Raw genomic sequence first — 142,618 nt, 5'->3', positions numbered from 1 at the left:
TGTAATTTTCCTATAAAAACAGTTCATGCTTTGTGCAGAGAAAGTCCTTTAATAAATGTCCGAGACGACACTTACACTGGCTCAGACCTGCCAGTGTAAGTAATGCATGTGATCGTCACAACCTATCAAGAGCGTCTATTCTGCATAGATTACCCTTAGTTCATTGCGAGTGAGAAATGGCTCTCAGAAATTGCAAAGTTTGTGAAACTTTTTAACCCAATGGTGTCATCGATATCACGCTACCCAAATCACTTAACTGTAGATTTAAAGTCAAAGAAGACTTGCATTTGAACACCGTCATGTAACCGGGTATGTGGCACGCGACGTATTTATACTTTTTACTGGCAGAGCGTGTGTGGTTGGTCCGAAGGCGGTACTATATCTACCTATCTATCAAACAAACAAACAAACAAAACTTCCCTTCCCTTCACCAAAATTGGTGGCTGTGCAGTTGTGTGCAGTCATTGGTTTCGGCCAATACCGCCAGATATTGACCAGCTTTTGTTTACACACACATATGTATATATATATATATATATATATATATATATATATATATATACAGGTCACACAATTAACCCATTCGTTCATTGGAAGTTTCCAACGATATAATGTGTGAACCCATATGGACAGACTTTAAAAGAGTGTAAAAACGTCAATCATGGTCTGTCAATCAAATGTTGCTGTAAAGATAAAAACAAGTTCAGTTCACAATTCTTTCTCAGAGTTTTATTTAATAATTGCGCATTGAGGCTGACTTCCGTGTCATAGACAGGACGGTGTCAGGTTTTCCATGAGCCATTGCGGGTGTAAAATTACCATAAGTAACTGTAAACTTTGATTCATACGTTATTATTTTTCACGTTAGTATATGGGAAGTGATCGAGTCTAGCTTTAACAGCTAGAAACAGCATGGACCAAAAATTAACTACCGGTATATAGATTTATACGTGGAAGAGGCGCGATATAACAGGTCTGCACTACTGGTCAAAATGGTTCATCCGACATGAATGTCACCTAAAGGGTAAAAAGTTGAAGGGAAGTTACAGCTGGCTGACAACCTTAACACTTTCTACTGCAGATTTGAAAGACAACCATTCACACCTCCCATCCGCTCACCCACATTAAAAGACTACCTGCAGCCCTCACCCCTTCCCTCTGACCTGGGACAAATTCCAGGACACTGTTTGTCAACTTCAGCTTGCCCTTCAATGCCGTAATCCCAGACATCTTCCACCAGAAGCACACTCAGTTTACTGTGCCCACCTCCACCTTTGAGTGGAAGCTTCCTGATGGACAAGCAGCAGCAAGCGGAGGAGCATCACAGCCCACACACCAATGACAGGAGAGTTATTTGAGAAACTCCCAAAGTTTACAGATGACATATTGGTTGGTCCTGAACAATGACGAGTCCGCGTACAGACGAGAGGCGGACCAGCTGCTGCAGTCAGAGCAACCTAGAGCTGAACCCAATCAAGACTGTGAAGATGACGGTGGATTTTGGGCAGAAAACACCTCTGCTGATGCCACACATGCTGGATATAAACCGTTTAAACGGCTGCCTTCAGGCAGATGCTGCAAACCACTGTTTACTAAAACCAGCTGCCACAGAGACAGTTTCTTTCCACAGGCTGTCACTCTGATGAACACTGTGAAATAACCCACTGTCACATCAGCCATATATCCATATGCACATATGGATATTACACTCAATTTAGCATTTATAGTTTGTACTGTGTATGTTGTAGAGTTTATCAAGACTTTCTGTAACTTGCTTTTTCTTAAGAAAAAACTTGCATGTAAAGAGTACAATGAATTAAAGTTAGATTCTTTGTTTGTCTGCACAAACTTGGCTGAATAAAAATTATTCACATCCTGATTATTCTATAAAGTTTCTGCAATCATGTGCACAAATTTTTTTTCTTTGTTTTTGTTATTGTCTTTTCCCCCTGTGTTGTTAAAAAAAGAAAGGAAGAAAAAAAGGCTTGTCAATACCGAATGTGAACATAGACAGAAAGTGTCCCGTCAACTTTGTGGCTGGGGCTTTCAGTCTACTAACGTTCACTTTCCTCGGACCAGCCTTGCTCTTAACTGTGTAACACGATTTATAAAAAAGTGCCCTGCTGACATCTAAGTTTATATGCTGGTGTTTAATAATGACATTTATTTGGCTTTTAATACTGGATTCAAGCCACTTGCACAAACTGCCATCAGAGAGAACATTGTGTAAAACAGTCTTATATCATTTTCTGTTTCTCTGCAACATATATCTTGAGTTCGGTTCAGGCTGGTGGAGTAACGCAGGTGGACACTTCACTGCTGGATTTGGGGCCCACCCCCTTTTAAAGCAAGCCCGTTTTATTATTTCTTGTCTGTATAATTTGTGAACAAAGCTAATGCTGAAACATCTTAGCATTTGGCCTGTGACAGATAAATACATCACATACCTCTATGAAAAGGCTGGTCAGTATCAACAGGGAAGGGGTGAGGATGGGAGAATTGTACGCATACTGCGTAGGTTAGACTTAAGACACTCTATATATTAGACTTTTCATACTGGGCTTTAGTGAGACACGGCGTGTTCCTCACTGTCGTCGGACCAACCAGTTTCTCCTCTACGAGTCGCGGGTTATAAATAGGTCTCTGTCAACATGTCAGGTTGCATATAGTTAGTCAGGCTTATCCTGCTATAAAAGTTTGCCTACTTAGCCTAAACATGTTTAAAAAGTCTTTCATAAATACCTGCACCCACCTAACCTTGAAACCAAATTAACCGTCCGAATCCGATCACAAAGCCTTACTCGTGATTGTTATTATTTTCCTATTCTGTCAGTTTTACAATCTTGACTTGCAGTTGTTTGCCTATCAAGGTGAGTTGGGCCTAAACATCGGGGATAAAAGACTGATTTGCATCTTCGTTTTTAATGTTTGTAAAAATTTGGCAACAAACTGATATTTTGCAATAAATTTTGCCTCCATGTCTATTATGTTGTGATGTGTAACATCTCCGCCTCCAACACCTGCTTATGAGTTCACCTGGTCAAATGACTAAAACACAAAGCATCTAAGTGTGGCACAGTGACAGCTAAAGACAGCATTTGTTCTCTGAAACCAGCGAAGTCTAGTCTATTATTAAGAAAAGGCTGGTCTATACCAACAGCGTTGAACGTGAGTCAGACATACGCGAGCAAAGTTTCGTTCATTTCATTGTCAGGTACAGCAAAAATAGCACTGCGTGAAACAGTTTTACAAATATCACAATTTGCCTGGCGCATTTCAGGACCCGCACTGAATCATGGGTACATAGAGCTGTTGCACTGGCCGCTGCTATAGGACGATAAACCAAGGAAGCTGCGATGCTGGTCAGGTCAAACCACGCCTACCCAGTACAGGTGTGCAGGAAGGAGATTCAGGAGACTTGTTACCGGTGGTCTAGCGGGTGAACAAAGAAATCTTTTATTTTTGGTTTATGTGCATCAAACAGAATCGGATCAACTATTTGTTGTGCTGTGCCAGGTGAACCTCTGTAGTCTTTGTTACTCAATGATACAATGCACAGCTACCACCTCTGGTATCTTTGTACCAAAGTGAACAGCGTGCTAAACTGACCTACAAATTTTGCTGACTTCTTTTATATCCACATTGAATCACATGGAATGGGAAAGCTGCATGAAGCATTGAACCTAATATATAAGAAGAAAACCTGGATTACACAATCTGACATTACAAATGAAGTACCATATATATAGTAGATTGTCTGCTATACACTTGTTAGTGATGAGCTGTCAGGTGAAAAAGTCTTCTGTTATTTCTGGTTAATGTCCATCAGATGAAATGTTGGGGAGGTTTGTTGGACTGTGTCAGGTGAAACTCTTAAATACCTGCTTTCTAAATTCAACAGCACTGCTCCCTCTAGCGGTGGCAGGTTTCCCCAACTAGATCATACAGCATGACTTTCACATAATTCATGCAAATAGGACCATCGAGCACGAGCAACATACAAAAATGTTTCTATAAGTTAATGTCACTAAATGTTTACAGCTTTGAATTTTTAAAGCAAATAAAAATTCTTAGGCGTCAATTGGTTTGATTTGATTTTGATTTGATTGATTAGCATTCAAATTCAAATCTCAGTGAAAACAGTGGAAAAAAAAACAGTGAAAACAGAACAAAAATCTACCATAAAGAAAGAAAGCATGAGACAAGGCTAATCAAAAGGTATTGGCTGATTGGTGATATAATGATACATTATTGTGATGTTCAGAGAAGCTGTTGTATTGCTACTGTTAATACAATAGAAAAAGTTAGTCAATACCGAAAGTAAGGTAAGGGTAAGTTAAGAAGTCTTGGATGTGTTCCTCACTTTCATCGGATGAACCATTTTGACCAGTAGCGCAGACCTGTTATATCGCGCCTCTTCCACGTATAAATCTATATACCGGTAGATAATTTTTGGTCCATGCTGTTTCTAGCTGTTAAAGCTAGACTCGAACACTTCCCATATACTAACGTGAAAAATAATAACGTATGAATCAAAGTTTACAGTTACTTATGGTAATTTTACACCCGCAATGGCTCATGGAAAACCTGACACCGTCCTGTCTATGACACGGAAGTCAGCCTCAATGCGCAATTATTAAATAAAACTCTGAGAAAGAATTGTGAACTGAACTTGTTTTTATCTTTACAGCAACATTTGATTGACAGACCATGATTGACGTTTTTACACTCTTTTAAAGTCTGTCCATATGGGTTCACACATTATATCGTTGGAAACTTCCAATGAACGAAGGGGCTAATTGTGTGACCTGACACACACACACACATATATATAAATACATAAACAAAAGCTGATCAATATCTGGCGGTATTGGCCGAAACCAATGACTGCACACAACTGCACAGCCACCAATTTTGGTGAAGAGAAGATGCGTTCGTTTGTTTGTTTGTTTGTTAGATTGATAGATAGATAGGTAGGTAGGTAGATATAGTACCGCCTTCGGACCAACCACACACACTCTGCCAGTAAAGAGTATAAATACGTCGCGTGCCACATACCTGGTTACATGACGGTGTTCAAATGCAAGTCTTCTTTGACTTTAAATCTACAGTTAAGTGATTTGAGTAGCGTGATATCGATGACACCATTGGGTTAAAAAGTTTCACAAACTTTGCAATTTCTGAGAGCCATTTCTCACTCGCAATGAACTAAGGGTAATCTATGCAGAATAGACGCTCTTGATAGGTTGTGACGATCACATGCATTACTTACACTGGCAGGTCTGAGCCAGTGTAAGTGTCGTCTCGGTTTTGTATAAATTCTACCACCCCCCACCCCCCGTTTAAAATATCGTTCCTGTGGACTGTATAACTCATAGGTCTTTTTCATTTGGCTTTACTAAGATAGAAAAGCAATCCTGATGGGTATATCAATTCAAACTGTTACTCAGACTGTGTAACAGTACAGATGGCTGCCACGTGGCGGCACTCGAACTCCTTGCTCCTAAACCCGGAACGTTTGGGAATTCAAATCAGCTTGAAGTCACTTACAGTGAGTCAGTGAGGTAAACTGAAAGCTGACTAAAATAAAATAAAGTTGCTTTAGTAAAAAAAAATTGTTAAATTTGCGAGACAAATTTTTTAATTGTAGCTGTCATGTCATAAACGTAACTGTTCACTGGCCGGTATATTATCATTTTAGCCTGTCACCATAAAGGCTGATCAATACTGACAGTGGCGAGACAAACAGGGAGCACAGCCATCAGTCGCTGTAGGGCACTGTCTACAGCTACTGCTAGTTAAAAGTATTTTAAGATTTTAGTGCAGGACTCAAAGAAGTGTGAGACAGACTGACACATTTTTACCATCTACAAAGTGACTCCTTTCACAGCCGCAATGGCTCACGGGTAGGCTGTGCAGTACACCTTAACCCCTAACCCTTTATTGACCGGCCCTTCAAATTTACCTGTAAAATGGGCCCATGGTCAATAAATAGATAAAAGTACACACTGCATCCAGATTTCATGGGCTGCCTGATCTGAAATCACAAAGATATGATGATAGTCTATATGTGTAACAGTTTTGCGATCAATAGATATTACAGGTTGTTGTTGCAATGAATGACATTTCAATAATGCAGTCTGGTAAAGCCTCGCCTCTTCCTGCAGGTGCACAGGGAAACGTAGTTACGATTAGTTAAGGCAGGGGTCGGCAACCCTAGGCACACATGCCACAGTTGGCACACGGAGGGTTAACTGATGGCACGACCATAGCTGGACTGGCCATCGGGCATACCGGGCATTTGACTTTTTTTTTTTTTTGTAACGGTACAAACAATGGAAGGTGGTGGATTGGCCAGATGCTGGTCGGTGTGTAAAAATAACTCAGTTGTTTGGTGATGGCTATGACGGTGCTTCCTCAGATTCAGTAACATTAGCAAGTGGTGGAGGCCAGCAGGTGGATGAGAGAAAGGGGAGGCAGGAGGAGAGCCCCGAGGCAGTCTGAGTGTCAGGTGAACTGAACTTCAGGTAAGAAGTTATGACCTGCAGTCCATCTGGGTCAGATATAAACCAAGTTTAGGTGGAGTTCATTTTCGTTGTGCTGACTTTTTACAGTCAGTTACAATAACTCGTACTGTGTACTAGCTAGCATGACTGAGTTTCTATACAGCTGGGTGGGTGCTATGATGTTACTGATAGTGAACTTTATTTAATTCACAAGGTTAGTTAGTAGAGTTGCCAACCGTCCCGTAAAAAGACGGAATCGTCCAGCATTCAGAGAAATTATTATGCGTTTCGTGTTGAAGTGAAAAGGAACAATTTGTCCCGGACTTCAGCTAGAATGGAAAAAGACACAAAGCTGGAGTTATTCTGTCATTACGCTGCACAGCTGCCTCTTCTTCTCTCATTCTCTCTCCCCCCCTCTCCTGTTTCTACTTCAATCATGAAACTGATCAATGATCAGCTGATCGGCTTTTCTTTCTTGTTTGTTTATGCTCACTTTGCGCCAGAAAGAGGAAACCAGCGGATGTCTCGCTAAACAACAGCAGCAGGTTTAAGCTTCATCAGCAGTTGTTAGAATTTATTTAATATTACTTTCTAGTAGTTGATGTTTGCTGGCGCTACAGCTGTAAAAGCTGCTGGTCATGATGTCGGTTTGTATATCTGGTGAGAGGGAAACATGAAGATGAAACCAGGAGATGTCCTTACTGAACCATCAGAGCTGAACAGGTGATGGAGAAACAGGTTTACCTTTTAGGTGACATGAATGAGTTGAAGGGAAGTTATGAACTGTTTCTGAGAGACAAATAACACCAGGATCCTTTTTTAATGTAACTGACTGCTGTAACTGTGCAGGGGCGGGTCTAGCAAAGTTTTGCCAGGGGGCCAGGTAGGGCATTAACAGGGAGAGGGGGGCACAAAGAAATACTTTCTTATTCTCATTTAAAATGTCTCGCTTTTATTAAATAATTATCTGAAGCTTACAACCAAAGTTTTTATCTGACATAAAATGTATAGAAATCATACATATAACATCGAAGCAGCTGGAATCCACAGCTGTGCGTGTTCATGGAGCTGCATTTTACCTGCTGGACATCATTACCTGACAAGTTTGACTGTCTTCAGAACATTGCAGAAGTAGTCTTATTGACAGTATTTGGCTCTACATATCTGTGTGAGCAGATTTGTTTCTCACATGAGTGTCCTCAGGTAGCCGTCTGAATGCTGGACACTTGGAGACCTGTGTCTCTGAGTGGGAGACCACAGATCACATTAACATGTGTATCCCTGTATTAACAAACATGTCATATTGGCCCAGTTTATTTTTCTTATCATTGTTGTGAGGAGACCATAAATAGCATTTGTATTTTCTGCTGTACAGTTCATTTGCTGTTATGTGTGTGTGTGTGTGTGTGTGTGTGTGTGTGTGTGTGTGTGTGTGTGTGTACATATTTTACAAATTAAATAGAGTAAACAATGAAATAAAATATATAAAATATACAGCGGTTGGTAGTTGGATATTGTGAAAAACAAGTGGCATTAATGTACAGTATGGAGTGCATAATGGTGAATGATGTGGACCCTAAGGAACTTAAACCTTTCTATCCTTTCTACTTCCTCTCCATCAATGTAGCGGGTGGAGTGCTCCGGTTGCTTTGTTCTCCTGAAGTCGATTACCATCTCCTTGGTCTTGGCTGTGTTCAGGTGCAGGTTGTTGTTGTCGTCACACCATTGCTTCATATGCTGAACCTCCTTTCTGTGGGCTGAATATTGTTGTTGTTAATCAGTCCTATGATGGTGGTGTCATCACCAAATTTTATAACAGTGTTACTGGTGTGAATTGGAGAACAGTCATGGGTGAAAAGTGAATATAAGAGGGGACTGAGGACACACCCCTGTGGGACGCCTATGTTCAGAATGAGGCTGGAGAAGGTGTGCTCTCCCATCCTGACGTTCTGGGGTCTAGCGCTCAGGAAGTCCAATATCCAGGTGCACAGTGAGCTGCTGAGTCCCAAGTTGCTTAGTTTTTTAACCAGTTTATTAGGTTGAAGTGTTGAAGGCAGAGCTGAAGTCCACAAACAGCATTCTCACATAAGTGTTACTGCTGGCCACTACCAGCTCCACCACCATCTTCAAGTTTGCTGACGACACCGTCGTGGTGGGCCTGATCTCTGATAACAACGAGACGGCCTACCTGAAGGAGATTAGGAATCTGGAGAACTGGTGCCAGAGGAACAACCTCCTTCTAAACGTCAGTAAGACAAAGGAGCTGATAGTGGACTTCAGCACTAAGCAGGAGAGGAACTACCAGACCCCCGTCATCAACGAGTGCCCAGTGGAGAGAGTGGACAGCTTCAAATACCTCGGAGTTCACATCACGCAGGACCTGTCATGGTCCTGTCACATCAACACCGTGGTGAAAAAGGCCCGTCAGCGTCTCTACCACCTCAGACGCTTGAGAGACTTCCAACTGCCCTCCAAGGTGCTCAGGAACTTTTACTCGTGCATCATAGAGAGCATCCTGACGGGAAACATCTTAACCTGGTTCGGGAACAGCACCATGCAGGACAGACGAGCTCTACAGAGGGTTGTGCGGTCAGCTGAGCGCACCATCCGCTCCGAGCTCCCTGACCTGCACTCAATCTACAGCAGGCGGTGCTGGACCAAGGCCAGGAAGATCGTGAAGGACCTCAGCCATCCCAACAACAGACTGTTCTCTCTGTTGAGGTCAGGAAAGCGATTCTGCTCCCTAAAGACCAACACAGAGAGACTGAGGAGGAGCTTCTTCCCGCAGGCGATACGGTCTCTCACCACACAGTACTGACCCACACATACAGTTCTTACACACACACTGGACTTTCTGGACATTGTTTTCACTTCATCACTTAAATCACTTTAAGCATATTTGCACTGCACAAGACATAATGTGGATTGCACAACACTGGTCACTACATTCTTCATTTCCAGTTAATACTTGTACAGCTGCTGTTATTGTGTGTATATTTATTTATATTTCTTCATACATTCTTATATAGTTCTATATTGTGTATTTTGTTGTACAGTTATTTTATTTTCAACTTTAATTTATATATTTTATCTTATTCTTTCCCAGTTAAATTTACCCTTCATTCTAATTTGTCTTGTACAGTTATTTCATTTTTAACCTTAATTTATATTTTATTCCTTCTTAGTTAAATTTACCCTTTTTAATTTTTCATATTTATTTCCTATCTTATTCATAGCCTTTCCTTTTTTTGTTTTCTTTAGGTCACGAGCAGTTGTCCAAGCATTTCACTACATATCGTACTGTGTATGACTGTGTACGTGACAAATAAAATTTGAATTATTTGAATTTGAATTTGAAGTGGCGCAGGGGACGGAGTTTGTTTGTCCTTCGCCTGCGCCACTTCAGCAGTTGTATGGTGAAGTTGGAGTCCGTGTTCCTTCGGATCTCAGGGGGGATAGAAGCGCAGTCATTACAGGCAAAAGTGTGCTGCAGGTTTATGTGGTTTAGAACCGTGAGCACTTCAGTTTTACTGTACTGCACATGTGCTCTTGCTAATCGGAGGAGAAATTAAAAATACACAAAATAAAAAAGAAAGCCGCTAACTTGTGGAGAGCGCCGTCACACGGGCCGCTGCGACTGCTCGCGCCATCTTAATTAAAATGACTAAAAATGACTAAAACAAAAAGCACGAAGTGTGGCTTAGTGAGAGCTAAAGACATCCTTTGAAACCAGCGAAGTCTAGTCTATTATTAAGAAAAGGCTGATCAATACCAACAGCGTTGAACGTGAGTCAGAGATACACAAGTAAAGTTTCGTTTCGTTCATTTCATTGGCAGAGTTTCAGAGGTAACGGCTGTGTGACTGAACACGTTTCAACGAGAATATTCAAGCTGCATTCAACGTGAGACACGACGTGTTCATCACTGTATTCGGACCAACCTCAAAACATTGGCGATCACGGGTTATTAATAAGTCTCTGTAAACATTTCAGGTTACATACGGGTGTTCACGAACTAGAGTTCCCTGGGTTTTTATATTAAACTCGAATAAGTTACATGCCGCAACATCAAAAAGAACACTGTGTGAAACAATCTTACAAAAATCCCAATTTACCTGACGAATTTCAGAGCACGCAATGAATCATGGGTAAATATGCACTCCATAGAGCCAATCAAATTGCACTGGCTGCTGCTATAGGACGATAAACCAAGGAAGCTGCGACACTGGTCAGGTCAGGTCGAGACACGCCTACCTAACACAGGGGTGTAGGCAGGAGATTCAGACTACAGACTACTATGCACTTGGTAGTGGTGATCAGTCAGGTGAACAAGTCTTCTGTTATTTCTGGTTAATGTCCATCAGATGAAATGTTGGGCAGGTTTCTTGAACTGTGTCAGGTGAAACTCTTAAGTACCTGCTTTTTTAATTCCACCGCACTGCTCCCTCTAGTGGTGGCAGGTTTTCCCAACTCGATCATGACTTTCACACAATTTATGCATGGAGCAACATACAAAAAAAAAATTCTATAAGTTAATGTCGCTAAATGTTTACAATTTTGAATTTTTAAAGCAATTCTAAAATTATTAGGGGTCAATTGGTGCTATAAAGATAACGTTCAGAGAAGCTGTTGTATTACTACTGTTAGAAAAAGTTGGTCAATACCGAAAGTGAGGGTAAGTTTAGAAGTTTCTGGCGTTTTGTGGAGTCCCCACTTTCATCGGACCAACCAGTTTAAACACTGACGCAGACCTCTTATATAGCGCCTCTTCGACGTATAAATCTATATATCGGTAGTTAATTTTTTTCCCATGCTGTTTCTGGCTGTTAATGCTAGACTGAAACACTTCTCATATACTAACATGGAAAATAATAATGTATGAAACAAAGTTTACAGTTTACTTGTAGTAATTTACACTCGCAATGACTCATGGGAAACTGGACTGTGCACTGTCCTGTCTGTGACACGGAAATAAACCTCAATACGTCATTATTAAATCAAACTCAGAGAAAGAGTTGTGAATTGAACTTGCTTTTATCTTTAGCAACAATTTATTGACAAAACACTGGTGAAGTTTTTACTTCGCCACTTCACCACTGGTGAAACTTCACCAGTGTTTCAAAGTCTGTCCGTTTGGGTTCACACATTATATCGTTGGAAACGCGGTTTAAACTTCCAATGCACGAAAAGGTTAATCTTGTGACCTGATTAAAAAATAAGCTGATCAATATCTGGCGGTATTGGCCGAAACCAATGACTGCATGTACAGCCACTAATTTCTTGAAGCTTTGTTTGTTTGTTTCTCTCCCTGTTTATTTGTTTGTTTGTCATAGTACCACCTTCGGACCAGCCGTTCACAGAGAGCCTGTTACCAGTATATATACGTGGCGTGCCACATACCCGCTTACATGATGGTGTTCAAACGCAAGTCTTGTTACCCTCATTTCTTTATGGTTTGCTTGGAAAATAGGAAATAGTTGGAAAAATCTATTGAAACATGTGCAAACATCACTGGAAATACAGAATATAATGCAAACATTGTACAGCTGAACATAACAGTCAATATTGGGTGTGATGACCTTTAGAAATACTTCTCCAGGTTTCTTGAAAAAGGACATTCAAAGCTCTTCTGTGGATGTTGGCTGCCTTTCCTTCTGTTTTCTGTCAAGATGACCCCACGCTGCTTTGAATAATGTTGAGGTCTGGGCTCTGGGGAGGTTCCATTGTGTGTGTGTGTGTGTGTTCTTTTTTTTATCCAGCTATCCTTTTACTGCATTGGCAGTGTATTTGGGATTATCATAATTCTAAAAAATGAAGGTGTTACTAATCACATGCTTCCCAGATTGAAAGTACTTTTATGTGTTCATAATTCCATCAATTTTGTGAAAGATCCCCAACACCACTGACTGAGACACAGCCCCAGTCTATTGATATTCAATTGTGTAATCTGGCTTGAGCTTTCTCTCTCTGTTTCCCTTCCTTAAGAATGGCTTATTGACAGCCAGCATTCATGAAAACTGATTTCTGATGAGACTTTAGGGAATAGTAGGGGTATCAGCTGCATGGTCAGATGCATCTCGCTGTTCCATGTCAGGAATTTGGTGGGTTCTTCCTTTTTTTTTTTAAGGATGTGACTCTCAGATATTGACATTTAAGCCTGCTACTTCTTCCTTCGTATTTATTACTTCTCCATTTATCCATTCATTCACACCATGACAAGATTGTCAACATTTTGGATAATAGCTCTTTTGGAATCACCTTAGTGCAAAAATATAATTTTAAGTGTTATCTTTGGCACTTTTTCATATTCAGCTTTAGAATTGGAAGCAAATGTGCTTTTTAAAACATGCTGCAAATAACCAAGTACCTAAAGATGTCATTTGAATTGATTCTTTTCTAAGTTTATTATTTCTGTTATGCATGAACGATTTATAGGTCAGTGTTAAGTGGCTTAACAAATAAAAAGTATTCCTCCGAAAATGGTCAGGAACAAGATCTGGACTTAAAATGAATGACAAGCACGAAAAAAAAACCCTAAACAAACAAATTGGAAAGCCCTCTACAAAGTCTGGAGAGATATTGCTCCAGACTACTTTAAAAAATAATAAGAAATTCTGGCTCCTTGAAATATTAGTGGGGAGGGGGGCGCTCAAAACTTTTGCACAGTACTGTAATGTGCAACGGATGAGTACAGTTAAGCAACAAAAAAACATAAGAGCCAATCAGTGGAACAAAAGAGGAGAAGGGAAGTAATGATGGTTGCAGGGGATAAACGGTAAACAAAAGAGGAACCTTCTTTAGAGATATTCCTGAGCTCTCGTTTCTCTATCTGCTGCACAAAAGTCTCAGTGATGTGTAGGTCACAGTTTCTTGATCGCAATTAAAAGTGTGTGCTTTTTTTGGAGTATGTTTCCAGGTTAGCATTGCCAGTAAAATTCTGATCAATACTGGCAGTGACGGAAAGGCAAGGAGCCCAGACACCGTCTACTCCATGACCCACAACGCAGCACCTTGTGTGAATTACAAGTATTCTCTCATAGTTGTGTTTCATACTTGGTGCCATATTGTGAGACAGGGAGCGAACGGTAACTGATAATCTTGCGAGTCTCAGGAGCTTTTGCCCAAGTCCACTGCCTTCAGACCAACAAGTCCATCACCACAATAGGACCTATTAATAGGGAGCTGTTGTCACATACAGTTACATACGGGTGTGTGCAAAAAGCGAGGGCAGAGGAGTTTTAATATAGAGGTTGAATAAATCACATAGAGGTTGAATAAATCACGTATACTGTATCACAGAGAACTTTCCGCAAAGCACTTTAACAAACCTTGCTATCTGTCTGGTTCATTTCATGTCCGCATTGAATCATGGGTAACCTATCCAAATCAGCGAGAGCCTTGCCTCCATTTATATTTCTGTGCCAAGACTACCTGGATGCGCTAACGTGAAAGCACAAACGTGTGAGCACAGTGTGTGTGTGATAGTTTGTAGGCAACAGATATTTTATACACGTTGGACGGTGTAGTGTAATATGGCTCAGTGAGGAGCTGAGGTGGAGCCACGCCCCCATCAGCCAGATATGTAGGCAGGTGTATCCACGACATTTTCTTTGTTTTTAAGCAGTTTGGTTTGTTACAAATCTCAGACACGTCTTTCTGCTGCATGATACTTGACTATTTTTGTGTCATTATATCAAAATATTTATTATTAATATTGTGTCAGGCGGATTAGGGGAGTGTGCTTTACTTAGTAAGGCCTTGTATCTATGAACTGGAACAGATGTCCTGAGCTTAGTGGCCAATTATACCCTGGACCCCAGAGGGTTAAACATATTCTGTTTTTAAAGTAATGCAATAGTTACTTTTCAAGTAATTAATTACTTTTAGAATCTTGTAACTCAGTTACTAACTCTCTTACTTTTTGAAGAAGTAACTAGTAACTACAATTAATTACTTTTTCAAAGTAACTTGCCCAACACTGCTGATACTTTTGTCTTCAAAACCCACAAAGGACTGCAGCATTAAAAAAAACACGAGGCCCGTACATCTGCTTCACTACACCATGAACTGAGTGTATCCCTCAGCGCCTGTGACGATCACATCCATCCAGATCCTCATGGCCTCGGGAGAGGGAGCAACCATGTAGTAGACCCTATCGTGAGTCTTCACGCTGAAGGTCAGGGAGGAGTTTGGGCTCTGAAGGAGGGAGAGAGAATGAATTGTGAATGAAGAAGAAAGAGTTATGATGCACTTTTTGTATCAGCGTTGGAGAATGCATACCTTGTGTGCATTCTTCAAGTGATCGTAGTATACTTCTTCAATAGCTTGGAAGTAAATGACTCCTTTCAACTTGACTTCGTGCTTGTCTGGAGAGAACATACGAGTACATGCCAAATTAGAAGAAATACACAACTTTAACATTTATGTGTGTGATTCTATCTACACAGAGAGTTTTTTAATGGTTTTTAATCAGACTTTGCTGTGTGTGGTTGCAAGTGTGCGCTGTCCTTACCTGCGTAGTAGGATAGTGTGCGTCTGTTGCGATCAAAGACGAACCAGCGTTTCTTCCACGTTTTGATTTTGATTTTAAAGCAATTATAAGCAAATCTAAAAAGTTGGTCAATACCAAAAGTGAGGGTAAGTTAAGAAGTCTTGGGAGTTTTCCTCACTTTCATCGGACCAACCATCTTGAACAATGGCACAGACCTGTTAAAAATAGCGCCTCTTCGACATATAAATCTATATACCGTTTGTTTGTTTGTTTGTTTTGTTGCTTTTATGTGGATCAAACAAAATCATAAGACCAAAAGTTTGTCAGGTTTGTCAAAGTGTGTCAGGTGAACCTTGGTTATAAAATGATACAATGCACTGCTACTTTAAAACCAAGGTCCTGCTATAAAAGTTTGTTTACTTAGCCTGAACATTTTTAAAAACTCGTTTAAACATTTCCAGACTAAATTAAGTAAAAACTAGTTAATTTTTCGTCAATGCTGTTTTTGGCTGTTAATGCTAGACTGAAACACTTCTCATATACTATCATGAAAAATAAAAATGTATGAAACAGTTTACAGTTTACTTGAAGTAATTTTACACCCGCAATGACTCATGGGAAACCTGACTGTGCACTGTCTTGTCTTTGACACGGAAATCAACCTCAATACGTCATTACTAAATAAAACTGTGAGAAAGAATTGTGAACTGAATTTTTGTTTTTATCTTTATAGCAACATTTGTTTGACAAAACACTGGTGAAGTTATTACACTCTTTGTTTGACCATCTGGGTTCACACATTATATCGTTAGAAACGCGGTATAAAACGTTCAATGCACGAAATTGTTAATCGTGTGACCTGAGAAAAAAAAGCTGGTCAATATCTGGCGGTATTAACTGAACTGAAGAGCTTTGTGTGAAAGGATTTGTTAGAGTGTACCACCTTCGGACCAGCCATGCAAGTAATGGCTGTAAACAGTATAAATAGCTCACGTTGCACAAACCTGGTTACATGATGGTTTTTAAACGTAATTCTTCTTTGACTTTTAAACCTATCGTTAAGTGATTTGCGTAGCGTGGTATCGATGAGACCATTGGGTCAAACAGTTACACAAACTTTAGAGTTTCCGAGAGCCATTTCCCACTCGCAATGAACCACGGGTAATCTATGCAGAATAGACGCTCTTGATAGGCTGTGACGATCACATGCGTTACTTACACCGGCAGGTCAGAGCCAGTGTAAACTGTCCACCAAATATGTGTCGTCTCGGTTTTCTATAAGTTATATCCCCCCATGTTTAAAATTTGGATCCCGTGGACTATATAACTCACGGGTTTTTTTCATTTGATTTTACTAAGATAGAAAAGCAATCTTGATGAGTATATCGAGAGTCAAGAGATTCAAGATCCTTTATTTGTCACATGCATAGTTATACGAGTACAACACGCAATGAAATCAAACGCTCTTTGACTCTGCAAAAAGAGGGGACACTACATTAAGCGAATTATACAAAAGACCACATTATATGGAGTAATATGCAGTAAGTAGCATTATATGCAGAAAGTAAGTGAATTGTGTACATTAAGTGAATGTTAAATTTAAAATAAAAATCTGGAAAGTTTTAACTTGAAAATCTAAAAATGTACAATGTGCGAGTGGGTGTTAAAGTGTCCAGTGCTGTAGTGAAGCCGAGAAGAATCAGGCTGGATGTGTTAAGAATAAATCCTGTCTCAGCCATTTATGGATGCGGGAGGTGGCGGGGCATCTGGTTTAGGACCAGGGTGGCCTGTGATAGAAGCTCCTCTTGAGTCTGTCCGTTCTTGCCCGAATGATGCGGAACCTTCTGCCTGATTGTAGAAGTTGGACAGTTTGTTGCCGGACAACACCGGGAAGGGAGGGGTCCTTCAGTATCTGAGCTGCTCTAGACCAACATCTCCTGGTGTAGATGTCCTGTAGGGAGGGGAGAGCAGTCCTGCAGCAGCGTTCTGCCGTACGGATCAGTCTCTGAAGAGCTTTTTGATCCTTAACGCAGCTGTTCCCATACCAGGATGCTTTCCACAGCGCCTGCATAGAAAGTCCTGAGGATCGCTTCCTCAGTTGTCGGGGGTGGTACAGGCAACTCAAACTGCAGATACACGGACAGTTTAATAAATAATCAACCTAGATTAGCCGCCGTGTTTTAGATTTGACCATGCCAGTACTGCATCTCAGCAGACTCTGTGACAGTACCGATGGCTGCCACATGGCGGCACTCAAACTCCATGCCCCTAAACCTGGATCCATTTGGGAATTCAAATCAGCTTTCAGTCACATACAGTGGGTCAATGAAGATAAATAGACAGCTGACTACAATAAAATAAGACTACCAGCGTATAAAATGTTTGATTGTAGCTGTCATGTCATAAACGTAACTGTTCACTGGCCGGTATATTATCATTTTAGCCTGTCGCTAGTAAAAGGCTGATCAATACTGACAGTGGCGAGACAAACAGGGAGCACAGCCATCAGTCGCTCCGTGAAGCACAAGGTGGCCCGGATGTGAGTCGCAAACTTGTTGACGTGGTTGAGCTTCACCTTCTGAACATCATGGAAATCCACAAGGAGAACCTCAAACGCGTAAACGAGACCGCGATTCACATTTCGCGCCACAAGGCGATCCACGGAGCGAACGATAGCTGACCTCTTTGAGAGTCTTCGGGCGGAGGTGCCACGTCCCACTGTCTTCGGACCAACCACGTGCTTCGCTAGCGTCAGACTTATAAATAGGGCGCTGTTGTCACATACAGTTACATACGGGTGTGTGCAAAAAGCGAGGGCAGAGGAGTTTTAATACGGAGGTTGAATAAATCACGTATACTGTATCACAGAGAACTTTCCGCCAGGCACTCTTACAAACCTTGCTATCTGTCTGGTTCATTTCATTTCCGCAATGAATCATGGGTAACCTATCCAAATCAGCGAGAGCCTTGCCTCCATTTATATTTCTGTGCCGAGACTACCTGGATGCGCTAACGTGAAAGCCAAACATGTGAGCTCAGTGTGTGTGTAATAGTTTGTAGGCCACAAATATTTTATACACATTGGACGGTGTAGTGTAATATGGCTCAGTGAGGAGCTGAGGTGGAGCCACGCCCCCTTCAGGCAGATATGTAGGCAGGTGTATCCACAAAAAATTTCATTTTTAAGTAGTTGTGTCATTATATCAAAATATTTATTATTAATATTGTGTCAGGTGGATTGGGGGAGTGTGCTTTACTTAGTAAGGCCTTGTATCTATGAACTGGAACAGATGTCCTGAGCTTAGTTTAAGCTGGTGGAGGAAGGTATAGGTGCATACCTGATTCTGGGCTGGCTGTGTGGATTTCACCTGTCTCGTGAAGACGAGAATGTAGCTGTGTAAACTTCAAATATCTGAGCTGGTGTTGTGCCAAAAAAGTGATTTCCAATGTTTCCGTGTGCTTTTTATGTGTAATATCGTTACGTATGATACTAAATAGACTTCTGTGAACAGGTAGTACAAAGGGGTTATATATAAAATTAAAAAATTAGCTGTTTCTCAAGTATCTTTGTAACTGTGTTATTGTACTTACATTATAATCAATCAGCTCCCTTTTGTCCACTTAAAATATGTTTAATATATGCAATTTCAGCTGTCCTCCTGGCCAGATTACTCTTAAGAGAGACATTTTTAAAGTAAACAAGATTTTTTTAAACTGCATAAATAAAGGATACATAAGAGTCACTGCCAAAAACTGATTGCGGCTTCTACCTTGTTACAGGAATGTTGTTTGTTGCTCAAGATGACTTGATATCATTCGACTACCTTACTAACAGACCACAGTATGTGAGGCTCCATGACTGTGTGTCCGAGGTGGTAATCTGCAGCACAGGGGCACCACAGGGCACGGTTCTCTCACCCTTCCTGTTCAGCCTTTACACTTCAGACTTCTGTTATAATTCGGACGATTGCCATCTACAGAAGTTCTCAGATGATACAGCCATCATTGGATGCGTATAAGATGGGAATGATCAGGAATACAGGGGGGTCGTCAGTGACTTTGTTGGCTGGTGTGAGACCAACTTACTCCAAATCAACGCCGGCAAGACAAAGGAGATGATCATAGACTTCAGGAGGAAGTCACCCCCTACAACACCGGTGAACATCCAAGGGAAAGACATTGAGATAGTGGACTCTTATAAGTACCTGGGTGTTCACCTCAACAATAAACTGGACTGGACTACAAATACAGACATCCTGTATAAGAAGGGCCAGAGTCGACTCCACCTGCTGAGGAGACTGAGGTCCTTCGGAGTCTGCAGGACTCTGTTAAGGACATTCTATGACACTGTGGTAGCATCTGCCCTTTTCTATGCAGTGGCCTGCTGGGGGAGTGGAAGCACGGACAGGGACAGGAGCAGGACTGACAAACTGGTGCGGAGGTCTAGCTCTGTGCTGGGATGTCCCCTGGAGTCTGTGGAGGTGGTTGGCGAGAGGAGGATGTTAGTAAAGCTGACATCCATCATGAACAACCCACATCACCCACTGCATGAGTATGTGAGTGGGCTGAGCAGCTCCTTTAGTCAGAGACTGAAACACCCTCGCTGCAGGAAGGAGCGCTTTCGCAGATCATTCATCCCAACAGCAGTTAGACTCTATAACTCCTCAATCACGATGTCATGACTCACTGGACACTGTGAACATCCACGGTCACCACTTCATGCATAATGGACCTTCCATGTGCAGGTATATATGTATGTATATGTATATTTAGTGTATACATGTGTGTGTGTACATGTCTATAAATAGGAATAGTAGTGGTACAATAGTTATGTCAAGCTATATAGTTTATGTCTTCCATATTTTCAACCATATCCATAATCACATACTGTGTATGCTACCATTGTATATAGTGTATTATCTTACTTTTTTTCATTGATTGTACTTATTGTGTTTTTGTATTTCCTTCTGATATCTGTACCTGAGCTGAGGTGATGCAAAAATTTCCCCATTGTGGAATCAATAAAGTCTTATCTTATCTCTTATCTTATCTTATGAGGGATATATTTGACACATGTTTCACATATTATAGACCAACAAGTTATTTATAGCAGTTTAAATACAAGCAATCAGTTTTTGGCAGACAATCACTTTTTGTCACAACACCTGGTCCTCAGGTGGACGCAGCCTCTGAATTTGGACACCCCCGGCCTGTTTCTGTTTCTAATAACGGTGACATTTAACTTATTTTATCCGATAAATAAACATTGTAAAATTCAAGTTTTTTGTATATATCCCCCCCCAAACAGCCCTTTTGAATGTCTCCCTAAATCTGAGGTCTCAAGTATGGCAAGTATGTGCCAGGCTTTGGCCCACATCTGTCTAAAATTGTATGTAACCATGAATAACGTTTTGCCATGTCCACCAGGAGAGACTGGACAGTATAGATGTAAAACAAATATGCCAGCAGTTCATCTCAGTTAATGAGAGGAGAAAACATGTGTTTGGCTCCTTCACATAGTGGACATTGAGTTGTTGTGTGGGACACCAGTAGTTCATGTCTGTTGCTGTAACAGTAGTTCATGTTTAGAATAAAAAGTCCCAGCTCACTGATTTGATCGGGGCAATATTGTGCCTAAAATGTTGCAGAATTTTGCTGAGAGATCTTTTACTTTGTGGTAATCTTAGACGAGTAGTTTTATGGACAAAAACCACCAGGTCATTCAGTGTTCCCTTAGTGCTAATGTGTAAGAGATGTTGGTGCACTATAACTGAAGTAATGTTGTTAAGTACTTAAAGTCATATTCTTTTATTGTCATGACTGTATTTGAAGCTATTTTTATTTTTGTATGTTACCTGATTTATATGGAATATGGCTGAAGCTCCTCTTGAGTCTGTCCGTTCTTGCCCGAATGATGCGGAACCTTCTGCCTGATTGTAGAAGTTGGACAGTTTGTTGCCGGACAACACCGGGAAGGGAGGGGTCCTTCAGTATCTGAGCTGCTCTAGACCAACATCTCCTGGTGTAGATGTCCTGTAGGGAGGGGAGAGCAGTCCTGCAGCAGCGTTCTGCCGTACGGATCAGTCTCTGAAGAGCTTTTTGATCCTTAACGCAGCTGTTCCCATACCAGGATGCTTTCCACAGCGCCTGCATAGAAAGTCCTGAGGATCGCTTCCTCAGTTGTCGGGGGTGGTACAGGCAACTCAAACTGCAGATACACGGACAGTTTAATAAATAATCAACCTAGATTAGCCGCCGTGTTTTAGATTTGACCATGCCAGTACTGCATCTCAGCAGACTCTGTGACAGTACCGATGGCTGCCACATGGCGGCACTCAAACTCCATGCCCCTAAACCTGGATCCATTTGGGAATTCAAATCAGCTTTCAGTCACATACAGTGGGTCAATGAAGATAAATATACAGCTGACTACAATAAAATAAAGTTACCTTAGTAGAAAATATTGTTACATTTGTGAGACAATTTTTTTTTCATTGTAGCTGTCATGTAATAAACGTAACTGTTCACTGTCCGGTAATATTATCATTTTAGCCTGTCGCTAGTAAAAGGCTGATCAATACTGACAGTGGAGAGACGCACAAGGAGCACAGGCATCAGCCGCTCCGTGACCCAGATGTGAGTCGCAAACACGTTGACGTGGTTGAGCTTCACCTTCTGAACATCATAGAAATCCACAAGGAGAACCTCAAACGCGTAAACGAGACCGCGATTCACATTTGGCGCCACAAGGTGATCCACGGAGCGAACGATGACTGTGCTCTTTGTGGGTCTTCGGGCGGAAGTGCCACATCCCACTGTCTTCGGACCAACCACGTTCGTTATGAGAGTCAGACTTATAAATAGGGCGCTGTTGTCACATACAGTTACATACGGGTGTGTGAAAAAAAAGTGAGGGCAGAGGAGTTGCATTTTAATACGGAGGTTGAATAAATCACGGATACTAAAATCACAGAGAACTTTCCGCCAAGCACTTATACAAACCTTGCTATCTGTCTGACTTATTTAATGTCCGCATTGAATCATGGGTAACCGATCCAAATCGACTACACCCTTTCCTCCACTTATATTTCTGTGCCGAGAGTACCTGGACGAGCTAATGTGAAAGCAAAAACATGTGAGCACAGTGTGTGTGTAATAGTTTGTAGGCCACAGATATTTTATACACATTGTAATATGGCTCAGTGAGGAGCTGAGGTGGAGCCACGCCCCCTTCAGCCAGGTATGTAGGCAGGTGTATCCACACACAAAAAATAAATTTTTAAGTAGTTTCTTACAAATCTCAGACACGTCTTTCTGCTGCATGATACTTGACTATTTTCTTTTGTGTCATTACCGGTATATCAAAATATTTATTATTAATATTGTGTCAGGCGGATTAGGGGAGTGTGCTTTACTTAGTAAGGCCTTGTATCTATGAACTGGAACAGATGTCCTGAGCTTAGTTTAGGCTGGTGGAGTAAGGTAGGTGCATCCCTGATTCTGGGCTGGCTGTGTGGATTTCACCTGTCTGTACTGTAACTGTAACATAGGACAAATGAGAGTGCAGACACATATGATGTTTATTCCAGGAGTTTCACACAGGTAATAACACATTTCAGCTGAACTTAAATAAAGACTTCTTGTCTTTACTGTCTGTGATTCTTTATCCCAGTGATCTGTGGCAGGTTGCACTACAGCACAGTTGGAAATACTGCTGGTGGAAACCTGTAAAATGCTCCAGCTTCACTGTTCTCATAGAAAGGAATTCCTCAAGACAAAAACAACACAAACGATTATATTTATTATATATTCTTTTTTATTATTCATATGAAAATACAAAATTAAGATACATGCAATGGTACTGGCATAAATACAGTAAAATCAACATAAAAATTAATTATATAAAAATACTGGATGAATTAAAACACATGAAAGCTTCCTCTGTGACAACTCCATTAGTTTGGTAAAAATATGCTCGGCACGTCATGTCGAAACAGACAATATTCCACTTAAAAGATATTTCAAAGCAAAGAAACCAAATATACATTGTATCACATATGTATAAAGCTTGGTCAGCACGCAAAAACACAGGAGGCAAGATTATAAATGCAGTTATCAGCGGACAGAAATATGCCAATGCAGTGTGGAGTATAATGCATAAAGCAGCATTAGTGATCATAGTGGAATAGTCATTAAAAAAATAAAACACATTAAATTAGTGGTAATAAATGCAATGTAATGAAATGTAGTGGACTAAAGCAGCAGCACAGTAATCAGCCACCTTAGGACAAATAAATGTGTGTACCATAGATTTCGTCTGCTTGACTTCTAACAATAAAACTTCATCCTGCTGAAGTTCTTCCTTAAAAAAGCATCCAGGACCGCAATTCCACACTAGCGTACTTTCTCACCACTTTGGCGTTTTGTACGTAGATGCATGTAGTGCTAAAAAAATATTTAAAATGTGATTAAAAGGCACAAACACACATCTTTAGTTGATAATGGACCATACATGTCATAACATTTAAGAAATTAGCAGGCAAAATGTACAAATACGTTGGCGTTTTATTAACACGTTACCTATGCTGACACTGTTGTAAACCCGGCATCTGCATCCATTCAGAGAAGGGCTGATTAGTTTGGTTTGTGCGAGTGTGGTTTGGAATATTAGTGTCATTTACCGTGTAAGTACAGCACCTTGGAGCTACAGGAAAAGCCCATAGTAAATAGGCAATGTGCACAGAGTGCCTGCGCGCGCACACAGAGCAGGCAATTCATCACATGTGTATATACTCACACATGATCATATGATGCATGCATGCACATCCACGCACAGATTTAAGACCTGAGAATGCCCCATTAATCATACATGAAATGAATTCATTTAATAAAAAATACACCTTTACTAGATTATGAGGCATTTCATAATGTACAAATGCTTTTAAATGCCTTTCCCCCCGTTTCTTTGGAAATATTGGAAATATGTATAGTTTGTATAAAATGTTGAACACTGTAGGGCATAATATAGAGGCCAAAGTCAGCTCTGGTTTAACTAATGTTTCTAACTTACATAAAAAAATCAGAACAAAAAAACGTTATTCTTCTCTGAAGACGCTTAAACTGTTAAACTGTCCAATATCTGCCCGCAATTTCACATGAGAGCTCTGTAACACAACATGAAGTGTTATCTGTGTAACACAAATGCACATAAGCTTCATCCAGGAGGAAAATAAGGAGCTGATACTTTTGTCTTCAAAACCCACAAAGGACTGCAGCATTAAAAAAAACATGAGGCCCGTACATCTGCTTCACTACACCATGAACTGAGTGTATCCCTCAGCGCCTGTGACGATCACATCCATCCAGATCCTCATGGCCTCGGGAGAGGGAGCAACCATGTAGTAGACCCTATCGTGAGTCTTCACGCTGAAGGTCAGGGAGGGGTTTGGGCTCTGAAGGAGGGAGAGAGAATGAATTGTGAATGAAGAAGAAAGAGTTATGATGCACTTTTTGTATCAGCGTTGGAGAATGCATACCTTGTGTGCATTCTTCAAGTGATCGTAGTATACTTCTTCAATAGCTTGGAAGTAAATGACTCCTTTCAACTTGACTTCGTGCTTGTCTGGAGAGAACATACGAGTACATGCCAAATTAGAAGAAATACACAACTTTAACATTTATGTGTGTGATTCTATCTACACAGAGAGTTTTTTTTAATTGTTTTTAATCAGACTTTGCTGAGTGTGGTTGCAAGTGTGTGCTGTCCTTACCTGCGTAGTAGGATAGTGTGCGTCTGTTGCGGTCAAAGACGAACCAGCGTTTCTTCCACGTTTTGATTTTGCCTCCCATCTTGACCAAGTAGCCTCGGCAGGTCTTTTCAGAGATGGACAGGTGGAAGCACGTGTCTAGGCTGTGGCCCGCCGACTCAATGTGAGCCCGCAAGTCAAAATCGTCCTTCCTCACAGGCAGATACCGAGTAAGAGGCCGGGACTTGAGGGAGAGGAATCATTTGAGAATGTAATGACAAAGATGTATTTATAATTTCTTATGAATTCTTTTGTTTTTACCAAATTCCTATAAAACACAAAGATTTACAGAAAGTCATACATTAGGAAACATCAGAGTATTTCTCTCTCTTTGTTCTGCTGCCAACATTTGATGGTCCGGGAAAAAGAACTAAAGATGATAAATGAAGCTTACTATGAGAACTGTCAACACAGACATGATTAAAACCATGCAGAAGGAGGTGCTGTAAGTATGTCTGAAATAGGGCTGGGCGATATATCGAGTTTTTTAAAAATATCAATATATCTTCATACGAGATGTAAGATGTGACAATATCGTTTATATTGATATGTTACATTATAATTATACTTGTGGAGCAGCAAGTTTGCCTCTCTTTCGTCCACTTTTGTCTCTACGCAAACTCACTCAGCCTCGCCTCTCCTTCACTGAACAACTCCCCCTCCCCCACAGCTTCACCTGCAGGCAACGACAAGGTGAACACGGCAAATCTCCGTTAACGAGTTACCGCGGATCGCCCCGTGCGTGGGGCTGGTCGGCGTCAATGTGTTAGCGAGCTAACCGCGCTAACGACATGCAGCCCACAGGAGCTGCATGGCCTAAAATCTGACCGCGAACCGATTTTATGTGGTACACGGCGCTCAGCAATCTGTCAAAAAATGTTTTAGTACGACTTTGGTAAGCTACGAAGTTGCACCGCTTGATGGATTGTCGGAGCATTACGGCTACCGTAGTCTGGAGCCTCGCGGAGTGATACGTATTGTGCTTCAACGTAATATTACCGTATTGTGTGTGTTAAAAGACACAGTTACAAAGAGGATTTCAAACTCCAGGCTGTCAGTCACGCAGTAGAACTTGGGAACAGAGCAGCTGTGAAATCTGTCTTTGTTATTATGCTCATCGTCTTTTAGTTTACATTTTGACTGCACAATTTTGAGCTTTTGTTATGCACAAAAACAACATTGTTTTCTTTTATTTATGGAGCATTATTATTTAATAAATGCTGATAATTTCTTTTTGAGTAATTGCTTCATGTACATCTATGCTGTATGTTAATAAAAGTGCCTGTGTGACATCTGGGACACAGCTTTGACTAAGAACTGTCTTTTTGTTCTTACCTTATGGCTTTAAAAAAAAATATATCGAGACATATATCGTATATCGCCATCCAGCTAAAAATATCGAAATATGAATTTTGGGTCATATCGCCCAGCCCTAGTCTGAAATGTATAAAAGTAAGCTACAGAAACAAGACAGAGTGCACTGTCAAAAGAAGGTAAAAGGTTAGTTCCCTTGAAGTTCATACGTATGTTTTGGATAAAGAACCTCTATTATCCACAACTCTTCCCAGACCTCTTACCTGCACCCTCTGCTTTTCTCGAAGCTTCACCTCGCGGTCGATCAGTTTCTGGCGTCTGTTGGTCTCCTCTTGTAACCTTTTCTCCAGATCCTCCCGTCTCCTCCTCTCCTCTTCCAAGGCCTGCTTTCGAAATTCCATTTCCCGCTCCTTAAGAACGATTCAGATGCAGTCACAGGTTATTTAATGACACACACATAAAAAACACAACAATTTTGCAGTTTGGGCAAATGAAGTAGCACCTCTATCTTTAAGGTTTGGAATTATTACAAAGATACTCGACTGATCTGCATGTTGGCTTTAACGCTACATATCTCTCTAACATTAAATAAAATGTGAAAATATGAATAAATCAAATAGTGACCTTGTGTTCGAGGAGGCGGTTCTTCTCGGCCTGCGCCTCTCTCAGCAGGCGCTCCATCTCCTCCAGCTTGGCTACATTTGACGTACTGGCACTACAGCGCAAAAAGCACATACAGCAACAATTATAGAAAATAATGTACCTTTTGCTTTACATCAAACACTTGACACTTATAGAAAAACAAACAAAAAACCCACTTTGGGATTTTCCAAAAATGCAAGGGAGCAGCTCGCGAGTTAATAAAAAAAAAACAGTGGGTACACCAACACGCGACATGAGAAAATCAATGAACTTGGACTTTTCTTTGAAATTGTTTGATGAATGTCGGCATTACTATAATCCAATATAGGGCTCCAGCTATCGATATTGTTTTAGTACTCGAGTTAATCAAGTAATCGGATTAGAAATACTTATGTCTTATCACTGAGCAATAGTAAATATTCAGTCAGTGAAGAGAAGCTAGCATGTCAGCATAAAAGTGACATTCTTATTGGTATAACTGTTAATAATTAATAATAACAATTAATGCTAGTAATGATTCAGTGTGCAACTTAGCACTTTTATTTTTTATATTTTTAAATATTATATACAATACCATTTAATAAATAAAACACTTTAATTACTATAAATCTGCAAAGTCATGGTACTAAAGTCTTCAAATAAATATGGCCTAGAACACCCCATGCCCCCCTTTAGACTCACCCCTGCAGTTAACATTGTGATAAAAAGTGGGACGGCTTTAGTAAGCTGCCTAATTTAAACAGTTCATCTACATCTTCTATTGCAGCTGTATTTGTAGTCTCTAGTGTGGGTGAAACGCTCACATAGTCATGGTGACAACTGAGCCCTAAAGAGTTGCGGATTAAAAAAAACATCAAAGTGAAAAACTTGCATCGAGGATTTTTTCATAATGGAGTTTTTCGAGTTGGTCGATGAATGGTTGCAGTGTGTGTACATACATGCATACAACACATGTAGATCTACAGCCAAAAAGAAGAACTCTGTTTAACATTCCAAAGTAAACGCTAAACTGTCCTGAGAATACTGATTATTCACTGGTTGTGTGTGTGTGTGTGTGTGTGTGTGTGTGTGTGTGTGTGTGTGTGTGTGTGCGCGCTAAATCAAAGAGGAAATCCATTAAGAAAAGAGGCCGCGTTGCCAAGGCAAACCATCTATGTTATCTCTTTAGGTCTTTGAGGCCTTGTCTGATTTAGAGTCTCCCAAACTGCATATGGTCTACACATGACACTCACTCCTGACATCACAGCGAAAGGATCTATGTATGTATTTCTCTGTCACGTCAAGCAGTAATTCTTTTTCTCACACTAATTTTCTTGCCAAGTCTATTTACTCTCACAAATGCACTTCTGGTACCACCGCCGTGCTGACTTACATTCATTTTATGAAACCTTACCCAAGCCCTGAACATAACCTGCTTTACCCTAACCTTAATCCAAGTCTGAGCACTACCTTTTAAATATTTCTGTTATTGGAATTTGCCTTTTTATACTCAGGGGAAGGCCAATTCCCAAAATAAGACCGTGTAACCAGATTTAAGCAACATAAGCAATGTACACACACACACACACACACACACACACACACACACACACACACACACCTCTTCTTATCTGGATCCAGGAGGAAATGAATACCCGGTGTTGATGTCACAACAGTGCTAAGAAGAATGGTGCACATCAGACTGAACTATAAACAAATCAGGAAGCGAGACAGGGTGGAGAAATTTGGAGCAGCCCGAGTGCAGAGAGGACAAAAAAGAAACGGGAGGGAGGGCATGAAAAAAAACCAACAAAAAAACTAGAACATTTGCAAAAGGGAAAAAAACCCTCTTTTTTTCCCCACTCTGCTATTTTTTCATTGTCTTCTTCATCAGTTTCCAGATGCTTTTTCTCAACAAAACACCAGCAAAGAATCCAAAAACAGTAACAAGTCGAATCATTTTGAAAGAAATTAGAGCACTTGTTACTATTAAATGAAAAAGTACTTAATTATGAATGAATATCAACATATCACCAAAGTCAAATATGAATTAAACAGTACCACCGATGGCATTTTTCTTACCTCAATCGACGAGAGGTAACTGCACTCATTGTCAATACACACCCATGCAGTTCCAAATGTATTTATTCGAGTTCTGGACTACTTGGGAAAAAAATTGTTCTAACACTTCTATCTCCCGAAACAGGACTCATCACTGCAAATTAACAAAAAAACTCCAGCTCTGTCATAAAACTGATCCACATTCCCCAACGTGACTTCCAGTGCAATATAACCTCATGCAGCCTAATCTGAGCCAAAGCACACTGAGAATAAAAACGCGCAAAACAGAGATGTAACTCTGCAAATGGTTTCAAATCTGCTGGAACGAGACCATACCATTCAGAGAAACAAGAGGAGGGGAGACAAAAGATGTAAAAAGGATTGAGGGAAAGCAGGCACACATGGTTTTACTCCAGTCGGGGGGCTGAACCCCTAAATGGACCTCCACACTCATGCTGGTTTGCTCAGTTAATCTGAACCTGAGGGGGCTGACTGGAAAGGCACCCGCGCACACACCCCTTTATGTTTTCTGTCTTCCGTAAGCTGATCCCTACAACTCTAATCAACAGAGTCCTCCCCCCTTAACTCATGCTACACGCTCAGTTCTACACATCCTATTCTCCAAGGAGGGAACATGAAAGGCAGGAAACTCTTTTTTTATTTAATTTTTTGCTAGCAAGCCCTCCCCACTTCATCCAACTTTCTGTCCCATTTCAACTTATTCTAAAGACGTCTTTAACAGTTATTTTCATCAGCGCATACACACTGCTGACAGGCCTTTGTGTCACCTACCTGGAGATGTTGTCAGGTGAGCAAGCAGAAATGCTGGTTTCAATAGAGTCACTACTATCCACACTCATTGTGTCAAAGGCCTGGTTTTCACGGTACCCAAAGGCATCGAGGTAGACGTTGGTCTGAGAAGCAGCTCGGGAGCTCGGCTGACCTGGATACACACAAACGCAATGAAGACGAAAAAGGATGAATTCTCCAGTAGCAACCAAGGTTACTTACTCCTCCTGCCCACGCATTAACCCAAGCCTTCTACCTGTCGGTGTAACTTCTTCTGGGACAGACTGCCCGGACGGGTTCAAATTTTGATTACAATGCCCCGCCACCGTTACACTGTGTACTCACACGTCCCGGGAAAAAATATATCCAGGCCTTAATGCTACGATTAGGTGAAACTGCGGCCTAACAGTAAGACACTCAAGCACACAAAATAAATGGAAAATAAAGAGGAAAAAATATTTTCTGTAAAACAAGCACAGAAACAGGTTTTGAGATTTAAAAATGAATAAAAACAGCAGCCTGAAACTGTCCCAAAAACTTCTGGAAAGACAAAAAGATATTCTCATGAAGCTGACGGATGAATGATGACAGATCTACAGTGCGGACACTTTAAAGAGAGACTAACTAAACCTCCTGGTGCAGGAAGAAACACACACACAAAAACTGATACCATCAGCTCTGTTTACTAGACCCACCCATCAGATGAGCCAGATCAGGGGACTAAAGGGGCCAAGGCATCAGATACATGTGCCAGTTCCCAGAAAGCAACGACAGTACACTTATAACATGAGACACACAGTACTTCAAAATGATCCCCCAAAATACTGATTTGTTGTCTGAAGGGCAATGAAAAAATTATTTTATGAAAGACTAAACTACTTATTCTTATGTCTAAGTAGGTGCAAATCTAAATTAAATTTATAATAGCGATGCCTATGCAAAAGGTTGCTATGGAGAGGAGGCATGGTGTCCTTCAGGTGGCATCCTGTATCTTTCTGGGCCAAACAGCAAACATCCACACAGACTGCAAACGCTTTACACTCTTGTGTGTCATATTTTCTTAACAGTGAAGACGTTACAACAGCTCGTGTAAATCCCCACGAAGTGATGGAACGCTCACATTCCTCCACTGACAGATAAGCAAATGTGGAATTTATCAAAACACAATGAGGTGCACACCCACAAACAAAGCCTCTTGCTGGGATATTGTCTCCATATAAGGTGCATTTTCAAATCCCAGCTCAGCGATGAGTGTGGTTTTGTGTGTTTGTGTGATACACGAGAGAAAAAAAAGAGAGTAAGATCAAGTGAAGTTAAGTGTATTTGTGTGTGTGTGTTTTACCTTTATGCAGACGTCGAGATTCACTTTCCTTATTGGATAAATTGAGGATTCTTGGAAGAATACTGCCACAACTTGTAGTCTGTACCAGAGGCTGATGGGACTATAAAGAATCAAGAAGACAGAGAAGAAATGGGTGCTTCATATTCTATTTATAATAAACACTATAACTCAAAGACCAAGTGGTGAAGCCGAAAAGTGATACACAGACCAAGTCTGACATTTAGTGGTAAATTTGTAAACCAATCATTTCCACCATAGTTTTCGTAAAAAAACGTTGTTTTCTGATGAAGATCGAGACGATAACTAAACAAAAACTAATGCACAAGGACAAAAACTATGATGAAACATACTGACACATTTGTCAGTGAATAAAATGAGATCCAATCAGAACTAATTAAGCTGCGCAGAAAGGCGGGACGAGTTTGGAAGTGATCCAGGTTAGACATGCACATCACAAATAGCTCCCATGCTCCCTGTTTCTCATGAAAACGTGACAAAATGTCAGCGCTTTGGAGGAAGAGAAGAGCAGACATATGAACACATCTCGCATTTGATGTCAAGGAAAATAAGATGCTCTGTGAACTCCCATCTGTAAAAACACCACAAAGTTTCACACTAAATCAACTTTAGATTTAATCTAATATAATCTAATCATATTTAGTCGGAAGTTGCTGTCACTTTTTTTTTTTTTTTTTACATGCACAATCATCTCTGTTTGTACCTTTGTGGGGAAGCTGCGCCCGAGTGTTGCACACATAAACTGGGGATTCATGGCGGTCGCAGTTTTCTTCCAGGGTAATGTATCACTTAGATGTGAGCCACTTTCTTTCTCAGACCTCTTCCTCTCCTCCAGAAGACGGAAATGCTGATGAGACACACACACACAGAAAACATGAACACAATTACCAAAAATTTAAATTATTCATTTCACTTTCAGTCATATATCAATGTCCCCATACTTTAAGTGTAACGTAAAGTCTTGGTGTGCAGGATTTAAAATGTCTTACTCTGGCGCCATCTGCTGGAGGATCAATAAGTCACAGTGGCAGAAGTGCATTCTCCCTTTCTTAACCCACATTCAATAATTTTATTCTTTAGACAGATGGATCTAGTTTCAATGTAATATGCTTGTGATATAAAAATAAACACACAGTTGTTTACACACCAACACACACACACAGTCGTGTTTTCATGTTTGTGGGGACATCTAATTGACATTATGTTTTCCCTTGCCGCTTACCCTAACCTTAACCATCAAAAATGAATGCCTAACCTTAACTCTTACCCTAAACTGAAACGTAACCTAATTGTAACCTTGACACTAAAAACACATTTTGGGTGAGGACAGGCATTTTGTCCCCATAATGGCTGGGAGTCCCCACAAGTATAGGAGAATGCCAATTTTTGGTCCCCACAAAGATATATAAATATGGTATACATATACACACACACACATTACCTGCCTGTGTTGCTGATGGCGCTTTTTGACAGGAAGGGGAGGTGGGGGGGAGTCTGGGAGAGGGGAAGGGTCTCGATATGTCACCATGTTCTCTGGCCAGTGCACAGAGGGTGTTTTTGGGAGGGGGCGGGGATTTAGACGGGAGGAAGAAGAAGGAGAGGAGGAAGAGGAGTGACAGTCGGCAGGTGAGGAAGAATGACAGAGCTTCGGAAAAAGAAAGGAACATTGTCAGAAAGCTGAAATGAGCGCAGAAACAGGAAGACAAGCTGGGGGAGAGAACCAGCCGCACACTTTGCACCATCCGCCTCGGCGTACTTATCTACACACGATAAACCCGTCACACCACTACACACACCTCATCCTCCGCTGGTTTGGGGGTGTCCTCATCAGGGGAAAGGGTTGCCTCGGGCTCAGGAGAGGCTTTGGTCAGAGTGGGGGCAGGAGCAGCTTTAGGGTCTTGCCCAAGCTGTGAGTAAAGCTCATTGATTTCACTGACTGTGACATAGCCCTGCAAGGTGTCATGTGGAGAGAGAAGGGGTGAGGCATAGCGGGAAGTGAGTTAGCCGTGGAAATTAGTTGTTAGAACAATGCAAAAATTTAGTGGCAATTTCAGAAATAAGTTATTTACACACAACACTGTTAACATGAGACAAAGGACACACTAACAAGATTATGTCAGCATTAATATACAGTACGTGGACGTATAAAAATAAGCTTCATCTCAAATTTCTGGAACTTCTAGTAGTGCTTTACAAGAGCTAGCAGTTAGAACAAGAGGCTACAGTGGCAAAACAAAGAAGACGACTGGGAATAAAGAGAAAAAATGGAAACCAAAAATAAAGTGGAACACAAAAGGGGAAATATTAGCTCAGAAAGGCAAAGTACCTCTGCGTTCTTGAGAAAAATAGAAGAAAGGAGGGAGCAACACACATCAGCCAAAGAGACTGAATCCTAGCAAGCGGAAAAGGAAATCATAGCCATTAAAATCAGGATATCGCCCGTTCCAGGACTCGTAAGTAACCACAGCATCCGCCAATCACACCAACCTCTCTCAGGGTGAAACTCCGTCCACCGGTGAGGCCAGCGTATTTTCTTTCCAGCACAGCCAGGCTTTCTTTCTCCTGGCAGACAGATACAGACACAAAAATGAACTTTTCCCATCATTAATACAGAGCACAGCACGCACATGCGAACATAAAATCTGCCATACTCTCTGCAGCATGGACTCAAGGTTGCTCCTCTCCTTCAAGAAGCTCTCCTTCTCTCGTTGAACCTGCTGCGTAATCTGCGCCGACTGCTTCTTCAGAGTTAACAGACGCTCCTGCGAGAGGGAGAGCGGAACAAACTTATCAAGCGCCTCTAGCCTGCTTAGAAAGTATGAATCAAACATTCCTGTTAACCCTGCAAATCTAAACAAATTGACATTTAAAGAGCAAATTCAGCTTCAAACAGCAGATTAAACAGGCTGGATTTTTAAATCAAAAACAACCGAGAAGAGAGCTGATACCTTGCGGGTGACGGTGCTGCGTTGGTAGTCTGCGATCTCCCGGAGAAGCTGCTGGGTGTGGGTCTCCTTCTCCTCGTCCTGCCTGCTCTCTCTCTCGAGCTGCTGAAACTCCAGGTCCTCAAAACGCTTTGTCTCTGCCTCAAGCACTTCGCAGTCCTGATACACACAATGAAATAGATAATACAAGTGTACACTACTGCTCACAAATTTTTAGTTGTCACTGGGAGTAACTGTATGATTTCTGAAGTCAAAGCAGCACAGTACCCTGTGCAGTACAGCTTAAACCTGCTTGATACAGACCGCTGTGGCGAGCTTTAATTATCTGAAGATCTAGGGCTGGTACCTTAGGATCACATGACCAAGCAGTCAGTCTTCCTTTGCTACTGATGTTTTTATTCTTTTTTATTTATTTTTTGAGTACAGCAATGTACTGTAGCACATCCTGCAGTCTGGCATTGCCCTAATAATGACCTGAAAGTAACACAGGCATAATAGGTGGTAATCTGCATAAATGTAGTAATATGGGTTGTCTTTCATGGCTAAACTTACTTCCAAAGCTGATGCTGCGCTCTCCTAAACTTAAAACAAACCCTTTCACTAAACTTGAACTCCGTAAATTGCAATAAAAAACAAGAAAAATTCCACTAATCCAAAACTTTGCATGCTTTTTTAGCCACCACATTAGAGAAAGAACATCAAGTATACGTGCAAGTGTCCATAAAAGAAACCTTCTCACATAAAAACCTGCATCTACTAATATTAGCAAATAAATGCCAACATACTCAAATACGACAAATAATCGTTTATCAAATACGTCTCATTCCATAACATACGTAGACACGGGTGCAAACCAGACTGTGAAATCTCTAATGTGTGTGTCATCAACACTAAACATGCAACAACACATCACTACCGTTTGGCTAAACATGCAGCCTTTCACACACCATAAGCATTCGCCCCAAAGTGAAGATGATTTAAATGTGCCGCCTCTTTGATAAGTCGTTTCAAAGAACAGTCGCTCATCAAACACAAAAGGTGAAGCCTTTAGACATTACACCCAACAGAGTGAGTCTGTAAGAACCAAACAGGTACCAAAGCCTGACACTTTAGAGATGATATAAAACATAAAGAGGGAATGATTGAGAATGAACGTTAGCTCTGAAAGTGTGCCATGCTCTCATGCAAGTAAGCAAACATTATATAAACGAGTCTGTCATGTGAACAAATGTTTAGAGTCAGTGCTAGTATTTGCCGATATAGCGGTCACATTTATGTTGAATACTTTCTCGAATATGCATGATTTCCATTGGCTCTTCCACTATATTTTTCTAAATATATGTATGTGCGTGTGTTTGTGTGCATATGTGTGTGTGTTTGTGTGTACTGACCCTGGCTAGCTGCTCCTGCAGGGGCTCCTTGGTGGCTTCAGGACAGCTGTCCAGCTGGGAGCGCTGCTCACACACAATCTGAGCCAACCTCTCTACTCTGCCCTTTTCTGCCTGCAGCAGCTTGCACGCCTGGCAGGCAAACGTACGTACACACAGATGCACACACGCATTCCCACACGAGGACGTACACCATGTACATGTTTGTTTATGTGTACATATAGACACAAAAAGACGAACACACACACATACACACACACACACACACACAAAGGACAGAGAGGATGGCAGAGTTAGTGGGGATTGGGGAGCAACAGTTAGTTACTACAGCGACCAGGTCAGTACGGATAGCCTAGTGGGTGGGGAGGGAGGGAAAGCTGGAGGGAGCGCAATGGAAAACTGATTAATGATGTTATGAGACTTCACTTCTGCCGTTTTATTCGTTTTTTTATGAATGCAAATGATTGAAATGATTAAGTAAGAAGAGAGAACGGGCATGTATGGAATGGCGCAGCAGAGGTTAACTATCACACTGATGGCTCTTTCTATAAAATACACAAAACACACATTCACCTAGAATATGTGCAAGCACTCAACTTCATCTGCTCTTCAACCAGTTTTTAACACCCGGGGCTACACGCATCTACCCGATCGCTCGCTTTTCTTTCCCTAACTTCTTCCGCTGGCAGATGCCGGTGCATGGAAATTTCAGAGTGAGTCCAGGACTCAGTCGAACACAGGCCAAACCAAAGCACGCGCACACACACGGATACACACCAGAAATACCGTCCATTTATCCGCTTACACCTCCCACTCTGTCAATAATATCATATGGTGTTATAAATGTAGAAAAAATATAGGCACACTTGCTTCCCTACACTTGCCAAACAGGATCACTTGATGACCGCTACTCCCCGGACAGTCTTAGCAGATATATATTTGGACCAGAGAGAGCATGAGAAGGATTAACACCTACCGCCCGGGTCTCTCAGTTGCCTATGTATTTTTAATGCCATGTTGCTAGTAAAAATATAGGCTGTATGAGTGAATGGAGATGGCTTTTCAAACACCTAAAAGAATTTTTCCATATGTTAATGTGTATTTCTCTCCCCTTTTGATGACCATATGTATTCAAAGGCAAAGTTAAGCATATTCAAAGGGACCTCTAACTTTTAACCCAGCTGGATTACAGATGATAAAGAGGTCTGTAAGCATCCCATTCTGAGTGTATCAACTTGAATACCTTTTCTTTTTCCTGCTGGGATTGGGTCTCTAGGTCAGCTATCTTGTTGTGAAGCGCTTCTAAAGCATCTTTTTCGTGTTGAAGAGCTGCTATCTCGGACTCCTGCTCAGCTTCAACTAGAGCTCGCTCAACCTCGACCTTTAAAAAAAAAAAAAAAAAAACACGCGCACACACCGCTCAGTTTTAAACCAATACTTTATATCTGTGCTTTTATCAAAACATTCTCATTCATCTTTTGTTAATCTTGACAATAAATCAATCAATAAATAAAGTAAATATCATCATCGTCTATATACCTCTCGGGCAGATTCCTCAATTTGATTGTCCAGCTCTTTGATCTTTTGTTCAAGCTCCTCCATGTTGTTCAGGACCTGGATTCTCTCCTCTTCCACGCGCCTCACTTCCTCCTCTGAAGGGATCGTGTCCTGTCCACGATGGCGAGCTGCATCCTCTAGAGCCTGGTAACATCATCATCAATGTAGTCGCTGATTTAACTCCTGCTAACATGCACTTACATTGACATATCTGCGAGACCTGTAATAATAATCACTGATGCCACAAATGGAAAGGAAAGCGTATGGGCTCCATACATACACACAAATGCCTGCTGTCAGTTCATGCTAACACTTAGCATGCTCTAATCTAATAAATGGACTGTAAATATGTCCCATCTGTGTTGAGTAGGATGTTTGTGTCAATACTTTCTAAGTATTAGGAGGAGGGATCCTTGTCACTGTTATGTTTTCCAGGATGAATGGGGGGCTAAACACTTCCTGCATAAATCTTGATTAATATTTTAGTAAGATGACCAAGGTCAAAGGTGCACGAAGAAGAAAAAACATACATCTATCATTTTACCAAATCAACAGAGACTAATGTTACAGAATATTCTCTTGCATGAAGTCTTCAGAGTGACTAAAGTCTGTAGACCATCAAGGCATTGCATATTTCACTGTATTTATTTTATACTACCGGAATATTTTTTTAAATTTATGTTTTCTCCTACTTTTTTGAATGAGGGTCAAAAGTTATATGATTCTACTGAACAAACACGGTTCTGTAGACTAGTTCATCTTATACACCAAATAACATTTGTTTTTGCTCTTGATAGCACCTCAGTGATACTGCACTCACACATGGAGGGCATTTCTGTGTTAGCATAAAGTTCTAACAGTCACAAAATAAGTGTCCTGTGTCTTATACCTCATTTGTCCTATGTGCACGTGGTGAAGGTGTGGGGGCAAAGCTTCGCAGACTGATAGCAGGCGATTCGGCCCTGTTGTCTCGGTGACCGCTGCTACGCCTCCGTCGTACCTGCAGGTCATCATCATAGTAACCGTTCTCCGATCCAGGGGAGGTCGTGTGCCCGTTTCCGACTATTCCACTAACAGCTGAAGAGTCGGAAAAGACAGAAGGCGTGTCATCATCTTCGTCGGTCAGCTGCAGCTTCTCAAGCTCCTGGTTGATCTTCTGCAGGTCTGCAACAGCTGAAGTGGAGCTTGTGGCTGCGGCGCCTCCGTCCCTTTCAGCTCGGCCCAGCTCAGAGCAAAGAGACAAGATGGTCTCTAGCCGCTGTCGCTCCTGAGATGATGGCAAACATAAAGGCACACACGTGTATGGGTTATGTGCATGCAATGGCAAGTACTATTTAAGATCACGTTTTTAATGTTGACATGTTGCTGAAGTTTTACACAAATACAATGCAACCCTATAGTATTGAGCTTAGTCAAGTTTTAAATAATAGTATTACCTCGGGAAGCATCACAGAAGTCAGTCCTTCTAAAACTTTTTCCGTTTAGTCCAAAATAAAGAAAAGTAGCGTTTACTTAGTATTCAGCATGACCCTCTCCTGTATGTGGATCTAATTTGGTCTAATATTTGCAGATTTTAGAAGAAACATTTCTTCTCACTGAGAATCCCTGGAGTGAGCACTTCTCCCTGCCAGTGCATAGCTATATGTGGGGCACTACGGAGGCTGCAGAGAGTCAAAAATGCCCTCTTGCAGGTTCAGCAGTTACTTCTCTCAAGGGTTACGTATATGAGCCCCACAGCCAGCCTGTGTTAGTAATATTAGATACAGAGAGGGGGGGAAATGGACAGAGGTGTGTGTGTGTGAGTGATAGAGAGAAAGAGTGAGCTAATGAGAAGGTGGTCAGCTGTCAACCATGGTCATAAGTGTGCACAAGAACCGGCTTTGACTCCAAAGTAGGAATGTGTCTATGAATGTCACCGTGGAAACAAGATGCTTTCCAGGGAATTCTTCACAAGGAGAGAATCGGATCCAGGTAACATTTGGATTGTGAAAATCATGAAATAGTTAACTGTGTGTTTAGGAAAAGCACGAAACACTCACTTTATAGTGCTTCTTAGTTAAACAGTTATGTCAGAATCCACATATAACAAAGCATCGAACACATTTTACCATGCACACATACAAACCCCAATTATAACACGTAACATGAACCAGGAGCTGGCACAAAACGTGTCCGTGTCAGTTTGTCACCTTGCGCTATTCTAATGGGCATAAGCTTCTGTGGAGCCTCTATAGTAATCAGCTGTCAACTAGAGCAAGAGACAGAAAGAAGAAGAGAGGACAAAGACACGGACATATGAGAGGAAAGCTGGAGAAAGCACGAAAATGAAAGACGGTGAAAGAAGCGAAAGACAGGAAACGAGCTGGGAAATTTTTGGACAACACGCCTTGCTTTAAATTCATTTTTAAAAGGTTTGTGTGCCTTTAATTAACACAGACATTAATTTCAGCTTTCTTTTTTAGCGGTCTCTTGTTTCAGAATTCTATTTTCTAAAGATACCACTAGGGGGCAGACAAATACAAGACAATAAGGCTAGACTGAAACACTACAATTGCTGCTACATCTCACCTTTAGTCATCTGATTAAAGTAGAGATGCACGTGATTATAACTCCCTGTATAATGTGGATCATCGATGATATTTAACACCAGGGCACGCACTAAAACAGGCAGTCGAAATAGTTTCAACCCAATTAAGTGCAACACTGCAACACAATTCATTCCCCCATCTTCAAACCGGCAAAAGAGAAAATCTTCACATCATGAAAGCTCAAAACCACGCTCATAAGAATGTGGAGGCTTGTCAAAAGCCACCGTCAAAGTGTTCTTTAAATCAGAGATACTGAGACACTTTAATTGTGAGAACATGGCTGAGAGAAACAGAGAAATAGAAAGAGAGGGATCACGAGATCGGTTGTCATTATATGTTGATAATATGTGTTTATCCACCTGCTACACTATAACTCTGTAATCTTCTTGGTTTCTCTTACCCACATCTGACTGATGTGTTCTGTGGCTCCTTAGCACAGCAAACCACACTGGGTGGACCTCCAGATGACTGACATAAACATGAACCTCATATGAACACATATACACACACACACAATCCAAGTACAGGGTTAAGAATAGTGCTGTTAGTATGGGCTAACTGCCATGAGCACCTGTCAAGTGGTGAACCTCACTGTGCGCCTGTGTTAAGCTCCCTGGGAGAGTATGTTTGAGAGCGCAAGGAGCAGGGAAGCATTCCTACACTCGTTCCATGTTTGGTGTCTTTGTATGCGTGCACAAAATAACATTAAACCTTAAACACCCTGCTCTCCTGCCTATATTCAGTCTATCTGAATAAGCTTAGCTGGAGGATGCACTCTATGATGATAAGTCAAAAAAAAAGCAAATACTAAATGGCACAGTACAAACAGCAGCTACAATGCTTTAAATACAGAAGCTAAAAGCAATAAAACTCACCAGTCTCTCCACCTCCTGCTCACGGAGTCTCTCCTCTTTTTGGCGTTGGTGGTAGTCTGTCAGTTCTTCCTTCCCACTTAGGGAGCTGATACTCCCCCTTCTTTCCCTGAACCCCCCTGGCGGGGTCACCCCTGCTTTGCCAAATGACTGCCTCCTCTCCCCCAGACCAATTCCAGTTTCCAGGCCGGCCTTCCCAAATGAAGAACTCCTCTCTCTAAGTCCTAGTCCCGGTGCAACGGTGAGTTCAAGGCCCACTCCTGGTGTTTCTTTCTCCGCCACAGACATTTCTGCTCCTGAGGAGGCGTCATTGCTGCTTAGCCGTTCTTGTTCTGGAGGGCTCGAAGCTATAGAGCTGATGGAGCCTATTGAGCTGGTGGAGGTTAGGCTGAGTTTTTTGGCAACACGAGGAGAAGAGGAGCCCCCTGCCCTGGATGGGATTGTTACATCTGGTGGAGTGGATGTGGATGTGGAAGAGATGGAGTGGGAGGTGGAGCAGGAGGAGGTCCTAGGGGAAGAGAGGGAGATCGACACGACACCTTCCCCTTGAGCTGTGGTCTGGCCTTTAATCCTGTTTGCAGCTTGCTGACTGGAGTGACTAGACTTGTGGTTGAGGTCAGCGTTTTGGCCGTTGCTGTAATGCTCTTTGCTAAATTTGTAATCCCCAGCAGTATCAGACCGCCGTGGAGGCAGCGTTGACAAAGTTAGCACTCCATTATTATTGTCACGGGGGGACGGGGAGGGACAGAGGCGTGGCAGTGAGCGGCTGTGTCCTCCTGCTGTCATCCCACTCAACGAACCTGCTGAGTATTTCCTGGTTCGACTAGTGGGCGTCGGCTCCTGGTTCCCCTGGTTCCCCTGGTTCCCATAGGTGCGACGTCCTAGACGGGGGCTAGAGGGCATGCTGGCAGCGCCCCCAGAAGATGGAGTGCGGGATGAGGAAGAAGATGGAGGAAGAGAGAGGAGATAGTTCTCACTACTGGCAACAGAAGTGGAAGATCCCCCACCATTCCAGGTGGAGAGTAAAGGAGAGGAGCTCTGACTGTGCAGTCGTCGGCTATCGCTGGTGCTAAAATTGTCCTGACTGCGGCCAACTGAAGAGCGCGAGGCCAAAGAAGAAGAAGGGTCGGAACGTCGCCCGGGGGAAAGAGGGGGAGCAGATTTTAAGGACAAAGAAGGACGATCGGAGCTATAGAAACGCCTTGCCTGTTCCTGATAGGCTGATGAAGATGTGGCAGGACTGGAGACAGGTGTGGTGGGGGGAGACTGGGAGACAGAAAAGAAAAAAATGTATGATTAGAAATATATAAGAATTCAGTTCTCCTGTGGAAGCTATAGACAGAAACAAATGAAGAAATGGAAATACACAAATATGATCATTTTCAGGCTTTATTAGATTCAAGTGTTTACAGTGTAATATAAATTACAGAAACACTGATATTGATGTATGTGTTGATGAATATGTGCAGAATTGTGTTTGGAGAACACAATGCAGAATGCAACGATGTAACAACTGGTTCATGTAATGAGTGAATATCAGCTAGAATCATTCACAACCCCTGTTAAAGTGCCCTGAGAGGTAATGTTGGAGCTAAAGGATGACCAACCTGTGTCACACTGAAGTAGGAGGGGTTGGCATTCCCGTTGGCTCTCAGGCTGTTTTCAAGGGCAATTTTCTTACGCTGCAGGGTGTCCATCAAGTCCCGAAGCTCAGATGCTGATCGCATGCCCCTAGCACTACTGGTGCCACCCACAACTGCATGGCTATAGTCACTGCTAAACTTCAGGTAGTCTGGACGGGGAGAGAGATTAAATTGAAAAGAAAATGAATCTATAACATGGGAAAGCTAGGTTAAACATAAACATAAGCTATCGAACGACTAGATAGAAAAGTAGATACAGAAAGAGGAAAGAGAAACAGGGAGAACAAATATGGAAATTATGTGTGAAGAGCCAGGTGAAGACAGAGGAAGGAAAGAGGGAGTGGCGAATGAAAATAGAGAGCGAGAGAGAGGGAGAGATTTATGTATAGTTAAACCTGCAGCTATTCATAAATGGGACCCTTGGCAGAACAAACTCAAACCAAACAATCCACAACTAACCCTATCCCTGAGAATAGGAAACAATCCTGTCCCACACACACACACACAAACTGCATGCAAATACACATTCACACAAAACCATCCATTAGATCCAAGACAAACAGTTTAACTCGAGTTCAGTTCCTCAGTATAGGATTTTGTAGATGAGATAAACCACAAAATATTCTGGAATACCCTCATGAGGCTCCCCCCGCCCTTCCTTAAGTCTTTTATTTAAAGTAGCTTCAGCAGTGAGGAGGTCTTTTTTCTCAAAACCTCAGCTGAGTCAATTTTTACTTCCTTCCTGCTGGATTTACAAATAAACTATCATTTTCTTTCAATAGCATAGCTAAGATTGGCAGCAATGCTAAGTATAAGTAAGTCTGCCTGATAGCTCCGGTACTATTTTGGTGCAAAATTCCAAAAAGAAAACAGTAAATATCTTCTGAAAAAGGCCAAGCAGGTGAAAACACTTAGGGTAAAGTAATGTGCTCAAACCTTGCCCAGTTTTCAAAATTATCTGTGGCTTTATGTGGAAAAGGAGCTATTACAATGTTCAAACTTAGACCACCCAGTGTTTAACAACCACATACACCCACATACACATATATACACTTTCCTGCAACTGTGGCTCCGCCTGTATGTTCCATGTGTAAAAGAAAGCGAGAACCTGGAGCACCTAAAAGTGCATAGACAGATTATAGATGAATATAAGCCTGTGTGAGAAAATGTCAAACCCTTACATGGTGGAGTGAACTGAGGCAGAAGGTGAAAGACATCATAAGATCTAGAAAAATGCAGGCATGCTCACACACACACACACACAGGGTGTTTGTGTCCATACATGGGCAGATTTACACCGGAGGGCTGGTGTGCATCAACTCTCTCCTTTCATGATTGTTCTGCTCCAACATATTCAGTTGTGTTTGTGTGGGAGCCTTGTCTTTAGTTGGACGTCTTTAAAATAAGGGTTGGTGACGGTGAAGAATATCTCTGCCCATAATAATAATCTTTCCTAACACACGTGCGTGAAGCTGTGGAAGAAATAAGCACCTTCTGCCTGTTTAAAGAGCGGGATTTCCACTGAATACAGCAGCCTCGAGCACTCGATAAATCGCCTAAGAGATAGCAGAGTCCAGATGTATCGCCGTGGCAATGGACAGACACCATACAACCAAAACATTCCAATATGCTTTGAATTTTAGGTTTTGGAATGTGTGTGAAAGTGCATTTGGGAAAGACATATGAGAAGACTGACAGAAACACCTGCCCCCACCCTAACACTGACTCTTTCCTCCCACCACTTTCAGGCAGCAGCCATGGTTAATGTGCACAGAAAAGTTGAGCTCACATGCATTCTCCGCTTTTCCCCCCCTGCCAGTCAGTTAGATGACATCCAATCTTTGAAATCTGAATTTATTTACATTCTTTATGGTTCAACCAGGTCGTTAAATTGGGTCAGTGTGGTCCTCCAATTGGATGTAACCCATCTGGAGTGTGACTATCTGTAACTCCATACTGACATAACAGTGAAGTGACTAGTGAGAAGAGCAGCAGATGTTACATCAGCAGCTGGATCTAATGGAGCACTGAAGATGGCAAAGAAGTGAAAAGCCAGTAAAGTAATAATCAAAAAGGCCTACATGTATATTCTGGAATGGCAAAATTAAGACACAGAGGAGACAAACCAAAGAGGGATCAAGCACAGCTCAGGGTCAGCCCCTTGTGTGATGTACCTGTGTTGTAGGCTAAAGCTGATACAGGACTCTTTTGGGGAAGCATGCTCTTCATTCTGCTGGCTTCCTCAGGATGGTTGAACCGGAACAAATAGGATTTTCCCAGACACAAAGAATAACCTGAAAGGGAAAACACAAACAGACGTCTCAAATTACTGAGACAAATGATGCAAAATCTGCAGGTAACCAGGTAACATGTGAAGCTAGTGTGATACAGAATACACCATTACAACATCCACATTACAGCGCATATGTGAAGAGGTAAGTCTTAAGTAGATTCATGTGAGCCTGGGTGTTTATTCACAGCTAGACACACTTGCGCACGCGCAGCAGACGACTGTGTTTGCCCTGGCCATCAATTAGCCTGAGAGGGCCGGGTATTAAACAAGATCTCAGGGTCACAACCTCTGTAATACACACAGGCAGCCACAGCTGTCCAAATACTTGAGATGGCAACAGAGAGGAAGAGCGGCGCTGACACAGATACAGGAGGTCTTGTGTGGGAAAAACAGAGGAAAAGGATAAAAGAATAAAAACACTGAACTGACGCACTTTTTGAGCCAAGGAGGAAAGAAATGCTGAGGGCCAGCTTTCTTAAATCAACAGGTCAATGCGGGTCTTTCTTCTACTTCCATTGTCGAAAAGCCCTGTTACAGTAAAACCCCCATAACGTTATGTGTAAGAGGCTAAAAAAGCACCTCCTTAATAGCTCCATTTCAGTTACATCAGATTCTTTGGACCTGAAGTCAGACGTAACCACTGAGGCAAGAGGAGGGGGGTGTGGAAAAAGGCTGAATGGAAAAAATCCAGATTGTTTTCATCCTCTCTTTTTCTCTCGTTCTCATTTCATTTTTTGTTGCCTTTTCTTTCTCACACTTATGTCAAGTCTCATAAACATCTCAGGCAGAAAAGCTGCATTAATAGCCGAATTGAGCATTACAGTTGAAATGAAAGAGGTCGAGCCAGTCTAGATATTACCTTAGAGCATTTCACAAGCAGTCCCCCCCCCCTCTCAATACACCCAGTTCTCAGCATAGTGGGGAGATCCGATTGCGGCTGTGATGTGAAGTGGGCAACACAGGCACACACACACACCCGAAAACAGTGTAATAAATGTTTAGTCTGCACAGCTGGACTGTGAAGCTCTCAAATCCATACTTATATAAACATGAGCTTGCAGGTTTGGCCACAACCTGTGAGGAAGTGGGATCATGACCGATAAAAGATGTAGGGCCTCCGTGAAGAGACTGAGAGCAACACACACACACTGTGTCAGCGAGTATGAGTAAGAGCTAATAATAAGCGCTTCTCCTTGCCAGACGTGAGTAAAGGTGTAAATCTTCAAAACGTCTATCTATCTGTGTGTGTTGGAACATGCCTTGTAACAGGGTCTGCCTAATGAATCCCAGTACCTCTCAGTATTTAGCGTAACGGCAAACACAGACATGGGCTCACAAACAAACACACACACACACACACAGCAGTCAGCGCTTGTAAAAATCTAATTTCCTACCCTCAATAGCCACTTTTAAAGTGTATGGTAACGTGTGACGTCTTGATTTGTTAACAAGCCCCGACCCTCCTGTCTTTCTAATTTCCTCTCATGTCCTTAGCTAGCAAGTAACTCTTAATTATTCTCTCCTCATTTCGACCCCCAGCATAAACAAATAGCTATGAAGATACGAGTCTACACAACAAGGGAAAACAAACTCCATGTGAAAAAAAATTTCACATCTAAATTTATCTGTGATACAAGTCTGCTGTCTTTAATAACTTCGGTGGGGGGGGTGCACTATCGACAGAGACACCATCCACAACAAAAACTGCTCTAATCTCATTCACGTGTTCACTTGCTTACCAGCAAATTAAGTTTGCCCCCCCCCCTTCCCCCCAATGCATGCACTCTTCCCCGCACACACACATATGAGCAGACCCTTTCCAGCAACAACAAAAGCTGAAATTAGCCTGTATATACATTTATGGGATAATTTAAAGTTTGCAATCTACAAAGTCAGACCTCAGAGTCTTTGAGGACGCAGATGGAGCCTGAGCTGTACGCCTGGAGCCAATTTCTGTCCCCATGTAGATCTGCGCTCTCTCGCCACAATGTTATGGGAGGAGAAACTTAAATCTGCTTCTCTGTTTGGTTAACATCAGAGGCGGAATTGCCAATTTGAGACCATTAGGCTACAAGGAAAAATAAACCAATTTCAAAGGTGCAAACACATGAAACCCAGCTACCTGCTACTTGATCAGGTGTGACATCCATGGCAATCATACCCAACAATGGTGATGCAAGGTCAACTAAAACTATCCCCAAATTTGAAAGATATTAGACAAATGCTATCTTGGCTATGATCCCTAGAATATGCACGGTGTTGACATTAAATCTCAGGCTGAATGTATTCACTCATGAAATGAATACACACACAAACAGGTCCCAGTGGGAGAGGAAATTGTCCTCAAAACCACAAATTAACCCTCTCCCAGGCACAAGGGCATAGTGGTAACACCATGAAAAGACAGACTGGTGTTTCTCAGGAGAGTCAGAGCAGATTAGTCATTCCGTCTCTCACATGCTCACACTCACAGGCCTAATTTGTCTCCTCACAAACTCAGGATTGCCTTCTGTCTGCTCTATCTCAAATCTTATTAACAAATAATCAACTTCCCTCAAGCAAAGAATGCAGACCTGTGAATAACCTCTTAACAGCCCTCTACTTAACTGTATTTCTCACCAAGTATTTAAAGAAAAGAATAAAGCGAACAAAAAAAGATACATTTCATCCATTTTACGGTGTAAAACTGGAAAAAGCAAAATCCAAATGTTCTGGGGGTGGGCAGGCAGAAAGATTTGTGAGGATAATAACATCCGTGACAAAGAGGGAGGTTTTATTTTCAGGTGTCAGGTATCCTGACCACTGAGTCTGCCTTTCTATCCATGAGCTACATTACATCTGCACTGGCACATGCACGTGAACTCACCAGCTAACTTATAACCACGAGACAGGCACACAAAGTTCATTTACATTAAAAAGATGCAGACAAGAAGCTGTGATGGAACACTGCCAGAATCTGGCTAAAAATAAGAAAACGAACCACCAAGTGAGCAACACGGGTGAATCACACCTCTAACCTGCTGTAATAATGATGCACGTGATTTACTGACCCGTGCAATAATTACAGTGTTTCGCCATTTCCAGCAAGCAACAAGCAAAGATCAGCACATCAGGTAACAGTTCAGTAACAGTGTGAATACTATTGACCTTTAGACTAAAAAAATCAAATTGAATTGAATCATTTTAACCAATCAGAAGGACTTTTTACCTTTATATCAAGCTGCTGAGCAAATGCTGTTTACCCTGGCTGGCACAAGTGCTCACTAGTGTGCTTTCTGTAAATAAGCCAGTACACAAATCGATTGATAACTTTAACGCCGGGATCACTGGTCATTCAGTCCAAAGAGCATGCTGCATATGCTTCAGAGTAAAGAGGTATTTCCCTTAGCACATACATAAACAAACAGATGCCCAAGCAGTATGATGATATTATAAGTGAAAGTGGAATATAAGCTATGAATTGCGTTTCTCATCCTCACATTAAATAGGCTAGATATACAGAGAAACAACCTACGTCATAGTTTAAAGCTCGACGTGTGTTTTTCATTCTAAAATATTTCCCAACTCTTACAACAGTTTCTGAAACATTGTGTAACACAAAGTGCTTCAGATGGATAAAGTTCAGTAAAGCAGAGGTTTGCTAACACAAAGGCTGAGTAAATTACAACGTTACTTTACTTCTAAAGCAAATAAAATCCGTTACAAACCTTTTCGAGCTATTTGTTTTCCTTCAGCGTCTTATCATGACAAGAACTACAAAAACTTCTCCCTCACAGGTAAAACAGATACAGACAGATTATATATCAGCACCACTGTCCGCCTCTGTGCTGCCTCCCTCCTCCGTGATGTTCCGCCTCCTCTTGACTCAGTGTGGAAGAAAGTTAGTTCACTGATTTACCATCCACGAGAACCCGGGACTGTACCAAATGTCGGTAAAAAAAGGGGGAGGAGGATAAGGACAGGTCAATAAATAACCACAGGGAATAAGTTATAACACGGTAAATATAACGAGTGATGGTTTCTTACACCGAAGTGACACTGTAAAGAGCAAACTGATGAGTGCACGTGACTAAAGACCAGCTTAATGTAACAGCATTACCCGCCACGACCCCTGTGTGTAGTCGGTTAGTTCAAAGACAATTCGGCAATGAGGTCTTTAGTAGACACCCCCCTCCACCCCCACCTCTAAAGCTTTCTTTGTCTACCTACCTCTTCAACAGCTCTTTGCTATGAAAATCACTCCGCTGGTTTATCCTTAAAGCAGGTATAGTGTGTAGAGTCGGACTTACTGAGTCTAAAATGAAGAAGTGACTGCTTAGACTTCATGATAAAACAGCATAGAAACGGTATGCAGTATGCAAGTGGAAGGTATTGACTGAGAAAGATAACGTCAAAAAGTAAATAAGAAAAAAATACAATAAGAGGGAGGACTGTGCTTTCCTGTCTGGGTTAAAGGTTGTTAGTCTGTTTTGCTTAGATGCTTCATTTGCAAGCATTTCTACCATGACACGAACCCGTGGACAGCTACTTTGCCCTTTATCCTGCGATCATCCTGTGCACACAGTAAAATAAGATAAAACAAGAGAGCAGATATTAGAGCATCCTGTGTTTTGTGCAGCAGCATAGATTTGCATCTGCTCCCTTCCAGTGTAAATGTTGAGAGACTTAGTTTTATGACTACAAATCCACTGAAATGTGAACTGAAAAACTAACAACGTGGAAATCTTGGACAAATGGAAAATAAAAAAACACGGAGCAGATCTAAAGCAGTAATGTTCCAGTTAACAGATCTTATTAATAAACTAACAATGTACTTGTGGAGTTTGTTTGTCAGCGGCTTTCTTCCTCAACAATGATTTCCTTTGTCGTTTCCACCTCTGTTGAATAAACATATTGCTACTCTACAAGTGTCCTCCAGCTGATGTGATTCCAGATCAAGCTCTGAATTCCAAAATACAGAACAGATCATTTCCTAAACACAGCTAATCATCTCCAGACTAGTGTGCATGAGTGTCTGTGTATGTGGTTCGACCAACTCAACCCAGAGCAACTGAGGCCAGTGGATAAAAGATGCTCTCAATCTTTTTCCTTTTTTACTATCGTTTTCCTACGCGTACTCTTCTGACTTTTTAACCCTGTCTTGTTTTTTTAGTCTCTTTTCCCCACCCCTGCTATTTTGCTGTGCCTCAGCCTTGTGTGTGGACCCACCAAGATGATGTCAATATTTGAGTCAGCCAGGCACAGCGGGAAGTTAAATAGGCCTGTCAATGTTTAACTTAAACCGTCCAGGCCTTTTCCAGGGCACAAGAAAAAGGAGAAAACTGTAAACAGAAAGGACAGACAAGTGAGTGTGCTGCTTGTCATTTTAAGTAGGACAGGGAAAGGTGAAAGAAGGACAAAGCTGTGGAGAAAATGGGAGAGCATACTGTGACTGAATAAATGACGGAGCAATTCAGAGAAGTGAAAAGAATAGAGGGAAGAAAGGCCAGAGATAGACAGATTAAGATACTCGCAGACAAAATATAGACACGTCTACGTAGGCGGGCATGAAGAACAAGATAAGAAGAGAGATCCATTTAACTTTGGGTGACTACACTTTCTTTTTTTCTTTTCTTTTTTTGAGAACATTCTGCAGTCTCCAATAACAATCCAAAGGGTTTGCATGCTCTGCAGATGCTGGAAGCTGTGACTCATTGTAGGAGCTAGCTGTTCCAAACCACTACGAATTACCCAAAGATACACACACAGACACACACACAAACATACCGAAATGCATCAATACACTCACATGACTACATGTGTGTAGATGTACATGGACACAAACATATTGCACAACCTGTTGTTTGCATGAAGAAACTCAACTGTGCCCATATGAGTCACACAGATAGACTGGAATGTGAGTTAACCAATCCATAAAAGAACCCCCCCCCCCCCCCCCCCCCCCCCAGAAAACTAACCACTGTCTCTCTGTTGCACACCAGTTATGAAATACTAAGTATCTCAGTCAGCAATGAAGTCAACTTTCAATTAACTCCAGTACTAATAAGGACCAGTAGATGGCAATATCTCAAAGTGTGTGTATGTGAAAAGGCCTGTATCCTCATGTATGCTGATACCAATGTGCAGTATACAGGCTTTTCCTGAGAGCAGGCTGACCTACACTGTGCGCATGTGTGCGTGTAGAGTTTACCCTGAGTGAGTGGTGTTGGTACAGTGACCTGGACTCCATCAAGACTGCAGAGGTGGCCACAGGGGTCCAGGGTCACCACCCCTCCTGTTGATAATGAGGAGATAGTCAGGGGAAATGAGTAACAGTGAACTACCATTCACTCCAACATTACACTCCGACATGAGATAACTGCCTTAATCATCCCGCTCCTACACGGCATCCTCTGAAAGCATGCAATATCCCCTGTTAATAAAAGGTACTCACTATTCAGATTTACTGTAATTAAAACAAAGCTTCACACAAGAACAAAAACAACAGCGTAATTAATAATCCAGTTCCTCCCTTCTCCTCACAGCTATTCTATAAAAAGCCCAACAGGTATCCAGCTCGATGGCTTTCTCAGTCTTATATTCATTTTAAACAGTATATTTCTTTTCTTACATTATTAGAATTTTAGGCTTTAGAGGATTGAGAAAGTTTATTATTCTTCCGCTGCTGTTTTGTCAGAATAATCTTCTAAAAACAAAATAACAATGATTGCACTTGGGATGGTATTGAGCAGATCTTCTAAATGCCAAATATAATCACAGATTTGCTTTCAGTGGATTTTACTTGAAGTAATATTTTAGGATTCAAAAACAAAGATTAAAAGCTTGCTAATGAAAGGAGGAGTCATTTCCCCTTTCCCACGACATGCTGTAAAGATGTAAGCACTCTTGCCAGTGTGGAAAAGACAATAGAGCTGTGTTTATTCTGGGGCCTGCCAAAATTATGACGTCATTTCAGAGAAAGTGAACCAACACAGACCTTCATTGATGATTAGACAATGCTCTGCCTCGATGCCAGGTCCTTGAATGGTAATATCCTGAGGAATTGGAGCATCTTCTGTGCCTATGCGTGTTACCCCTGAAACATAAAGAAACACATTTTTTTGCAATCAGTAGAATATATAAATATAGGGGATAGAATTAGACTTATCATGTCTATATAGGTGGTGTGAGTCATAATTAAAGGGTCTTATATCTAATGCTGTTATCATGCAGACACATTGTGGAGTACAAACTCAGTTTTCCTAAAAGGTCTTATTCACATTCTTAGCATTCTTCAAAGTGTGTGTCAAAGCAGTGGGCAGCGATGATGAAGTGGAAATGTCACAAAGCTGACTCTGACGTCAAGGTCTGCCCTTGTACTGTTTGTAAGTTTATTTCTGCATTAACCCCGACTAAGGGTTAAGTGTCAAATCCATTCATATAAAATGCAGTGTGCACTGTTCTCATTGCAAAGAGAAGACAAGACAAGTAAAAAGACTTCTCTGGCTCACTGGGGTATAATCAGAGCCTTGTGATCTATGCAAGAAGTTTATGAATGAGAGTTATCACTGTAATGCTTGTAAGGGCAGATATTTGGTGTCTTTTAAAGCTTTTAATATAATGCCTGTCAGTTTGTATTAGTATTCAGTGTCCTGTCTTCGGGCTAATAAATAATAATCACTAGTACACGTGTGCCTCTCACTTCACTTTGATTTATAATTCTACCTGAATGAGTAATGAAGCTGTGAAACCTGTGGCTTGCTGAATTGATGTGTGTGTGTGCGTGTGCGTGTGTGTGTGTTAGAGGGTGAGAAATTCTAGAAACCTGCGGATAGCTGATAGTAGAGGAAGTATGAATAACTATAATACTCCACCCTTACAGTACAGGAACTAATATAGTGTGTTTTATTAATTGTAGTCAGTTGTTTGTTATGGAAAAAACTGTATACTGGCCTGATATAAATAGCAGTGAACATTCCAAATAAAATCTCTGGATTTAATAAAGCAAGTGCGCTTGCTCTGCTGCATGAAACAGAGTCATGAAACCACGCGATGTGTGTCATTTGTGTTACTGTTGTTTGGGTTGTACTCTGTTGCCAAAGCATTCTCTTCATTTTTTCATGGCTAACTGTGGGTTCAGGCTGTGCCTTAACCAACACATGACAATGAATGAATGTTAATAAGCAACAGTAACCATGGAATTGGATTGAATAACTTGTATAAATATGCACTGGCTCAATGTTTGACACAGTATCACTTTTCCACAGCATCACCCCCCAACTCACTTCTGCAGTAACCACAGAAATGAAGTGACTTGTCCTGGGAAAAGGGCCAATATTTGGGAGAAAAAGAGTGGGAAAAGGTGGGCAAAGGTAGGGCAAAGAGTGCTGACAGGGACTAGAAAGAGAGGGCATATTTCTCCCATAGCGGCTTCTCTTCATTAGCTCTCTGCTAAATTCAGAATCAAATTCAAAATCCTTTCTCTCACAAGCAGGGTCTTGAATAATCACGACCCATCTCATCTTAAAGATCTGAATGTGCCATATTGACCCTCATAACAGAGCATTTTGCTCTCAGACTGCAGGTTTACATGCTGTTCCTAGAAGGGAGGCAGACCCTTCAGCTTTCAAATATAGCGCTTTTCTACTCTCCCAGAGTACTCAAAGCGCTCTATACAACATGCCACATTCACCCAGTCACACAAGCCCTTTCTCTATACTTTGTGCTGTCTAACTACATTCACACTGCAATGGATGCATCGGAGAGCAACTTGGGGTTAGTATCTTGCCCAAGGATACTTGACATGCAGACCGGAAAAAACAGGGCTACAGCAACCCGAACAGGCCCCTCTTCGATGGGACCAGGTCCCAGTTTGGATTAAGGAGACAGACACCCGGTCTACTTTTAAGATTAGGCTTAAAACTTTTCTTTGTAAAGCTTAGCATATAGGCTGGATCAGGTGATCCCAAACCTCTCCTTAGTGCTGCAATAGGTCTAAGCTGCTAGGGGCTTCCCATAATTGTATTGAGTGTTTCTTCTTCACTCACCTTTTTTTAAACTCTCTTTTACTTCTCTAATGTGTGCCTTTCTCTTATTTTTGTATATATTTCTCTTGGTTTGTATATATTTCTTCTTTTTGCTGTTGATTCCTGCTGTCTACTACTTATATTTTATTTATATTTTTTTTCTGGCACAGTTGATGTGGAGCACCCACAATTTTGTTGTACATGTATAATGACAATAAAGGGCTTTCCATTTTGTCTGTGAAGGTTCTCAGTCATCCAGGTCATCGTAGTCAAAGGAGCTTGCAAAGAAAAGCGTCTGGACTTCTTTAAGTTGCTTGAAGACGTTTCACCTCTCATCCGAGAAGCTTCTTCAGTTCTAAGGTCAAATGGTGGAGAGTCCCAGATATAAACCTAGTGGGAGTAACCCCCTTTCCATTTTATTCTTCTGCGTAATCATTAGTCAATATTAATCTCTGGCTGTCTTCCACAGTGTGTCCTTGTGTGTCCTTTGTCCTGTCTCCATGCCCTCATCCTCAACCGGTCATGACGGACAGACAGCCCTCCCTGAAGGTGGTTCTGCTGGAGGTTTCTTCCTGTTAAAAGGGATTTTTTCTTTCCCACTGTCCACCACGTGCTTGCTTATAGGGACATCTGATACAAAACACCTTGAGATATCTGTTGCTTTGATTCAAAGCTATATAAATAAAATTAAGTTGAATTAACATTTGAAGCTGTGAGGATGTGCTACATTAGGAATGAATGTGAAAAATTGTGGCTACTGACTTAATAACCTGCCCATGCTGAGTTTGTGTATTTACTGTAAATTGTGTCTGGGGTTTTTTGTGTGCGTTACCCTCTTTCAGTGGCAGAACAGTAATAGCCACACTCAGTCTCCCACTGCCCAGGCTAACCAGATGAGGAGTTGCTGTCTGGACTTTTAGTCCTTTCCCTGTGTCGATCAGGTCCAGGGGCGGAGACTACAAGCAAGAGTCAGTGCAAAGGTCATTTTAAAAACACACTTTATAGTCATAAGACTAAAATGAATGTGCCATTGTGCGACTGTGTTCATGCTGGATTTGTTCAAAAACCACATAAAACTTGTGAATGTGTGCATATGTGTTTTCCTGTGTCTGTGTGTATTCTGACCTTAGGTTCACCTGGAGAGATCTGATCGGACTCTGGTTGAAACATCATCTCCGATTCCTGTGTACACATTCAGGCAGACACATAAATGTAAACAAAAACAATCCAGACATGTAGCAGTGTACACAATTATGACAAAACTTGGGAATGACCTGCGTGGAATGATCAAACATAGAAACACTCAAATAAAGAAACCACACAAAAAAAGAAAAGAAAAAAATGAAAAGAAGGGGAAAAAACTGCCCACAGCTTACCCAGCTGCCACGTGAAATGAACTCTGATTCTGAAAATGTTCCAAGTAGAAAATGAGAGGAAAATAGTTTTTTTTTTCGCAGTGGGGAGAAATGAGAGAAATGTTTCATGAAAGCAGACTTCCCACAAACTGTTAAAGTCTGCCATCACTCTGCTGCAATGAATGTGTCTGGATAAAGAGAGATACAGAGTAACTAATAAGGTAACTGAGTTTCTCTGTGCATGCTATGAGCAGTATACTACTTAAAGTAAATACACAGCAAAGCTTGTGCTTGTGCACGGCCATGGCAGTGACAAAGCAAGTGCACATCATTTACCCAGGTTGCATGACTTTAAATCCTGACCATGACTTGGGTGGATATTCATGGTGGCCAGTGAATAATTCTTCTTAATTTTATATCACCTGAAATTTTTATTGTCACCAAAAAATTTTAACATGCAAATAAGCATGCTGATGAGAAATATTCAGAATGTGCTCCATTAAAATATAATATATATGTAATTGAAGCTGCAATGTCTTCCTTCACACAAAACCCACTTCTTACCATTTTCTAAGTCCTGTTCAGCATTTATCAAACAGTATGGCACAGTTCAAATTATGTCATAAGCAAGGCATCTCCTAATCTAACAGGCAGATTGAGCTCAGCTATGCTCCCAGGGTGATAAACTTTGTATTTGGGCATATTTCCTCAAGCATCTATCTCACAGCAAAACTGCAGTGACTGTGAGAGTGGTTTAATTTTGACTGTTCTTATTTTGTATGGACTCAATGTTGAAGTCCAAGCATTCCCTAATGGTGGGAATATGTGTGATGCAATGGAAAAAAAACGAGGTAAAGTACAAGAAAAATAAAGGAACGCTATGACAAACTGTGAAGTGGAGATAAAAGAAAACTAAATCAAAAAATGCCCAAAATATGTGAATGTGTATGTTTGAGGAAACACACTCAGATCGTGTGCCAAAAACAGCCCACGGAGTACTCTGTAATTTAACAGAGAAGAAGAAGAAGAAAACAGTCTTGCTACTACTGTATTTGTGTCCACACACACAATCAAAAACACAAACATGCACGCACACACACACCAGTGGATGACTTAAATGCTTCTCACCATGCAGAGATGATTACAGCATATAAGAAACTATCACAACCACGTCATTTTCCTGCTCCTGTCATTTCCTTTTCTCCCTTCCTCTTTCAAATCCTAATGTGTCATTGCTTTAATGATTTCAGTGATTCCTTCCTTTCTCTCGAGGCCTCTTTTGCATTTAATCTGTTTTCCATACTAGGCGGCCTTCTTGGCTTCTCCTCTTCCTGCCTGTCCTTCTTCTTTCCTCCTGTCTTTTCGCCTTTTCCTCCAATCACCATGAAGGGAAACACAAATCAAAGTCAGCTCTGCACTTCCTCTAATTCAGCGCTAAGTTTCCGCCCTGAGATCACTTCCTTTACTGCTTGGACACCATCATTGCTCACACACACACACACACACACACACACACACACACACACACACACACACACACACACACACACACACATACATTCTAGCAGTTCAGCCACCCTTACATCCCCTATCCACACACAAAAATCTACAAATAAAGTCACACACCAGTTCTTTTTGCAATCGCACCAAGGTATCAGCCCACATTCTACCGATTTTTGTCCTTGCTGTAGACAAAGCAAATACTCAGTGTGTGATGGCAACATCAGCTGAATAAAGGTCACAGAAGCTTGCTGAAAATTAGGCAGAAGTGCATTTCAAAGACCCTTTTATGTGTGAAGGCCTCAGTACCTTGCATTCCTACACACGCTCCTTGAAGTCTATTCCCACCTTCTTGACTCTCCCTTGACTTGTTCTTTCAGAAATGGCTCACTCTATCCCATCATTCCTCTTCTTTGTCTTTCTGTGGTTCTTTTTGTTTTCAAAGCCCCCTTCCGCCTTCACCTTCTTTTACCAGGTGAGCTCTGGCTTAGGCGGGTCAAGACATGTCTGTGGCCATGTTTACTCTAGTTAAAGCAGAGCAGTGAAGTGTGTCAACCCCCATTCTGAGTATCCAGACTCCAGCGCTTTCATCTTCATGGTGTTTGATTCCAACAGCAGTCACTTTGCTATCAGGGAATTAAGATGTGAAAGCTAAAGTATGGGATTACTGAATGATATACGTATATGTACAGAGACAGAGTCCCGTAAAAACTGAGCATGGAGGATGAAAACTAATGCCGTGCAAAAAAAAAAGCATGATGGTTCTTTATCCTTAGTTAAACAATCTTAACCAACATTTCCCAAACTGTACTCAAACTAAACAAGCACTCAGTGTTTAAGTGTCCTTGTTTGTTTCCTAATTCTTTGTTGCATACATGTCTCTGCTCCTAGATTGTCTTAACAGTACATCACATTTTCACCCATATTTGTATAATGTTTGGTGTCAAGGCAAAGACTTGCTCATTTCAAATATAACTTAAAAAAATAAATGTTTATCATGTTTATCAAACTACAAAAAAAGTCACGTAAGGATGGATATAAAGTTCTCTACTCAGTAATGGGATGTACTATGCTTGAAACCAGATTCAAGCATAGGAGGTCTTCTGCCAGAATCTAATGTGGGAAATACAGAAATACATACCAAGCTGACTCAAAGAAAGTCTAATACAGTAAATGTATAAGTCGAAGATTTCTACACAATGATATGAAACACTGAGAAAATATTGCCCATAGGAAAACATTCCAAGCACACATCCTCCCACTTACTTTTTTAATAAAAATTTTAATCCCAGATTTAAAATAAACCTTCTATTGGAAAGTGACTGAACTGACCTCACAAATGCACAATATAGCGTGCACAAAATGGAAGAAAGGCACAAGCACACACAATTTGTCTTTGATCCCATCTGTAAAACAGCTGAGTCTCCCCGAAATGCTTTGTTTGCCCTGCATCTGGAAACAGAAAAGGAGATGAGAGGGTAGTGTGGGGTAATGAAAAAGAAGATAGCAGTGGAAGGTAGAAGAGAGAGAGGACTCATAAAACCAAGTGGAAAGACTCAGCATTCTCAGACTGTTGCAGCTGGGTCATTTTTATTTTCTCCATCCCATCCTTGCTTTCCTCTGTCAACTTCTTCCTCTTTTTGTATTTGCTTTAAACGGTTTTTGCATTTCCTTCTCTTTCAGTTACTTTCCTCATCACAGCTGCTGTATGTTACTGCAGACAGCATTCTCAAACCCACATTCACAGGAAAGGTCCTGCTCTCAAAAATGTTCCAATGTTAGAACAACTCTTTAGTGCACTAGTTGGAAAAGCTAGTGCACAATATGTCTGTTTGAAAAGGCCAAATCAAATGTTATGGTTTTCATAGTATTGTGAGCATATTGCCATCATGAACTGGCTTGGGCAATTTAGATAGGGAGAACCATAACATTACATTTTTTTCTCAGGTCCTCTGGCTCAGTTGATGAATGGCAGTTGGGATATTAAAAAAATTATTATTATTTGCATCTATGAATAAGCAGTTTGGGGTAATTCACAGGCTTTTGCTTTCTAGCTGAAAACTTCAAAAATGGTGGGAGAAGTGCGCCATCAGGATGGTTCTTTCATCATTTTAATGCATATATTTGTTTTTGCCATCTTTTTCTTCTGTGGTAGTGTTGGCCTTAAAGATAGGCAGCTTGTGATGACTACAATCTGTGGTACAAACTTGACCAAAAAGTGGAGCTGAGGGTGGTCTCAGTCTTACACAACTTAACATCAGCTATGTTGTATTTGTCTAAAAATGCTTTCAGTGCTTTGCCTAGTTATATTTCTCTCTTCTGTCTTTCTCCATCCCCTCCCCTTACATTCCAGCATGACCCTCTCCTCCTCCCACCTGACAAAGCCAGCATTGTATCACAGATGCTATTTAATATGGAGTCCCTCTCTCAGTGTCCTTCATATGGGGCAATTCAGGGTTATCGTCCTCCCTTGTCCTTGGTAAACAGTATGTTTGCAGTAATGTCTTCAATAACATTTTAAATCAGATTAAAATGTCCCTCATGCATTCATATATACATGGCTTTTCAAAATACTGTATGCTTAATAATGTGCATCCCTTGTCCTTGGTTTGCATTGCTGTTGTGTGTTTGCATTTGTTTTGGTTAAAACCGCTGAAAGCCGATTAAAACGTGTCTGTGAGCCGCTTGTTAAACAGCACAAATATCTGTCACGCTCAAACCCTCTCACATCCCTACTGGCAGTTTTGCAGTCTTTTAGCAAAGTGCTAGATGACAGGAAAAAAAGTCCATTGTTTTTGCAGCTGACTCAAAGCTGGAGGAAATGTAAGTTGAATTTCTAGTGAGGGTGTGTGTGTCTGTGGAAAAGCCCAGATTACTTTAACTGCCACATGCAGGGGATCAACTCATGTTTGGTTTCCACAGGGCCGGATATGACAGCGAGACAAGGGGAGACAGTGAGCTAGTGGACGGGTTTACTAAAGCACACATATCTTCTTGTATGGTGAAATGAGCTGTGACTGCTGGAAAAGGAAAGAAAAGAGGAGATGGAGTTCGAGATAACAAAAGAAACAAACTATGTGTGTGTGTGTGTGTGTCTGTGTGTGTGCTTGTGTATTGGGGTATGGGGGGGGGGGGGGGGGGGGGGGCAGGTAGACACAGATTAAAATGCAGACTAAAGAATTCAGATATGAGGAAAAAAGATTAATGGTGAAAAATCCCCAAGTTCCACCAGTGGCCTCCAAACGTAATATGAGCCTATACAGCACATATAATTCAAGCAGTTACCTTCATAAATCAGCATTACATACAGTTTCCAAAAATCTTTGTTTTTCTTAAGCTATTGGTCACTTCTATGCTCTCCACACTGACTTCTGCTTTTCCTTTTTCCACCTGGCAGATACCCAGTGAAATAAAAAGCAATCATATAAAATATGTTTTCAGCGTTACAGTTGGCAACAGTATGTCAGAAGAATTGTATCCACCGGTTTTTTTGCATCACGATAGATAGATAGATAGATAGATAGATAGATAGATAGATAGATAGATAGATAGATAGATAGATAGATAGATAGATAGATAGATAGATAGATAGATAGATAGATTGATTGATTGATTGATTTGTGGCCTTGCCATTATGTAGCCATAGGGCTTCAGAGCCCGTGTTGGGCTTCAATATCACTGCGTACTCTGCGGACTGATATTTGCAAAAAATCTTACAAAACGATATCTTATCATTTCAAATTTCTACAATGTTCCAGTTAGAGCTGCCATCAGCAGCAACGTTGGATCGTCGGTGGAATCACGAAAAGTACACCTACATTTTCACGTTGTACCTGCCCGCTAACAAACCAAAAGGTAATCTGCGTTTGATTTTGCCGAACAAAATCCTCAATTGAAGTCAGATAACGTTACAGCTTACTTTGAAAGTATTGCAGCGCTGTGAAGCAAAGCAAAAATAAACCTAATTTACAAGAAAACATTTTGATAATTAACATACATTCTTCCACTTTTTAAATCCACAGCCTATAGGTACAAAAACTCACTCACCATTACTGAAGCGGGAATGGCCACTTCTGTCATTGTGCAGGAAAGGACGCAATTGCGAAACTGATCCAAGATCGAGAGGTATGCTGTTTGCACAAAACTCCCCCAAATAGAGTTTTTAGCTTATTTCTGCCTTTGCTGTAGCCGCAGCTTCTGTCTTGACGGGAGATACATTCCATGCACAGCACAGGCAACGTGCAGATCTCTAGGAAAGACTTTTGATCCCGGTTGTCACAATCACAAACACAAGCACACACTCCAAACACACACACACACACACGCGTAAAAAAGGCCGACGGCTTTCCGACGGGCATAGGAATGCAGCAACAGCTGGAAGCAGAAGTGGATAAGGAACAAGGGGAGGGAGTCTCTCTCTCTCTCTCTCTCTCTCATTCACTCACTCACTCACTCACTCACTCACTCACACAAGCTGAGTTTAATGTGCAGGTGTTAACAGACTACAGAAAAGTACACTTGACCTTTCATCAAATGGTTCAAGCCTCTGACAAAGAGAGGGGAGTGAAGGATAAAAAGAAAAAGAGAGAGCGCATTATTTCAGCCTTGGCAGCTGATAAGGATATCTAATGATTTTACAACATGCATGCATGCAGTCTCATTCACTCCTAATACTGAGAGTTTGTCTCTATGAAGAAAAAAAAACTTGGGGGGATGTTAAACGTGGTAAATGGTTCATATATTAAAAAACATTTAGGCCGAACAATAAAGGAATATAATGATGTTTAGTGAATAACAAGCTTATTATATAAAGTCATATAGATATAGGGATTTATGTTAGGGTTGACCATGAATACCTGTCACTCATATAGTGTGACACTGTAAATATCCACACTCAAATCCACTACACAAGCAGATCCATCTTGCATAGAAAAGTGATAAAGAACACTGAAGGTTTTCTGGAGGTTAAATTCCTGTTGAGGCATATTTCTCAGCGAAGTAAAGCTATTGTGGCTTTTATTTCCATTATTAATTGCAACAATATAGTTGCATAACCATAAAAAAGCCCATGGCATACCTCATGGATGCAGGTGTAGAAAGAAATGTGAACGCCTCTTGTGTGCGCTTAATGGCAAAGAGTCCTTCTTTCCTCTCTGACAAAATATTGCTCGTAGTTCTCTGTGTAAATCCACTTCTAGATAATCTTTATTATTTGATCTACATATCTGGAACTGCAAATGTCTTATAGGCTGCTGTTTGCATAAGCTGTGTGCACCACTTGTAAACTTCAGCTACATGTCCAGTCATGCAGCTCTCTGAAGACATCACGAGGCACAAGAAGATGCCATCAGTTCTCGATCACACAAAAACAGTTTTACTTGGCAGGATTCTCTGCATTCGTTACAGTTCATAACAATGATTGCATGAAGCAACAACAGGAATGATCCAGAGCCATAATAAAACCTAAGTCATGCAGAATTTTGCTGAGGACAGAATGCACGAGGTATTCTTTTGGTTAGAAAATGATAAATATAGAAGTGAAAATGGTCCTCTGGTTTAGACTAAGGTCAAGGAAAGTTTTCTGACACACACACGCACGCACACACAAAAAGTCCATGCTGACATAGGACATTCATGGATCCTAGATTATCTTATCTCTCAGGCACTGAGTGGACCCCTTAATGGATAAACAGGAAGAGAACTTGTGCACCCAGCGTGCTCCACTTTCTCCACTGCTTCCTAGCATTCCACAACACCTATGTATGACACTCTAACTGGCCAAAAGCACACTAAAGAATCTAAAATATCAGGTTTACTTTACATTAAATTAAGTTCATGGACTTTTTAAAACTTTTGTTGGTACCAGCTAATGCATCCATCAGTCCTGAATGAGAAAGAATTTAAAAAGGGAACAGCTAAGACCTTATCTGGGTAATACTGCCTGAAAATTGCTATTCCTTTTAGCTTTCTTTCTTCTCAAGTATTTCCAGAAGCTCTTAAGTGATTATGTTTGCATGGTTGCCTAGAAGCAATGAAAGCTTCTAAGCTTTCCCAGTGATATCATCCCAGAGCATGTGGGTGTCATGGTCCCCGTGCCTGCTCGGCTGGCCCTGTGTGGCTACATGTTATGTTTTGTCTTTTCTCTCTCTCCTCTCTCTCTGCTCGCTGCCTGGGCGGAGCTCATTGTGAGCTCCCGGCCTCCACCACCTGTAGGCAATCACCTGTGGCTCCTCACCTTGTTTGCTCCCGCTACTTAAGGCAGTGACTGAGAGCACCTCGCCGCTGGACTATTGAATAACGCTCGTCAGTGCTACTTTAGCCTCAGCCAGTTTTGAGCTCTGTCCGTGAAAGTTCCGTGCTAACCCTTGTTCTCTGTATGCAGATTTCTCGTGTTTGGTTTGGAGACTCTGGACGCTTTTCCCGACCCCGCTCTGCACCCCTGGGAACCCTGGCCCCCTTCTCCTTCACCTGTATATAGTGCACCTGGAGTGTGTAAATAAACCTGTTTTTCTGAGATTTCAGTCTGCGCCGAGTCCTCCCTGCTCCTCCGTGACAGTGGGTTTCAGAAGGCCACCAAATGTTAGACGGCATTCCCGAATGGATTCCACAATTCTCATGTGACCCCAGGAGGTGTACCAGGAGCACTGGAGCTCTTTGGAAAGTGATCACACTCTCCAAATTTTGACAAAACCTGAATCTGACTTTTTTTTTTTTTAAAAGTCCGAGCTGTCAGCTGTCATTCAACCCGAACTTCTATAGGCATTAGATACAGTGTCAGATGCATTTTCCGTGTGTTTTAGCACTCTAGTCCAGGGGTGTCCAGAGGCCTGAATCCACCTGGCAAAGACTCTGATCCGGCTTACTGGATGTCTTTGGAAAACGCAAAAGAGGGCCTAAACTTTTGGATTTGTAACTGTATATTTAGGAGTAACACCAAGGTAAAAGATAAGCAATTAAATGACAGAAAAGTACCAGGTTTTTCACCATTTACTATAGAAATGTCAGTTTGGGGATTTGGTTTTTAACAGTGGTTTCACAATTAAAAAAACAAAAAAAACCAATCTGTGAATTAATAAGAACTTTCTTTGTTATAATTACAGGACAGGATGGGCAATGAAATACCAGAATTTCTTTGGTAATATTTCTCACAGTTAAGCCCAAAGAGTGATGCTGACAGATTTCTTTATCTTTAGCTGTCTTAATTGAAGCAATTTATGTTATATTAAGATATGTCAGAGATTAAATTTGTAGTTGAACCTCTGTGCACTGACAGAAAGGGGGTGTTTCACTGGTCTGGCCCACTGGAGATCAAAGTTGGCTGTAAGTGTCCTACGATGTGAAATTAGTTTGACATCCCTGCACTAGTCATAGCGGTTTTAAGGAGAAAATTAGCAAACAGGAGTGTATAAGGCTGGTTTTGGTTAAAACACTTCACACCACAGATGTACCAGAGATTTAATGAATGGAAACCCTGATTACTCATATGTGAAACCACTGCCTTGCACCAGTTTAACACACGTGCCTTGTAACCAGAGAAAATATTTTGGCAACTGAGGTAGATGAAGGAAGTTCTGAACCTGGTAAGAGAGAAATGACATGAGAACATGTGAAGTGGCAGAAATACCACTGCTTAAAGTGGCACAGTTGTAGAACTATCTCAGCTATGGTGCCCAACCAGTTTAGGGGAGCTCTGTGTCAGTATTGTCACCTTACTGGGTAGAGAGCAGCTTCAGAACAGCAGTCTTTATAAACGGCTGGACAGAAAAAGTTAATACTGCAGGATTTTATTAACATCTGAGTGATTATGCTTGGATCGTCTTCTCCTTTGAAACCTGGGAAGCCAACAGGGATACAGTTAAGTGAGAGACTAAGGGGAGAGCAAAAGACAGAACCAATCTAAACAACAGAGGAATGTTCTCAGCTCGAGCTGCTGCTCGAACTGCTGCTCCCTGCTCTCCCACTTGCCTACAATGGTATGTGTAATTACTCCACAATTAAAGTGCCTTTGCTCGTCTGTGTGTGGACCTCGCAGTGCCTGGTGACCACACTCAACCTTGTCAACAATGTGGCCTGGACACACCAGGCTATTTGACATAAGTGAGTCGGTGAGTGACAAAATGAGGACAGGGTTAAAAAGTAAAACAACATTTCCCTTTTAGATGATGATGCCGCTGCAGGAAAAGGCAGCTGTTCTGATCGCTCTCTTGCAACAGGTCCACCTGCTACAATTTTACAACTTCAGCTCTATTTGAACTAAATTCTTCCCTTTTGTTTCAGATCTTTCATGTCATCTACCTTCATTTAAAAGTCTATTTTTGTTACTCCTTCCTTTCTCTTTATATGACATTTCCTGTGCTGTCTCATTTTCTTCGCTTACTCTAGTCTGACCACAAGAATGCAGGGTGACTGTCGTTGCTCTAGTCCACGCATGCATAATAATCACTGGCCCTGACAGGCACACACACAGACTGTAAATCACACTGATGCACATGCACACTATCAAACAAGCAAAAACATTTAAGACCTCAACAGTTGGCATTTGGTTTCATTTTAAGCATAACAGTTTTTAAATGAACCCTCATCCACATGTTTGCATATACTGTACACAACCATATACTCTTCACTTCCTTTCCAACATACATTTATTGGGAGACTAGTTCTATTTCTGCACATTTAAGCACTGTAAGAGGAAACAGACCAAGGGGGAAAAATACGATAAACATAAAGATATATATAGCTATTTGTGTGTATTTGTATGTGTTTTGTGGGAACTGCGGCGCAATTTCCACCCATACTGGGCTTTTCCTATGCAGTCCTCCTAAAGGTGCCATAGTCCGCATTGCTTGTTAAATTCAGTAAGTAATGAGAGAGCAGCTGGCTTCTCTTTCATTAAAAAAAAAAAAAAAAGGCATTGCTTAACATATAAATAAAAATACCAAGAAAAAAATTTAAGTATGTCTTTTTTTCCCTCAAGTTCATTTAATTACTGGAAAAAGACCAAGTCTACATTTAACAAGCCAACCCTAACTCACTGGTCCAGTTTCAACAATCATTAGTATGTTGGAAATACAAATGAGTTCCATTGCAATCATATCAAGAATTTCTTTTCACACAGAGTTTATCTTGTAAACAAACAAAGAAGCTATCCTAATCCCTTGTGTGCAGTTCATACAATAGTGGCTAAAATGCCTACAGACAGCATTTTAACATGCAATTCTGTCTCTTATCTTAACTTACAAAGTCAGTAATTTCATAAGACCATTTAAAAATACAAATAAACCAAATTCACATCTGTAATATTGATAAACCATCCAAATGAACTTCCACATAAGCACCTGAGAGGTTAAAAGTCATATAATCATGCAAGGGAAAATGTACAGCAGCTACCAATCTGGTGACCTGCCTGGCAGTCCCATTTAGTAGCAAATATGAGATGTATTTCTAGCTTTCCCTCAAAAGGGAAAGCAGAAAAAGGAATCTGCAGATGCAGCCAGAACTCCAGTATGACACGACTCAGTCTGCCTTATGAAGATGGTAAAAAAATGCAGCTGGGCATGCCTGGTTTTCTCTCATCTGAGCTCTCACTTCTTTCCCTCTTTTGGACTGTCTTCATAGAACTGAGGCTAAGAAAGTCATCTACAACTTAAAATCAGACTGAAAGTTAGCTGACGAGCTCCTTAAAAATGGAAAGGCTTTATTTTAAAAGGACCCAAGCTCATACAGAGTCCATCCCTGCACATCTTAATGCTGAGTGTCCTTAAGCAAATACACTGAAGCTCTACCAGCAGCACCAGAGCCGTTTGTGAACAATATAAAAAGAGAGGCAGGGAAAATTTGCCACTAGACTCAAAGCCACCATGTCAGTCTTCCTGGTATGAAAACGTGTGTCATCTTGATTTGCGGTTCTGTTCAGACAACAGCAGGTTATTTAGCTTGATTACAATGTTGGCAAAATCAGTGAGGTCCACAAAGTCCGAGGTGATGATGTTGACTCCGTCCACCCCTGGCTTCTGAGCCTCAACCCAGGACATGATGGTTGGCAGGTTTCTAGAGCCAAAAAGGAAGAAAGTCTGTATCAGCAAGCAAAGCATTACGGCAATTATTGTTGCACCGAACATCCTGCTATTTAAATTTGAATCAAAACCAAAATCATGACCTTGCAAATACACACAAAAAATATCCACTGCCAAGGTTTTGTCTTTTAGTTTTATAGTTATGTCTACATCACTGTCAAAAATCTAATCAGTAGTTCCTTACTTAACTGTTTCTCTTTCTGCCAGATTTCATTAAGAGCTGTTGACTGACTTTTGAGATATGTCACAATGTGGGAGAAAGTGGACATATTGGAGAAAGAAAATTAAAGGGACGGACATTTTTGTCCATCTGTCAGGGAGACAGTGCTTTGCCCCCATTCAGAATCAATGCTTTATATATTTTAGTTCCTGGCATAGACACAAACACAGCGATGCTGTAGCCGTATCACTTCTAACACCCTCTGATTCTTCACTATGTTTCAGTCACCAGCAGAACAAAACCAGGAAGTCACATTGTTTATCCAGCAGTGATAAACAATCCCATTTCCTCGGAAGTGCAAAATTAGGCTACCTCCTGTCTCGCCGTAGTGTCTGTTCAGAAGTTTTATACCCTGATATTGGTGCCCAGTGGCAGATGTAAGGGCATAGAGAGTATAATACCCGTACATCAAGTCAAGACTTCCACTGATGATAAAAAAGCCAGATGACAGCAAACAAATAGTGAAAATCATATGCCTTTGCTTACGAAGAATACAATCTCTTAAGAGTTATGAAAAGTTTTGATTTATGCTTTGTGCACTGTTTTTTCCCCCGATTCAGTCAATATAATGATAGATGCAAAACATGTTCTTATAACTTACTGTGTTACAGGATGTGCTCTAAGATCTGCAGTGTTTCTTGCAATGTAGTTTTTCAATATTTTTAGAATTTCTTCTTTTTCTGGCCTTTTAAGGCATGTGCAAAGCCAGCGTTTGACTTTGTTCCATGCATTTCATTAGCACCATTAACTCTATGCTGTGGTGTGCTGGGGGAGCAGCACAGCAAAGAAGGACTCATGCAGGCTGGAGAAACTGATCAGGAAGGCTAGCTCTGTGGTCGGCATGAAGCTGGACACTCTGGTGACAGTGGCAGAGAAAAGGACATTAAAGAAACTGATGGACATTATGGACAATGCCAGACATCCTCTGCACATGGCCATTAACAACCAGAAGAGTCTGTTCAGTGACAGGTTGCTTCTCCCAAAGACAAGAACTAACAGACTTAAAAACTCCTTTGTCCCACACGCCATCAGACTGTTTAACTCCTCTCTGGAGGGGAGAGGGAGGGGAAACAGGAGGACAAAGGAGGGGGGAACAACTAAGCTGTAGTGCCTCTTCACCTCACTGTGCAATACCTTTTGTGCAATACTTTTGTAAATAGTCAACGGTGCAATAGACTCAATACTTGAAATGTGCAATTCACTTGTATTTTTATTCCTATTTATCCCCTTCGTATATTTTATTTATATTGTCTCTGTATTTATATATATGTGTGTGTATATATATATAATATTCTGTAACTCTGTAACTTCTGTCGGTGCTGTGCTTTTTTGGAAATCGAATTTCCCAGAGGAACCCACCCGAGGGATTAATAAAGTTCTATCTATCTATCTATCTATCTATCTATCTATCTATCTACTGACCTCTACTGGCCACAAACTATAATAAATGAATGAAGATGAGCAGTAGAGGAAGCAGTTATTCTTGAGATTTTTTTCAGAGTTGTTAGGTTAAAACTGTCATACAAATATGATCCATGATTCCCTCTACACCATCCAATCGCAGTCACGGACCTCTCCACCAGGTAGCTGCGCAGGCCCCAGAGCAACCCCTTAGCCACAGTGTTGACAGTGGGAGTGAGGATGGCCTGGGATACATGGAAGGAACCCTGCTTGTCTCTTTCCTTCAGCGTAGTTTCCAGGAACTAGAAGGCAGAAATTTGAATGAATAAATCTCATGTGAAGAGAATGCATTTAAATATCTTTAGTTAGAAAAAGAACAAAATGGAGACCGCAAGAGATAAAACACGATTATTATTTTCTAACCTCTATGAGCTTGATGGGCTCAGTGGTGTTTGCCCAGGGAGCAGGGATCTTGTTGCCAGGCCACATGACAGGAACGCCTTGGGCTGAAGGATGATGGTAGAACACAATCACCTGTCAAGAGAAAAAATAAATAAAAGTTGGTGATCAGATGTCTGCAGACAAAAAGACTTCAGGCGAGTTCTGTGATCCATTTTGCAGTGCAAAACATAAAGTACCCAAAAATATACCCCCCCCCCCCAAACCAATGACCCTAGCATGGTGAAACACCTGACCTCAAAGTTAGTGAATGATTACAGATAACTGAGCATTCATGGTGGTATCTGCATGTTTCACCCTTACTGGAGATTTAATATTCAGCAGGAAATCTATGTTGTAGCTACGTCATAACCACAAACCCCTCTGAAGCCCTATGCCATGGCCTACGAGGTAACCTCTGCACCTCCCTAGAAACATAAGTACACGTTGGGTCAACACAGTCCACAACTACGACCACAACAATGAGCTGGGAGTGAGCAGGTAAAAAAGTCCCAGCATTTTGGGGGTTTTGTTTCTATCAGCCGTATTCAAAACACTGGGACAGGACCACAAGGTAACACAATTCACCAAACACAAGCACAAACACCAGCAACGATGTGCGCCACTGATGTGTCTACAAAGAGTCCTCGCAGAAGTCTAAATCTGGGCTTATGTGTAACTGGAAAAATATCTGACCAGAACAGTCTTCATCCACAGTGACAGAAGAAAAGTCAGAAGAAGTTTGAGTTGTGGGTTTCTCATAATGCCAAAAAAGAGTGAGGAGGAAAGCTGCCCTTTTCACCTACAAACTGTGCACTTTGTGCTCTACTCTCACTGTCTGCCCTGCACTTCATCTCCTTGTTCTTTGCCAACTAAGCCAGTTACAGATTAGGGTCATGGGAACAGGAATGATAGTATCTGAACATAAACATGCACTGACTGTAGTAATGTAATGCAGACGCAGAAGTACTCACACCTTAGCTGGAGGTAAGAATATGAAAGAGTAATATCGGAGACACCAAAAGACAAAGAAAAATTGAAACGTTTTTAGCTACAAAAATCTGGAAGGATAAATGTAGGTTAGTTTATGAAACAAGTGCTAATAGGATGATACTTGCCACTAATTCTTGCCCTGGAAAAATCACAGTTGGAAGGGATTACCTGTGCACAGAGGTCACGCTAACACACCGCTACACGAACACCTGTCTACTCCTTTTACTTGTAGGTGTACACCACATTTCAAAGGTTTGTGGAAGTCACTTAATATGTGCTTTTTATAAATATCAAACTGATTAGAGATAGGGGACCCTGGTGGTTAGCACTGTTGCCTCACACCAAGAAGCTCCTGTTCAAATCCAGCATCTGGTCACAAACTTTGGAGTTTTTATGCTCTCACCATGTCTGAGTGGGTTCTCTCCAGTTAGTGGGTTTAGGTTAATTGGTAACTCTAAATTACACATACCCACCTCTCTGTGATAGTTATGCAACAGTTCCAACCAGGGTGTACCCCTGTTGGAGTCAGAACAACATGTGTGCTTATTACTTGGAGCATCTCACCATGAGTCCAAGTTTTGAGGAAATGGATCAAAAAGATGAAAATCTGTGAAATGTGGTAAAAGTGAAGGTGCTGGAGGACTGCTTGGAGTCACGTGACTTAAGGAGATCATGAAAAAAGAAAAACTATCGCTCCATTTTGCAATACCTTGCCATAGCCTGTGACACCACGTACTTGGAACCACTTTCCTCCTCCAAAAGGCCAATGACCCAGACATAACTCCAAATTGCAAGAACTATTTAAGGAATAAGTTAGCTGACTGTCTGCACAGTGAATGAATCTCAGCCCTGCTGAGCTGTCATGGGTGCAGCTTAACACTATAGCCAAAAGAAAAGTACATGAAACCAGTCCCACTAGTGGCAGCGCCCTAATAAGGTGTAGGCTGAAATGTTCCCAGATGACTTCTGTGAAGGCCAAAAGCCTGCAAGGCTATGATTTCTAAAGATGGGAGATTATTGGAAAAAGCAAAGCTGAGTTTTTTGTTTTTTAAATTGTTGTGACTTATTTCTGTTCACTCTGCCACTCATATAATGAATACAAGTATGATATTTCATGAAAACATTTGACAGATACATTTACCTGTTGCTACATACAACAAGCACACAAACATTTTTGCAATAAAGGCCGTCAGTACTGATGCAGTCTGATCGCACCTGGTATTTCTTCTCCCAGAGATTGTCCAGAGTGACGTTCTCCACCGCACAGTTATTGCACAGTTTGCTGCCAAATACTTCTTGGAGCATGCTGATGAGGTAAACGTGGTGCTCTGCCTCCATTGCATAGTAATGGTTAAAGTCCAGGAACACCACCTACATAAATTAAACATCAAACATAATCAGTTAGTAGTGTAAATGTAGCTCATTTATTTACATGTTTTATGTTGAGAAATTTTTAAAATGTGCTTCTCACCTCTTTCCTGTGTCTGCCCAGGAAGGAGCTGATTTCTAACAGGCCATCCCTCACCTTTGTGAGAAAACAGGGTGAAGAGCCAGAGATCAGGATACAAATTTACAAATCTTAAAGTCTCTCAGTCATGAACTGATGCAGAAAGGCTACTGTTCTTTTTAAAAGTCAGCATATTAGAACGCCAAAGAGCAGCTTAAATATTTTAGTGAGTGCGGCACTGCAAAACTCCACCAAAATATTTCACAAAATAAAGGTTAATAGAGTCAAATATCAACCTGTATACAGTTACAGCTGCTAATGCCACTGACATCAGAAAATCTTGAATATGCATTTCTTTATTAAATATTCTTCAGTCACATGGTCAAGTTATGACAGAATCTTTGTAATCAAAGAGTTCCTCGTGTAGGGAAAAGAATCACCCATCTTTATAGCTAAACGTTACCCTCTGATCCTTGCTTAAGGTCATCTCTGCCCACTATTAGCAACATCAACTGCAACACAGTACTAGAAGAAAACAGTTACTGTTCATACTGGGAGAAAATGAAAGCTTGTATTCAAATGTCATTTTAGCATTCTAGGACTGGAGCTGGCACAAAAGCATTCAGCACAGAAGGAAAATATCAGATTGTGACAGATTAAAATGAAAAATGTAACACATAAAAGTAAATGAGGGAGACCAGCTCAACAGTCACAATAACAACCCAAAACGGCAGTAAAAGTTTACTCCTCCGCTCACCTTGTGTCCAAAGAGGCCATGAATGAAGTAGATTTCATTTCCAAGCTCGCCTGGTTTTGCGGACACCCTGAGGTCAAAGTAGCGAATTCCTGCATCCAGCTGCTCCTTAAAAGTCAGGTTCTGGCGACACAGACCACATCACATTATACATAATACGAAGCTGAGAAACACAGACACTAGACTGTAAAACACAGATCTGAAAAATGTACCATTTAGGCTAATTTGTGTGTGTGTGTGTGTGTGTGTGTGTGTGTGTGTGTGTGTGTGTGTGTGTGTATTGCAGTGATTTTGAGTCCAGTACCTGTGTCATGGACCACCTCACCATGACTTTCTTGGCTAAGACACTGAACATGGTAGCCAGATACTTAACATAAACCTTTTGATCGGGGCCCACGGGAGCATGCACATCCACCCAAAAAGTGAAAGAGTCGTGAGAGCCTGGAAAAAAGAGGGAGAGCTGCTGCTGGTGATGGAAAATTAAAAATTGAAATCGAAATCAAACAAGAAATCAAGGTGAAAAAAGAGAGGATTCCGTCTGCATCAGTAGGTGATGAAGGAATCAGCAGTGTTTCCCCCCCCTGTTATGCTGGGCGTGAGGGTGGGGTTAGGTCTATTTTTAGTCAACATTACCACAGTACATTTTCCTTCTTCCGTTGACTAAATATCTTTACGCTTTGTGGACTCACCTGGCACCGCTAGATGTTTGAGGGGCATGGCACTGAGCTTGGAGGGGAGCGAACCCATCCAGTCGGCATGGACATTGCCGATCCCCGCAGGTCTGGTCTTCATATCGGGAGCCGCCTGTCAGCAATAACTCCCTCAAGAGACTGCTCTCTGGTACTGATGCACTCCTGGTGAAGGATTTCCATGCGCTCCCACCATGTAAAATCTACCATAGGTCATCTTGGACTGTCACGATCGATTTTGCGCTGCTTCGATACGCATGATTTCAAGTCCAACCGGTTTCGTTGCCAAGTATCTGGGAGGAAAACTGTACCTCGTTGTTGTCGGTTGGACTCCAACCGGCAAACCGGCATGCCTTGACAAAGCCAGCGGGCAGCTAACGATCGCCGCAATCCTCTTAGGGTGAAATCCCTCCTCCCCTCCCGGCAGGTTGAACACACTACCGCACTCGGCAAACCATGACATTTAGGACGGGTAGAATGCCACTAAGGCACTAATTAGCTCACTGATCACGTGACTGACCAGGTGACAAATTACATAAGTAACACTTGTAGTCTACTTCAATATTAAAAACCATTTTATTAATTTTTTTGTACGGATGAACTTGTTAGTTATGTAATTTGTTTTTTATTATTAGAATATTATTTCCTACACAATAAACACTGAATAAACATTTTTAAACAACCGGTGACATTTTTGTTCCGCTAATGTGAGCTGTAGGCTATGTACATGCCATACGAAGTAGATTTGTACTATCTATGTACACTATGTATCTATGTCACTCTACAATCATACAGCGTCATCTACTGGTGCAGTCCTCGAATTGCGACCAAGTCGTGTTTTTTTCTCCTTATTCGAAAGAACATTCGTGTTTTGAAAAAGTAGAATAAAATAAAGAAATAAATAATAAAAATTTTGCGTATAGCTCTCACTTTAGTTATCTATTTGTAATTCAAAATATTTTACATTAAAAAGAGTCCACATTGAACAGGCATCCCTAAGTTACGCTAGAAATGTTAGCCTATTTGAATACAGGCTATTAACGCCATACCTCTCAAAGGACAACAAAGACCATAAAGCATTGCGGGCGCCGTCTCCACACTTGGTAGCTACAAGAAGCGTCGCGGTTGTGTGTACGTTTCCATGGGGAGAAATCACGCTCACACGCACGCGCTCACCTTGTAAGAGCTTCGTTCGTTTTATCTGAAGCTATCAGCAGGACAGCAGCCGAGGAAGGGACTAACGACCCTACATGGTGAGTTTAAAAGTGAGGGGAAAAAAGAAGAAGGGACACACAAGAAAGAGTCTGCACTAAATGGTCGAGGAACTGTACTGTTAAGTCTGATATGTCAGCAACAAATGCCAACTCACCTTCTTTTCCCGATAAAATAGCCTGCTTAATATTTTTACATTAAGCAGTCTTAGCTTATAGCTTTAGCTTTAGAGTAAAGGTAGTTGATTCGTTTCATGGAAAGACTGCTGGGGTTGAATGCGTGTGATAGCTGTTAGTTAACCAAAAGTTAAGAATTATGTGAGTAGAAGTATTGGTTTCTTTAACACTGCCTGTAGACGTGAGTTTTTAATATCGTCGACCTTGATTAGCTTTCTAATGTCACGTGGCCTGGATACATCTTAATTCCCTTTAAATCCCTTCACAACAGATCGCCATATGCGACTGAACCCTCCCCTTGTTTTGTTGCTTATTTTTACTCAGTGACAAAATGTGACATTACAGTGTCACATTTTGAAGGTCTTAGTTGTATCATATATTAATATTTTTTGTAATGATTAATATGTTACACTGGTTGCATAATGACTCCTTGAGGAAAAGTCAAATGGCCAGAGCAATTGTTTTCCAGTGTAATTAATTAGGGAGTCCCTATCGCACTAGCTATATAAAACTCTGTGTGCTTATCTCACAGCTTATTTTAAACATTCAAGCCACATTCTACAGAAAACATGTGTGATTATGATCCAGCTGCGCAAACTTGCAACCTACAAAAGAAGATAGCTGTGCGTTATTTCCGAGAAGAACACGCAGTTTGTTAGTTTCATTAAAGTACGCTGCTTAGCACACCTATTAGACCACCACCTGCTAATTTCTAAAATGGTTTTTTATGTTTCTATAATGGTTAATCCACTATTACAGAAACATCATTAAAGCACACACACTTTAATTAAAATGATCATTTTAATTCTAAATTATAATGATTGTCATTATTCATTCATTTTCAATTTACTGTTTTACAGAAAAACAGGGTGAAATAGCAAAGCACATTATTATTTTTTGAGTAAGATGCCATTTACAATTACAGTTATTTACTTGCATTCATGAAGAGAAAAATTTGTTTTTAGCTTTTGTGTTATGTATGATTAATCTCTGACTTCTCAGAGAAGTCCAGTATGCAGCTAAAATATGTTATATGTTATTTGCCTAATAAATAACAATTTTATTTTTAGGTTTTGGACAGATTTCTAAAATATTTTTGTGTTTACTTTGTTTTCTTGATGAAATGACAGGTCGTCTAATAAATTTGTTAGGCACTGTATATTAGTTGTAATTGTAAGTTTTTTGGGAGGTCTATATGGCTGAATGTACATCAGGCCAGTGATTACGATGGCCTGTGGCGTCATTCAAATCCTCTTGCCAGGCAGGGTGCTTGGGCAAGGTAGTGGATACCGATAAGCATGATGGTGATGTAACATCCTATTTACATCCCTGTTGGCCTAATCTGACTAGGGTTGGCTTTGTCATCTCCCTTGGGTGGTCATGTTGAAGCCTCTAGTGTGACACACACCTAATCCTACCACTGAGGGAAAAACAAGAAGTGGTCTTAGCATGTCTTTGTTTTCGCATTGTTTAAAAATCCTGGCCGACAAGAGTTTTTTGGCATGCTATTGGATTTATGTGATCTTTTGTGTTTGCGGTTGTATTTATTGCTGACAATTTTTCATGTTTTTCTGTCTCTTGGCTGTTAGTTCAACTGCGTGACCGAGATCCCTACCTTTTTACATGGATCAGTTACTGCAAAATGAGCTTTATTAAACTCCCAGGATTGGCTGACAAAGACAAACATTGGCCAAACTACGATCTTTTCTTTTGGGAAAAAAGAAGTGAATTCTGGCTGATGAAACAAAGACTGAACAATACTTGAAGGAAGAAGGAGGATATTTGATTGATGAATCGGCTGTGTTTTTCTACAGCCCATCTCACACAATAATAAAGTTAGCTGATAAAGAGGCTGATGAAACTGTTTTGAGTAATGATGAATCGCTACACCACCCTGAAGCAGCTGGGTGATGGCACCTATGGCAGTGTGATGATGGGAAGAAGCAATGAGTCTGGAGAGCTTGTAGCCATCAAAAGGTGAGGATGTTGCTCATTCTTTAATTTTTTGGTTGTCTCTCCCTAGTCAGCCTTTATAACATATTAATATTATGAGATTTATTGTTGTGGTGTCATGCAGCCCTATATTATGTACATATTTGATCAGCAATGAGTCTTAATAATGTCAAAATAAAATCACAATCTTGTTTGCACTATAGTAGATATATAACTAATGCTAACGTAGATCCCCTATTGCTACCAAAGAGCCTTTATACTCACAAAACATAGTGAAAAATCACATTTCTATCAAGTGTTTGTGTATCTGTTAAAGTTTTTACATGTAGATGTTGATTTTTTATTACATTTTTTTTTCAAATTTGTGATGCAGAAAGAAATTGTTCCCTTTGAAATCAAAATATGACTGTTTTCATTTTACATCACAGCCTTTTTCTTTGTTGTTCTCTTTAATGTTTGTTGTGACACTACGAAACAGATGTGCTGTAAAGTTAGAAACCCCTGACCTGCCATCACCAGGACAAACAAACTACATTGCTTTGTTTCAGCAACATAGCAGCAGTGTTCAATAATAGATGCGAAACTGGGGACGTGCGTCCACTGGTTGATCATTTGGTTACCATGCAAGACAATACATGTGGTGACGGTGAAAGAGAGTGAAAGTAGAGGGGTGTGTCAGGTTGCTGACATTGTGGATAGATATCGGCTCATTCTGTAACTCTTATGTAATTCCAGAAGAAAGGACAAGTAATGTTGATCAGAGAACCCAAGCGTATAACAGGAGGTGTGTTGTTTTAAACAAACACACATTGGATAACAGTGAAAAAGCAGAGTAGGTCATCAGAATCAGAATATGTTTTCATTTTAATTTAAGTACAGAAAAATCTTGATTAGAATATTTATCACATTACATTCATCACTTTTCCAAGTTACTGATGGAGATGCACAGAGGAGTCTTGTAAATGCTGTAATAAGTAATAATAATGTTTATTAATAGATATGGCCTGAAAAGATTACATATGTGATGATCTGATAATAAGATGTATACATTCCTTAATGGTCTTCCATAGAATGAAGAGGAAGTTTTATTCATGGGAGGAATGTATGAACCTAAGAGAAGTAAAGGTAAGCATGGTAATATTAATACACCTGTTTGAAGCACCTTATAACAGCATTACTCGCAGACCACTGTTGCATAGATTGACCAATAGATAGATATGTTCACGCAAATGTAAATTGTCAAAATGTATAAGAGTACAATGGAAAATTAAAAGGTGGCATTCCACTACTACATTGGTAATGCATTAAGAAAATCATTGATTGAATGCACTCACTGGCCACTTGAGGTATAGCGCCTTCAAAAAAGTGCTAGAAGCATTCCTCAGAGATTTTGGTCCATATTGACATGATAGTGTCACAGATCATGCAGTCTGGCTTTTCACATATGACCAATAATTCCCAGAGAACTGCCAAATATTTCCTCTTTCTGACCTTTCTCTGTAAACTCTGTAGATGGCTATATGGGAAACCCCCCGGAGATGAACACTTTCTGAAATACTCAGATCAATCCATCTGGCACCAACAACCATGCCACGTTCAAAGTCACTTAAATCACCTTTCTTCCCCATTCTGATGCTCAGTCTGAACTTCAGCATTGAGTTCCTGCTATGGGACTGGCTGATTAGGTATTTGTGTTAACTATAGGCTGAACAAGTTTACCTTATAAAGTGAGCTGTGTTGAGTATAAATCAACAGCTAATAGAAGCCAGGGCTTACACACTTAAATGAAGCCAAGGAAGAGCAATTCTTGTTATAACCATGCACCAGTGGAAGTTGCTACACTTCATCAATTAGTACATTAACTATTTTGATATCTGTATTAAAAGTGTTCTTGTTATATACGAAAATTTTCGCATTACATGAGACAGTTTTTCTTATCTTTCCAAACATGCGTCACCCCAGTCGCTGAAGAAGCTGAACCACGCGAACGTGGTGAAACTAAAAGAGGTTATTAGAGAGAATGACCATCTCTACTTTGTCTTTGAGTACATGAAGGAGAACTTGTACCAGCTTATGAAGGACAGGTAAGAAAAGAAAAATCATGTTTCACAATACAAATGTTTGAAGAATTTGTTTAACACAGTTGTGTAGTGTCATTGCCAATTGGCCCACACACTGATTAACACCAGATTGATCTGATAGGCTCTAATGGTTGTTATTTAAGTCTGTCAATATCATCCTCTAAAAGCTTTGTAAGTCCTCTATATCAGGCTCTCTCTTGCAAACAGCTGCCACCTTCTCTGGGAGATGCCCTGATGTTTTTGCTAGTGTGAAAACCTCCTACAGTGCAAACTTGAGGTTTTTTATTTGCAAAAGCAAATAAGTCAAAAAGACATTTAATGTTTTAAAGCTGCTCAGATTTGTGGTCAAATATATTTATTTTACCGATTACTGTATAATGTAAGAAAGAATGGTGTTAATGTTATGTTGCTTTCATTAACTGGCTCATGGGAGGTATATCGATTTTATGTTTACAGAAAAAAATTGTTCCCTGAGTCAGTGATAAGAAACATAAGCTTTCAGATTTTGCAAGGCCTGTCGTTTATTCACAAACATGGTAGGTGTACTGTGTTTTCTTCATGACCTGAAAGCGTACGAGAGTGTGGGTTCATACTGCAAGATTCACTGACCATTTCAACTGTCAAAGGCATGTCAATATTTAAGAATCTCGCAAGCAAACAAGGCCATCATACATTAAATTATTTCAATCAACGATCAAAAACTCTTGTAGTATGTGAACCCTCCATAAATGCCTTGCTTCAACACTTGTTTTACTTACTGGTCTGTATCACTGCTGTGTAAAGAATGGATGTATGGATGACTTATTCTATGCATGCACACTAAAAAGCACTCTAAACATTTGACTCTGATTTTTTTTAATCAGGCATGGTGTGATCAGCTAAACAAAAGAAAAAGACCCTGGTCATACAAACCTTTGCATGTTTTAATGTGCACATGTGCTTCCATATATCCAAAATGCAGACTTTTCCACTTTTCTTTCTCTTAACACTTTGATTTCTCTTCTCTTCCATCTTTCCTTCCTTTTCTATCTGTTTGCTGTTAGAGAGAATAAAATGTTCTCAGAGAATGAAATTAGAAACATCATGTTTCAAGTGCTGTCTGGGTTGGCTTTTGTACATAAACATGGTAAGAAGCTTTCCTTGGTCATCCTTTTACTCATTCAACAGTAGATTAACCTGTAGTTTGTCAGTTTGGGTGTATGTGATATTTAAAAAGTCTTGTGGCCCTTGGGTAGACCAAAAGTATTATATTGCACATGCATGTGTGTGTGCTATGTTCTCTATTGCTAAAAGGTATGTCCTTGTATTTTCTTAGTTGTTTTCTGTAGCAGCGCAGTCCAAAATGTATTTTATTATGACATCAAACTTTATAACTCCTTCAGCTACACTCGATTAATCAAGAGTCATTTGGTTTTGTTTTACTTAAATGGGTGTCAGTGTAAATCACATTTGGATTATATGCCATTGTTGCTACTGCATTTAAAATCTTCCATCATAGGAAAATATTTTGCATCAGCAGAGTACATTTTTAGTAACATGACATGGACTGCCTTTTTTTTCAACATCTGCACGAGTAATTTTAATATTTAATGTTACTCCAAATTACACTGTTATTGTGTGACAGCTGCCGTACTGAAGCACTGTAGCCCTGGTACTTGTATATTTAAAATGATGATGTTGAAATACATTGAGCTCTGAATACAAATGCCTGTTAATGTTACAGGTGAGGCAAACATTCACCCATTCACAAGTAGTTCTGTCTGAATTATGAATAACATTTTTATGTATTAGATTTAGAATACCAGGAAATAGTGCCAGTCTGTTGTCATGATTTGAGTGGAGTCTATTAATGTAGCTAAAAGTTTGATATAAACCTTTGTACAGGTTTCTTCCATCGAGACATGAAGCCAGAGAATTTGTTGTGCATGGGTCCAGAACTGGTCAAAATAGCAGATTTTGGACTGGCCAGAGAGATCCGCTCCAAACCTCCCTACACAGACTATGTATCAACGAGATGGTGAGAGGAATTTCCACACAGTGGTACACTTTTAAGATAGAAAAGAAAGCACTGGTTAGAGTGAGCTAAGCTAAAGTTAACATGATGGTTTTTATGCTTTTTTCATTGGACCATATGGCCATGTATTTTTACACTGACTTTTACAAGCTGTTTATCTAACTGCTCTTGACTGTCTGTCAAGGTACCGAGCTCCGGAGGTCCTGCTCAGGTCATCTACCTACAGCTCTCCCATTGACTTGTGGGCTGTGGGCTGCATCATGGCCGAATTGTACACACTCAGACCTCTTTTCCCTGGGAACAGTGAAGTAGACGAGATATTTAAGATCTGCCAAGTCCTGGGCACCGTCAAAAAGGTGAGACCAAGGTGAAAGGAGAGAGGTGAGAATGCTTGAGCTCAGTCGGTGAGCTTATTTCATGTGTTCAATCATTAATACTCTAAACTTATCAAGTGCTGAATTTAACTGAAACATTATTCCTAAAGATGAAATATCTATACTTAGTGTAGTTAAATCACATTAGAATAAATAATATGCAAGCCTACTTAGTTCTCTAAGGTCTAAAGAGTTTTAAGTGTGGTTCATGCTGAACAAATTGACACTTGATTAAAAAGGCTTTCCAACACCATCACTATTAACTCTGTTTGCAACCTGCTATAACCTGGCCAGGAGATTAGTCTGTGACATCAGCCACAATTCACAATACGGTTCAGTTTTATTTACGTGGTGTTGGCTCATAACAGCCGCCACCTCTAGGTATCTGACGAGGTAAAAACCTTGCCTCAGACTTTTGCTATTTTAAACTATTAACATTTAAAAAGACAAAATAAAAATGTCCAGAACAACCTTTACACAGCTGAATAATGATAATATGTAATCAACTGATTGTGTCCTCCATTAGACCGACTGGCCAGAAGGTCACCAGCTAGCAACTGCCATGAACTTTCGATTTCCTCAATGTGTGCCGACCCACCTGAAGACCCTTATTCCAAATGCCAGCAATGAGGCTATTACCCTGATGAAGGACCTGCTGCACTGGGACCCCAAAAAAAGGCCCACTGCTGCACAGGTAGGCATGTAAAGTCTTACTCCAGGCTTAATTTGTTCTCTTTAACAAAGACCCTTTTTAGCCTGTTGTTTAAAATTAATCTGTAACCTGTTCTCAAAGAAGCAGTTTCCATTGCAGTCAACACTCATCACTTCATGCAGATTATCTGTATTTTCACTGCAGGGATTTCACTGTTAATCCTAAACATTTTAAATAGTCTCTAAGCCATACTTCATTCTCAGTTCGGCTGCAAAACATTTTTCCTCTCTGCATATGTGCATACACATTATGAACATTATATGCCCATCATATTGTTGACTGTAATTTACACTCCAGAGAGAAAGTTAGGCCTAACACCGTTAGAGGGAGTGACAAAGCTTTTCCATTTCTACCTAAACAGCTCCCAGGTGGGTGGTTCTGTTCAGATGCACAGATGCACATCTAATTTTAGCTCATTCAGCTCTTGTCTGATTCAGATGGTGGAAAACTGTAATTGCTGAATAAAATACACCCTATGGTACACAGGGGTGTTTCTAAAATGCCCTGGGATTTAGGTTTGGTGTGCATGTTTTCTGTATTGTGCATGAAAACCATCCCTGCAAGTTTAAATGACTCAAGTTACACAATGATGTGCTTTATTTTGTTGTTTTTTTAAGTACAGACTGTGTATTATTCTTGTTTCTAGGGATATTCTTTCAGTGTAATTGAATATCCTCAGATTATTCAGAATAATAATCTGTGTTCCTTCCTCTCCTTTGCTAGGCCTTGCGCTATCCTTACTTCCAGGTGGGTCAGGTCTTGGGGCCACGCCCTCAGAGCCAGGAGATCAAGAAAGTCCAGAACAGGCCGCTTGCTCAAAAACAGGCCTCTGAGTACAAAGTTGAACTGCAGCAGTCTTCCTCTGAGTCTAAAGCCTCCACAACCTCCTCCAGAAACCATCAACAGCCTCTGCAGCAGATCCCCTTACCCCAGGCTGAGAGTAAACCTGGAGGCCTCAGCCATGCAGTGAGTAGCTTTATTAAGTCAGATTAAATACTTGCAAAAAAAAGTTTTTAAAATAAAGTAGTCAGTTTGGAATAAGTGAGTACTCTGAAAGAGCAGAAGTTCTGGTGCAGATGCAGAGGTTGAAAGTAGAACTTAATTCAGCAAGACTCATTGCCCAAACGTGACATTACTATGTTGTGCAGAAGGCGCTGGGCAGTGAGAACAATGCTGGTGGCGTCGGGATGGGTGTGCTGAAGAGCGGTCGCCGTCGCTGGGGCCAGACAGTGGCCAAGACCTCAGACAGCTGGGAGGAATCTGATCGTTCAGAAACATCCGCCTCCAACTCCAAGAAACCCAGCCTGGTGAATACAGAGGAGGAGAAGAGCCCCAAGGACCAATGTCCACCGTAAGCTTAAGAAGAGTGGAAACTTTGCTTGGTGAAGCATTTGCTATGCTATGTGCTGCTATACTATGTGCTTCAGTTTATAAATTACAGTATATATGTAAATAAATATGCAATATTGAATACATTTCATATTTATCATACATTCCACAACATCCACATTTATATTCAGAACTTACTGTAATGCCTTGTTTTCAGACACCAGGAGCAGAAACCTCTATACTCCTTCAGTACCGTTACCAAGCTACCAAACAATGTAAAGACTGGCCAAATGGACTCTAATCTTCCAGGATCTGCGGCCCGCCAACACTATCTCAGCCAGTCTAGATACTTGCCTGGTAAGACTAATATGTAGTCTTATCTGTATTGTTTAAAATAGGTCATTGCTTCTCTGGTTACAAATAAATAAATAAAAGTTTTCATTTTTTTTATCGTGGTTTGAATTATTATTATAAAATCCAATTGCTTGCATTTTAATCAGTTTTGTGAAAATAGCACTTTCTGAGGGCTAAATTTTTAATCTTGTAATTTTGTTGGCTTTAAGGCTTGATCAGCAAGAATCAGACCTCCTCTGGAGAAAAGGAGCTGACTGGCATGACACTGCGGGACCTGTGGGAGAACTCCTCAAACACTGTAAATAAACCACTTGGTCCTATTGGGGGAGGATTATCTGTCACCAGAGCCAATGCAGGTAAAGACTGATGATGTCTAATGCAGCAGTGTTAAGAGGTTTGGCATAGTGCACAGTGGACGGGACTCAAGTTTCCAGATTTCAGTAACACATTGAAGCAGCCCGACAGCGTGTAAATTTTTTTGTAATGTACGAAGGCAGAAAAATACAAACACATACAAAAAATATAATATTCAAGCATTGGGTTTGACAACAGACAACAAACCTGCTCACTCAGTGGATTAAATAATGACTACACCATGACTTGCTCTGGAAACCTGGCAGCTGTCAAATTCACCTTGTGTTACATAATACGACGGTGTCCTCTTTCTTATACTAAGGTTCTAAGTGCTGCTGATGAAGCTAATATCACCTGGTCATTAGTTATGATAAAGAGTTAGTGAGCCTAGGCATGTGCGACTTTGGAGACCTAGGACACCATAAATCAATTGTCATGTAGGCAGGCACACAGTATGCGTCCCTCGTCTTCTCTCTCTGCTGCTGTCTCTTCCTGTTACCTCGTCTCTACCTCTCCATTGCTTATTCATGAGATTAAGACTGTAGGTATAAGATCAAGTGTTCCCTAAATGGCCTGCAGCTGTAGACCCCTCCCCCATCCATTCTCCCAGCACTGTTTGTTTTAGTGCTGCTCGCCTGTTCTGCATGAAAATGTGTTATTTAGCATGAAAAGTTTTTTTTCTTTTTTTTTCTTTTGAAAAAGCAAAAATGCTTTCAGTTTCCCTTCTTCGCCTTTACTTTATTGTTTGTCTTTTCTCCTTTCTCTCTGATCCCATGCATCTCCTCCAACTCTACTTTTTTTGGGCCATGTGATTAGAAGATACTGCTGCAAAGTGTTTGGATAGCCCACCAAACAAAACTGTGGTCAAAGAAAGAATACTGCAGAAAATTGATCTCTCCAAAGGTATTTAAGTGAGACTGGGTTTTTTGTTGTTGTTTTGTTTTCATTTGATTTTTTTTTTTGCTGTATTTCGCAGCCTTATTAGTTATTTGGAGTGCAACCTTTCTGAAGGCGGTATATAGAATAGCTTGAGGATAAAATCAAATAAACCAACAACCAGGGTGGTGGCTGATGCTGTAGCAAGTTTCAGATATTCAAACAGCCACTTTGCATGTGAAAGAAACCGGCCTCTTAAAGCTCTGCGTGAAACTAGGGTGTAAACATGCAGGTTAACATGAGAACGAAGAACTCCAGTTGCTTAACAGAAGATAAATGATACTACAACCACAACATCTTAAGGGAACAATGAAGCTTTTGAGTAATTATGGAGATAAAAATCTCTGACTGGTGGTGGAGAGACTCGATGGTGTTCTTTGAAATGTTGAATGACAATCAATCGACCCTATTCCTCCGCTTGTGCCCCTCGTGGGTATGCGGTGGTTCCAGTATGTCACGGGTGTTCACACATAAAGTTAGTGGTCGTAAAGCCACCTGTGAGAAGATCTGTGTTTTCAAGATCAGTTTTTTGTGTTTTTTTAAAAATGTTGCATTTTAGCAAATAAATACTGGTTTAATAAATGCTGGTTGGACATCTGGGGTGTGCAATAATAAGAAATTTCAGACCTTTGGTTGAATTCTGTATTTATTTTCTTAAAGGGAACTTTGTGAGCACCAAGTACAACCTCTCTGGTGGTTACATCTCTTCATTTCAAAAGAAAGAGGTTGGCTCAGTGGGACAGAGAATCCAGCTTGCCCCCTTGGCTGGCCAGCATGCAAGTAAATAACTCTTTTTTTTCTATATAAACCCAACAAAATAACTTGTGAGACCTTTAGCCAGGTACTTTTAATCATTTATGTTGCTCTGAGAGAACAAAACATCACTCTTTCCCACGTGTCTGAGAGGTTGCTCTGTTTCTCTAATCATAAACATTAATTCTGGTATTATAGTTGAACTATTCTGTTGTATGATCGTCCTGTACTCTTTTCTAATTTCCTCTGTTTAAACCTGCATCACATTTACTGGGAGTATGTTTCCTTTCTTTCTCCCTTTTCTTCACTTTTAGTAAATCTTTCTTCTTCTCCTGATAACATAAAAGACAACCCAAAATCTGCAAAACTCAAGCCCATATCCAACTCATCATTAAAAGAAACTGGTGAAGGTATTGCCATTTTCAAATAGTTGCTGTGTTTTTTTTTTTTTTTTAAAGCATCACCTATAAAGACGCTGGTGATTAAGAGAGACATTTGTTTTCTCTAGAATATGAAGCCTGGAAGAGGAGGACAGACAGCTCTCAGATGAAGGGCAGCAGTTATTCATCAGCACTGGGAAAAAACTCCGGAAACCTCCTGACCAGAGCTCCTGCTGTGCAGCCCGTTCATGGGAGGGTCGACTGGACATCCAAATATGGCGGAAACCGGTAGTTTGGGGGAGCACATGCTACAAACTACTACCGCTTGTTAGTCTTTGGCGAGCAATTGAATCCTGAGCAGGCTGCTTAACTATGCTTAGGCTCAGATATCAAGGTCGACATCCCACGTTCTTTGTTATGTTTATACAAGTAGCACCGAACTGTATGTGCATTGAATCTCTGTGTTCTGGAGATGATGGTTGCCATGATGCTTAACCAGGACCGGTATTGTCCTCAAGACAATCCCACTGCATCCTTCAGATACAGTGGGAGCCAATTTCATTGTCATTGTTTGGATTTTTTCTTCTTTCTTTTTTTAAAGTAGGACTCCAGCACAGCAATTCAACTTTTATTTAACTTTAGATTTATTTTTCTCTAGTTTCATATTACAAAATGTCTTTAATGAATGGTTCCTGTAATGTTGTATCCTCTCTTCTTTTATTCAGCATGTAGTAGGTGACACAAAAAATCCAGAGTGTCATAAAAACACAGCAGACTCTGAAAACTGTAAGGGAACTGCAAACCTCTTTGTAATATATCAATGAGTAAGCTGAATTTTTTTTTAAACGTTTTTTTTAACAAATAAACAAGTTCAAAGGTGCATTCACTGAAAAAAGACAACTATTTACTATATAAACAAGAGGGTACATTTATTGCATAAATCTACACTTTTTTTTTTTTTAAACAAAAGGACATGATTCTGGGCATAAATGGCAAATGCTGAGAGGGTGCTTCTGAAAAGAGCCACAGGAGCTGATGGGAACTGATATTTCAACATATTAACTTCATCAGGACTGTACAGGTTTCTGGAGCAACGCCAAGCTAAGCTTCCCCACCATCAGAGCACTGAAACAAAAGGATTACATTAGACCTCATTCAAAGAGCCAAAGTATACAGTAAAAAAGAATACAGATTACTGGAAGGGGGGGAATAAAATCCCCTGTAAAATGTGGCTTTCTTGGCTACAATGTAATATATAAATAGAAGTGAGGACAAAATTATTAGTGCCTCGATGATATTAAACGTTTTTTGTGATAATTTTTTTTGTAAATGGAGCAAGGGATTTATTAACATAGCATTTCTAAATATACTAGCCTTCTTTAGAAACCATAAATTATTTCTATTAGCACACAATAACAGAATTATTTCAGAAAAAAATAAAAGTTACCAGGTCAATATTAATGCTCCCCCTGACAACTGACATGTGCAATGACATGCTTTAACTCTGTAATGCTCAAAGACTGGAAAAATATCAAGTTAAAACTGAAGGTTGTCTTTTTATTTACACAGTATAAAAACTTCCAACGGTTTGAGCTGTCACTTGAGAGAGCATCGTACCAAAAACAAAAGAAATCAGTTTAAACTTGCAAAAAAAAAAAAAGAAAAGAAAAAAAAAAGTTGTTAATGCTCAAAAAGTAGGCGACGGATACACAAAGTTATCAAATGTCAAGAACTGGCATGAGAAATCTCATCAAGAAATTCAGAAAGAGCCACACAAGGCAGAACAAGCCTGGCAGAGGTAGGAAGCGAACGATTTCAAAGACTCTGGGAAGAAAACTAGCAAGCTGTATCTAAAGACCCCCAGAACAACTGCTGAGACACAAGTGAATGACTCAAACAAGTCTGAAATTATGGTCTTAAAGAGGACAATCGGTAGAACCCTGGTTTCGGACTAAGAAATATTTATAATAATCAAAATATTATAAATAATAATATAAAAATAGAAATAATAATCGTTTGGCCATGGTAGTTTTTGTTTTTTGTGAAATAATTTTGTTTCTGTGTGCAAAGTAAGTAAAATAATATCCCAAAATCAAACTAAGATATTTGGAATAATACTGTCCTCATCTGTGGTACTTGATAACAAGTAATGGCTGATTGGACTTGTACCAGACCTTGCTACAGCCATCAGACCAGCTGGCATGAACTTCCTCGATCCATAAAACCGCTTCCCCATGATACCAGTCAGTGCTCCTGATGCAGCTGGCAGACAGCAGGAGACGGAAAAGGTTAGTGAAGGCACTTGCAATGAAGACATTAGATATTCAGAAACCATTTACTTACATGCAGAACATACAGCTGCTGTGTGCAGTTTAGTATGTGGGTCCACATACTAAACATTTTGAGTGTATTTTTTTGGTCATAAGGCATAATAGAGTTATTCAATTAACATTCAAGACTGCGGCTTAAATGGCACAGCAGTGTTCAAACTTTACAGCTTTTTCTGACATGATGTTTTTCATAAGCTGAGGAAAGAAAAAAAAAGTTTACTAACCTAGTGACACCCAAACATTTTTAGGATCATTTGAGACCTGGTAAGCTCCAAAACCTGCAAAGCCCCCAAACAGCAGCCCAGCAGCTAGGGAGGGAACACTGCCTGACAGAACAAACATACAGGAGGTCAGAACCTAGGAAAATATAAACCAACGAGACAACAGCACCAATAGTAACACTTGCTGTTACAGAAATGTGATTATTTAACTTAAGTATTTTAGGTAACACATACCTGCTTTCACGTAACCAATGACTCCTCCAGATGCTACAAGCGTGGCGTATCCATATCCTACCCAATCCACAGTCATGTTGGACACCTGTCAGGACCACAGCGTGAAGTTATGAGAGTCAACAAACACATTATTGGCGTTGCACATCGATTATTCAATTAAAACCTCCTCCTGGTGTGAATCTAATTTGACCTACTGGTGTAAAAATACTTATGGAGCTGTCCGAGTCCTGCAACACAGAGCTGTCACTGAGCATTAACGGAACCAACAGAAAAAGTGAAAACATTGTAGGAATGTTCCCGCTGTCACACACCGCAGCCATAGTTTGTCAGCTTTTGATCAGAAGTCGTTAAAGAAAAAAGGGGCGTGTGTGTGTCTGGCTTAGTAGATAAGCCAGACTGCTTTACTGAGCCTTAGCACAAACTAGCATCACTGCTGCACCACACACTCAGAAGTTACACAATATCGCCGAAACCACTGTTAACAGTCACCCCGTAAACTTTGAAAGTAGATTAAATCTTAAGCAGCACTCTAAAACACTGACACTGTCGACTGTGGAAGCTGAATTAAAATAACAATCCGACTTACAACCTTAGTCGTTCAGTTTGTCCTCTGTCTGCCACTGACATAAACAGTGTGGTACCTACCAACTGCAGCTTGTTCTCCACCGAGCACAATTTATTGCTGCACTGTACGTTATGCGCTCGCGGATGCCGCATACGTAGGCTTACAGTTCTGAGCAGATCTCTTTATGTTGTGAAACACATACGGCTGCGCATAATAATAATAATAATAATAATAATAATAATAATAATAATAATAATAATAATAATAATAATAATAATAATAATAATAATTATTATTATTATTATTATTATTATTATTCTGTTTTTTTTATTATCGTTTATCGTTGCAAACAAACACGACCGATGACACTTAAAAGCTATTTAACTATTTTCTCTGCGGAATCACTACTGACGATTTATTGTCCTGTACTCTCCATAATAAACCGAGTCCTGCTTACTTAACGTCGTCGTATCATGTCAACCACTGAATGCGCTCAATTGAGTAACCCCAACGCCACTCGGAGCTATTTTATGATCATTGACGGCCACTAGATGGCGCCACAGGATTATGTTGTGTTTCAAGTTCAAACTACACCCCTCACAACAAGAGCTTTTTTTTTCAAATAGGCATGTACTTTGATTTGCATGCATCCGGAAAAAAAATGGTGTCTTCTGTTGGGTGACTAAAATGATCAAGTTTAAGCTTGACAGACTGATTAAGGTTAATCGGAATCAGAATCAGAAACTTTTTTGTCATTGTCACAGGTACAACGAAATTAAAAGAAGAAACACAGGTGAACACAGGCACTCAGCGTATTGCTTGTTAGAAATGCATTTGTAATATTTGCAAACGTTTGTATTCCTCACAATTCGTGCAATTTCATGTAGCCTTTCCTTTAAAGCACCTGTGTTTCTGACTGGCATCGGCTCTGCAGATTTACTTCCTGGAATGCTCCCTGCTCACACATTCTCATTTGGTTTCAATTACCTGCATATTGACTTCAATCCACCAGCCGCGCTTCCTCGCTCTTATCCAAAAGCAAGGTGGCGCTATAACACAAGTTATCTTGTTTAGAGAGCAGCCTTTCTAACGTTGGGCCCGAAACCGTCTCAATTGAAAAATATAAATAGATAAATAAATCACGAATTTTTATGAATATAACCAAGCTTGGAGATCTTCGCCAGTAGGACACATCCAGCAGGAGCTAGAGCGTGGCTGTGGGAAAAGAATATTTGTTGCAAACTCAGCATTTCTACGAAATTATTTACCAACTTCATAACTTCATAACGTTTGGGGGATAGGAAAAAGTGCTCCTGTCTTTGATCAGCCTTTTTTAAAGAAGAAGAAGACGGAGAAGAAGAAGAAGGAGGAAGTCTTTCTGCCATTTCTAGCAATGAGAGAAGGACGCGTAAAATACGCACCAAGATCTGTCTGTGTATTTAGGTACACTTGATAATAACAATAATGATTATAGCAATACTACTACCACCACTACTACTACTACAACTAATAATAATAGTAATAACAATAATGATAATAATAAAATGTACAAGATGCCTGAGGCGCAGTCGTGGCTATCGCCTTTTAAACACAGCTGGCGGTTGGGGAACATTGCCGGAGGCCCGGTGCTGTGTGCTGCTGGTTGAAACTAAGCCCTAGACCGGCTAGATATTCAAAAGGGACCCCGCTGCAGAACAAGAGTAACCTACTCTCAGACAGCTCTGCTTTAAAACTTCACTCCTCCCTTGCGCAGAGCCCCAAACAATATTTCTGATTCCCCCTCCCCACCTTCCTCTCCTTTGTCCAGGCCTGGTAAGGTCTATATAGCTGCAGGTATTGTGTGTGCAGTTAAAATGTGTTCGCCTTTGAAGTCAAAGATGAAGGCTCGTTTAAAATATTAACGCCACAAAAATCTATAGTCTCCGTGTGGAATTTTGCAATTTAGAAAAATACAAAAAACAAAAAACAAAAATGGGGTTAAAGCAAAATTAATTGTATTTTTCTTCCCCCGTTAAAAGTTTGTCCACCAGCACCAGTGTTACACTTAACGCTTATAACACGCTGTCTTTATGTGTGTGATATGATATAGTGAAAGGTAGATCAATGACGCTATCTGCCAGCGAAGTGCCCCCGCGACTACGTCCATAGCAGCCAGTTTGCCTACGTGTGTGTGTATGTGTGTGTGATGCGTATTACTTCAAAGAGGAAAAAGGGGTTTTGGACAAAAGATTTGGCCATTGTCACCCACGTCAGCGCACGTGTTGCTCTGCTTTCTGTGTGCGTGTGTGCGCGTTTCTCATGTGTGCGTGTGTACCACGGGGAGGGGGAGGGGGGGGGGGGGGGGGTTGCTCATTCGCTCTTGGCCCGAGGGGTCTACATAAGTATGTATTAGAAATAAACAGTGGATAAATAAATAATGACTCTCACAATAGTATGGTAGCTTTCTGTGTAATGATGTTGGCAGTTAACCTTCAAGTTTTTTAACTTGACACAGTTTCATTTGCACTGACAATTCATGTTTTCTACCAAGCAAGACAAATCAGAGAAGAAAAGGAACGGAAAGGTTAACAGATATGTCCTTTTTAGTTTTATGCCAGGTGAAGACAAATATAACCTTTATAATTATATATATATATATATTTACATTCGCTTTGTCCCAAGCAGTTTCCCATATTTTCTCATATGGAACCTTTATTACTATTATTATTTTAAAAAGCACATCTTAGTTAATCACACTGTTTGCACGCACAATAAACCAAATTATTATTTGATGAAAAATCATATAAAATCCTCTTTTTGTTGTCAAAACATGAAATGGTCTTGATCTTTAAAAATATATTATTACAGATGTATGTATTTGTTGGGGTGTGTTGTGTCTGCATCAATCACGTTAAATAGCCTAAATAATATCCATACTTTCAGCTCGTCACTTGTGAACGCTGTTGTTTTAAAAACTAATTAACTGTGACAGCTCAGACCTATTCGACACACAGACACAGACAAGCTGTTTCTTTTTTCTTCCCAGGTGCTCGCCACTCTCCGGTCCACACCCGGAGCAGTGCGCATGCGTCGCCAGGTGGCTCCACATATGGCCAGGTGAAGCGATTCCGGCCCAGGTAAAGGTTTACTTTTGCGAACGAAGGCTTAATGAAATAGACGCGCCGTCGGATCGGACCAAAACAAACCGCCAAAGGAAGCAGAGGATAAAGAATGTCAATTATGGGCAAAATGATGGAATGGCAGGTATGTATTGTTTACCTTAAGAAAAAGAAAACGGCTGCAAAAAGGGTGGGAAAATACATAAAAACAGTCAAAGTATCGACTTGTTGGATGAGGCTGCACGGACGCTATGAAATCCTGTAGTAAAGAGAGGCAGCACAGTTCTGTAGAGGCTCCTGGATTTGATCACACTGGAGATATTTTGGAGTCTTTTGCGGGGAGCTATAGCCTGAAATATGGAATTAACCATATTTTTTTGTTGTTGTTGTTTTTATTCTGAAAGTCTGAAGGTATGGATCGTTTGTTGCAAGGACATCGTGCGCGTTTCAGACACACTGTGAAATCCACATTTGTTTCATCATAAGTTAGACATGTATGGAAACAGACTTGAGGTGCTTTGTTAGAGGTGGAGCGATTAGAAAACACAGCCCGTGCATCGAGCACGGGCTGTGTAGTTAGGCTTTCAAGTAGAAAAAACAAAAACAAAGAATAACAATGATAAACTTTTCATGTGCTTTGCAGCTGTTCCAATTTTGCATGGCGTGAGCATGTCACAGTGGACTTTCTGTACAGTCTCATTTTAAAAAAACGATCTGGGCTTGACTCAAAAGTATGGCCTCGACTTGTGGATGCGTTGGGGATTTAAGAGAAGACCTGAGATGTTTGGTGGAAGAGAAACACTCCAGTTTCAGGCGAGCAGGCCAGGTCTCTTTTACACGGATGCATTGCTGTCGTTGACAGCCGCTCCACGTTCATTAATAACAACTGTTTGTTACAAAAAAAAAAGAAGTGGGGGATGGAGGGGTCTCCGTCCCACCAAAAATACCAAACAGGCTTTTAAAAGGGGGACAACGCCTTGAAGCGCCGTGGACCTGTCTGCTGACCCACGACCTGGTGAGGTGAAGGCTCAACCGGCGACAGGACAGAGCCAGGCTCCCCCAGCCGCTCATTCAAATGAAACAAGGCCACGTTGTTGTGTTAATTATTGACACCAACCCCACCTCCCTCCCCCTTCCTCAACTCCCTCACAAGCCCTGCCAACCTTACAGGTAGCCAGTGGACCTGTAGAGCGGCTTTGAATAACTCACCCTTTTTAACATCACACTGAAAGAATGGCCTCTCGAGGTCTCAATAGGATTAAAATAACACTTTGGGAGGGTTTTTTTTTTTTGGTTTGGTTTTTTTTGCAGACAAAAAAAAATCGGTTGGCCCCACGGTGTGTGTGATGGGCTGTTTTTACATCAAATTTAAAGTTATCAAGAGGTGGATAGAAGGGAGTTCAGTTTAGACAAAAAAAAGTCACAGAAAAATATATTTGACAATTTGTTAAAAATACACAATTTCTGAAGGATTCTTTAGGATGTGCACTTTTCCATCCTCCCAAATATGAAATCAAAATGATTGTAGAAAGTGTCCCAGGTGCAAGCAGGTCCCCATGCATGACCGTACCCTCCCTTCCTCTCAATAAAAAAAAAAAAACACACACACACACACACACACACACACACACACACACACACATACCTCATTGAACAGTAGAAATAATAACCGTGTGTAGCATCTTGTTGCTTTTTTAGTCTTCACCTGTAATGCTGTCCATTGGTGTTGTGTGAGCAGATGGGGGGAATCAAACGGCTGTTGATATGCTAATGAGGCCCGGTGCCAGTGTTATTACAGAGCTGATCCAGCCCTTCACTTCCACCATTAGAGGGAGACCTCAGAGCGCAAGACAGACAACCAACCCACAGCTTCAATAAAAGTAGTTTTTCTGAGCGGGGAGCACAATTCACTGAGTGAAAACAAGGCTAAGGCGATACCTATACTCAATATCCACCTCAACAACCCATGAAAATGCTCTGGAAATTAACTGATAACATTAAATATGAAGACTGCGAGGTAAGAGGCTCGTTTTTAATTTACTAAATTTGTTGTTGTTATATTATTATTATTTTTAAACATTCAGTAATTATTTTATGGCTGCTTTTTAAAATTGTTTTGATCCAGCTGTGAGATTCTTTTGACAGCTGTTAGAGAACATATTTAACTGCAAGATGAATAGACTGCATCTTATGGCTTTTGTTAAGTAATGTAATAATAATAATAATAATAATAATAATAATAATAATAATAATAATAATAATAGAAAGCTGCTTTTAATATCGTCTGGCTGCATAAAAATCACAACATTTTCCAATTTAAAACTTACATTAAAAATAAAATAAATATGACAAAAAAATTATATTGCACGTGAAAACATTAAAGCATTAATATACACTTACCATGCATTAAATTAAAAAAAATAGTATTTTAAAGCAGTGTGAGTGCTGGCACTGCCTGGTTCATTTTGCGCTTCAGTTACAAGCTCTTGGACTCTTCAGGTTTTTCTATCACTGCAGAAGCCGTTAAATTCTGCGTGTGCGTGTATATGTGAAGTGCATACACTGAGTGATTGTTGTTGTTGTGGACACAGACGAAGTTTGGCAGTAATACCGGTGGCTTGTTTAAGGAGTGGAGAAGCCAGTCGGACGTGTTTTCGCCCGCGTCCTGTGAGGATAGAGAAGGACGGGAGCAAGAAAGCAAAAAAGCAGAAAGAAAGAAAGTGGCACCTCCGCGGTCGTGTTAAATGGATTCTTTTAATTTACAGACAAACGGTTCGTTTCCTCCGCTGGTATCGAGGCAAAAACAAGAAATACATAAACAGATAAATAACATTTGCAGTCGCGGTCCAGCCGAGGCCCCAGTAAGTGCTGTTTCGTAATTTTAAAGTGCATGATTAGGCAGGAAGGGGAGTGGAGCTATTTCAAGCCGCGCGCAAAAGTTACAGAGCGCAGGATCCAGCGGCCCTGTCTCACACTGTGGGAATTTTATTTTGCTCCATCTTTCCGGGTCAACGTTAAAGTTAAAGTCGGCGTGACTCTGGGTTTTTTGGAGTCGAGGACGGATCGGTGGATTAATTCGACGGAGACGGGAGAGGCAGAGAGAGAGAGAGAGAGAGAGAGAGAGAGAGTGAGAGAGAACCATGGAGGACAGCTCGCTGTCGGAGTCTGAGGTGGAAAACAAAGGGACAAGCGGTAGAAATGAGCCGGCTGGAATGCCCATAGCGTCGTCTGCTGGATTTTCACCCAGTTCAGAGGTGCACATTGTTTCCTTCCCTGGCTTCTTCATTCCTGTCTGTGGTCCACCTCCCTTCCCATTCCTGTCTTTCTTTCACTTTTGCGCTTTGGCCTGGGACTCTTTTAAAATGCCCCCCTCCTCCTCCTCCCTCTCTCTCTGATTCGTCAGACGAGGTGAATGTCCCTCTTTTTGTGTGTGCCTCTCTCCGCACACTCTCTCACTCCCTCTTTCTCTCTCACTCCCCCTCTCTCTCTCCCCATCTCTGATTAGATATACTGATTCCTCCTTTCAATGGACGTCATTTAAGCGCAGACTCCTGCCTTGAGTTGCGTCCTCCGCTTCACGCCAGATTTCCGTCTATTCTTTCCTTGTTATTAAGTATTCCTGTGGTATTAATTGTAATGAATGCGTTCTGGTAGGAGTCCGAGAGGGAGACGAAGAAGCGGCTCTTTTTTGGGGCTAATATGAGCTCGAGCGAAGGGACGGTAGCACTGTGATAGAAGCCCGGAGAACAGGGGGGAAAAGAGGGTTTACCAAGAGAAACTTTTCAACCTCGATCGGCCAGCACCGCCGAATATCTGCATTGTTAGAAGCAAATGAAGGGCAGCTGGGATCTAACCGTTTATTTCTGATGGATTATCGTCCTGCTACCGAGGCACATATCTGATCGCCGGGGCCATCGTGATCTTTGCAGGAGAGAAGAGTTTTTTCGGGGGCCTTGTTCTTTTTTTTCTTTTTTCTTTTTTGGGTTTTGCTGGTTAATTCCTTTTGCTCTTCCCCCCGCCCCCCAAAGACTCCGTGTTTTTGTGAACTGATTACTATAATAATCATTTTTTATTATTATTGAGTCGCACCATAAATCCTTACAGATGTTAGTGCACAGTTTTTCCCCGATGGTAAGTTGCTGGAGTCTCCCACTATCAGATACTTTCTTTCTTTGCTTGTTTGCCTACGAGATTTTCTTCTTCTTTTTTTTTATACTTTAATTTTTTTTTCCAAAGCGTGCATGCTTGAAAAATCAGCTGAGCGTCCTGCAAATAACAATTTAAAAAAATGTCAGGACTTTCCTATTTAATGCCGTTTCATTTTCTGGATTTTTTAAAAATTATTATTTATTTTGCTCATGTGCTGTCAGGTTATTTTCAATTCCCAAAACTTTGCGGATGTGTTGTGGGTGTTGTTGTTTTTTTGTTGTTTAAAAAATCCCTTTCCCTCAATTAACTGGAATAATTCAACACAGATTCCACACTTGAGCTAATCGTGTCATCCACTCAGGGGCATATTTGATAATGCCCGCAGAGCATTCACGTGTAAAAATATAGACGGACGTTTCGCTAATTTATGACCGCGTCCTTTCTTTTTATTTTTATTTTGAACGTATTCAGGCTAAAACGCTCTTTTCCTTCTTTCCTTACCTGCCAGGATCGTCACGACGGCACCAGCAATGGGACAGCCAGGCTACCTCAGCTGGGCAGCGTGGGCCAGAGTCCCTACACGAGCGCCCCTCCGCTCTCCCACACACCGAACTCGGACTTCCAGCCTCCGTACTTTCCCCCACCCTACCAGCCCATCTACCCGCAGTCTCAGGACCCTTACTCGCACGTCAACGACCCATACTCCCTCAACTCCCTGCACGCCCAACCGCAGCCACAGCACCCGGGCTGGCCGGGCCAGAGGCAGGGTCAGGAGAGCGGCCTGCTGCATCAGCACCGCAGCCTGCCCCACCAGTTGTGCCGGGAGTATCGCAGGGAAGTGCTCCTGCCATCCGGCCACGGCATCGATACGGGATTGTCGGACTCTATCCCTATCCATGGAATACACCAATCTTTAGAAGACGTGCAGGTGAGGCAGCGTTTACCTGGCTTTCTCTTTCTGTGGAATTACTCCATTTAAGAAATGAAAATAGAAAGAAAAAAAATGAAAGAAAGAAAAGGAATAATGCTGTCATTAAGAGTTCGAGCACCACGGGTGCCAACCCGCTATTACCTGTAAGAGTGAGGGTGTGTGTGTATTTTTTATTTAAATAAATAATGAAATTTGTTCTGTCACCCCGCCTTTAAGAAATCAGGTACTAGTCATAGCAGTGCTGTGACTGTATCATGTTTATCGTATTAATATTCGCTGATACAAACACGACTGACACGCAGTAAATTAGGTTCGGGGAGCTCATTATAGCTCTTAAAATATACAAAACAAATAAATGCGTGGATTTTTTTTCAGTATCGTCAAGGTGTTTTAAGACAAAGCAGCACTGATTTGCAATTTATTTCTGTCATGAAATATATTTTAAAAACCATTCATAATGCTGCTCGTCGACACATGGCTTTTGTTCGACATCTGAAAGTAAAAAGGCATGAAATACATGAAAATAATAGATATCTCTATTTTCACGATTCATTTTCTTTCGTGTCGTTTGCTTTTTATTTAATTTCTCTGTTTAAAACAAAATAAAAAAAAACGAAGCCGACGCTTATTTGAGAACAATGACATGAGAGTGTACTGCATGCACATTAAGGAGAATTTTACTTTGCTGCACGGAGCTCAGACAGACGTTTTACTGAAGGTCTGTGATGGACGAGCTTTTACATTTGTCAATAAACTCCATTTATAATAAGAACATTACACAAAAAAATCAGAAACAAACACCAATAATTCGCTAATTAGTTCATAGGCCTTTAATAGGCAGCGCCGCCGTAATTACTATCCAATCTAGATTAGAAGTTTCCTTGTGAGTACAGCCAATCTGAAGGCGAAATTAGGTCAGGATTATGGGGCGACACAGCTTCGTTATTTAAGTCTGCGTTTTTCATCTAATCAGTGTAACCGGTCGAAAACACCATGGACAATAATAACAGGTATGGGGCCTCGGGAGCCTCCATGTTGGGTGATTCTGGCTGCTAATTGTGTCAGGCTTTGTTCCTGCACCGCATCCTGAGGTGCGTTTACGTACGCAGGACCGAGGCTGACATTATTAGGTTTTTCCTTCTCTTTCCTGCCTTTGTGCTTAAACGTATACTTTTTTTTGCATTTGTGTCATAGCCTGTTGAGGATCAAGGAATTCACATCCCCGACCAGACTGTAATTAAAAAAGGTAAGCAATTTCCTCCGAGATACAGTACCATGCATGTTTCTTCAAGCTGCACACCACTAAGCAACACACACACACTCGCATACACGCACAAACGCCATTCACTATTCTGCTCGAGAGAGCTCGATGCAATGCGGTAATGCCTGACTGATCCTAATACGCAGTAGCCTATTTTTCATTACATGGTTTCCAAGTGCGTCAAACTGGCTGCACCTTTTTTTTTCCTCGCTGATGGAATTTACTGTCAGCGTTTCAGCGCAGCGGGGAGATGAGTAGAGCTGGTGGGCTTTGTAGGCCCGCGTGCTATTGATGGTCAAAGATACAGGCCTCATAGACGATCCTGGCACTTCAGGAAGCCAATAGCTGCAATCACGTAGCGTGGTCAAATCTAAAATGGGAGTTGGTACCGCTGGATGGAGCACAGGCCTGCTGTGTGTAGGATGATAGTCTGTCATTCAGTGAATCAAAACTAGGCTTGGGAAAAAAATAAAATCACTTGGCTGGATGTTTAATATGGTGAAATGCAATTGTTTAAATATATATTTAGGCTACTTTGGTGAAGGTTGTTGGATTGTGCTGCTGCTGCTTCAGTCCGTCGTGTTTATTTGCTGTTAAAATTCAGTGAATTGTATTACTTGACACAACACGAGGAAGTCCCATTCTTTTCGTGGCCATGTTTAAAAAGGTTTTGTCAGGTCAAATTAGAACTCGCTGGATAAGATATGGAGTGATTTTGCTTCCCCATTTCTTCCCTTCCTTTTTTCGTTTTTTACTTCTTTCTTTCTTTCTTTCTTTCTTTCTTTCTTTTTTTAAAATCTTTTTAACCATTCTTTCTTTTTTAGTCTGTCTATCTGCACATCAACATGATAATTGGCTTCTTATATTAGTAATCTCAAGAGTTCGTTTAACTCCTATTGTCTCTATTAGGCTCCCTTGAGCCATTAATGTCACAAGTGATCTATCCAAAGGCGCACAGTCCCCTTTGTCTCCGGTTACTGCACACCAAAACGGTGTAAAGCCCAGCACTGCTGAGCCCCCCCTCCACATACACACACACACCCCTACCCCACTATCCCCCCCACCCATGGTGAAATCACACACGGGGTACGGTGTTTTGCTGGATACCCAGGATATGTCAAAATAGGTAGACTTTACAGAATCTCTCGGTTGGTATGGTTGCTTTGTGCGGAGATGCTGTGTAGGGCGCACACATCCTTTTATTTCTCATTGTCTGCTGCATAGTTGTCTACATAATGTCATTGAGTGGTGTTTTTTTAAGTGATAATAATAATAAAAATAATAAAAAAACAAAAGAGCACAGACGAGCGGAAGTATTCTGGCTTTCAGGCAGGTATATTTGAACGGAAATCAGGTCTCATAGTGCTGATTTTACTGATTCTGCAATATATTATTATTATTATTATTATTATTATTATTATTATTATTATTATTATTATTATTATTATTATTATTATTATCATTTGCCAGTCTTACCGAACATGTACACATGTTGTGCTAAACTCCAATTCCGGGGCCTAACCTCCACCCCCCTTCTCATTTAGTTAAGGCTCTGCATTGCATGAAATTCACTGAGCACGGTCTCTCTCTCTCTTTCTCTCTCACCCCGCAATCCCTCCCTCCTTCCTTCTCTCCATCCCGCCATCCCCCTCTCTCTCCCTCTCTTCCTCCCTGGCTATAGGTCCAGTGTCTTTATCCAAGAACAACAACGTCTCCGCAATCCCAGTAAATAAGGACGGTCTTTTCGGAGGGGTGGTTAACCCCAACGAGGTGTTCTGCTCAGTTCCGGGTCGCCTGTCCCTTCTCAGCTCCACATCAAAGTACAAGGTCACGGTGGCAGAGGTGCAGAGACGCCTCTCGCCGCCCGAGTGCCTCAACGCCTCTCTGCTGGGCGGGGTGCTGAGGAGGTGAGTTTGACTGGGAGGCTGAAAAAAAAATCTCCTCTCTCTACTCCCTCTTTACCTGTGGGTTTGTGCGCGTGCGTATGAAACTCGCTCTACTCCAATCATTTCTTTCAGCGAGCGTGCATCTCTCCCTTTCGCTCTTGCTTTCCCATTCTCGCTCTCTCTCTCTCCTCTGTACCAAGAATAATTAAAATCGACCAACCATGACACCTAGCTCCTGCATTTAAAGCAGGGGGGTCTGTTAAATTCCATATCAACTTCCCAAGCGTACTGGGTATCTCTCTCTCTTTCTCTCTCTCCCAAATTAATGTAGGCCTAGTCTGTTTCAAGCTCCGCTCTATAGGCCCACTGAAGGCATTACACATGAAAACATTGGTCTCCAGTGAACTGTCTACAGAAGTGCTGCAGACACACAGCCAGTAATAGCGCTGCCTATTAAGTAGGACTTTATTTATTCAGTTTGTACAGTATTTGCTGGTAGAAAAAAAGGCGGAGGGGGCTCCTTTAGTATTATTTATTGTTTGTAGCTATCAGATATGTGGAGGAGGGGGAAGTTCACGTCCGACTTTAAATCACAACCACTGTTAAATTAGCCAAAACATATATACAGTCAATCATTAATAGTTATGCATTAATCATTACCTTTATATATATATATATATATATATATATATATATATATATATATATATATATATATATATATATATATATATATATATATATATATATATATATTCAAAGAAAATATTCTTGCTCATATATTAGCCTCCCTTATACAAATTCCTTCACATGAGCAACACTACAATGAGTTTTTCTGCTTTGTGTTACTGTCACAGGGCCAAGTCTAAGAACGGAGGAAGAAGCTTAAGGGAGAAGCTGGATAAAATCGGTTTGAATCTACCTGCGGGCAGACGCAAGGCAGCCAACGTAACTTTGTTGACGTCACTAGTCGAAGGTAAGTCGGATACCGTAAATTACGTTCCCACTCTTGTTGCTCCCGCGATACCAGGTGCTTGCAAACTAGGTTTTTTCTCTCCTTTCTCTCTTTCTTTCTTTCTTTCTCTGTGTTGGAAATCAGCATATGCGCTCATCCGTGTAATGTGGACCGACTTTGCCTCGCAAGTAATAAAGCATGAAGGATGTGTGTGTGTATGTCTGCGAGTGTGTGTGAGAAGAGAAACACACACGCACACACACACACACACACACATATATATGTATATATAGTGAGAATGGTGCTGGTAATTCTAGTGGCTTTGCAGCGTTGGCCTTCGCTTTCAGGAGCACACTTGCAGGTCCACGGCTGGCCTAGTTTATACACTGGATTAATTTGTGTTGAAGTCCAGTTAATTATTGAGTGCTGCTTGTTTATTGGACACCGCTGAGCTGTTTCACCTCATGGATGAGAAGTCGATTGATTTATTAACCCTGCATTGTTTCAAACGTTAATATAGTCTGGATATAACAGTACAGAGCTGATTTTTAATGGTGACTTAATTCTTTCGTTAATAGCTTGCCATGCTTTGGCTTTCGGTGGGATTTTTATTGCATGCAAATGGCGTGGCGCTGACCTATTGGGAGCTATATGTTTTGGGCCTATTACAAAATAAATTAGTCAATTATTGTGCGCAGAAAAGATGCCTTTTGCGCGACTGGATAAATCCATTCTGCTAGCAGAGTTGAACCTTATTATTCAGTGCAGTGGTATTTGGTGTGCTGCTGGTTTCCAAAGGTGAAAGCCTGCGATGCTTCATTGGTCCCCGTTAATCATTATTGCAGAGGAGCACCGAATGCAATATTCATTGTGTTTCGTAGAAATTTGGTGCTGTATTGTAATGAGCCTGGAGAAATGTTTGATTGTGGGTAATAAGAGGGTGGTGGCACGTGGGGGGTTGGGGTGGTGGATGACAGAGAAGGGGGGGGGGGGGGGGGGACTGAGACAGCCGGTTATTTATTGAAGGGACAGTGGGTTTTCTGTGCTGTCATTGTTTACGATCCGCTCCATTTTATGGAAAATAGCTTACCGGACTTGAGCTTTGATGCTAATTGGCGCATGCGTTCTTCCGGAGCAGAGGCTTATGGGCAGGAAGCCCCGCAGTAAAAACTCAACTGCTTCAGGAAATTAAAACCAAAGACTTGGAAAAAAAATCCACCAACAAGAGAGGCGAGCTTGGGACGGAATTAAAGCAGAAAGTCTCATAAGTGAAGTTTGCAAAGGCAAAGTGAGATTTAGGTGTAGCCTTTTAAAATTGCTGTGATGTGCTGGACTTTCAATAATGCGCAGGCATTGGTAATCAATGACATGGTGTCGAGCATGACGCTCCGTCTATACTTCACCTCCACTTAAAGGTTCTCCTCCATCTCTTAAGTGTTCCCACGGTGTGACGGAAAGACGGGGTGCACTGACTGCTCGCAGGGCCAGCTTCATTATCATTATGAATATTATTATTATTATTATTATTATGTCGTCATCAGCATCATCATCATCACTGACGCTGTTGGGAACGCACAGGTGCCTTAACCCTGCCGTCTGAACGCACAGACTGGACGCTGTGTTCGGGCAGAGAGTGTGAACTTGTCTATGCTTGATGTAACCATGCTTTATGGGCAAACATATTCAACCTCATTTCTTTTCGTTCTCAGGCGAAGCGGTGCATCTTGCCAGGGATTTCGGTTATGTATGCGAGACCGAGTTTCCAGCCAAGGCAGTAGCTGAATATGTAAACCGTCAGCATTCCGACCCAAACGAACAAGTCCAAAGAAAAAACATGCTGTTGGCCACGAAGTAAGTGCTATTATCACATTTCACCATGTCACACCAAATGCATGCCGCTCTGTGCCAGCACAGAATTTGATCAAAGTGCTGCTTTTTTACGCAGTTTTCACAGGCTGAATAATTTATTTTGCATTATTTTATTTTCTATTTTTTAATTAGAGTACGCTACGTCAGACACGTGACCATGATAAAAAAATAAAATAAATAAACAACGCGTTTGCCTCATACATATCGGGCTAGTGTTACCGAGTAACAATTAATTAATAATTAATTAATTAATAAACTTCTCACGCTTCTCACCTGTTTTAATCATAGACTTAATTCACTTCCTTGTTTTCCTTTATTATTATTATTTAAGCAGGTGCCTCTATATGATATCATAAATTATAATTACAAGGCTTGCTAAATATACCGCTGTTCAATATGGGCCTTTCGCCTCATCCACTCGTGCAGCAGCATTTTGTTTACTGTGAGATTTCAGTGACACTGACACATAGCTGGTTTTCATCCAGCACACTGTTGGTGTTTATGCATTAACTAAAACATGGGAAGTCCTTACAGGGCAAAGAAAAGCAGAGGCAGCATTTAATATTGATGATAGGCTGCTATAATCAAACAGCTGTTAGCCATAACTGCTTATTATAGGCTTTTTTTTTTTAATGTTAATATACAAGTGGCATGATATGGTGTGTGTATCTGTGTTAATCCACCCTTAATGCTGGTGCCCCCCTAAAAGGAATATATGTATTTAATACTTTAATGTCATATATTGCTAAATCGTTAGTTTTAAATGATGAAAATAAAAGGATGAAAGCAGGAATTTCTTTTTTTTTTTCATTTCTTCTTTCTTTGTCTTTCCTGTTTGATAATCAGCGACTAAAGTTCAGAGTTGACGCTGCAAAAAAAGAAAAAAGAAAAAAAGAAGAAGTTCATTATATTAGCAGATCTTTCCTTGTGTAGTTGGCTCGTGTATTATGATTTTTAAAAATGATTATTTATATTTTAAAGTAAAATATTGCAGCTAAGAGATTAACTGTCACCTGTTTGTAGCTCCAGGACATTTTCTTTCTCCAAATGTTATTTTTGGAAACGAAGCGAAGGAAACACGGGCTCACACAACAAATTTTTCCACGCAGATATGAGAATGTGATGAAATAAGTTTCTCTTTTAAGCTCCAGCCGGATACTTTTGACTCGCTTTAAGCAAGTTTAGGATTTACAACCCAGCACTCCCGCGGGGGCATTTCGTTTTGCACTGTGTCCATTTGAATTTAGCCTCTTTTTCTTGTATTATTGAAACATTAAATTTGCATGCAGGGATTTTCTGTCTCGGTCATTAACACCTCCTGTCTCTCTGATTTTAGGCAAGTCTGCAAAGAGTTCACAGACCTGCTGTCCCAGGACCGCTCGCCGTTGGGAAACTCGCGGCCACAGCCCATTCTTGAACCGGGAATTCAAAGCTGTTTGACCCACTTCAGTCTAATTTCGCACGGTTTCGGAACCCCTGCACTGTGCGCGGCCATCACGGCCCTGCAGAACTATTTGACCGAGGCTATCAAAGCCATGGACAAAATGTACCTCAACAACAACCCCAACAGTCACTCAGATAACGGCACTAAAGGCGGAGACAAAGACGAGAAGCACAGAAAGTGATCTTTTTTCTCTCTCTCTCTCCATCCCATCTTCACGGAGGGCCAAACCGGCCCCCCCACGCAGGGGCCCTTCTTCTGCACCGACCCCACACCCTTCCGCCCCGGCGCCCCTCTGCCCCCAACCATCCAATATAAATATTATAAATACCTTATAAATATTATTGATAAAGTTAAACGTGCCACTTCCTGATCTTGCGCGGTTTTACATGTTTTTTGTTTTTGTTTTGTTTTGTTTTTACATCCCACTTTGGATTCAGGAGCAGGGGGAGGGAAAAAAAAGAAAAGTCGCAAGAATCTTCTTCCATCACCTGAACCATATGAAATGTTATTTAAAAAATAAAAAAAGAAAGAAAAGAGGAGAAAAAAGCTGCAGAGGAACAGCTCCAGGGCGAGGAAAAGCTGTATTGCCTCACCCAGAGGACTTTTTATGTACTCCCCTTATTTTTTATGAGCTGCAACGGATGGACTGAAATCCAGCGACCCCTCTATATCTCAATTTTACGATTGTGACAAAGAAAAAAAGAAGAAGAAGCTAAAAGAGGACGAATTCTTATCAGTATTGTGAATAGTAAACTTGAAAAACAACGAGAAATCCCACAGATCTCCATGCCATGACTTCAGTTGTAGACTCTGTCTCTCTCTCTCTCACTCTCTCTCTCTCTCTGTCCAAGCGACCAACTTGAACTTTTTTGAATTTCAACACGATTCACGGTTATATAAGGGAATCAGTGTTCATGTATGTATATATTTATTTATGTGTAATTTAATGGGAATTGTAAATATGGTGCGTCTGTTGAAACTTCTTTTTTTTTTATTTATCTGGTGCCTCCTGTTTTAGTGGGTTTGAATATTCGGTTAGTTCTTCATGTGATTTTATGGTTCTTAGAAAAACAGAAGTTTGGGGTAATTTTTCATTTCTCTGGGATATTTCAACTCAGCCCTCTTGTAGCATGTTGAGGCGACATTGAAGCAAGTGAACAAATTTAATAGAAATAAACTTCCAATTTTCTCTCTATATATCATCCTTATTCAGTTTTTTTCTTTAAATTTTATTTCAGACAGAGCATAAGTGAGCCCCCACCCCCCACCCCCACCCCACCCCCCGAGGAGAAATGTTCTTGTGTGTGTGTGTGTGCGTGTGTGTTTCTATTTTTCGTTTTTATACGAGCTTTTATGTGTTGTGCCAATCAGAAATACGTTCCCACCTCTTGTTCTCTCCTTGAAGCAGCATAAAAGCAATAAATGGAATATTGTCTTTTTTTCAATGTTCGAAGACATTCAAAAACATTTTTTTTGGGGACCACCTGATATCTTGTTATGTCCGATAATGTCCGAAAATTGGAGGCGGTTTTAGCTGTATTGTATAGACCTGTGCTGGCAATAGTTCCTATGCCTGTCAATGTATTATAGTCCTTTGTTGCCCAGAAAAAAATAAATATTTGATACGCTTCATCTCGATTTTATTAATATCTTTTAATTTTTTATTCACTGCTTGATATACCCGGGTGTTTTTTTTTCTTCTTCACGATTTTTTTGTCTTGGTATTTTCCCCCCTATTCTGAACGGCTACAGTAATTGAGTTTAAGTCTCCCCTGACGATTGCTCCTTGCAATAAGCAGCTGAACTCACTGTTTCCCTCAAGTATAATAAAAAAAATTCTTACTTTAAACTCCCTAGTTCAGAGCACAGGATCTTATGCAGGCCAAATGGCTCACAACAATGGATATATTCGCGTTTGAAGTGTGCAGCGCCACCCCTCCAGCTAAAACCCTCTGAGATGTATATAGGCCTGGTGTGCAATGTTTTGTTGTTATAGGCTATATTCGGCTCTTCTTCGTTGATTCTGTGCCGGATCTTTATTCAAAGACACGCATCAAATATTTGTTATGTTGTTTCGCCTCTCAGTGTAATCAATGAACAATCAGAGAGCTCAGTGTGGTGGATTTGTATTTATTTTTTTTCACATGTGTCTATTCCGTGGCATAACCGTAACACTTTTTTCACTTTTTAACAACGAGTGTCCAGCTCTAAACTACAATTTCGCCTGATTTTGTGACTGTGGTTCTGAAAATGTGGCCATTTTTAAATTTGTATTTATTTATTTATGTATTTATTTTCGTACTTTGTGATGGCAAATCTGGCGCTATGCTCCCCCCCCCCCCCCCTTTTCTTTCTTTTTTTTGTGTTGTTGTTGCATGAGCTGCGCAGAGCGGCCCATTGCATAACATTTAAGCTGCGTTTGATTGTGTGCTGATGGCCTGGCACCTATAGTTCCGAATCAATCTCGTCTGCGGCGTGAATCAGTCTGGTGATATATGCATTCTCGTATTGTTTCTTGCTTTTCCCCATTTCACTGTCTGGTAACCATGCAGTTTAAAATATTGTAACACTGGGAGATATGGCACCCCACACCCCACCGTTCTCCCGCCCACCCCACCCTTCCCCTCCTTCCCCTCTTTCTCTTCTCCCCGGTCTCCTCGGCAGTCGTATTTATTATCTGCATGATTTTCGGGCCTCAGTTTAATTCTGAGGCAGTTGTTTTGCAGGAGGGTGAATGAAACCTAACTGTACATGTCCTTGGCATAATTGCGATGCACAGTGCTGGAGCAGGTGAAGCGAGGCATTGTCTGTCAGGCCCTGTTTTTGTTGGCTCAGTCCTCAGATTGTGTGTGGGATCCTGTCCTCAGGCACAATAGCTCACTCATAAAGGAGAGAGACTACCCGGCTGCTCCTGCTATGGTGGATGTGAGGTGGTGGTGGTGAGGGGGGGGGACTAGCATAAATAGTCACTTTAAGGGGAAAACAATCGTATTAAAACGGCATTCATTGGCATTAGCGAAAAGGAAGCCCCTCGCGTGTGTCATTAATGCTAATGTTATTTAATAAATTTATCGGGGCCGGGCTGAATGAAAACAGGTTTTTGACGGTGAGACAAACGCATTAGAAATAGTCATATCGGTGACAATGGTGGAAATTTGTGCTCGTTATTAGCAGGAGATGAGGAGGATCGAAAGGCCCGTAATTAGAGCGTGTTTTAAATAGAATCGGGGTGTTAAAGAAACTCGAAATCCCATTGTTTGCCTTTGTTTACACCGATACCGGGCCTGCAATTTGCATGGATACCTTAAAAATACAAAATTGGAATTTTACCCTAATTTGATCTTAAACAGGTAGAACTAGTTTCTCAAATGCCTCACAGCAAAAGTCATTTACAACACACACACACAAAATAAAGGGGGGGGGGGGGGGGGGTGAAATTTGAAGAGCCAGTCAGCAGCTGAATTTGGATAATTCAATCCCTAACTGCTGGTTGTCTCAACTAAACCAATTACAGCTGATTCCCGTATAGTAATTAATAAGTGTGAGGCCTGTTGTTATCAAATATATTCTGGGAGAATATGTGAAAAAAAAATATTCCAGGGGTTACACTGATAAATTTGTGCGCCCCTGAGCGTGATGGCGTTCAGGGGCGAGAAACAACAACAACAAAAAATCATACAGTATGTGTCTATGTGGCTCAGTGCAGGGCTGGTATTTATAGTTTGCAGCAGAGATGTAATGAAGGACAAACACAGACAGAGCCAGTCAAACCGCCTCTGTGTGTGTGCGCGCGCACTTTAGCCACTCAAATCTAAGTTTAAAGGCAAAGCAGCAAAATTTAAGCAAATGACACTTATACGGAGGTTTCATTTAGAGGAGAAATTAATGCTTGTGCGCTGATACTCCAAACATATTTTTTTTTTCCACGCTAGTCGCCTTCGATTGATCGCCGTCTTTCGGTGTTATAACTTTTCATCTCCAACCAGCTGCACATCACTGCTGCGCTCATCACTCCTGTATAAATGTGTCCCATCCACTCTGCACGCTGGGAGCATTCTTTATTATTATTATTATTGTTATTATTTTGTGGTCAGAAAGTATTTAGTTGATACTGCTGAGATCATTGCTGGATGAAGGGACTGTCTAGATGGCCTAATTACCCCGTAGCGGCATCACTACAGCAGTCTGCACTGTAACGCTTGGAGGCAATGCTTTGGAGCTTGCTTGCCTGCATGGGAAGATATAGGGCAACAGTCTATGAGGCCCAGATTTTCTCTCTGCACTGACAGAAATATTATATAGGTATGACTGGAATTTGATTCAAGTCCAGCTGTGTTCCTGACATTTAAACAGGGGGATCTGAGTATTGATGGAGTTGGAATACATAGTTTAATGTTTTTATTAATTCATTAATTTATTATTTCGCACTACTATATATATATATATATATATATATATATATATATATATATATATATATATATATATATATATATATATATATATATAACACGGGTCCTCCTCACCCAAATTTCTTTTAGTACCCACACAATGCGGGAAAGTTTTTGTTGATTGATGGAGCAGAGGTGTTTTGATAAAGGCTTTTGATGGACTAAACATGTTGATGTTTTAGAAGTAGTAAGAGAGGGCAAAGTCTCAAATAATAGCAAACAGATGGTCATTTTATCCACTGGAGTCTGCTATGTAGAACGACTTGTATCTTATTTTTACTATCGGCGCATTTCAAACTGCCGACTTAATAATAAGTAGAGCGGACAAGGCGCAAAAGGTTCCCCTAAAAGACATTTGATACGGCTATTGGCGCAATTGAATTATGTGATTTTCGAAGTTTGCAATGAAGCGCAAAATGGCTAATTGTCGTCAACTCTGACATCAGCCGTCATTTGCAGCTTATCCCCCCCACCGCCTGGCTCTGACCCCCTTTGGGCCCCCTTGCCCATTCAGCAAGCCAGGGCTCAGAAGCCAAGAAAGGTCAATGACTTCACCAAATCGCCCTTGATTACTTGAGACATTAGGTAATCGATTAGAAAACATTAAGTGACTTTGAATAAACAGAGGCACTCCTGATAGGCATTAGAGCTCAATAGATCCACCTCAATATGGCTCATTCACAAAAATGAAAATGAGAGGTGTGTGAACATAAACAGCGCCCACAGTTTTTTTCTGGAATATATATATATATAGTCTTCTTCTATCAAAACATTGAGATGAAACCGAGCTTGTATATCTCCAAATATATGGAAGATGAGCGGATTAAAATTGTATTAATATTTCCCCATTCGGTTAACGCAGTTTATTTTCTAGTTTTAGTCATTCTCCTTCTCTCCCTCTGCCTCTCTCCGTGTCTCTCCCTGAATCCTCTGCAGTCAGCCGGGGGGGAGTGTCGCCCCGGGCCAAACATATGCTTCTTTCCATTGCACTAATCCAAATGCAGCGTGGAGGAATAATTGCTCGAGTGGCCGTGGCTTCGCAGGGGCTTTGTCCCTCACTGGCTCCCGTCAGCCAGGCACACGCCATTTCAATCAACTCTCTCTCGCCCTCTCTCTCTTTCCCGCTCCCTTTCTCTCTCTCTCTCTCTCTCTCTCTTTCTCTCTGCATCAACCTCCAGATCTTTTATCAAACCAGACCCTCACGCTTCTCAAGCACAGAGCCACATCCTTTAAAACGCCTTGTTGCCTTGCCTTCATGTTGTTGTTGCTGTCAGGTCATCATATTTGGAGCATCGTCTTCATTAATATTGACAGTGCACCCTGTTGGCAGGCTTTATTGGCAAAAACGGTCGCATGACTACAAATGACGTTTTGGTGAATTCTGTCAGCATCTCACATGATTTTAGTCATTTATTATAATTATTATTATTTTTTACAGTTTCTAAGCAACAAGCATTATCCAGTCAACTAGAGGAAATCATCTCGGCCTTTCAACCAGAAAGTTGACAAGGCTGATTATAAGTTAATGTGATTTGTGGATGACTGAAACCAATAAAAAAAAAGCTTAGCGTAGAAATAATAATAATAATAATAATAATAATAATAATAATAATAATAATAATAATAATAATAATTTGATATTATTTCAAAATAAATCTAAAAATACTATCCAGGGCAGCAGCAAACCATCCCAGTGTGCCAAGTTTTTCGTTCTGACTTTATTGTGGGATTAACAGCAAAATATGATTCGATAAGGACACTGAAATTCATTATTTCCTGTGCTGAAATCACAGACATGCACTTTTTTTTTTTTTTTTTTACCCCTGTGAGTGGAGAAAGTAAATCAAAATGCACACGGACCTCTGTTATGCCTTGTATACAAACACGCAGAGTTTAAACACCCCATGTCATCGTTTGCCTTTTCTGTTTTCCCCCCAGTGAATCGACGATGAAAAATCACTCTAGTAAAATGGAACATTTGCTAGGAAATCACATATTTCCACGGATAAGAAATGAAATAAGACAGAGGGAGAGGTGGGGTGGGATGGGTAGCGACGGAGAGCCGTGGATGTCTGACTGAATTAATAGACATGATAATTTCACACTATTTCATAGTGAGCTATCTGTTCCATCACAGCAAAATAAAAGGGTCACTGCGCAGCTGTGGCAAACCCCAAGCGTTATTATGAAGTTTGATGATAGACCCCCCCCCCCTCCCCTCTTTTTTCTTTTTTTCGCTTTCTCTCTTTTTTCCTTCTCCCTGGTACTTCGCTTCAGGCCAGCAATAGCTCGAGGCCACGCCGGTGCCTCCCCATGATAAAGGACTTATACTGTGTCTGTGCGCAAAGAAAGCTGCAGCAGCTTCTCTCTCTCCCGAACCTAATCAACTCACTGGCTTGGCCCTTTAACGATTGGTATACCCCCCGCCCCCGCCCCCACACACCCTCAATCTCTCTTTTTCCCATTTTCTCTCTGTTTCCTTCTGTGTGTTCTGCACGTATTCATGAACATATATTAACTGCATTTAGATAATAATAATAATAATAATAATAATAATAATAATAATAATAATAATACAGACAGTTATATGCTCTATAAGATAAAGCCAAAGTATATTTCTTTTATAGTTTTTATATAATTTGTTTACACCTGTTCAACAACCACACAGTTTGCTTCTGAAATTTGCCTGAACCCATTACATGAATGAGGCACAATATAGTTTCCTTTCTTTGAATGGTACTGACTTAAAAGTAGGTGATGCTAGGTAAATGGGTCTATTTTCCTCAAATGGGGTTGCAAACAAACAAATAAATTCTGATGCACTGACTACAGTGTTTCTTGATATGAGAAAGCGTGGGAGAAACTCAAATAATGCTACTATTATTATTTTGTATTTTTTGGTGTTGTTTCGTTACCTCAACCACCAACATCATCATTGTTTTAATTTTTTTTTGTGTGTGTTTTAATCACTGATACATTAACAAAAAGTATCAAGGGGAAGGAATAAAGAGATGGAGAAAAAAAATGTCTGTGACACGTGACAAAGGTCATGAGCCAGTTCCAAGCCAAGACTCCTTCCAGCAGTGAGATGTGGGAGTTTGAATGTCTCACGAGAGTCTTGTGGGTGTTTTCTATAGCGTTATTTATTTTTATGACAAGAAGTAGCAAATATTTTTGAACCAGGCTTAAATATGCTTAAATTATTACTCTTGCCCTAACAGAATAGCCACTATCTGTAAAAAGCAGTATAAAGGAGAATAAGAAGAAAAAAAGCCACTTTGAGGTAGCCATTTTTTTCATTTTGACAATTTTTCTGCTCATTGCCCTTATTAAACATGACTTAGGTGTTTTTAATACTGCAAAGTTTCACTGTTTAGTTCAGAATACCGCACATAGCTGAGAACGACCGGGCATAATAGAACATGTTAGAGTAAAAGTGTGAAACTACTGCCTTGACAGCACCTTAAGGCATGCTGGTCCTTGTGGGTATACAGTATTTAGTCTCAGAGGACACCATTTAAATTATTTACAACAAATTAGGATTTAAAGAAAATCAAATGAATTCACACAGACGTGACGAGGGTATGCTCTATAGAGTTCTGTTACAGTGTATTCTTTGTTTGAGTATTTGCTAAAATCACAGTTGTTTTGTAGGGGAAAAGATTTTTGATGTAGCATCTAACAAAATATAATTCCTTACTAAAACACTACACTTCAAGTCATCTCAGGGAATTTGTGATCATTTATCATCACTGTGTGAGTAGCTTTTCATGCAGTTACAGTTTCATTTTGTTTTGATTTTCCTAGACGACACCGGGAAGTGAACATTAAATACTCTGAAATTTAGATGCGACTGTATTTTTAACAATCTTTAAAAACTTGTGTGCAAAAAATTGGTTTGCTGACTTACTTTACGATCTCCTCCTTTCTAATGGTTTTGAAGGACAAATGCTTTTTATTTCTCGCACTGAGTTCATCTTCGCTGATTGTCTCAATGTTAGTGATCTCATGGACACAAAAATAGATTTACATAAAAATAGCACGTGGCACGTCAGAAGCGCAATTACATTTCTCTGTCATTTTCAGTAGAGCAGCTGATAGTAATGTAATAACTTAGAGATAAACAGCCACGTTATTAGCTTAAAGGTGAGCCTTGTGTGGCTGTGAGAGTAAGAGAGCTTGGTCTGGCCTCTCAGAGCCTGTGAAGAAATGGTTTTGATCTCACCACAGGCTAAACACTGCCAACAGGACTTGACATTGCAGAACAATTTCCCAATTACCTTTTGACATGCATATTGACACAAACGCACAAAACTGTAATTTTCTCTCTGAATTTGTTAGCTTGAGGGGCTCACTTTCATGCCAGTGGATTGTCAGATGTGCTGCTCTCTCTCCCTTTCTCCCACTAAGTATCTCTCTCTCTCGCTCTCTCTCCCCTACTCTCCTCCATTATGCTTATATGTCAGTGTCCAGAAAAAGGATTTCCCCCCTGACAGCTGTTAAATGTACGAACCAAATGGAAGAAGCATATAAAGAAAATATGGTTGAAAAAATGTTTTTTTTAAAGTTATTTTTCAAGTTTTTTTTTATCTTCACAGATTTACAGATTTAAATGTGAACTGATAGTTTGCTTTCACAAACAAGTTTTATGTAATACTGTTGAACACTTGTGTGCCAAAAACCTCAACCTTTCCCAATAAACTTTGCAAAGCTCACAAACATGTTGTCTCCACACTGTCAATCTCAAGGTTCTGGCCAAACTCAACATGCCAGTTGACACTGAAATGCCATAATCACTGGGATGTTTTCGTGCTTTTGAGATGTCCAGGCACCAAAGGAGAGGAGAGTGGACGATGGCCGTGTCATCATGAGCTTGTCATCGTGGTCGGCTTGATTGGCACATGCTAGGCCAGATTACAGGAGCTGGTGCTGATGGAGGGTTACCCTGAGACTCCCGGTCGCCTGCTATCAGGAACCCCTGAAAACTGGGTCATTCTTGGGCTTGGCTCTGCCTCGAGCCCCTTTGCCCCAACGCCGGTCCCAATGAAAGAGTGGAAGAGAAGGATCAAGCCCCAGGCCTCGGATGAAGGCCAAAGCTCAAGCCCTCTCCCAACATAGATTTAAAATCAGAACCATTCTTTCTTCTTATTTGTAACTAAAAATACATTTATATATTTATGCTTAAATGATCACTAAAAACACTTTGTTTTTGTCATGTCCAGCACGGACCGACTTCACATCTTTCCTCGGCCTTTTCAAAGATATATATTTTTAAGTGTTTATCCTTTTTTTTCTAACAAGCAGACTAAGAAGCCTTTATGTTTATTGGTTTGGCAGCCATGGCTCCAATCTGGTGACAGAACACAAATTAAATTGATTGCAAATGGTAAATATAAAAGGAAAAGAGACAGAAATATATATTTTTTTTAATTTAACCTTTATTTAACCAGGAATGTCCCGTTGAGATCAAAGACCTCTTTTTCAAGGGAGTCCTGGCCAAGAGGCAGCACATTTCAAGACAAATACATACGATAACAGATGTTCAACTGCTTTGAATCCAATATTCATACATAGTGCAACATATTAAGGCCTCATGGTAACTTGTTTTTGACCTGCCAGAGTATTATTAGACAGCACATGTAAAGCAGAAAGGACTAAAAACATATTTTAATGCTTTAGGATAAACAAATGCTTCAAATACAGAATACAGAGACCAGTTTGTTTGGTGAAGAAATCATATGACATGTATAAAGTTCACACTGGTCTTACTGGCAAACCACTTTAATGACTGTGGTGACAGCTGGTGGAGTTTGACATTAGAGTGACATTCAACCACAAGTCATTTAAAACACTGGGGCTCCACTGCGGTGGCTCAACAGATTAAAATGTGCATATAGTTAAAAGTCAATTCGGAGGTACTTTTACTTCCTTTGATAAAAAAAACAGTTTAGTTAAGTGTAGATTAGTCCTAACCTCTTAGATGCAACCTGAATGAATGAATCATTTCCTAAAGAAGTGGCAAATCGGATGCAAATGAGAAAATGTTAAAGCAGACTATGTGAACTCACTGTGGGCATCCCCCTTTATCTCCCCTCCATGGCTCTGCCGCACGCTTTCAGTGAGCGTGTAACCCAAATGAGCTCTGTCTTCTTTCACCTAAATTAAAGCAGCCACAACTAAGGGGGCTGGTGCTGAGCGCCAAAGCTTTGCAGTGGCAGCACCGTGTTTAACACAAGTTCCATTAAAAAGAGCCCATTACTACTACTGAAGGAAACGGTGCCCGGGGCCTCTCTAAAGTGTTGCGAAAACCTCATTGATAATTAAATGTTGGTTACCCCTGGTATGCATCGCTCCCGCACTTTGCTTACCAATCAAATCTCCGCCCACCACTGCTGCCATTTGCTCTCTCCCTCCTCTGTTTATCAAGAAATCATACAGCCCTCTAATAGGTGCCAATTAGAACCAATGGGGGCTCTGGGGTTAATTATTCCCAACACATTATTTGATTGAGCATATTTAGAGCACAACACAGTGGTGGGAAGAACGGGGACAGTGGTGGTGGTGGATAGCACCTTAGTCTTTATTGATGAGCACTCCACAGTCACAGGAAGAGAGTGACAGACACGTGCATGCCGATGTGCACACACATACACACAAAGAGATGCAGACACAGCACTGTTTTCATGCATTGGCTTTCCTAGAGACTTACCCTAACCCATTTAACCCTGATCTTCATCTAGACCTAGACGTAGCCTTAGCTAATGAAATTTATAAGACAGCATTCTTAATTTTAATCTGTCAAGGCTTCCTTGTTTCCTAACTTTTGGCCAGCTGATTTGATTGAGGTCCAAACATCATATAGTAAAAGTCCTTGCTTTGAATACTCACTCACAACTACATTTGTTGATCTCTCAAGGTAATGTGAGAATATTGAGAGTGCCTGATAAAAGAAGCGGCTTGTTAATAATTTCTATTGTTGAATAATCCTGCTCGCACAAAATCAGAAATGCCCCCAAAGTATTAGACGGAGCTCGGTGCCGAAGCAAACAAACAACAACAAAAAACAAAACAAGAGAAAGTGAAAAATCGTTATCTCTTTCGCAGGTTCTTTCAAGCGCAACGTGGAGCGTTTCGCCGTCAATAATACAATAATATAAGAAGAGGGAGAAACAAATGTGGATTCAAGCAGCTCTCCTTGAACAGCAAACACTGGCATGAGAAGAAAGTAAAGAAACAGAGAGACAAGGAGAAAAAAGAAAAACATATACACAATGAGCAGTAGGTATCTAATTTATGCCGGGCTGATAATAATCATCACGCCCAAATAGCGCCTCTCCTCAGTCACACAGCAAAAGAAGCAAAGACATAAAAGTAAGTTGAGAATGAAGCCTTTGACAGGTTGCTAATGGATCGCTTTAGGCCCATCTGTTTCACTCCAAATAGAGAAATGGTGGGGTTTTGATTTTGCTGTTGAAACTGTTACCACTGTCACTGTAAACAATAATTGTCAAACATATTTACCCCACAATCGCTTTAGCAGATGTTCCGCTTTTTGTTTCAAGCAGCTTTTCTGTGTGTTGTATCTCCCCTTTGCAGACACACCACATGCCCCACCACCACCGCCGCCGCCGCTGCACCCCCAACTAGAATATTGAGCAGGTATTTGCAAAAAGGTGCTCCAGGGCACAGAGTGCAAGGGATTGGGTGGGGTGGCTGGGAGAGGGGAGGTGAAGTGAGAGGGAAGGGTGGAGGGAAAGGGATAGAAGGAGGGAGGAGGAGATTATCTGGGCCCTTCATCAGTGGTTCAGCCTCCCTCCTCCTCCACCTCCCCCTCACGGTCCTGCCCATGGTGGAGCCCTGAGGGTCCGGGGAGGCGGCCCCCTTGCCTCACAGCCATGCAACCTCTTTATCACTCTAATCTGTTAATTGTAGGCGCTCAATTGGCACATGGTGGCTTTTTATTAGAGCCTCCCAACATTAACTAGACAGAGAATGTAGAAAAGCTGGTGTAACCGTTATCTTTTTTTTAACTCCTTCTATTTACAACAAGAGCACACAGGCTTCCATACTTAGAATTCCACATTTTGAAAGACTTATAGTGCACTTAAACTCTTTAAAATAACAATCTATAATCACTAAAATTAACATTTAAATTAAGTTGAAGCTGTTCATGGAAAACAGAAACTTCTGCAGTTTAGAACTGGCAACAATGTAGTAAAAAAAACAAAACAAAATTCATGTTTTAAATGAGTGAAACAGCGTATCCTTGTCTCATATCAGAGACTTGGCTCTTTAAAGGAGGAATGTTGAGATGACTCTTTAATGCAGTCAAGTGATCAGCAGATCTGATCTCAGGTGTTCAGCCCTCCTCCCTCTGCTCTTCCTGCTGTCTTTGTGCAGCTTGTTACAGTGAGCTGATCCCTTACTCTGAGGCGACTCTGAGGGACGGCTGGTAGAAGGCCAGAGGTCACCCTCCTGTCCCGCACAGACTTGTCTGCAGCAACTGCTCTTTTTTTTTTTTTGGTTCCCCTCCCCAAGAGCAATTTCTCTGCCTCCTTTTTTCTTTTTCTTTTCTTTCCTTTTTTTGTCTGGCAGCTCTATTTTAGAAAAGAGGGCTGTCCAGGTGACGTAAGCGCAGACATGAATGGAATTTTCATACAACTTCAATGTTTTCTGTGGTCCAAACAGCTTGTGTTTGTTGTCAAAAGACCGATTAGGAAAAGGACCCCTCTCAGCTGGCTCTCCCGAGCCCTCCTGAAAAGGTCAACAGCAGCTAAATTATGATAAATTAGTGTGTTTTTCTGCAAACATTAATCTTAATATCAGCATCCCACCAAAAAGCGTCTGCTAAAGGGCCGCGACTAATTTACAATGTAGTTAAATCATATGCCACAAAAGGAGACGTTCATTTTTTATTCAAATTTGTGAAATGTTTTTTACACAGATTATTAGAAGGGAGCCGAGTGACTTGGAGAGAAGTCGAAATTCAAAGGCCAGTTTGCGCCACGGTGCATGGTTACAGCTCAGAAGTTCATTTTCCAGTTTCACAGGTTCACAAGGAGTGCCTGGCGATTGATGCTTTAAATGTTTGATGCCATAGCAGAGGAGGTGGGCGGCGGCCGGTGTTGCGCTCTCAACAAAGTTTTACCTCATGAATCCCGCTGAGAAATCCAGGCCTGCGAGTTGGTGACAGAACAATGGAGTGAGCGATTTATGGCCAGCTATTAACAACTTCTGCTTTCAGGCCCCATACTGCAAACAGGTGTTTTACGAATCCGCCCCCCACGCTGACACCGCTGTTTATTTCGACCAACTTCCAGGGTTTCCATTTCTACCCTCGGCTAAGGGTTAAAAAAATGAAACCACGCAGTAGATGACAGCATCAAATCACATCGTTTATACTTTATTTTCCTGTTTGGTTTTATATTTGCCTGTGTTCCAGAAAAAGCAAGTCCTGAGGAGAAACACTGGGCCCTTGGCAGTTAATTGGTGAACATTTTCTGTATTATGACCGATCACCAGCTAAGCCTCTTTTTAGTGGTTTCTTTCCATGGTAAGGAGAGAACCTAAGAATTAGCCTGCAAGAGCAGCAGTGGAGGTTTAACACTGACTCACTTGTAACACTGCAAACTGATTTATGTGTAAACATGTCAGAGTAAGAATGATCAGTTCCCCAGTTTCACCAGCAACAAAGCCGCCCAATGTCCAAGAGGGCTTTTTCTGTTATCTTATCATTTGTGTTGGAGAAAGAAATAAATGCATCGCAATAACAAATTGAATCTGGACAAAATGAAATTCAATTTGTTTAACATGCTTCAATTTTTTATAGGCAGGAGAGACATGTTGCTGTTGGTTCATTGGAGTCTTTGTGCAGGGACAGCGGTCAAAGAAGAACTTTTGGGGTAATACACTTTTAGCTGAGCATGAGCAAGCATTTGAACTCCTATGTCTTTTTTTTTCCTGGCTTGCATTTGCTTTGAGTCTGTGTTCATAAATGCATTAATATAGCATTTAGCAGTTGCTTTATAGATATTTAAAGTATCTATACTGACACATCTGCCTTACAAAGTGCAAGCTTTTGTCTTTCAGTCATAAAGGTTGTTTTTTTTTTTTTTTAAATCTTGATTCTGTGGCTTGGTCACAAGGACTGCATGAGGCAGACAACACTGGGTGTGATACAGAACTAAATACGCCGTGAATCTGTCTATTTTGGGGCAATAGCTCCACAGAGTGCAGCTGCAGAAATGTTTTCAAGATTTATATCTTATCCAGTGACCGAATGAAGCAGAGGATGAGAAGAACAAATGTAAGTTTATAGAAAATACGCTAGAGAAATCCCAGCATCCTGAACCTTGTTATGTACTATTAGGTGTAGAAGCTTTGGTAAAGTATCTATTTTTTTAATTCTGTGGGAAAGAAGGAGGGAGGATGTGAAGCATTTCCTGAATGGATACATTTTAACATTATGGCGCAAGACAGAGAGCAACTCTGCCATCCTGCATGAAGTGAAACTAATCTAATTCACTTTGAGGAATGTACGTGGGCCAATGCATACAAGGTGTGAGGCAGCAGCCTGTAAACAAAACTCTTGAAGGCTTTAATTAGAAACTGACACGCAGACAATATAGCTTTTGAAGGCCTAAATATAACCTAAAATTGGTACTTCTGTGACTTTAGCAAATTGCTGAGGTTTTATTGTAATGTCTGTGTAGACAGGTTTTAAGAAAACAATATATCCCCAAATCCCAAACAAGTCCCCTTAAATGCACTGTGTTAAATTGCTTCAGAAATGTCTGTACTTGTATGTAGTCGTGAGGGTTTACAATGTGGAGAAGGACAAAAGCTGGCTTGAGAGTAGCACCCTGTGTTAGTAGGAAGGGAAAAATCCCCTTTGAAACTTTCAAAAGAAAAAAACTCAACCCTGATTGCAAACAGTTTAGGCATATGTGATTTTCTTTGGGGATTTCTTGTTTATCCGTGTTTGCAGCGGACAAACAGTGTTGTATGTAACGTTATGAAAGTGTAAAGTGGGACTTAACCAGTGTCTATGTGTGTGCGACTTGAGCTGTGGCTTAAACTAATTGTCTGTGTAGTGAAGCATTAGCTGTTTCCTGTTCTGCTGACAGCTTTGTCATTGGCGGTCAAACTTTGCAGTGGGCTAAACATGCCACGCTCCAGACCGCACTCCAGTTAAATAGCTTTTATTGGGTGACTTTTCGCCAGGCTAAATGGGGATACATTTTATTCGCGGTGTTTGGGGAGAGCCCGAGGTATGTACGGCCAACATAAGTGGAAAGGCTTTGCAACTTAAAGGAGCCCTTACCTTCCGGCACTTTTTTATTACAACTACTGTTTACATCTCCCAATACATCCTAAGTATTTCCATTATTAAGTTTGGACAAATCATTTGCCTGGGGTTCAAGGTAGTATGCCATTGAAACATGATCCTACTGTTGATCTTATTACTGCCAAACCAAACAAGCAGAAATCAATTTCAGCAGGAAAGGTAAAGGAAGAAGGAAAAAAAAAAGAAGAGGAAATTAGATCAAAACGATTGGGGCCGGTGGTTGCAGCTGTGGATTGTAGGAGAGAGGTGGGGCCAGGAGGTATATATGCCAAGAGTGTTTGCTCATTGCCCAAACAAGTCAACAAACAGCGAGCGGTAATTTTTTTTAAAGCATTAAAATATGAGGCCTTTTTTACAAAGCTGCCCCCCTCCCAACACACACACACACACACACACACACACACACACACACGCACACACACACACACGCACACACCTCTGCCCTGAAGGTGAAATCAGACACCTCGGATTACATTTTCTTTTCATACTTGTCACATACTGTGCATGGATTTACAGACTCACTTCGCGCAGTGAGAAAGTATGTTCCAGCTGCTTTGGCACTAATAAGGCTTCAAGTTTGATTGTTTGACAGTTCAAAGAATTTTGTACACCATGTTTAAAAAATCTCATAACGTGGATTAAGATTAATAGAGTGTTAGTGAAAATATAGATCCTGTTGATCATTGGACTGGGCATCCTGTATTCATTATTAACTGTTGGGAAGTTAATGAAAGCATAAATAATAATAACAATTAATAACAGACTCTAAATACATACTGCACACTGTTTTTTTTGTTGTTTGTCTTTTTGGAAATACGGTACAGAAGTGTCCCAACTAAAGCCAAAGACAATGTGCACATTTGAAGAAGAAAGAGTAAGAAATGGGTGTGACAAATTAGTAGTACAAGGAAACAAAACGCAGGGGTTCTGGCAGGAGGCCTCTTGGAGCTCCTATAAAATACTAACTCATAGTATATCTGATATCTCAAAGAGGAAAGGAAAGTGGGACAGTGGGAATACTATTAACAGCAGATGAGTGATGTCGTGGAAAAGGTACCACGTTTGGCAACTTTTATGTCTTCACATCCTACGCCTTCTTGAGACGGTGACAAATACACCTTTTAACTGTGTGTTTGTGCGCAGCTACAAGCATGCGTGTACATATGCAAATACACGCAAGGACCCATATACATGCTAACTGTTAGGTTTTTTCCCTTAAATTAAGTCTTCTAGTTTAACCAACCTCTCTTTCTGAAAGTACTCACATTGTTCATAAACTAAGGAATCTCATTGTGTGTGTTTGTGTGTGCGTGCGTGTGTGTTTGTGTGTGCGTGCGTGTGTGTGTGTGTGTTTGCACATGTGCATGCAGATTTTGGCAGGATGTTGTTCTGGATATAATTTGCCTACGGTGACAACAAAAAGATAGGTCGGGGTGAGAATTGCATTGCAAACTTATTTCTAAGGTCATTATGCCCCGTATTACAAAACAAACAGGGTCATTGTACTTTCCCATTGGTTAGACCCTCATTTGCATAGTCAGCTGAAATGAAAGATCACGCACGTTTCGAATGTGTTAATGTACCAACAGAATATATGTAGTGTTGTGTAACTGCAAAGTTGCTTAAATTATCATTTGTAAAACAGCTTGTTGCATTTAAAAAAAAAGTAAAGGAAGAAAAATGGTTCCTCTCCAGCTGCATTAGCATTGTGTTAGGCACCGCAGTGTTTCTGGTACCGGTTGCGCAGGCTGTGCAGAATTCTACAGACTTTCCCCTTTTACAGCTTGCAACAGTAACAGCAATCAGTCATCAGGTTGGCCTTTCTCTCTGTGTGTAAATCTTTGGGAATGTGCAGAGGCTCTTTGTTAACACACAGTTGATTTTCTGGCTTTGCTGCTTTATATAGCTTTGCAAGTTTGGCAAGGACCACTAGCAAGCTGCAGAACATGCACATACATTCGCAAGCCAGAGTGCATATGCACACAATAAGAGTTACGAGAGACCATGGAAACTGTGGTATTGGGTCGGAGTTACGTAAAGTTTTAGCAGAAGGTATTTGGACATTAGAAAACATAGATATATCAAGTAACACACTAATGACTTGAATGACATTTCAATAACTCCAGGCTGTTCTAGACTAACTTTGACTTTAATTGTGTCAATTAAAAAGATATACTGAGTCAAGCCAGTCTTAAATCCACCTTTGATTACATGTTATGTTGTGTTCTAGTCTAACTAATAGTACAAGGAATCACGTGCATATTTTTTTTCCATTTTTTTCCTTCTATACTTTAGCGCTTTGGCTAACATTTGCATGTAGACTTAAACACATCCAATCAGAGCAACTCAGTGTTCAGTGTCTTTCCCAATGATACTAGAGTAGCTGAGGAGTCAGTCCGCCAGTCTTCCAAATGGTACGCAGCCCTTTCTACCTTCTTAGCCACCGCCATAATGTGTGCTCTGCTAACAAGTTTTCAATCAAGCTGTCTGCTAGGATCCATTTTTCTTGTTTAGCATTAGAGATAAAGATACCTTCATATTTATGTATGCTAAAGAAGGGAAACAACAAGAAAGTTATCTCACATTCACCTTTCATTTCCGACAGCACACAACTTTCAGGCACAAAAACAGCTTATTACAGGAAAAGCTAAATAAAACATAGCAACAACTTGTCAAGCTAATCCATCTCTCTACACTCAAGTCAAAATATATTTATCTTAAAACTTTAAAGAACAGCTGCATTTCATCAAACAGGAGCTTGGCCTTAAAGCAGTGTTCTTACCACTCCTTTTACGACTCACAAATCTAAGAGAAGACAGCGTTTTCTTTTGATGCCAGACAACCCAAGCAGCAAACATAATACTGTCTGCAAAGTGTGAATATTGTATCGTTTTTTTTTCTTTCTCTACTCTTTTTTTCCCTGCCTGCCCTGCTGTCTGCCTGTGTTGTTTTGAAGCGGTGAATAGATTTAAAAGATGCAGGATGACAAGACAAAGAGCCGGGGAATAGCCCCCGGGCACTTGTGCTTTAAGTCATGCCATTTCCTTGCATGGCAGGCAGCCCTAAATAAGTTACTTATAAGCATTTATTGATGCACAAGTGTGGCATCTGTTCCTAGGCTGTGGTTCTGGGTGTAATTAGCTCAGAACCTTACGCACTTCAATCAAGCGACACATTTAGAGACCCCCACCCCCACTACCTCCCTCCTTCAGTGTTGTTTCCTCATTCCCTCTTTCAATCTCGCTCGCTTGGGTGTTTTACTCATTCACACTGTGTAGAATCCTCTGTGCACAGTAATTACTCCACGATAACCTCCATCATCATTATCGTTATCCTCTTCAGCATTCAGCCAACATTGCTTAACTGTAAAGCCGGCGAGGTGCTGCCGTGGTGCGGGGCCATTCTGATGACATCAGCGCCAATAAAGAAATGCTAAACAATCAAATGGACACATGAAACCAGTCGCTGGATCAGGCGCGAGCTATTTCACAGAGCCAGATTTGAAACGACCCCTGAAATTCTTTTAATAGGGTTTGTTTCCCTGTGTGCGGGTCGCATTGTTGCCTCGCGAGTGCACGCACACAGACACGCCGTGGTGCGTGTTTGTCACTGTGTGTCCATGTGCATGTACTTAGGCTCAGCGCAAAGAGGAATTAAATTTGATTAATTTCAGACGGATTTTGAAAATATAAACTATTCATTTTGTTATGTAGAACACAAGAGAAGGTTTAAATCTAGCCCAAGGGTAGAGCCTTTGTGTTGAGTCTTCTTTGATATTACTGAGGGCTTTTTTATTGAGCGCTTGACATGATAGATAAACCATACAGTGGATTGAATGGCCTTCTTCTGCAGAACCCAGTGAATGCCATTTGCCATTAACAATGCTGCACTGGGGTACATAAACCATTAATATAACCTTTATGACCATGCGGTCTAACTGAGCATGTCTACTATACACAGCTCTTCTTCTGATGGACGTGCTAGCTGAGGCCTCCTTGCAATACCACTAAAAGAAGAATTTAATTGCACCAAACAGATGAGATGACAGACATTAGCTTTTTAAAAGCTGTCGTAAAATGGAGACGGGATGAAAATCATAAGAACTGGTACACCTATCTCCTGCAATCTCCAAACCAATAAAAACTGTACTTCAACGTGGAGGGGAAAAAAAAAACAAAAAAACAATGTTAGCTGCTGTTTCAGGTTGACAAAGCCAGCAACCAGTAGCAAGGAGTCTGTGACCTGCTGTGTGGGTTTAATTGAGGAGACAAGATGAGTGCCTCTTGCAGGCCAGGGGTGTGGAGAGGGTGGAGAGTGACAGGCAATCACTCTCAAGATGAGTGGGCCCAGGACGGAGACCTGTGGGGTGCCGCAGACCCTCGGCCACTCCAGCAGGGCCCAGCCATTGATCATTACTAGCTGACTATCGAGGAAGGATTGTGACTAAAGCAGGCATGCATGGAACAATGGTCCATAGTTTAGTCAACGTGCTTAAGCAGCTGGGTGTCAGTGCCTTTAATAGAAAGGGTAGACTCCCTCTATATGGTCCACAAAGCATTGTCTGTTTCCCCCTCTGACAGAAAAGGTGGTTTTCTGTGAGGGGCCATACCCACAATCATGTGGTGGCTCAACCCCCTACCCCACCACCCACCGCCCGCCCCACCCACAGACAACCGTCTCCGTCAGCTGAATGGACTTTGTGGGTGACATGGTCTATATGTTTGTGTGTGGATGGAAGAGGTGGTGGGGGGGGGGATCTCCAGAGGAAGAAAGCAACCCATTGACTCACATAGCAAGGGGGAGGAGGACACACACAGCATATCACAAGGGAGCATCTGGTAGGAGGAATGTGTACATGATGTCAAATGATAGTCCAAAGATAGGCCTCCCTTCATAAAAAACAGAGCGGGTGATAAAGGGCGTCCCTGACAAGAAGAGTCAAGAGGAGAAGAATCTTGTTTGTGTTGCCTTTTAGGAGAGTTTTCTTAAAGGGGTTCGTTTGCAATGCAGAACAAGATGTTAGGAGGTCTCGCGGTCTCGTGACACATGAGTCAGAATGTTTCCAGAACCGAGTAAACTGTCTGACTCAAACTGTGTGGTTAGCTAGAAGAACAGACAACACAATAGTGTCCTCCCCTCCCACATCCTGAAAAGACTACATCAAACATGCAGTTCTGGAAAGAAAAGAAAAAGAGTTTTGAACAGCATGCGTGTAAATCCACCTTGATCCATCCTCTGAATGCACACTTACTGTAAGTGTAGGCCAAGGCATGTTCAGACACATGAGGAGCTATTAAGAATCCTGCAAACACCTGCTCTAATACTCTACAGGTTTAGTGTGGCTATAAATTTACCACCTTCCCATGCACAGGTATTAAGGATGATAAGCCTTATTTCATTAATGTATTTAGGTGTGCTAAGACTGCATTGTGCATACCTGTTAGAAAGCAGGATATCCATTGACAGGCCTTTAGATTCAACGACTAAAATCACAGGGCTTTCTCCAGCACATCTAGTCAAGTGTCACAATACAAAAGTTACATCACTGATGCAGTTTTGATGCACTGATGTGCATTTCTGCTTTTTTATACTCTGCGCCTCTGAATCAGTTTTGGGGCAACATCTTGGATTTGCTGTGGCGCAGTGCCACAGCAGGGTTTTTCTAATGCTCAGTTTACAGCATAACAGAGTTGGGGTGGGATGTGTTTGATGGTCTGCAGCACATAATTGAGTTTTAATTTGTTACTACTCTCACCACCTATACTCCGAATCAACTGTTTTAGTTCAGCAACATAGTGTATTTGGAGTAATCAAAATCTTTCTTTAATCATGAACATATTATACTGTACTACATGCATGTGTCATAAACACAGACATATTGTATACATTTTCTGAAACACTGACAGTTGGTGGTTAAGAGTGTTGTGTCTCCCAAAACTGGAAAAAATCCTTGGCTAAGTTAATAAATCTAACTCTACAACCTAATTTTGGGTTAACACAAACCCCAAACAGAAGTAACTACAGAGGAGATTTAACTAGATTGTGCTGTTGTGCTGTCTTAATGTTAGCTGTTAAAAGTTTTCATGGGTCTAAACTCTTTCAGCAACTGGCCGCGATCGTCATTAGGACAAATTGGAAGGATAAAGCTGCAATTTGTCACTAACTTCTCAAATTTTGACCTTTTTACCGCAGCCCTAGGATTCCCATTCATGCACATTGCATCCAGAATAATTCAGAACCATCAGTGTGTTTATGGATTGACACACACACACAGCCTGAGGACAGCCATGCCAAACTGAATAGTGGTTGTAGGCAAGTCATGGGCCAACACTGAAACCCCTTGCTGGTTGACCTATCCACCTACCTCTGAGCCTCTGTCTCTCTATTTCTCTCGCTCCCTTGGGGTCTGGTGGACTGGGATCTTCCCAAGGGGGCTCTCTTTTCAGCCACCTGACTATTACCTGTGGACTGAGCTGTCACAGTTAGCTACCTGCATAGGAGAGATACAGCACATGCACACACTTTAACAAACTCACACACAGTCAACATGCACACTGGTGTTTGACACCCTGAGGGATCTTTGTGGTGGGGGAGAGTGAGACAACCCAGAGACCTGGCAGCTCTGGGGAACGAGAGCATGCCATCAGTCAAGAGTTGGCCATGTGCTGGCTGTGACATGAGCAAAGCTGCTGTATGGGCACCAAACAAACAAAGTCTAAAGGTGATACACGGGGCGATGCTTTGCCAGGAATGGGAATTAATATGAGCCACAAGAGAATTGAACAATAAGCAAAAGAGTATTTAGGAATCATGAAACAAAAGTAATTTAGCAAAGTGCAAGAAAAAGCCTTATGGCTTTTATTGAGATAATCTTAAGTCACCGATTTCCGTGACACCTGAATGACATCTGTTCACAGTAACACTTTTGTGTAGATAAGATTGTTCATCTTAACTAAACTCACAGCAAAAGATGAGAAAAATAAATAAATAAAAGGAAGCATGTGTGGGTGTTTTCATCATCATCATCACCAATCACCATTAGTGCATCACATATCACTTATTTGTCTTACTTTGTCCTGGAGCCACTGCTTAGTGGCTATTTTTTTTAAATGCTAAGTATTTGAATAGGCAACCTTTCTTTTTTTTTTTTCTTTTCTTTTTAGTACAGGAGGATTTTAGGGTCACAGAAAAGCCCAAGTGAATCATTAGCTTGGTTTGGTGCCAGCCAGGACTAACTCATTAGCCATGTCAGTGATCTGCCCTCCAGACAGACTCTCCTTTATTTTAAATACATCAGAAATGTGTCATGTTGGTAGGATTTTGAATGATAATTGCATTTCATGGCTTGGTTCAACCTCACTAGGTAGTTTTGTTCTGCTCAGTCTTGCTGCTCTGACTCTGGCAAAGTGGAGGTGGAGGTCTTTTGTCCCAGCTTGTTAAACCCCTAATGTGCTGGCTTTTGCTGCCCAGTGAAGGCAGATGTCTTAGGGCCACTGTAACTTTATTAAGCACAATGCCAACTCTATGAATCGCCCAATACAGGGCAGGCGGGAGGTGACGTGGACAAAGCAGACCATTGTGGGTGAGACTAGAGGACAAGTGTGGAGAACCACATGTTCCTTTCCCACACTTATCAGTTAGAGGCCAAAATCTGAAAATAACAGCTGATGGCTAATAACAGCAAGACCCCGGGAATTAACGGTTGTGATAAAAATGGATAGTTATTACTCAGTAATCTGCTGTTATTATATTTATATAAGATCAGAGCGAACGCTGGCTATTAAATTAGTGTTTTAAGATACAAAAAACGTAATAGACAGTTTGATGCAAACACAAAAAAATAATCATGGAGCCAATGGGGAGAGCTCTGATGATTTATATATATATATATACATATATATATATTTTTTTCTTTTTTTTTTTCTTTTTACATTGTGAAGTACATTTGCACAAAGTGATTTTCTACTGCAAGTGAACAGTGCCTCATCCCTGAACCGAAAGGTTGTACCTTGATGCAAAGCATCGAGCAGCAGGGTCTCTAGACAGTGGAGGAGAGAGACACAGAAAACAATCTTCTTCTTGTTTCTGCCTTACCTCTTCTGACATGGCCTGACCCCTCCATCGATCTCTGCTCCACACAATAGGCTTTCTCCCGAAGAGCAGACTATGTGTGTGTGGATGTGTATATGTGTGCTGTGTGTCCTCTTTCCTGACATGGTATTTAGTTGTTACCAACATGCCCACAACTCTCCAGGACTAATCTCCAAGGTGTTTTTCCAGAACAGCAGATTCTGATGTTGATACAATGTGGCTACAGAGTGGAAGTCATACTTGCATGCTGATGTATTTTGCAAAAAAAGAAGACTTATTGGGATTTTCACTAGCATTTACCCATTTTACCAGCAGAGAGAGCAGGTCTGTATTTATGCATGCCAACCTCAATGACAGAAAGCAAGTTGAATCATTTTACAGCAGACACACACACATGGGCTTGTACGCACACAAACACTGCCCACTCGTCTTATCTTACACAGCTACACTGCTTGCAAGAAGTAAATACAGTACAGTAAATAAACCAGGAACCCTGCCAAAAATGAAAAGAAAAAAAAATGAAATGAAAATGAAATACAAAGAGAGAGAGAGGGAGGGCGAGGAGAAGGGGATGGAGATGGAACTGTTCGGGTTTAGAAAGTGACTTGAGATAAAATAACTAGTCATACGACACACACAACAGATCTGGGCGCTGCTTCTCTTGCCCTGGGGCTCAGCCTACCCAGCCACCGCTATGAGAGAGAGAGGGGGGAAGAGAAAGAGGAAGACAGAGCAGGGTAAAGTACAGGTGAGATGAAGAGATGAGGGAGAAAATTAGAAATAGTTTAGAGATTTGGATATGTGAAGGACTGCATGCAAGTGAAGAAGGGCGAAGGTGGCAGTAAGGGACAAAAGTGTGTAAGGCTAACAGAGGGAGGTGAAAGGTAAAATGTGCAGGCGTGATTGTAAGTGCATGGGAAAGCAAGAAAGAAAGAAAGAGAAAGAGAAAGAGAAGTTATGTTTGTGTAAACGCTTCCTCGCTATTGTACGTCCTCTTAAATATGCTTCAGGGAAACCAAGAGTCTTTTGTGATTAACTGGAAACAAAAACATTATGAAGTAACAGAAACAAAAGAAAGAAAGAAAAAAAACCCATCAGTATAAAACAGGAAACATATACAATAAGGTGGAATTTGCTCTTATCTGGTGTTTGCTGACAGTAGGCCCTCAGCATGTGTGCAAGAAACCCAAACTGACCAAATAAAAACAACTGCGTGTAAACCGTGTGACAACTGTTGTAATATTGTTATAATATTTTTCCAACCCAATATATACTTTAAAACATCCAAACAAGAGAAGCTTCACTCTCATGTCTTTATTACTAAGATACTGAGAACTTCCTACTTCATCTACCAATGTCAGTAAGAATCTGAAAACCTCACAATGTTCTTCCAAATTGAAAGTATCCAGCAGAATGTTTTTGGTACTTGAATCAACCCTTTAAATCAAAGCAATTCTTGTCCAAATAAACACTGTGATATCTTTATCTCTCCAGCACAGCTTCTGGCAGGTGTCCTTGGGAAAAAATGTTCTGCTACTGATGTAAATCTTGTGAATCTAGACATCGGTAGGTGCAGCCTGTGTTGTCAGCTTCCCTCCCACACAGCTAACCTGATGAATAGTCCAAACACCTCCATTACTCGTGGGGATCTTGTTTTAAAGTCCATGGCTAACAAACAGCTGCGGCGTCTCCAGTCCCGCCTCTGCAACAGCGTAAAAAAACTTTTATTTTTCAGTCAATGTACAACTGACTGACAACGGTGTGTTTCTATCCTGGCGCCATATGCCGTCCATGCTGCTTAACAACCTCGTCAGTGGAGTCCGCAAAGGACCATAAAAAATAGGCGATCACGGATAACGCCTGATGGCCATTCTTGGCATCAGGAGGGGGGCTAATTAACCGACAGGCTCATCTAATGATACCCCTATCTCTCTCTTTCTCTCTATCCCTCTCTCTCTCAGCTTGTCCCCCCCAACACTTCTCCTGCACGCTGACATTGTTTTCTATTATTACTCAGGCACTGATGCCTCGGTAAGTAGTAAAAAGCTTGTTGACCATTCAGTGGCCACTGGAGAAGAGAGCTGGGGGTGTGGATAATTAAAAGTTCCCCAGGTCTCAGGCCCTCAGGGGTTAACAGGAGGGGAGGAGCTGGGGACTGACTGAGTGAAACGGGCGCTCTCAGTTGTAGTGATGTACTAGCCACTCTTTTGGGTGACTGCACCAGCATAACAGATAGAACAATCAATGGAGTGCAATTAAGTCGTGTCCCAATTAAGTCTGACTTTTAGAAAAAAACAGATTAAAAAAGGAGAAGATATGTAGGTTCTTATGCTTTATAAGTACATATATTACAAGTTTGTCTTTATTCACTGGCTATTTGAATGGCTGGTGTTTGTGAAGTCATCACAGAGGGAAAAATACACCCACACACACATAGACGCACACACACATGCACACACAAATTCAAGAATCAGCAACCGATTTGTTTTTTTACATATCGGCCTATAGAAACTCCAACCAAAAATTCATAATGAGAGACGCACTGAAACAAAACAGTTATTTTCATATCGGAGACTTGCCCAAATACAAAAAAATACTAAATTTAAATTTAAAAATAAAATGCACAGTTTTGTAAAACTTAGGGTAGTCATTTACCTGAAGCCCTCTGGTTCAGGTTTGATGTAAAGGCTAGTCTGCCTTTTACTTATCCCTTCCACCCTTCTATGTTAATCCAGCTCTTTAATATGAAAATATTGTGTTTTTTTCACTTTATTTTTCTTTCTCTTTTTGTGCACTGCAATCCACGTTGATTGTATTTATTTAATGATGTCTCAAACACATAATTCATCTTACCTGGTGCACCACACATTACAGCAAAGTCACAGTGAAGCGAGGACTGTAGCCACGGAGACCCTCTTCTCCGATCGATCAGCTGATTAACCCTCATTACTGATTGGCTCTGAGCTGATTGGATCCCATCATCAAGAATTCACCTCTACCCCTGAGGCGTGTGTGTATTTTGTGTTTATGTGCTCGTGTTTGGGTGAGTATATATGATGGGGGCTGTCACAGTTCACTCGATTACTGGGAGGTGAGAAAGGAAATGGAGGGGGGGGGGAGGGCTCAACCATTGCAACACACAAAGACGCACACACAGAAATGTACACACCAGGGGCAGAGAGGTCAAAGCAGAAGGCCAAAAATTTCATTGCATGTCTTTTTTTCCGTTTTTTTTTTCTATATCTATATTGGCTGGCCGTTCTCATACACCCTTCCTCCCTCTCTTTTTCCTCCTGCCTTCTTCCCCTCCTCCTTTTTTTTGGTGGCAGATTTAAGCTGGGTCAAGCATAAACGCTAGCCCAGTTTCCGCTGCTATGGCCGATAAGGCATTGTACCTTGGCTCAGTAAACAATGGGATGCCATCTGTCCATTAGTGAGAGCACTGCGAGAGGAGAGAGAGAGAGAAGAGGACCCATTTGTGTGTTCAGTGTGAGAGCAACTCAAAACACATGGAGGAGGAAGTAGAATCTCCTCAGGGAGGGGTCAAGCAAGTTGGTGTAACATGTGGGTGATTAGGAACGAATTAACTTTGCGCATGTTTATTTTTTTTTAATAAGTTATTTCACCATATGCTCATTTTGTCTTATTTTGATGAAAATGTTACGTTATACAAAGAAGTTTCTTCTTTGGTTGAATGTGGAACACATTAAGGCGCTTTGGAAAACTCTCAATATGAAAATAACTTTGTCATTAAAGTCCAAATAAAACAAAACTTCAAATCAAACTGACTTTAATATTTTTAGAATTCAGTGAAAAAAAACCCAATAACAGAACAAAAAAACAAAAACTGGTTATAGGCCCCTGAGGGTGAACACTAAGTTGTCCGGGGGCAAAACATGTCTGCCTCTGGCAATAACCCCATAGAGATCTTTGAGAGGGTTACTTACTCAGGACCTTCAACCAGAATAATTTCAGGTACCTTAAAATAAGTCTCACAGCAGTCTCATGATGAAAATTATCAATGAAGACCAGGATTAAAGAACTAGAAGTGTTGGAGTATGTATCAAGTTGGTGTGTGGTTACTAATTGACATTTTAATACAGGGTGATTGTTAAGAGAACCAAAAATAAATGAAACCCTTAATAATACTGGCCCACATGTCCCACGAATTCATATATCTACAGATAAAATGTGTTCTTTCACTTCGACGCTCAGTATTTTAGTTTTTGACTGTAACTCTATTAAAAAAAAGTTTTTCTTTATGATAATGTTGAGCCGTGTGTTCCAACACTGCACTGGCATCAGGCTTCTGTTCCCCTTTCTCTGTCTCCCTCTGTCTGCACCCATCGTCTGCCATCCTCCTCTTTTCTATCTAAAGCCCTTTCTGTGCAACTCACTTTTCTCCCTTTCACACACATGCTAGAAGTGGTATCATCACAGCTTCTCATCAGAGTGAGAGAGTAACAGGTACAAATGTCTGCTCTTTAGATGACACTGTGCGGTGCAGTCCTGGCACTCTGGGGACACTGCAGAAGTGCTGCAAAGAAACTGATCCGAGAACTGTAGTGTGTGAGTGCGAGACCTTAAGAGTGTGTAGATGTGATTGTGCAACTACTGTACATTCATGCATATAATAGGTGTCTCCAGGTACGTTCAGGTGAGTGTATGTGTGAGTGTGTTTGTACGTGGGGGATTTGTGCATTTCAGTATAAAGGTGTGTGTGTGATTAGTGTGTGGATGCTTTTGCGAGCCTTGGACTGACTGTAGGGGGACCACACACAGATCTCACTTACTCCCTTAGGCAAAGGAATTCTCCCAGAGTGTTTCCACTAAACAATCTATTTCTTGCTAAGGTTGTAACTCCCACAAAAAGAGCTGTTTTCTGCTACTAAATTTTGACAGAGTGTAGTACATGCTTGAATCATGGCACACCTCTACAAGCCAGCAGTAGTGAATGAACTAGGTGTGAATGTCAAGCATATTGGAATGGTATACATGCTTTATGGTAAATAATACCGTAATAAAAATTGAAAAAACTTACTTTGATTGAGAACAAGGGTTCCATCAAAAGCTTTTCAGGATTTCTACATTATTTCTAGTAGGAGAAAGAGGCAACATCTGAACATCTTTTTTTCAGTGTCAGCTCCAAATCAACTGACACCAAGTCAAAGAAGTTGTTTAGCAACATTTTGTTGAAATGGAAGATCAACATGTCTTTTATAAAAGTTGCAGCAATTTGCTTATTACACCTCAGCCACCAAGGAAAGGTATTGCCTAAAAACGTAAACTACTATATCTGTGTTAACTGACATGGCAACCAACATCTAAATAATGACGTTTGGTGACTTTGGGGAAAATAATGCAATTCAATTTTTTAGAGCCAAATCAGAAAAGTAGGATGCTCCTGGGATAAACTTTTACCAACTCCTGGTGATTGAAACTACCAATGAGAGCACAGGGTTGAATGGCACATGACCTTGTACATTAGAGAGTTACCTGGGCAACCAGAGCTTGACATGTCTGCTAGCAACCATCAGCTTTGAAGCAATGGCCAATGAGCTAATTGTTTCCAGTTTGAATGAAGATTTACAAATGTACTCTGTATATTTTATAGTCTGCGCTAAAGTTGCACCCAGACTGAAAGTAACTGGAAGTGATGTGGTGACCACGGAAAGTCAATGACGTTCAATGACCTCCAGCAAATATGGGCGAAAAAACATTGGTGATGCAAAGGTCCTGAGGTAAACTTTTCTCAACTTTGAGCTGAGGAACTACAAGCAACTAAATGAGAGTACGGGATACTGCTGAGTGAAAGACGACTTGGTAGTAAATACATTAGATGGTTACCTAGGTAACTGCTTCGTGGAATGTCAACTTCAAAGTGATGCACAACGAGTATCCACTGGAAAGACAGCTTGATGTTACCTTTGTAACGGCACGCTAATAATAATAATAATAATAATAATAATAATAATAATAATAATAATTAAAAATAAATAAATAACAACAACAACAACAACAACAACAACAATAATAATAATAATGATAATAATAATAATCATTATTATTATTATTCACATATATTCACAAAACATCTTGAAGCAAAATATTATACAGTTACAAAAAAATTGAAAAAACTGGGATGCGTGAATAATTGAAAGGACAACAAGAGACACCTAAGTGATATTTTCAGAGAGGAAGAGATAGAAAAGGGAAAAATGCATCTTATGAGAAAGAATGGAAAAAAAACCCCCTACAGACTGACAGACGGGGGAGAGAAAATTAGCCCGAGGGAGGATGAGGAAGAAGAGGGAGGTGCAGGGATACCTGCTGCGAAACTTCAAAGTCCATGTTCTCACTTACATTATTTGACCTTTCACCCCCTACAAACCCCGTCATCATATTGTTGTCCCCGTGTGTTACATGTGTGCGCTACTTTCTGGTAACAGAGAAGAAAAATGTGTTTCTGTGGAAAAAGAAGAAACATGCTAGACTAGATGGGGCAAGATGAGGATAGAACTAGAAATTCGAAGATTCATTTGTCTGTTGATTTACATTTCTTTATGCCCTTTTACTCTTTGTCGTGCTTTTTTTCCCCTTTTCCTTTGCTCTGTTTTGCTACTCAATCTCATTCTATCTTTTAGTGATAGTGGTAAAGAGAAGATCCCTTAAAATGATTAGAGTTAAATAAACAGCGATGTGGCCTCAGGGCCCAGAGGCAGAGCTGATCTGAAATTAGATGCTATCAACCAGGTGAAACTGGACTCACCTGGCTCTGGAACAACAACAACATGAATTACTGCCATGTGCACCGCAAAATTAGGAGGATTTACATATATTTCTTATTAAATCCAGACATGGGCAACGCATAAAGTGCAACTAAAATGCAAATGGAATCTTGGAGTTCATCCCTTTCCACAGAAACGATAAAACGTAGAGTACAGCGTAAAGTGTCCTTTGCTTTGCTTGTAAGCTCCCACCAGCATGCATATATTCTGCAAAATATAGTGTCATCCCTTATCTGATCAAGTTTTCACCCAGCTTATCAGTGTGAACAATATGCAGACAGAATGTCATAAGTGAAAAATGATCAATCCACAGCAAAGCATATTTTTCTCATGCTTGGTCTACTGCACAGATATTCCATGATTGCTGATAACAAAGTGACGAACACTACGCTGGATGACACAGGCAGCAGAAACATTCGTGCACAGAGGTACACTTGATATAGCATAGCAGTTAAACTCTACCCATGCCAGTATGGTTGAAAAAGGATTATTACATGTTCTATAAACTCATACTGAACATTTCAAAATGCTTAAAATCGTATAATTAGGCACCCACGTGTATTACAGAAATATACTCTCCAAAATACTCTGAAACTACTAAAGCTATTCTGGCTTCTCTTTAATTCCCAACTGGGAAGAAGCTAGTCATGGATTAGGTTTGACGTCATGCCCAGGTTGTCATCTATCTACTATGAGTTTGTGTGTGCAGGTGTGTGTGTGTGTCCTGTGCATATGTTTAAGGTCATGCCTGGATGGCTATCTATCTTTTTGTGTAGCAGCACCTGAGGGGAGCTACTGAAATCTGATAAGCCAAGCAGGAGTGTAAATACCTTGCTATTTTAACATCACTGCAGAAGAGAACACACATTGCTGTGTCTGTGAATGTGAGTGCGCGCATGCACGTTTCATGCATGTGTCATGGCTGGAAAGTCATGTGTTGTTGTTGTCCACAGTCTTTTAGCAAGTCCATACGTCTTACACTAAAAATGCTTGCATAACTCTGCTTTTATATGAATAATACATTTTAACCAGTATACTTAAACTTTATTTTAAGTGAAGCTGCTCAACTTTTCTGTTGCTGCGCTCTCTATTAGAGCTCAGTCCAGCAAATGCTCCTAAATATTGATACATTTTTTGTACATATTTCAAACGCTTACAGTTTACGTGTTCTTATTTTATTTTGCCCTTTTTCATGGTTGAAAGTATAGAGTAACCACATGTGTAACATTGTCACACATCTGTCTGAAGTGACTGAATATCCATGTACTTGTCTATGTCTTTAAAAAAAATGAAAGAACGTTCATGACAGACTTTGATGAGGCCTCATGAGCCTCTTCAGGCCTCACCAATGCTGCAGTAGAGTCGAGTAGAGAGAGTAAACGTACCTGTGACTGAGGGCTACCTGCACCAAACTGCCTCATAGCAACAAATTAACTCTAGATGGCTGTGGATGAAAAACACTCCTTATGTTTTCCTAGCAGTTCTGTGAGCCTATGTGAAGACACTTTACCCTCAAACTGCTTCATCAGATCTATTCAGTGGTGAGCAGGGCATGACTGGTTATACTGGGCAGCTCTCTGGTGGGAGATGTGGTCTTTCCACAGGCTACTTTTATAAATGAGAAAAAAAAAAGGTCATAGTCAGCTTTTCACTATATGCACAAACATTTCTTCATTGCTGATGACAGAAAGTTGGGCAGGATTCTATTCCCTTTCATCGCTATGTTTAAAATTGTGTTTTCTTGCAGGTTGTTTGTGCAGACCTGGAGAATGAGCGAAAGGCAATTAAGAGTATAACTGTGTATCTATGTCTGACAGTGCATCCCGAGAAGCAAAACCCAAAGCCTTTTGGTTTATGCACTGCTAAGTGTCTAAATCCAGGAGAGCAAGCTTGGGCAGGTTCTTTAGATCGGGCCCTTTTTTTGTTCAGTCATTATTGGCCGCTTTGATGTGTGACCTCTGCTACATTTGCTGGAAATTGAGAAATCATCAGCTAGATGAGCTCACAGAGTGTCATTCTGTGTCATTCTGCTACACGAATACTCGCCGATGCATCTGCATTTACTCATATATACAAACACACATAGAAAGATACACTGCAGAGACACATATGCAAGTAATCACACATGTATACAAGCACTTAGTCTTGTCCAGTCTATGCTTAAAAGATGCTGAAACCCATGTTTAAATTTTAGTCAGATGGTCCTTCTCCTGGGAATCATCTGAGTTGGGTTCTCTTAACTCAAACATTTGCAAAACTTCAAAGTATTTAAATGAAAAACGTTTTTTCTACTCAGTTTTAACAAACAATACCAATCAGCAAAGCCTCAGCTAAAATCCTGTGACTTCTTGCAGCTTACCATCGACTCTAACTGCTCGTTTCTTAATGGCCTTCCAAAGCAATCCATTTCCCCTCCCCCCAATTCTCTGACCCTTCTCAGGTCAAACAGTCAAAAGGCTGCTGCATGAAAGAATTATCCTCTGAAGCCAGAGTCATCAGTGTCTATCCAAACATCTAAATACCGGTATTCTCCTCTAAGACACACAGATGCAGACTGGCTTTGGAGACACCGCGTAAGTGTTGAGGGGGTGGATTTGCGGGGGGAACATTGTCAGCCTTTCTTTCCTTACTACCTGACTAAGTCAGGTGGGACCAGAGCATTACCGCAGCACTTGAGTGTGTGATGATGCACGATCCACGCAGAATGTGAACTCATGACCCCGACCTGCACTTCTTCCAATCAAAAGCAGAATCCACCCTTTTGAGCCTCTTCAATGACACACCAAAGCCAGTCTCTAATCTACCTTGGCGCTGTTTTAGACAACACTGGTATCTTAAAGAGTTCTGTAGCACGCCATCCTCCTCCACCCAATGCCATCAGCTTAACAATTTTTAAAATTGACAGCTTTAAAGCGCCTACCTAATCACCCACCCCACCTAACTCGTTATGGACCCGGCAGCGCTTGTGCCAAGTGTGCTTCTCCATGCTGGTGCAAGCTGTGTCTCTGTATCGGCATTGGTGAGGATTAGAGAAAGAAGTCACGGATGCCAGCACACTTTATCTTTTATGGAAACACATGTGGATGTCCATGTGCAGAGAGACACTGCTGACTTTTGTTTACATGTCGTGAGGAACAATGAGGATCTATTAAAACCACATTGTCGATACATGCAAATGTCTGGGATGAATTGAGGAGGATATTTTTAATACTTTGCGTTTGCTCTTTACCTCGCATTTGTGTGTGTGTGTGTGTGTGTGTGTGTGTTTTTTCAATGATCCCCATGTCTGGCCCCACGAAAACTACTTTTCTGTTAGAAACCTTAACTGCATAGTACTATTTAAGGGCATTTAGTGGTTTGTGGCAACTGACTCTAAATTGCAAAAACATTTGCACGGCAATACTCCCTCGCCTTGGAAAGTCGTTTCTAGATCAGGGTTTTATTGTGTTTGTTGATGACTGCCGTCTTTTTATGTGTTTTGCTCCATTGCTTCACTCCTTGCCCATTTTGGAGGAAAAAACAAAGGGGAGAGAGAAAAAAAAAAAGCACTCCACTTGTTAATTCGCTGATCTCACCAGCAATCGATTCAGATGCGTTTGTCACTGTTACGGCGGATTGAATGGCCCAAAAAAAAGAACATGGAAGCAGTAAAAGCAAGGTGGGTTTAATCTAAAGTTGTGAATGACAATATTGATTTGCCTTTTCTTTTTTGACAGGGCGGGATAGCGACTCCGAATCAAATGTAATGGGGGGCTATAACTGTTGCAACGTGCCGCTTTTCTTGTCTCTTCTCCTCTCTGTATCAGCTTTTTCCTCTGTTTATGGTGTGATATGTTTTCGATAGCTCATTTATTTTTGTCAAGGGGAGCGAGTCGGTGTCACGATCAGAGGGACACGATCAGAGTTCTCAATATCTTGTGTGCTACATCACGTTTGTGAGAGCAAGAGAAAGAAAGCAGCAATTCCATAAAGACGGCAGTTGAATTTTGTTCCACATTTTATTAACCTTAAATGATGGTGATGATAATTGTGATAGGTACTCAAACAAAATGGCATCCACCAAATGACTTGGACGCAAATGTAATCAATAAACTTTAAATGTTACCCAGATCTATGTCTACAGACATCAGCATTTAATTTGAATGCACAAGAGTGTTGAAGCGGAGCAGAGCTCAGTGCAGCCCGCACCAGAAGGAAACTCATCTTTGCGAGTGAGAGTGGAGGTATTTGCCTTTAGAGGGCCTTGTGGACACATTAAGGCCTATTTGCATGTCCATAACACCAACAGAGAACCCCATCTCTGCACTTAGGCTCACTGGAGCTGTAGGTTTAAATATTGTAGGGAAGCAGAGCATTGAGTCTTTTACTCAACAAATAATGAGTCCCCACGATAGCTTGTTCTGGATGATTTAAAACACTGCTAACTGTCTGCGTCGGGCTTCTTTGTTATTCCTTTCTCTCCTTTGAAATTTGTACAGTATGCACTCAGGACTATAGGCTTTGTTTGAAATGCTTTTTTGAAAAGTCGTAGAAGTTAAGACAATCATATAATACCAAACCTGTGATGTGCTTAATTGACCCTAGCATGGAATCTTTAGCTCTTGTTTACACAGGTATGTAAATTGTGGCCTTTTTGACCATTCGCAGAGCCCCTCCCCTGCCACTTTTTTAGAAAAATGTTACCTTTTTCCTTTTGTCCCGACGACGGGCCTTGGCTCTGAATAACAAAACCAGGACCCCTCCTTGCATAGTAGCCTTAGGTTGTGTTTACACTCGGCAACATCAAAGGCATTGCTGAACTTTTCCAAGCCCCTCCTGCTCAGGTAGTAATCCCAAAGTATAATCTCTTTAAAAACTGTAAAACCCATTAGGGTGACACCATCCAAATCCTCAAAGAAGAAGATAACGGCAGAGAGAGAGTAAAATAAGCAAACTTTGCAGGCCTCTAAATTGTGACAGGGGGCCTATCAAGTGGATTTATAAACGGGCGATTGCATGTTTACTCTCAAAATTTCCTGGGATATATTTGCAATAATTGGCTGGATGGATGGTTGCTTCCTGAGCAAACATGCTACATGTGGTTTAAACAACATAATGTGTGTTTAAAGAAGAGATGTAATGGTGTTAATTTGGCCTAACTGACTCTAAAGCAACAAGTGAGCTAGTAAAACAAACAAATCTTTTTTAGCTGCCCTGCCCTCAGGGGACACAAAACATAATTCAAACTCAAATAAATATTCTGCAGCGTTTGCAACCATCCTATGCATTTGGGCCCGAAGTAAGCGCTGGCGTTAATCGTATTAGTTACGTAGTTATAACAGTCTGATTACAAGGCTTTTGTACAAAACTCAGTTGCTGGATCTTTTCCGTGTGAAGAAATCTCCTGACAGTGTTTATCAGTTAGTCACAGGCAGATAATAAACTCAAGGGGTTTCGTTTGTGCATAGTACCAAAGAGGTGACAACACATTACGGTCCCCCTCCCTCTATCCTGTCCTTCATGTTCTCTTTCTTTTTTCAACACTCCTTTATTATTTATATATGCGCCTATGATTTTCTTGTCTTAATTTTCTCACACATCCATCCAACCTCACCTTTACACCACATTCCTTCTTGATTGTGCCACGCACACAATTATATAGCGTGCACATACATGCATGCACGCACGCACTGTCCAATCACCCGCTCCACATGCAGCGAACAGCTTTTCAGAAGCCATAAATCCTGGGATGACGAAATATTCCATTTCTACAGCCTCTTACTGTGCACCATCCCCCTGACCCAGCCTCTGCCAAGCCATATCGCAATCAATTGCACAAGTTACATTGCAGTGAAAGGTGCTGTGAGAGGGTCAGCTCAGCCCACTTTGACTGCTATCAGAGCGTGAAGTACTTACCTTCAACACCATGTCCAAACAAGCTGCCACAGGATGCCTTAATATACCACCTTCCAGCACTGAAACTCTTTGGAACTCTGGTCTTTGAATGCCAGATACTGGAAACAGACATTGTGCATTTATGTATTGATTTTCATTTTGTGTATCATTAAATTTGACCTTTTTAATGCCAGACAATTACCGGATTCAGCAGAAAATTATTCTCATCAGGGTTAAAGCAGCTAACACCACAGCAGACTAATGAAATTATTTTAGGTGGGTTAGCAGCCGCTCAAGGCAGGTTGACCCACCCCATTTATTCAGCCGTACAGGAAACTCTGGGATACATCATTGCCCTTAGATGAGGAATTAATTTACAAAAGACATTGCTGAATAATAGATGACTGTATAAAGCGTGGAAAGAAAATGAAGTTTTACTGCAGATCTTTCAAAATGTTGTGGTCGGGAAGGAAAATTCAAGAGACGGGAAGCGTGCAGTCCTGAGCAGCAGATTACGATGTTTATTAAAAATGAAAAATGCCCTTCTTTATCTTTTTCTTTGTATGATCTATTCTCTCTTTGATTTCCTGTTACGTCCACAGAGTAGGAGAAAAACATTCTCCCCCTTTTCTCCTCACTTGTCCCCTTTTTCTTTTCACCCTCTCAATCTCCGTAAATCCATCCAACAACCTGTCTGTATCTGTTTCCAAGTATCTCTCAGCCTGTTACCATCAAAACCCAACTGGTGGTAATGGAGTGAAACGCTGCTTGTCTTGGAGTTGAACACAGAAACAGAAGGAAATGGAGAGGATTTTATTTAAAGCATGATGAATGTAAAGGTGTTCTTGTAAATCATCACATGGTTTACAAACTCAATAAGTAAGGGCTTCCTGCCTCAGCCAGGCAGGCCAGCACACACCTAAATTATTAACGAAGCTGGGGGCACCCAGAGGCAAAACTTTGATGATGTTATAAACAGGGGAGAGGACAAGGTGCCTTCTCAGCAAAAGATTATAGGACCTCCCACCTCCCCCAAATCCCCGACCTCAACACACTCACTCCTAATTACCCACCTCCAATGGGGAGTGGGAGAGATAGAGATTTAGGGTGGAAACATCTAAATAAACTCGACACAGTCCTTTCTTTCATATTGCTCTGTAAACCAACAGCACTCTGGTGCTTGGCCATGCAACCGGGAAAAAGCCAGTCAAACTTTTAGCACTGACATCATAGAATAAAAACTGCTTTTAAATTCTGTTTTTTCCTCCTAAAGATCTCTATATATTTGTAAATCATGAATATGTTAATGAGGAGTGCGTTCATGCAAATAGCAGTCTGTTCAGGCACCCAAATGATCACACCAAGTTCCTCTGCCAGATTTTTTTTTTTCCTTTTTCCCCTCATAGGATAATTTTGTCTCTGGGCAGTACTCCATTTTTAAATCCAAATTCATTGAGCTTTGGTAACAGCTGATGCAGCATTTCATTGAGTTAGGTTAGGGAAAACGGTGGATCAGGAAAAGAGCTGACCATACTGAGATAAAGAAAACGTGAGTGAATTTTGCAGATTTTTTGCTGTATGTGAGCAACAGTCACAGAAATGAAGGAGTATGATTTCATCCTGTCTGTTTGTAAAATCAAATCGAACACAAAGGGCAACAACATTTGTAAAACAATTAAATAATTCACTTACAACCATTAGTTTCTTCTTATTACTCTATAACTCAACTTAAGGCTAACATACTTGTAGGCCTTGTTGTATCGCGCTGTTAATAAACTGAAAAGCAAGAGGCAAAGTCTGTGTTAAGATTGTGATAACAAAGCATGATTTCCCCAGTGCAAACATGTTCCAAATTAAAAACTAAAAACAAGTCCCCAGTGACATCGCTCTGAGTCTGATAGCAGGTCTGATGAATTTGTCATTAAGCAGATCATAAATTCAGCAATTTCACTGAGAGAGTTTTTGCTGTAATAAGGTCCCACTGAAAGCTTGCATTTGTGCAATGATCTACTTTTATGTCGTTTCTGCTCTGGTGATTAGTAAAACGAGAGGAACTGTGACAATACAGGAAGTCTGCTTGTCTGCGGTTGTAAGGTATCTCTCAAGCTGGACGAAGACCCATTTGCTTCTTCATTACTGTCTCCAGTTACTTTCCTGCTGCTTCAGGAAGAAAAGAGGTTTAGTGCTCCAGATCAGATGTTTGAAAGGACAAATCTGGCACAAGTGTTGGGGTCGTTACACAAAAAATTAATGTGTTACACATTCCCTCTAACTTTTCCTTAAAGTAATGCAGTATGTTACTTAATTACTCACCGGAGAAAGTAATTTGTGATACTACTACTATTCCTTAAACTGACAAAAACAGCTGAGGTTACAAGACAAACCCCT

The 142,618-nt window shown here is 40.9% G+C and overlaps 5 protein-coding genes across 27 annotated transcripts; 2 read left to right on the top strand and 3 right to left on the bottom strand.

Annotated features, from left to right (window-relative positions):
* Positions 1-22,807: 22,807 nt before the first annotated feature.
* On the bottom strand, positions 22,808-60,435 carry phldb2b (pleckstrin homology-like domain, family B, member 2b). Of its 6 annotated transcripts, XM_086305965.1 has the most exons (26): positions 60,141-60,435; positions 54,364-54,420; positions 54,071-54,194; positions 51,210-51,308; positions 50,424-50,507; positions 44,115-44,234; positions 41,905-42,089; positions 40,301-41,563; positions 37,727-38,104; positions 36,820-36,981; positions 36,524-36,661; positions 35,284-35,412; positions 33,896-34,051; positions 33,599-33,709; positions 33,435-33,509; positions 33,274-33,339; positions 32,744-32,896; positions 32,389-32,592; positions 31,651-31,794; positions 30,930-31,029; positions 29,591-29,741; positions 26,741-26,831; positions 26,380-26,526; positions 24,767-24,986; positions 24,533-24,618; positions 22,808-24,448 (listed from the first exon to the last, which is right to left on the bottom strand). In XM_086305965.1, the coding sequence occupies exons 1-26, from the start codon at positions 60,171-60,173 to the stop codon at positions 24,308-24,310; spliced, it is 4,617 nt and encodes a 1,538-aa protein (XP_086162091.1). In that variant the 5' UTR covers positions 60,174-60,435; the 3' UTR covers positions 22,808-24,307. The 6 variants fall into 6 exon arrangements, with proteins under 6 accessions (XP_086162091.1, XP_086162092.1, XP_086162087.1 ...); XM_086305966.1 differs by lacking the exon at positions 32,389-32,592; XM_086305961.1 differs by lacking the exons at positions 32,389-32,592; positions 33,274-33,339 and having other exon boundaries at positions 60,141-60,434.
* Positions 60,436-64,717: 4,282 nt separating this feature from the next.
* Positions 64,718-73,602, bottom strand: plcxd2 (phosphatidylinositol-specific phospholipase C, X domain containing 2). Of its 2 annotated transcripts, XM_086305953.1 has the most exons (9): positions 73,478-73,602; positions 72,109-73,354; positions 71,724-71,860; positions 71,423-71,542; positions 70,690-70,743; positions 70,434-70,589; positions 68,211-68,321; positions 67,911-68,089; positions 64,718-66,140 (listed from the first exon to the last, which is right to left on the bottom strand). In XM_086305953.1, the coding sequence occupies exons 2-9, from the start codon at positions 72,209-72,211 to the stop codon at positions 65,981-65,983; spliced, it is 1,020 nt and encodes a 339-aa protein (XP_086162079.1). In that variant the 5' UTR covers positions 72,212-73,354; positions 73,478-73,602; the 3' UTR covers positions 64,718-65,980. The 2 variants fall into 2 exon arrangements, with proteins under 2 accessions (XP_086162079.1, XP_086162080.1); XM_086305954.1 differs by lacking the exon at positions 73,478-73,602 and having other exon boundaries at positions 67,959-68,089; positions 72,109-73,320.
* On the top strand, positions 72,409-85,616 carry mak (male germ cell-associated kinase). Of its 10 annotated transcripts, none has more exons than XM_086305943.1 (16): positions 72,409-72,535; positions 75,086-75,473; positions 76,520-76,574; positions 77,412-77,533; positions 78,574-78,656; positions 79,415-79,547; positions 79,729-79,900; positions 80,445-80,612; positions 81,354-81,596; positions 81,779-81,981; positions 82,177-82,316; positions 82,523-82,669; positions 83,484-83,570; positions 84,264-84,383; positions 84,671-84,766; positions 84,865-85,616. In XM_086305943.1, exons 2-16 carry the CDS (start codon positions 75,370-75,372, stop codon positions 85,026-85,028), a joined length of 2,037 nt encoding a protein of 678 aa, XP_086162069.1. In that variant the 5' UTR covers positions 72,409-72,535; positions 75,086-75,369; the 3' UTR covers positions 85,029-85,616. The 10 variants fall into 10 exon arrangements, with proteins under 10 accessions (XP_086162069.1, XP_086162078.1, XP_086162071.1 ...); XM_086305945.1 differs by having other exon boundaries at positions 72,422-73,361; positions 81,782-81,981; XM_086305942.1 differs by having other exon boundaries at positions 72,423-73,361.
* A 23-nt stretch (positions 85,617-85,639) lies between these two features.
* tmem14ca (transmembrane protein 14Ca) lies at positions 85,640-88,565 on the bottom strand. 5 transcript variants are annotated; one of them, XM_086305960.1, is made up of 5 exons: positions 88,544-88,565; positions 87,522-87,606; positions 87,291-87,392; positions 86,911-86,998; positions 85,640-85,861 (listed from the first exon to the last, which is right to left on the bottom strand). In XM_086305960.1, the coding sequence occupies exons 2-5, from the start codon at positions 87,595-87,597 to the stop codon at positions 85,804-85,806; spliced, it is 324 nt and encodes a 107-aa protein (XP_086162086.1). In that variant the 5' UTR covers positions 87,598-87,606; positions 88,544-88,565; the 3' UTR covers positions 85,640-85,803. The 5 variants fall into 5 exon arrangements, with proteins under 5 accessions (XP_086162086.1, XP_086162082.1, XP_086162084.1 ...); XM_086305956.1 differs by lacking the exon at positions 88,544-88,565 and adding an exon at positions 88,167-88,230; XM_086305958.1 differs by lacking the exon at positions 88,544-88,565 and adding an exon at positions 88,108-88,197.
* Positions 88,566-91,185: 2,620 nt separating this feature from the next.
* On the top strand, positions 91,186-105,311 carry tfap2a (transcription factor AP-2 alpha). 4 transcript variants are annotated; one of them, XM_086305940.1, is made up of 7 exons: positions 91,186-91,329; positions 95,842-96,261; positions 97,459-97,510; positions 99,207-99,432; positions 100,269-100,387; positions 102,076-102,217; positions 103,572-105,311. In XM_086305940.1, exons 1-7 carry the CDS (start codon positions 91,297-91,299, stop codon positions 103,858-103,860), a joined length of 1,281 nt encoding a protein of 426 aa, XP_086162066.1. In that variant the 5' UTR covers positions 91,186-91,296; the 3' UTR covers positions 103,861-105,311. The 4 variants fall into 4 exon arrangements, with proteins under 4 accessions (XP_086162066.1, XP_086162065.1, XP_086162064.1 ...); XM_086305939.1 differs by lacking the exon at positions 91,186-91,329 and adding an exon at positions 92,985-93,201; XM_086305938.1 differs by lacking the exon at positions 91,186-91,329 and adding an exon at positions 93,732-94,438.
* Positions 105,312-142,618: the final 37,307 nt, after the last annotated feature.

Source organism: Aulonocara sp. 'chitande type north' Nkhata Bay, linkage group LG9 (assembly GCF_057382095.1).
Source record: "Aulonocara sp. 'chitande type north' Nkhata Bay isolate Kocher_YH1m ecotype deep benthic linkage group LG9, A_spYH_male_GT1.1, whole genome shotgun sequence".
Taxonomy (NCBI): Eukaryota; Metazoa; Chordata; class Actinopteri; order Cichliformes; family Cichlidae; genus Aulonocara; species Aulonocara sp. 'chitande type north' Nkhata Bay.
This window is presented reverse-complemented; position numbering and strand designations above follow the sequence as displayed.

Excerpts from the sequence above, each read along its gene's own strand:
- mak (XM_086305943.1), top strand. The coding sequence starts at position 75,370 with ATGATGAATCGCTACACCACCCTGAAGCAGCTGGGTGATGGCACCTAT. Across the intron at positions 79,548-79,728 it reads GACTATGTATCAACGAGATG|GTACCGAGCTCCGGAGGTCC; the intron begins GTGAGAGGAATT and ends CTGTCTGTCAAG. Across the intron at positions 83,571-84,263 it reads GAAAATTGATCTCTCCAAAG|GGAACTTTGTGAGCACCAAG; the intron begins GTATTTAAGTGA and ends ATTTTCTTAAAG.
- tfap2a (XM_086305938.1), top strand. The coding sequence starts at position 94,325 with ATGGAGGACAGCTCGCTGTCGGAGTCTGAGGTGGAAAACAAAGGGACA. Across the intron at positions 94,439-95,841 it reads GATTTTCACCCAGTTCAGAG|GATCGTCACGACGGCACCAG; the intron begins GTGCACATTGTT and ends CTTACCTGCCAG. Across the intron at positions 102,218-103,571 it reads AACATGCTGTTGGCCACGAA|GCAAGTCTGCAAAGAGTTCA; the intron begins GTAAGTGCTATT and ends CTCTGATTTTAG.
- tmem14ca (XM_086305955.1), bottom strand. The coding sequence starts at position 87,841 with ATGGCTGCGGTGTGTGACAGCGGGAACATTCCTACAATGTTTTCACTT. Across the intron at positions 87,607-87,715 it reads CCATAAGTATTTTTACACCA|GTGTCCAACATGACTGTGGA; the intron begins GTAGGTCAAATT and ends TGGTCCTGACAG. Across the intron at positions 86,999-87,290 it reads AAATGTTTGGGTGTCACTAG|CTGCATCAGGAGCACTGACT; the intron begins GTTAGTAAACTT and ends GCTGTCTGCCAG.
- plcxd2 (XM_086305953.1), bottom strand. The coding sequence starts at position 72,211 with ATGAAGACCAGACCTGCGGGGATCGGCAATGTCCATGCCGACTGGATG. Across the intron at positions 70,590-70,689 it reads TGGGCAGACACAGGAAAGAG|GTGGTGTTCCTGGACTTTAA; the intron begins GTGAGAAGCACA and ends TAATTTATGTAG. Across the intron at positions 68,090-68,210 it reads AGCCCATCAAGCTCATAGAG|TTCCTGGAAACTACGCTGAA; the intron begins GTTAGAAAATAA and ends TCTGCCTTCTAG.
- phldb2b (XM_086305965.1), bottom strand. The coding sequence starts at position 60,173 with ATGACAGAAGTGGCCATTCCCGCTTCAGTAATG. Across the intron at positions 36,662-36,819 it reads TTGAGGAATCTGCCCGAGAG|GTCGAGGTTGAGCGAGCTCT; the intron begins GTATATAGACGA and ends TTTTTTTTAAAG. Across the intron at positions 35,413-36,523 it reads CCCAGCAGGAAAAAGAAAAG|GCGTGCAAGCTGCTGCAGGC; the intron begins GTATTCAAGTTG and ends TTTGCCTGCCAG.